Raw genomic sequence first — 124,767 nt, forward strand, 5'->3', positions numbered from 1 at the left:
AGGGTAAACCTTTACATGGCTCTAAATTTTCTTTGGTCATCTGCCTAAGAAAGCATGTCATAGCCTCTCCCAGGAGACCTGGCCTCACTCCTGGAATGGACTTTGATGATCTAATAGATCTTTTCCCTGCCTCAGGATTCTGGCTAATGACAGCATAATCATTGCATTGACGCTGAAAACCTGCTGAAACAACAATGGGAAGAAATTCTCCTGAAGAAAGGTTTGCTCATAGCCTGGGCCAGACAAAACATTGCAGTGTGCTTTTTTAATATATATAATGTAGAAAACTCCAATGATTCAAGGCAAAGCACAATGTCAGCCTTTTTATTACATTCAAGTCTGTTATACAAATCACATATAGATGGAGCTAAGTATAATCACAAAAGAAGAAATCTTGAAATATGCCATGGTGGCTTAAAAATTATAGCCAAATCTACATATTTAAGTTAGCAATGAAATACCTTACTTATTTCTTATTTGAGAACTATATCATAGTATTTTTCCTAGATTCAAATAAACTATGAAATGTAGAAACTTAGTCTTGGGTATGAAACTATTTCCTTCATCTTTTTAAAGAACAGTGTTCACACATATAAGGAAAGTACATGTATTGCATACTGTTAATGTTCACTTTAACATGTGAAATTCAGCAGCCGCCCTAGCGAGCACTATAAAGGGAGTGTGAATTTCATGAGATTCTCTGTAACTTGAATGACTTTTCAGGTTGTGCCAACCAAGGACAAGTCTTCCATCCACCCCAGTCCTGGGAAATGAATCCCGGCCTTCTCATGGAGCCCTTGTTATTTCTGAGATAGGGTCTTACTGAGTCATTCCGTTGCCAAGGATGGACTCCGACCTGTGAGTCCCCTGCCTCAGGCTCCCAGAGTGCTGGGATTACAGGTGTGTGACCCCACACCCGTCTCATAAGGACAGGTCTTTAGTTGCAAAGCCTAAACAGTAGTGTACAGACTTCTTTCTAGGTAGTGACATCAGCCCACTTTCCGTGTGGCTTTATGTTTCTTCTGCTGGGAGAGCTGAAGGTGGGTCAGACCAATGACTGGGTAAGAGTTTCACCATACTGAACGATTTCACTAATACATTCTAAATTCCACGATCAGAAATTAATGTGAAAAGTTAAAAACTACTAAGCATCACCTAATCTTCAAGAATCCCATGTATAAACACACTGAATTTTTCTTCCTGCGTCTTGTTTCCCTATTTTCCACCACCACCCTCAACCCAGCTGGCTTTCCTCTGCCTGAGGATCTTCCTTCCTCTCTGGGTCACTGTCCCCCAAACCTGCCTGTCATAACGGCCACCTTCTCCACGAAGCCTCCTTTCTCACATCCTTCTAAACCAGTGCAGTCTCGTTTCCCAGAAGCTGCCCTGGCCCACTGTCTCACTGGTCTTGTAATGCTTCAGAGTCTCTTCAGATCCTTTATGCTCCCTTTGCTAGCACACAGAAAACCCTCTGGGGAAGAATATCTAGTTCCTTGTTCCGTTTCCCAGCGCCATGTGGCCTCAGACTTTGTACACTGAGTTCAGCAGATAGCGTGTTAAATAATGACCCATTAGATAGTACGTGTGTGCCCGGTGTTTATTCTACGCCGAGTGTCCATCTGGAGTGCGAGATAATGCAGTTAAGCTCTCCTCCAGCGATATCAGCAGTGCCAGGTGAGGGAAGGCAAAGGCCAGTTGCAGATCAAATCCCCAGGCTGATGTTGCAGTCTTTCCCGTTGCAAGCACATGTCAGCATTTCTGTTTCCATATCTTTCTATGTGTCTGCAGTGAGCAAGCTCCCTAGTAAATATGGGCTGCTTACTGAAATAGAGCGTTCTCTCCCTCTCTCTCTCTCTGTCATATCTCAACCTGCATTTCCACATTTAGAAATACAAAAATGATTACATCACTGAGTCCTTACTCCTGTGTAGGGATTGCTGGCCAGTGTTGGAATGATACCACACTGGACCTTTCTGCTCAGGCATGGTGGCACTCTGGAAGGCTGAAGCAGGAGGATTACGAATTTGAACTCAGATAGGACAACTTAACAACTTAGTGAGATCTTGTCTCAGAAAAAAAAAAAAAAAAAAAGAGAAGAAATGGAATGGGGATGTATCTCAGTGGAAGGGCCCTAGGTTTAAATTCTCAGTACCATAAAGAAAAAAGGGCTTTTCAAAGGAAGAAATTTCCAAAAGTGTGTCCTTATGAATGAGGAGGACCAATAGAGTTCATCAAGATGTATTGGTGCATTCTTTTATATAAATCTATATTTCAACTAAAGGAACTATTTGAGCTGAATCATTTCTCCTGTAAAATGAGAGTTAGATTTCTTTAACTTGGCCTGGCTCTGGGTCTTTCTGTCTTTGGGCTTCGGAAGAGCTGAACTTTGGCAGAAGAGTTTTCTGCTAACTTGTGGTCATTGCCTTATTTGCAGTATTGGAGACCCACATGGGTCATCTAGGCTTTGTGGCATCTGTTGGAACTCAGTGCTGGACCAAAGGTAATGGTGACACGTTGACAGCAGATGGAGGAAGGTTTGCATTTATTTGAGTCTTGGCTCTGCTGCTGTTGGCAGTTTGCTTTGGACCAAGCCAATTAACCTCTCTGCCTCCCCGTTTCCCATGTGAAAAATGGAGACGATGATAACACATAGCTCTCAGGATTGCTTCCAAATTTTAGTGAGTGGGCATTGTAAGTTGGGTCCTGGGTTCAATCCCCAGTACCATAGAAGGGGAGGGGGAGAAAAATGTATTGTAAAGTTTACATTGCTATATAAAGGCCCATTTTAAAAAATTACATCACCAGAGTCTGGCATGCAAATGGCACATTCATTTCAAATCAACACTTGGGGTTTACACCTGCTTTCTCCCTGTGAGGTACAGGGGACCGAAAGTTAGGAAGACTGACCGTGTGGAGCCAGATGTCAAATGAGCTTAATTATGCTTGCTTTATGAGTCTAGAAAAGTAGTTTATCTTCTGCAAGTTTTTCTTTTCTCATAGAATGGATGTAGTAATAGCTACTATTCAAGGACAAATGGGCTAAGACATAGAAGGCATTGAGCCCAATACCTGTCATATGTAGCTTGGTAAATGGTGCTATTCCACCATCAAATATGACAAGTATCATGAGTGGTCCAAGTTAATAACCAAGAACTGTTATATCTGGCTAGAAAAAATTTGGAAAGGCTTCATAGAAGATTTAGAATTTGACTGGAGGACTGATGGATAAACAGATGTGTGCATTGGAAGACAATCGTAGCAATAGCTACAACGTGCCCTGCACTGATCAGAGGCTTGACACCAAGAAGCATGACAGGAGAAGAGAAGATGAATGGAAAACTCATGCTCCTACTCTCAACACAATGCCTTCTTCTCCCAAGAGGTAGCTGTAGAAAGAGGAGAAAGAGAGGTCTGCGGATGCAGTACCAAGGTCATGAGTCCCACGGAACACGCCGAATCAGCAATCCACTGGACACCCCCCCCCTCCACCCCCACTTCTCTGGCCTCTTCTCTGTACAGCCACCTGGTTCCACACTACAAAGATGCAGAGGACACTGGACCACCAGACCACTGTGCTGGGTAAGTTGGAGTCATCTTCACCTCCCATCAAGACCGGGACTATCTTCAGGGGAAAGGCAGCTGGAACCTACAGTGCAACTTTGCAGAGTTCAACCCTACAGGAGGACAGGGAGCTCAACTTGGGACTTGTAGCCAGAAATCTGCATGAATCTCACAGGTCTGCGACTAGCTTGCTGAGACTCATTGACTTATATCTGCACACTGCTACCCACATTTTCTATTGTGACAGCAGAGACATACCCTGAAAGAGGCCCTTCATCTTCATGGTTATTTTTTATTCCCAAAATTAGTATTATTATTTTGGGTTTTTTCTCTTTTCTTTTCTTTTGCTCCTCTTATCTTTAATTTTTTTCCCACTCTTTGCAAATATTTGTTTTTCTCTCCTTTTTTTCTTTTGTTTTCTTCTTTCTTTTCTTTTTCCTTTCTCTCTCTCTTACACTAACTCTCTTGCTCTCCCACATTGTTCATCCTCCCTTTTTGTCCCTGTTTTGGTCCTCATTTGGAGTTCTTTATTTTCCTATTATTCTCTTTTTCCTTCTCACCTGTGTCCTCTGGCAACACTGCTAACCTTCCCCTATCCTTCTTCCCATCTGTCCCTCCCTCCCCAACCCCTTCTAACTCCCTATCCCAAAGGGTAAAGTTGTTATGTTGAAGAGTTTATTCACTATATGTTGGGTTGGTCCTCGATCTTGATTTAATTCACACAGCTAAAGGTGATAGATTAATAACTACCACAAAATGTCATTTTTGAAGATGTACTTGATGCAATGGTGTTGCTGATTGTATCACTTGGGCTAAGGTGTTGTTATTGATCTAGTCAATGAACCTTCCTAGTACAAGGAAAATGAGATAGCCTTAGAGTCATTAGAGACTCAAAACTTAAAGACCAGCTATATCTGGAAGACACCTCTGAGAAGCAATCATTCCATAAGGGTTCTAATTACAAGCAACAAAGATACCTTATGATAAGCAATTTCAAACTATCAACCCAGGAGTTAAACCAAGGACAGTACCAAAAACAAAAATGAGAAGACATTTAAGCAAGGCACAAACTCAGACTTCCACCCCACCAAGGGTAAATCCTGGGGGAAATGAGATGGAAAAGTCCTATAGCCAACCACCTGGATACCCTGAACTGATAGCACAGGAAGTAACAAAACAGATGAATGAGGCTCTAGAAAAATTCAAAGCAGAAATAATCTCCCAGATATCTACAGAGATGGTGAGCAGAATGAAAGACATGATTAGAGGATCTAGAACAGAAACAGATAAACAAATAGATGAGCTCAGAAACATGCTGGAAGCCATGAATACCCAGCATAAGAAAGAAATGGAAATCATGATCGCCCAACATAAGAAAGAAATGGAATCCATGAAACAGATTCAAACATATATCCAGGAGATCAAAAACTCCACTGAAAGTATACACAGCAGATTAAGGGAATCTGAAGATAGAATATCAGATATAGAAGACAGGATTGTGGTTAGTGCCCATGAAAACAGAGATTTCTTAAAAATAGTAAGGAACCATGAAAAATCAATCCAACAACTGCTAGACAATGCAAAGAAGAATAACATAAGACTGATAGAAGTCCATGAAAGAACAGGAGAAAGCACAAGTGACGTAAAAAAACTGTTCACAGAAGTAATAGAGGAAAACTTCCCAGATAGAGGTAGAGAATTGGACATACATATAAGTGAGGCATATAGAACTCCAACTAGCCATGATCAAAAAAAATCTACATCTAGACATATAATAGTCAAGATCCCAGAAACCCAACAGAAAAACAAAATCCTACAAGCAGTTAGAGAAAAGAAACAAATCACCTACAAAGGAAAGCCCATCAGAATCACAGCAGACTTCTCAATACAAACCCTCAAATCAAGGAGAGCCTGGAGTGAAGTATTTCAAGCCTAAAAGAAAATAACTTCCAACCTAGACTGTTGTATCCTGCAAGCTTATCTTTCAAAATCGATGGGGAAATTAGATACTTCCACGACAAAAAACACCTGAGAAATTTCATGAACACCAAACCAGCACTTCAACCAATTCTAAACAATATCCTAGAAAAAAAGCAATGAAGGTCACAACTCCATGAGGCCCAACAGCGGGAAGCCACAGGCAAGGTAAGAGACTAAAGGGAAAGGGGGAAAAAATAAGAAATAAAAGAGCCAACAAAAGTAAAACATCATGACAAAGATAAATCACTATCTATGAATTATAACCCTCAGTGTTAATGGCCTCAATTCACCAATCAAAAGAAATAAACTGGCAGAATGGATTAAAAAGGAAAATGTAACAATATGCTGCATACAAGAAACACACCTAACTCAAAAACAAACTCATAGACTGAAAGTAAAAGAATGGAAAGCAGTTCTCCATGCCACAGGAACACAGAAGAAAGCAGGGGTAGCAATCTTATTTGCAGACAAAGTAGATTTCAAACCAAAACTAATTAAGAGAGACAAAGATGGTCATTACATCCTTGTGAAGGGAACAATCCAAGAGGAAGAGATGACAATCCTAAACATATATGCACCAAATATGAATGCCCCCAGCTATACAAAACAAATATTAATAGACATGAAAAACCAAATAAACACTAACATAATTGTAGTGGGGGACCTCAATACCCCACTATCACAAATAGACAGATCATCTAGACAAAAATTTAACAATGAAATTCTAGAACTGAACCAAGCTTAATAGACTTAATAGATGTTTGCAGAGTGTTCCACCCCACAAAATTGGAATACACATTCTTTTTGGCTGCACATGGGTCATTCTCCAGAATAGACCACATGCTAGCTCACAGGAGATGTCTAAGTAAATGTAAAAGAATTGAAGTTACCCCCTGTATATTATCAGACCATAGTGCAGTAAAATTGGAGATCAATATCATAAGAAACTGCAAAACCCCAACAAACACATGGAAACTGAATAACACCCTCTTGAACAACCAATGGGTCACAGAAGTAATTAAAGAAGAAATTAAACAGTTTCTACAAGTAAATGAAAATGCCAGTACAACATACAGGAATCTATGGGACACAATGAAAGCAGTTCTACATGGGAAATTCATAGCAGTGAATGCCCATATTAGGAAAACAGAGAAAACTCAGATAAATAACCTAATGCAGAACCTCAAGCTCCTAGAAAAAGAAGACCATAATGAATCCAAAGCTTGTACAAGAGAGGAAATTATAAAGATCAGGGTAGAAATCAATGCAATGGAGACTAAGAGAACAATACAAAAAAATCAATGAATCAAAGAGTTGGTTTTTTGAAAGAATAAATAAAATTGATAAACCTTTAGCCAACCTTATCAAAAAAAGGAAAGAAAAGGCACAAATACATGCAATTAAGAATGAAAAAGGTGAAGTCATAACAGATCCAACAGAAATCCCGAGGATCATCAATACCTACTTTGAGAACCTCTGCTCCAATGAAATGGAAAACACAGAAGAAATGGGCAGATTCCTAGATACATACGAATTGCCAAAGTTAAATGAATAAGATATAGAAATTCTAAACACCCCAATTACAATGAGTGAAATCAAAAATGTAATAAAATATTTACCAACAAAGAAAAGCCCAGCACCGGATGGCTTCACTGCTGAATTTTACAAGACATTTAAAGAAGAACTAACACCATTACTCTTTAAACTCATCAAGGAAATTGAAAGGGAAGCAATACTTCCAAATCCATTCCTGGAAGCAAGTGTTACTTTGATTGCAAAACCAGGGAAAGACCCAACCCAAAAAGAGAACTACAGGCCAATCTCCCTAATGCACATAGATGCAAAAATCCTCAACAAGATACTGGCAAAAGGAATACAGAGGGTCATCAAGAAGATTATATACCCTGACCAAGTCGGATTTATCCCAGGGATGCAAGGATGGTTCAACATTCATAAATCAATAAATGTAATACACCATATTAACAGAGTCAAGGACAAAAACCATATGATCATCTCAATAGATGCAGAAAAAGCATTCAACAAAATCCAGCACCCATTCATGATAAAAACCCTACAGAAAATTGGAATAGAAGGTCTTTATCTTAACCTGATTAAGGCTATCTAGGAAAAACCAACAGCCAACATCATACTAAATGGTCAAAAACTGAAAACTTTCACACTAAAATCAGGAACAAGACAAGGATGCCCACTATCACCACTCCTGTTCAATATAGTTCTGGAAACATTAGCCACAGCAATTAGAAAAGAGAAAGAAATAAAAGGAATAAAGATAGAAAAAGAAGAAGTTAAACTGTCATTATTTGCTGACGATATGATACTTTACATAGAAGACCCAAAAAACTCTACCAGAAGACTTCTAGACTTAATTGACAGATTCAGTAGAGTAGCTAGATACAAGGTCAACACTCAAAAAAAAATAGCCTTCTTGTACACAAATAACAGACTCACTGAGAGAGCAATTAGGGAAACAATTCCTTTTACAATAGCATCCAAAAAAGTGAAATATCTATGAATGAGTCTAACAAAGGAAGCAAAAGAACTCTACACTGAAAACTACAGCATTCTGAAAAAAGAGATTGAAGAGGATATGAGAAAATGGAAAGACATCCCTTGCTCCTGGGTAGGAAGAACCAATATAGTGAAAATGGCCATACTTCCAAAACTGCTATATAGATTCAATGCAATGCCAATTGAAATTCCAACAATATACTTCACAGAACTAGAGAAAACAATCCAAAAATTCATTGGGAACCATAAGAGACCTAGAATAGCTAAAGCAATTCTAAGCAACAGAGACATGGCTTAGGGTATCACAATCCCCAATTTGAAACTATACTACAAAGCTACTGTGATAAAATCAGCATGGTACTGGCAAAGGAACAGACCTGAGGATCAGTGGAATAGATTAGAAGATGCAGAAACAACTCCAGACATGCTCAGCCACCCATCTTTGACAAAGGAGCCAACCACCATCATTGGAGGAAAGATAGCCTATTTAATAAATGGTGTTGGAAAAACTGGATTTCAACCTGCCAAAGAATAAAACTAGACCCATACCTATCACCATGCACTAAACTAAGATCCAAGTGGATTAAAGATATAAATATTAAGACAGAAACACTAAACTTGATGGAAGATAAGTTAGGTAGAATTCTTGAAGACATTGGCATAGGAAAAGACTTCATGAACAAAATCTCAGCAGCATGGGAACTAGCAGAAAGAATCAACAACTGGGATCTCATCTTATTAAAAAGCTTCTGCACTGCAAAAGAAACCACCAACAGAGCTAACAGACAATTTACAATATGGGAAAAAATTTTTAGCAGCTGTACCTCAGACAAAGGACTACTATCTAGACTACATAAAGAATTGAAAAAAATCAGACCCCCCCAATTCAAAGACCCAATTCAAAAATGGGCATCTGAAATGAACAGACATTTCTCAGACAAAGAAGTAAAAGCAGCAAACAAGTATGTGAAAAAAAGTTCAACATCACTCGTCATTCGAGAGACGCAGATGAAAACAACCCTGAGATTCCACCTCACCCAAGAAAGAATGGCTGCTATCAAGAAATCAACAAATAACAAATGCTGGCGGGGTTTTGGGGAGAAAGGAACCCTTCTCCATTGTTGGTGGGAGTGCAGACTGGTGCAAGCACTGTGGAAATCAGTATGGAGATACCTCAAAGAACTAGGACTAGAGGTCCCATTTGACCCAGCTAGTCCCCTGCTGGGTATCTTCCCAAAAGAATTAAAAGAATCATACCACAGTGATATATGTGCACCCATGTTTACAGCAGCACAATTTGTGGTAGCTAAAGCTTGGAAGCAGCCCAATTGCCCATCAACTGGAAACTGGATAAAGAAGATGTGTTTTTTTTATAAAATGGAGTACTACTCAGCCATAAAGAATGAAAAACTAGAGACATTTATAGCTAAATGGATGCATATCAAGGCCACACTCTTAAGTGAAATAAATAGGACACACATGTGCAAATACCAAATAGTTTCTCTAGTGTGAGAAACTGATAGTGTAAACAAGGGTTAAAATGATTAAAATGAATAACTGATAATTTGAAATAGGAAAAAAGGTCCAAAGACGAAGGAGTGAAGGGAGGGGAAGGGGAAAGGAAAAGAAGGAAAGGAAAAAGTGAGAAAAGAAAAAAAAAAAAGGAAATGAAATCTATGTAAATAGGGAAGGGCAGAGGGGGTGAAGGGTGCACAGGTAATGGGGAAAAAATAAGAACCAAGATACATCATGGACAGGTACAAGCACTCAATGATAAATGTAAACGAATTGTATACCTAAAATGTACCAATAAAAGAACAAAAAAAAAAAAGAGGAGAAAGAGGCATAACTACAAAAAAACCTTTCATGATGGAAAAGGTTTAGGATGAAAGGGTCAAAGAGACAGAGTTGTCACAGAAATAAGGAAATAATAAACACCTTTCAGTTTTTAACATATAAACAGCAAAAACAGTGCACATTTTCTGGTGCTGGGAGCCTGGCTGAGTGGTAGAGCACTTGCCTCGCATGCAGGAGGCCCTGGGTTCTATCACCAGCATTGCAAACAAAGAGACGAAACCTTAAGGATTGATATCTACTTTGTAATGTTATTTTGGATTTTTTTTGTACCAGGGATTGAACTCCGGACCTTGGGCTTGCAAGGCAGGCGGCAGAACCGCTAAGCTAAATCCCCGGCCCTGTAAAGTTATTTTGGATGAGATTTGCTCTCCTCTCAAACTCTGGGACACAGTTTTATCTGTCCAGAAGCGTCAGACTTTCTCCTCCATGGAATCATGATGTCTTCACAGGGTCCAGTATTGTTAGTATGTAGAGTCATGTTGCTTCTCCTGAAGAATTTAATCAGATGGAATGATGGTTATTCAATGATAATATATTACACTGCCTTAGTGTGAGCCCTGGGCCTGTCATTTTATTTTATTTTATTTTTTCCTGTACCAGGGATTGAACTCAAGACCTTGCGCTTGCAAGGCAGGCACAGCGCCACTGAGCTAAATTCCCAGCATCCTGTAATTTTACTAACAGGTCAGATTCACTAAGGCTTTTGCGGGCCTCATCACAGGAGCTTGCCCGCCTATACAGAAGTAGAGTTGCTGAGATGTAGTTAGCAACAACTATTCTATCATTCAACCACAAAAGAATCTTTCATTTGGCAAAATATTTGTGACTTTTAAATAACTTCCTTGCATATTCTTTTCTGTTCCCTATTTCATCATCTCACGAAAGGAAACCTAATGTTTGATTAGTAATCTAGGCAACTCTTTGTGTCAAGGAGACCCATAGAACTGCTGTGAACTTCTTCTATTAAAAAAAAGTTCTGCTTTTGAAAAAAATAAAATAAAAATAAAAATTTTTTAAAAGTAAAATTACTGACAAAACCACCTTTTCATAATTTTGTCACCTTTGCCCCATTAAAATTGGTAAACAAGCCGAGCATGGTGGCACAAGCCTGTAATCCCAGGACTTGGGAGGCTGAGCCAGGAGGATCACTGGGCTACATAGTGAGTTCAAGACTAGCCTGAACTACATAGTGAGACCCTGTTTTGAAAAACAAAAAATGAAACAAAACAAAAAACTGGTGAACAACATCAATGAACATACATTAAATAGAGATGTAAATGACATTTATCGTGTGTTCATTCAGTCTTTTCTATACTTTCCATTTCCTTTCTTGAGAAATCCTTTAGAGATGATGTTCTTGCTACAAATCAACTATAACCCAGAGCTAGGCTTTGTACATTCATTCACGCATTCATTCAGCCACGTATTGATCATACAGTAATTGAGCAGCTGTTAAATGCCTAGCATCATGCAAAGCACTTGGAATACATTAGCGAAAAAGCAGGAAAAGATTCCCCCTCTCCTGGAGCTCATAGTCTCATGGGGAGGGGGATAGTTGGATAATAAACAAGAAACATAAACAAAAGAATTATGTAGCATGTAGGTAGCTTATAAGTGCTCCGGGAAAAGTAACTAAAGAGATGGTGTGCAGGTGTGTGGGGTGGGGAGAGAGCAGGTCACTGTATCAAACGGGGTGATCAGGGACACCCCGAGTGGAGGAACTGAGATGGAGAGAAGTTAAGGAGTCGGATGAGGTGACAGAGACCAGAGCAGGAGTTTGGCAGGTTCCAATGAAATGAGGAGGTCACAGTGGTTGGGGCCAATGAGGGAGGAGGGGAGCCCAAGGAAGGGGGACAAAGGTGCCCGACAGGGATGTTAGCAGTGGTGTGATATGGTCCACTACAGTGATTAAAAGGATCCACCAGTGCCGGGTCGAGAAGGGACAGTAGAGAGAGGACCAATGTGGAAGTAGGGAGAAAAAATTATTATTTTCTAACATTACATCTGAATTTTTTTTTTTTGAGACAGGATCCCACTATGTAGTTCAAGCTGGCCTTCAACTCATGGTGATCCTCCTGCCTCAGCTTCCCAATGGCTGGGAATACAGGCATGTGTCACCACACCTGCCTACATCAGAAAACATTTAAAATTCTGCTGGGTTTATAATTGTTTTAAATCAGCCACAGAACTAGAAAAAGAAGGCTAGAGAACTGCTTCCTGTTCAGTCATTCCCTCGAACTGCATCCCTGTTCTGGAAATCTTGCCCCGTCCCTGAGACAGGCTTCTTCCACTTCGGAGGAGGCCTGGATACCTCCGAGCTAACTGGGCGGTCTCTGTGGGGGGCGTGCAGTTAGGTAATAGAAAGGGTCAGAGCTACTGAGGCAAACACAGGGTTGGAAAGCTGCAGAAGTCGATCTGGAATGCGTGGTGTTGCAAGCAGAGAATAGAATGTGGTCTCTACCCACCCTGTATCTCATCCATACAGTAGGTACACACAGTGGATATTTTTTGACGTTGGTGACAAGATGCGAAACACCACACTCTACTGTACTTGGTTGTCGTTTTTGACCTGTCACCCCGCACCTTAGACTTTGTCAGTGTGTTTTTTAATTCCAAAGTCTAAATAAGATTGAACTTTTAACTTCTGAAGAACTGTCTTCCTAATGTGTGTAAACATACATAAGTCACAGGCAGGAATGCTGAGGGCTGGCTTCGTTATTTCCCATGACTTAGAATGTAGGAGTACAGCTATTCAGAGAAACCCTAGGAGAGGTGACTGCCCTGGAAAGGGAAGTCGCTGGCTGCTGCTGAACCAAGTAAAGGGATCAGAAAGCTGAAGTGGGGCTGCAGGGAAGTGTGCTGCCACGAGGGCCTGGAGGATCTTGGGAGGTCATGTAGCTGCAGGAGGGCCATTAGGGAGCCGAGGCAGCGAGATGCCGAGGTTCTGCATGGTGTGAGTGCAAATCCATACAATGTGTTGTGCGATGCCTGCTCCACCCAAGGAGGCAGGAACAGAGTCCAGAGAGAGGCACTGAATGCTCCTGACGTGTGGTCCTTTGCCTTTCTGTCTCTCTTTGAGTCTATTTTTAAGAGGTCCGAAGAAGACATGATCTAAATTCCTTTTGGAAATGCAAAGACTGTTACTTCAAATGAGTCCTCTTCCTGCTATCCAAGGCTTGGCTGCTTTTGAGTAAGTTAATTTCTTGGGTCCCTGGTGGAGAACGGAGGGGATCCACATTACAGGAACCCAGTGTGGAGTCCTCAGGGCATCTGCATCTAAGGAGCTGAAGCCAGCCCATCGCCCTCTGAAATCCTCCTCAGCTTGGTCACCCCTGCAGGCAAACTGGGGGCTTCAGTCTGGGACCAAGGGAACCTGTCATCCCCAGGGTCAGGATGAGTCATGGAGAATCAAGTTCCTGTTCCAGTCCTACCACCAGATCCCCTATTTTTCTCAATAGGAGGGCGATTTTAAATTTATTTCCTTACTTGTTTAGTGGTACTGGAGATTGAACCCAGAGCTTCATACATGCTAGGCAAGAGCTGTACCATTGAGCTGCATCCTCCCACCCCGGTTAAATTTTGAGGCAGGGTCTCACTAAGTTCCTCAGGCTGGTCTCGAACTGGTGATCCTCCTGCCTCAGCCTTCTGAGTAGCTAGGATTATAGGTGGGCACCACCACACCTGGATTTTAATTGAGATTTTAATTTAACAAGGCCCAGCCTGAGATGATATTTTCTATGACTGGGGCATCATTCAGGGAGGTGGGGGGTTGGCATCATTTATCAGGTTCTAAAAAGGTCTGCACTCTAAACCTGTTAGGTCACTGGTCCAGGTGATGCTAATGTACTTCCCGTTTTAACCTCTGTATGTGAAAATCCCTTTCATGTCTCGGGTAACTGTGTCTCATGCTCACAGCCGGAAGATGTGGCAGAGCACTCAAATTCCCACCCTTCCAGAGAATGGAACCGTATGAATCAGATTTGTAGAAGATGCATAGACCAAAAGTGTAACATGCATAAAAAGGGGGAAGTAAAGGAGTTAAAATTACCCTGAAAACCCATGGGTTATGAAAAATGAGACTTCGGTCTAGATGACTTTTTATGTTGTATTCACAGTCGGAGACAATGCTCAGCGGGACAAAGGGGTTGATCACTGCATTTTCTGGTGACAGCAGCAGCAGCTGCCAGCCTGGTGGGGGCTGTCTGTTGTCCCCAACTGCCTGGCTGCAGAGCATTGCTTGGTGGCATGGCAATCATGCAGCCACATTCACCAACCGGGGCTGATTTCACTACAGGAAATATCCTGGATGCGTATGCGGAACAACACGGTGAAAGGGTTGGAAAGATAACAGCACAACTACTGAGGTCCTCCTGCTGAGGACCAGGAGACTCTGGCTTCACTGCGTTTGTTTGTTAGTTTCTGAAGCAAATCAGCACCAAATGGGTGACTTCAAACAACAGGAGCTCATTCCCATAGTTTGGAAGCCGGGAGCCAAGTATCAGGCTGCTAGAGGTCTGCACTTTCTCCAAAGGCTCCCGAAAAGATTCCTTCCTGCCTCTCCCAGTCCCCAGGGGTCCAGGGTATTCCATGGCTGGTGGCAGCATAACTCCAATTTCTGCTTCCCTTGTCACACGGCCTTCTCCCTGTGTGTCCATGTGTCCCCCTTGGATCTAGGGCCTGCTCTAAATCAGGATTTCATCTTGAGATTTCCAACCAACTCCACCTTCGAAGATCCTGTTTCCAATAAATCACATCCTGGGGTTCTGGGGCAAATGTGAAGTTTTGTGGTCTACTTCAACCCACCGCAACAGTATTGTTTGAAGTTTTTTAAACTATGAGGTTGCATTCATGTATTAATTAGGATAGTAAGAGAAAAAGGTTTAATGGAAGGATATACATTTGCTTGGTTGCTCTAATGGGGTTGAAGGCAGGTGGTTGGTAGAAAGACAAGGAAATATAGTTATGATCACAAAAACTTGTAGAGTGCTTACTACCTGGCTGATCCTAAGGGGTTTTGGTAGATTAAATCACTCAATCCTCACAGCAACCTTCTGAGGTAGGTGACGTTTTCATTCCCATTTTACAGGTGAGAAAACCAAGGCACAGAAAAGTAGAGATACTTGTTCCAGCTCCCTGGGGAGATGCCTGGACTGTTTGTCTCAGAAACCCGTGTTTGCCATGACTGTCACAGACAGGTGTACACAGAACACTGATTCGAGAGATCTTGAGCCCACTTCGGAGGCACACGCAGACCCCAATCCCCTTCCTTCTCCAAACAAACTTAAGAAATGAACCTGTCACTTCTGTGGTCAGATGTGTTTCATCTGTGGAATCGACTGAACTGAACACGGTCTTGTATTCACCTAACAAATGCTGTGAAAACCTCTCCGGGCTGAGAAAAGGGTAGTAGCTCTCAGACATCACTGACTGCCTTTCAGACCACTGAGACCACAGCTGCGGCTGACGAATCAAGGCGCAGCGACACTCTGGTGGGAGGGGAGCCGCACAGGAGGCTGCTCACAGAAGCTTCTGAAAACTGCAGCTGAACTGCAATGGCAGTCGGTGAAGAGGGAATTAGTCAGTGTATCTAAAAGAGTAAGAGCAGTGATGGAAGTCCTAACAGGTGCTATGCTGAGTTTATTTCCCTTTTCAAATCCTCACCACAACCTTCTGAGTCATTAGCAGCCCCAAGGCCAGTCTGATGAGTAATAACACAGCAACAAGGGCAGCCTGACGGGAAAGATGGCTGTGGGCTTGTTCCTGTACACCCCCTCCAGCGCCTCTCCTGCTTCTAGAGCTGGCTTGGCTAGAAGGCCGAAGGCACACGCAGTGAGGACACGTGTGAACAGGGACAATTACCTGAGCGAATACTCAAGGCCTTTTTACTATGGGTGCCTGGTATGTGTGAATTTTCAAGTAGTTTCCCTTGTCCGAATAATCTGTCGAGTGAAAGCAGGCCTTCCGTGTGTGCAGCCTGACGCTCTGGGGTAAGGTCCTTGCAAAGCAGAAACCCCAGGTTAAACAAGCCCAGTTACATTCAGGGGTGCTTGTGATTTGTACTCCCAGGGTCCGGGTTCAGACCAGGAGAACAGCACGTGCCTCCCAGCCTTTCCTGACTTCTTGTAGGGCTGGGTTGGATTCCCAAGGAGAGGATTCAACAGAGCACGAGGAGGTGCCTGCAGAGGTTGAATGGTATCCTCCCAACGCCATGGAGTCCCTGCTCTCTGACCTTGGCTAGCTCATTAACTCAGTAGCCTTAGTTTCCTCATCTGTAAAATGGGTATAGCGATAAACTCCACCTCCAAAGGCTGGTATGAGGATTAAGGGGTTGGTTACTCTACAGAAACAGCTTTGAATACTGCTGGGTTCTTGGTGCTGGGAAGTATTAGTCCTCATTATTCAGACTAGGTCCCTGGGCTGTAGGACTCAGTCACCTGGACTCCAGGGAGGTGCTCTGTACTCAGTTCCCCTGAACTGTCTACTGAGCCACTACCTATCTGCAAGGTATTTGGTGAGAAACACAAAGGGAAAGAGATGGGGTTTTTGTTTTCAGAGACTCACTTTTAAAATGGGAAGTGGATTGGTAGAGTGCATTTTCTTTTCTGTGGGCCCAGCAAGTCCTGGGGGCGTTTCTCTTCTGATAACTGGAGCAGGTTTCTCTCCCACAGGGGCCCCTTTCTTTCCTCAGAACCAGAGGGACGATCCCCTTTCTCTTCCAGGAATGGGCAAAACAACGTTCCATTGACGATGTGAATGAAGCGTTTCTTTCTTACCCCAGAATCTTCCAGCCGGTGGCTCCGAGACATTTTCTCCCTCCCTTGGCTTTGGAAGATTGGGATTCAAGCTCTCTGTAGGCGACAAGGGTGACCCAGGCTTCCTGATCCTGGCATAAACCCTCCACAGGAGGGAGGTCATTTTGCCTGTGGCTTGTGAGAGGCACAACTTCGAGAATTCCCTCTGCTTCATCCTCTGCACCTGTCTGCCCACCATTATGAGCTCTACAGTCCCTCGTCCTGCTTCCATTGTCATTTTTGCCACGTGGCCTGCTCTTGCTTGCATGGAAACACAAGCTCCAAAAACATTACAGATGTTGAAGCATCCACTGCTGGACCCCCCTGGGGAGCACGGTGCCCGGCAGATAGTTAGTATTTGGTATGAAGGCACTGAGTGAAGGAAGGCAGCCTGAAAGCCACTTCTAGTTTCTCTCTAAAATCCCCAACAGGCTTTTTTGAAAAATGGGTAATGGAAGTCAGGCTGCAATTGTTTTGGGCTTCCAGAATGGCCTGGTATTGGGTCAGTCAATCAAGTGGCATGATTTATGGAGACTTCCCTGGCCCTGCGAAGCAGGTGTGCAGAAGGTGAAGGCTTGGCCCCTGCTCTCTGAAAGGAGAGAATTCTGCTGCAGAGAGAAAGCTCACAGATGAGAGCAGCAAGGCTGGTCTTCAGCAGCAGGGACAGGAGGGGGGCGGGGAGGGGGGGTGCTGCAGCCGGGAAGAGTCCAGGGAACGCCAGGTGTCCAGAGGCCCATGCTCGTGGTGTCTGGCATCTCCGCTCTGCACGTGCTCTGCAGAGCACACCCGGAAACTGTGTTCCTAGTTCCAGGAAGTGCACACTGACTGCTTGTTCTCTGTGGGTCCCCAGCCCCACTTTTCTATCTCACTGCATTTTGCAAATTAAAAAGCAAGTCAGGCAGTCATGTTAAAAATAATCAAACCACAGCTAAAGGAAGGCACTATCAAAAGAACAGGGGGAAAGAATCACGTTGAATATTCTTCTGCGGTACCGTGCACTCGAGGCCCTGCGATTATTCATTCTGTGAAACCCGCTGGGGCCTGGGGGAGTTCATGGGGCCCACATGACTTTCCCTTCACGTTACTTACCCAGGCCATAAAAATTAGCGTTGGCTCTTTGGCCCAAAGCCGGAAAATGTCATGCGGCGGGGTGGGAGGAATGTTAATCAAAATGGAAAACCTACAGCTCCAGTTTTCCTAAAGGCTTTTTGCCATCAGCTTGCTCCCCTCTCTACCCTAAATCAGCTTCAGGCGGTAGGGGCCTGAGGGGAGGAAGTGCTGAGGACCCCAGGGTGGAGAATCAGAGCTGCCCACCCCCCACCCTCCACCCTGGTGGGGGTGGGGGGGGGCCTGGGGCTTCTGAGGGGTCCAGGGTTAGGAAGAGAAGTTGGGAGTCTGGGGGTTTGGGGCAGAAGGGCAGGGACCTCGGAGAGCAGTCATGGCCACTTCTTTTTTTTTTTTTTAATTTTTAGGCTCTTAGAGCATTAAAGTATGAAAAGGTGTCAATCAGGGCTCCAAGTGGACATAGCTTTTTTTCTTTATTTTGTCTTTTGAGACAGGGTCTCACTATGTAGTCCAGGCTGGCCTCAAACTCACTACACTCCTCCTGCCTCAGCCTCCCAAGTGCTGGGATTATGGGTGTAGTTTTAAATAATTAAACTGAACAAGTTAGCCCTTATTATACACAGCCCTTTTTACGCAACTCTGTTATTCACTAGCCATGTCCAAAATGTATTAAAAATACAAACTCAGCATACTGCAGGTGTCGAGGAGCGCCAGGGGACTTTCACATATCTGGCAGCATCTTCCTGTTTTGTCAGAGGATCTTCAGGGCTCTATTGTGACGATGCTGTCAGAAGCCGGAACTGAGGTCCTCCAAGCGTGGCGAGCCCTCCTCTAGCCCTGGTTGTGCCCTGAGCTTTGCCTCGGCTTGTCTGCTTTGCTCAGAGGAGCAGCCTGCTCGGCGCTGGCCTGCAGCAGGGTGGGCAGCAGGGGATGAGTTGGCAGCTTGCTCCCTGGTCTGGGGGCTCCACGGGGCCTTTCCAAACACTGGGGTTTGTTCAGGACATTTTCTCTGACTCACCTTTGGTGACAGGAGCTAGGAGTGAGTAGGTCACCACTTAGGGGGGTGCTGGATTCTTTACTACTGGAGGTTTGAGTTCAGAATTTGCAAGTTCCTCAACGAAACTACTGTAGCTTTGTAATCAATCTGAGAGCCAGAACACCAGGGGTATCAATAAACACAGCGCTGAGCCCCCTGCATAAGACCCAGAGAACCTTTATTCTTGGGCACCCCATTGCTGCACTTATTCACTCAACCAATATTCACTGAGCCCCTTCAAGCCGCATGCTAAGTGGTGGAGAAAGAGCGGTAAGCGATGACCAACCTGGCCCCTGCCTGGATGAAGCCTGCTGTGTGTGGGAAGGATTAGGGGTGTGTGTGTGTGTGTGTGTGTGTGTGACCTGACTGAAAATCAGAAAACAATGGAAGTAGCCGCAGCATTAAGTGAATAAAGAAGAGGCATATGGGGGATTGAAAAGCAGACACTGAGCTGGATCTGGGATATGAGAAGGGAAGGAAGAGACAGAATGTTGGTTTTCGGCAACAAAAGCAGCATCAAAAAGGATCTGTGGTAGAGGAGAAGAAATAGAGCTGGAGCAGAGTGGTGGAGACCAGGGCAGTCCCTGGGGCACTGGGGGCTGGGCCAGGGAGGGAGGGACCTAGCATGGGGGTGGTGGCCTGTGCGGGCCTTTTGAGCATCCTGGGTTTTTTCATCACAGGAGCAATGGGAAGTCCCCAAAAGGCTTTAGTGGGAGGAGGGCAATGGGGCAGTCTGTCGTGCATTAAGAAAAAATTTAGCTAGCTGAAGGGGTAAATTCTCTCTCAATTCCTGGTACTAGGGAGTGATCCCAGAGCCTTTGGCCTGAGGTCCTCCCCAGCCCTTTTCCATATTTTATTTTGGGAAGGGCTCTTGCTAACTTGCTGAGTTGACCAGGCTCCAGGCTGTGGTTCTCTTCCTCAGCTTCCCAGAGAGCTGAGATTGCCTGGCATGTGCCACCATGCCCAGCTGAGCCAGCATCTGGACAGGTAAAGCTCTGCCCTATAAGTCCAGTGACTGCAGGGTCAGGATTCAATCATGTGGAGCAAAGGCCAAGGCCTTACAGATCTGGGTTGGAATCCTGGCTTCAAGCTTCACTCCTCCCATGGCCTGGGGGAAGCCAGCCAGTTTCCTCCTACATAAAACGGGATAATAATACCCCCTTCTGCCTTGCTGTGAGCGTTAAGGAAATGAAAATAAACAGTCTTGCTTGATACGCAATAAAGTCTCCTTGGAATTTTTAAAAGTAGAAACCTGCCTTGATATTATATATGGTATAAAAGAGCCAACATCCGAGCTCACTTCGGCAGCACATACACTAAAAGAGCCAACATCCAGCAGGAACGTTCACCTCTTCTTGGAAAAAATAACATCTTGGATTTTGCCGAAATTTCATTTTTGAGAAAGAGTTTAGAGATACCAACTCTTCAGAACAACAAAATAACCACTCATTCATATGTTTGTAGAAGGTGCTACAGTCATGTCTTGTGGCTTTGGAATCTGTCCGATGAGAGACCTTGCCGGGATGAATAACTAGAGAACGAACAAATGCTAAATGAACCCTGCAAATACAGAACACAGCCACTGGCCGCGGGCGAGCACAGCTGCCGGTAAGAAGTAAGAGATTGGTAGTGTCTTCCTTGTAGCCAAAGTGGAGCTGAGCTCTGTTTTGATCACTCCAGGATGCGACATTTCAGTGCCCGGATGTCTTGGACGGCTGGAGCCCTGCCAGATTAGAAGTCCACTTGACCTTATGTATCAGGGTTTTGTCAAAAAACTCAACAGCCAACTTTCAGCAGACAACAATGGTACAATGTGAGCAGCCAGGATATCTGCTAATACATCCCATCCAGACCTTATAACGATACTTGAAAACCAGTGGTCACCACTGGATGGTGATACAAAACCAATATATTATCTTAAAAATTTATGAATAAAGGAATGAAACATTTATCTTTCTGAGATGAACTATACCAAATGGTAGATCAAGGGATGCTTTTTCTTTATAAAAATATTTTGCTAAAAAAGGAAGTGGGAATGACAGAATTTCTACCATTAGCTTGTAATCTTTAATGAATGATTGAATCTAGACATTAATCATGGCCAGCTGATAATAGCTAAAAGAACACCCAACTAAGTGTCTCCTGATGGAAAAACAGAATAAAATACCCTCCCCAAGATGAACTAGATACAAGTGAACTAGATCCAACTACCAATTTTTAGGAAATAGGACAGAGGAACACGTTAAATGTCCAAGACTATGAGAAACTCTACTGGAAAAAGAGAAGAAAAAAGAGACTTTATGAAATATATTGTCAAGCTGCAATGGTCAGGTGTGGATTCAAACAAACTAGAAATCTTTTAAAATAACAATGACATAAATGCTTAACAGTGTTGGATATTAATAACATTTTTAGAAAATAATAACTTTTTGTGTGTGTTGAAGGTATTGTGGTTAAGAATAAGAAAGAGGGAATTTTTATTTTTTAGTGATACAAACTGAAATACTTGCAGATGAACGGTAGGATAGCTATGGTTTGCTTCAAAATAATAGGATGGGGGATGGAGAGATGGGTCAGGGCCTCTGTAAAGCAGGATTAAAACTGAACTGACAGTTGCTGAACATGCGCCATAGGCTCATGATAGTATAATGTTTTCCATAAAGGCAAGAGTTTTTAAAAATCCATTGGCCAAGCTATCTGCTCCTCTCTTTCAACACTAAAAGCACTATTATTAATAGTGTTATGTTAACATGGAGTCTCCGAGGGCCGATTTATCTAGTCACTTTCCCAGGAGTGCTGGATGTAGGCCTTGGCAGTTAAGAACCTTTTGTGACAGCTTCCCATTCAACGCTGAGTGATTTGGGACTCCAGGTCTCTGATGAGGTGCAGGGATTTTAACATGCTGCTGGCAGTTGATTCTTGCCGAGATAAAGAGATCTGGGTCCTACAGCATGACTGGGTGGGAATCCCTGCTTCCCTGTATGAATACTCAGGTAAACTCACTCCCCCAGTGCTTCACCCTCCGGAAATGGAAATACCAATCATGCTCACCTCCCGGGGTTGTCTCATGCATTCATTCCACGAACACTGAGCACTTGGTATCAAGCTCTGGGCACGGCATGGGTGGAGAAGTGAGGAACATACAGGGCAGCAGCTGTGGACAGTGTCCAGGGAGAGGCCTATGACATACATAGAGCACATTAAATAAGGGGCAGCATTCAAAAAACTGGAACCATGAAGAAAATACAACACAGCAATTTACTTATTTAATTTATTGTTTGCACAGGGGATTGAATGCAGGGCCTTTGCACTGAGCTGCATCCCCAGCCCTTTTTAAAAATTTTGAGATGGGGTCGCTAAGTTGCTAAGTTGCCCAGCAACTTAAACCTGCCATCCTGCCGCCTCAGCCTCCCAGCGTGCTGGGACTACAGGCGAGTGCCTCCATGCCTCGGGAGGACACCCAATGCGATGGGCGGCAGCTTTCCATAGGTGAGCTGGGGTAGACCCAAGACAGCTTGGCTGAGGTGCCAGCTGCACCCCACGTGACTAATGGGACATCAGCTGCCATCAGTGGTCCTGTCTTCCATGTGCAGCTGTGGTTTTCACCCTCTCGAATCTCCCTCCACATCTGGCAATGCCGTATCTTGGGGTTTGGGGCACTGACAAGCCGCAGAAGGGTTCATGATGGCATCTAGCGGGTGGAGGCCAAGGATAGCTGCCCAAAATCCTATACAACAGCCCCTACACCGAAGTATTAACTTGCCCCACGTGTCAACAACGGCGAGCCTGAGAAACCCTGCGAGGGCAGGAGTGGGAAAGGGGCTTGCAAATCCAGGGTGCTGAATAAATGATGAGGGAAGACTGAGCTAGCCCGGGAGCGTTTTTAGGCCACAACGAAGAATTTGGAATGATCCCCAGAGCAATGGTCAGGAAGGCAACCCATGTGAAGCGCTTGGCACACACAGGCACTCACTCAATCAATATTGTCCATTATTTATCGCGCATTCCCTACTCTGCCCCGCCCCGCCCCGCCCTCGGCCTCAGCGTGGCCGCAGTGGCTCCTCCGAGTCAGCAGGGGGCGCGAGCCGACACTCGGCCTCCGGCCGCCCGCGGCGAGCCTCCTCTTGCTGCCCCCCTTTCTCGCCTTTTCCCCGCAGGAGAAGTCGGGAAGGTGGCGGCGGCGGCGGCGGTGGCGGCGGTTGTCCCGGGCGGGCCGGTTGCTGTGAGCCGTCCGTGCGCGCCCCGCAGCGTCCGCGCCGCGTCGAGCCCAGTCGAGCCGAGCCGATTCGCAGCGGCCGGGTCCGGCGCGGGTGGCGCGCGCTGACAGAGGGCGGCGGCCGCGGCCAGGGCGGCCAGTGGGACCGCGGCCCCCGGCAAGCGCCGTCCGGCTCCCGGCCCTGCCGCTGCCCCGGCGCCGCGGCTATGGCGGCCAGCGCCAAGCGCAAGCAGGAGGAGAAGCACCTGAAGATGCTGCGGGACATGACCGGCCTCCCGCACAACCGAAAGTGCTTCGACTGCGACCAGCGCGGCCCCACCTACGTGAACATGACGATCGGCTCCTTCGTCTGCACCTCCTGCTCCGGCAGCCTGTGAGTGCCGCTGGGCGGGCGCGGTGCGCTGCGGGCCAGGCCGGGCCGGCGGGAGGGGAAGGGAGGGGAGGGCGGCCAGGGCGAGCGCCCTGCAGTCCCGGCTTGGTCGGTTCCGGGCTGGGCTGCGGGAGGCGCGAGGGGCCGGGAGGGCCACGCGGGCCTTTGTGCGCCCCGCCCCGGCGCCCGCCGCGGTCCCCAGCCCGGCACCTGCCGGCCGCCGGGGAAGCGGGCGGGGAGCAGCCGCTTTCCTGGGCTCTGGCGTATCCGGGACCCCGGAGGAGCAGGCACTTCGGAAGTGCAGCGGCGTGAAGACGTTAGGATGGCAGAGACGCCAACCCCAAGAGGAAAGTTGGAGAGGATTCATTGGGGGAGGGGGAGGCAGGGAAGCAGCTATGAGTTTGTAGGGCTTCAGCTTTCCAATCCAGAGAGTCTGGGGCAGTTGGGGCAAAGTTTTAAATGGAAATAAAGCATTGGCTGGTTGTGTGGCTGTGTCTGAGAGACTCCTGGATCAATACCCCGGAGTCCTGACTCTTCTCAGAAATGGGACATGGGAGGACGCCATTGTTTTAGAAATATGGAGATTACCGACTTGGGTTATTCCGATGGTTTTTCTCTTGTTTGCTTCATTAACCTGTAGTTTGATAAGATTTTTAATATTGTGAAATTTCATTTGGAAAGTTTGTGGAGGATTTTGGAACTGCTAAGATGCTCCTGTATACTAATCATCTGGGATTCAGATCAAGTTATTGAAGTGGTAGTTACTAATTATTTCTCATTCTCAAAATCCTTGTAAGATTAGTAACTCAAAGTACATACTAAATGAAAAACCGGATTTCTCAAAGGTTGAAAAATGCAGGACATTCCCAGTAGTCTACTACTGTTTACCTTTTTTCCCCTTGTAATTTGGGCAGTGAGGCAGTATTAGTTTCCCATGAGTATTACAAACATTTTTTGAGTGCCCAATAGATTTCAGTGAAGCTGGGATATGCTGGTAAATACATACTTAATTTAATGGAAGAAGAGGTAATTCATAAGTAAATTCAGGAAAAGTGTCGGGGCAAGAATGTTCTATGCTGAACGTTAAAATGGTGTGATAGGAATGTTCCACAGGTTACTGTGTAGTGACCCTCAGAGAAGTTGTCAGAGGTAGCTGGTACCTAGGAGATAGTCTGCTTCGTGCTTTCCATTTATAAATTAAGTAACGCTAGGAAGTAAAGGGACCCTGTGTTGCACAACTTTGGTTCTAAAGTTAAGCTCATGGTCCAGTTTGTTTAAAGTGTTGGAACTTTAATATGTGCTTAAGAAGCATGTTCTGCTTTGACAGTACTAAATACAGGTCTTGGAAGTATTTAAAGTATGTATTTTGAGATACTTCCAGATTTCTAATATTTCTTTTTTTTCTTTGCTTTTTTGGGGCTGGTATTGAACATAGGGTATTTCTCGTGCTGCGTCAGTGCTCTACCATTGAGCCACACCCCCAACCAAATTTCTGATTCTGTGTAGCTCTTTATAAGTATAGAAAGTATTCCCTTGCAGCAAATATGTAATATTAGGGAAATATTTTCAGATTTCACTCTACAGTCCATGCTTTTAGAGACAGTCTGTATAAAAGGATATTTTGGTATAATGAGAATTGTTCATTTCAGTGGAATTTAATCTGTAGTGGATAGGACTTCATTTGTCTGTTTAGTTCTTATTTCACACATACTGCTCACTTTTTTGGTGTCATACACTGGGAGACCCTGCAGTTGTCTGGACTCTACTATGCTGTGGAGTTTGTATTCTCGGTGTCTAGACATATGGTTAACAATACATTGTGATACTCTTCTCTGAGTATGCTGTTCCTAAAATACGGAAATGAATATAGAAGGCTTTCCAGAGGAGTTGATGCCTGAATAAAGACCACTTAGGACAAATTTCAGCCTCCTGTAGTTAAAAGTCCAAGTACTTATGAGCCACAGAAACCTACTTTTGAATTTTGGCTATTCAAAGTATTAGCTATGTCTATTAAGAATGCCACTCAGTTGAGTGAGTTTTGTCACATATGAAATGGTGAAGGTAAAATTTCCTTTCCATATTTTGGATATAGATTTGTTTTCAATAGTAAGGGATGATTTGGGTTAAGCAGCTCACCCAACGCTTGGTACATAGTATGTATCCAATAGTTGAGAAGTGTTGACAGGAGGAGAGGACATTCTATGACTAAGAGAATAATAAGTAAATTGCAATGAAATGAGAAGCACCCTAGTAAAAATCTGTTACTGTGGAGTATTTGAATGTAACCCAAAACCTGACTCAAGCTGGTTTATGTGAAGATTTCACAGAGGACTTGATGCCCGAGTAAAGTCCATTCAAGACAAGTTTCAGCTTCATGTAGTTAAAAGACCAAGTACATGAATGGTTTAAGCCTCTCAGTGATGATACTGGTTAGCTTTCCCTCAACCAAAGATGGTTGCCCCCAGCTTCTGGGGCCACATATTGCCTTAAATTACGTCTTTGGTCCAACACTTTCAGAAATTCTGCACTTCAGTCTGATGAGGTTAGTGTAAGTCACGTGGCTACTTTGAAGCAGTGCCTTGGCCGGCCATCTGCTTTCCCAGACTTCTTTTGGAACAAGGATCCCCATATACGGTTCCCAAATCAGAGATCTCAGTTTCTTGGGAAGGAAGGAATGACTGCTGGAATTACCGCCATCAGATGTGTATTGGAGAATGTAGAAGGGATAATAGCTCTTGAGGATTTTTTATTTGAAAAGCAAAAATGCCAGAAAATAATTTAGAAAGAACAACTATTGAGTTAATAATAATTAATGCTATGTAGATGACATAGTATAGTTGAAAGAATAAGAATTTTAAAGTCGGAATTAGACAGTCACTAGCTTCATGACTTTAGGGCAAGGTATTAAACACTATGTGGGATGGCTTGGATCTATCCCCATGGCTTTGGATTTTAAATTTGGGATAAGATGATAATTTATAGCTCAGGATTGTTAAGAGGATTGAATGGTTCAAGTACTATATTTACTAAACACATGCTACATTTGAGGATGGGGCTGACTGATGGAGGAACAAATTATGATATGGCATTTTAACTGCCGTTGCTTGATTTACCTGGAAAATGACTGATACACAGAGAGTAGTATCTCCTCATGGATTCTAAATTTCAGGATCGTCACATAACTTTTAACATTCATTGAACACAATCTTTAAATAAATTAAGCCAGTATCTTATTGTTAATATTACTAGATTCAGAGTTAATCTGCCCTCTTTTTTTCCAGTTGAGTGTCCCGCATGCTGAGTGATGTCATTCAGAGTATAAAACTGAAGTCAGATTGTGAAACTTTAATATCGACTTTAGATTTAGATGTAGTTTAACTATTTGTTGTTGGCAGAAAGGACATGTCCTAACTTAACTAGTTTGCTATCTTTCTGATTGTCTTTAAGGATACTTTATGAATGGACACTCCAATAATTTAAATTATAGCCAGCAATAAAAATTGCCTTCATGATGCTATGAGTGTAGCTCAGGGTAGAGAGTTTGCCAAGCATGCATGAGGCCCTGCCTGGGTTCAGTCCCTAGCACCTCAAAAAAAATTTCCTTGATGTTAAATAACTTTTAGTTGATTGAAAGACTAAATTTAAACTAAATCATTTGTTTCGTAGAGACTGAAAACATTAGTGCCTTATTTAAAAAATGATTTGTAAATTTTTTGCTGAAGGAGTGAATAAAATGAAAAATGATGTTTGTATAAGTTTGCCATTCTTAATGGCACCTATTTTATATGAATTGCATTTAAACTGGGTATTTCACAGTTGGTAAATGTAGCTGGATATTTATTTTCTGTTTTGTGAGTGTTTTTGACTCTTAAGGTGAATATTCCAATAATTTTACTTTTAAAATTAAAATTAGGTTAAAGAGGAATTTATTGTTTTTAGGATGGATGGCAATCAGATAATCTTGGAGCTGTGTTTATTGTATTCAGAACTTTATGAGGTCACAATGGGTAGTGATTTATATTCTTAAATCCTTTTTCACTTTTTTTTTTTTGAGATCCTGGAGATTGAATCTGGGGCCTTGTGTGCGCTAGGCAAGCATCTCACTCCTGAGCTATATCTTCAGCCTTCAGTTTATGATCTTCCTGCATCAGCCTCCACCTGGCTGAGATTGTAGGGTTATGCCACCTGGACCTTTTCACTTCTTGTGATTTTTCTAAAGTGGCTGCACTCAGTAAGATATTTTGACAGTAATGACTTTTTAAAAAATTAAGTGACAGATTATGTGCTTAAGTGCCTGGATTATTAAAGCATTTGTTAAAATGAAAATTCAAATAATAATGATTATTACTACTTAATGAATGCCAGCTTTGTAGCAGGCTTTAGTCTAGTAACAATCATTTAAATTTTTTTTATTTTGAGATGGGGGTCTCAACAAATTGCTATGTTGCCCAAGCTGGGCTAGAATTTAAGTCCTGCTGCCTTGGCCTTCCAGAGTGCTAGGATCCCAGGTGTGTATTTCCATACCTGGTTCTGCCTACAACTTTAAATTGTAAAATTAACATACTCTTAATTCTTTGCTGTGATATCCAGTTTGATGTTGGCATCCAGAATTAGTGTTGATTCCACCTTTAAAGAATATATAATTTCTTGGATTACTGTAATTTGTGAATTCTTTATTTTGGGGATTTCAGTGGCAGGACGAATAGTTTATGGGTATGCATATTTGTTTCAAGATTGCGTTATGCATGTTTTAAAGGAGCTTCTTAGCTCCAAATGTGTTATCTTTGAATTTTATTCAGAAATTATGGTCATGTTTTCTGGAGGCAGCGGGAATACTGTGCCTGGTGCCTGGCAACTGTTCAGCAGCCAATCTTGTGGTCTTTTGGGTTCGGCATATTCATGTGTCGCAGGGTGGTGGCCCTGAGCTCAAGCCGTCCTCGTGCCTCGGCTGAGTAGCTGGGACTACAGTTGTGTGCTGTCATGCCCGGCTCTCAGCTGACTTTTCCAGCAACTCAATGTTGGATGGTTCTAGAATTGTTTATGATTTTTTTCAGCCTTTTTATCTTTTTGGAGACAGAATCTCACTGTGTAGCCCAGGCTGGCCTTGAACTCCCAGTGATCCTTCCTGCCTCAGCTTCTAGACTGCTGGGATTGTAGGCTTGCTGGTGTGTGCTGCCACACCCAGCAGCCTATTTGCAGTTTTTATAGTCCACAGTTAAATAATAGCTTTTCCTAGTGAGTTGAGAATTAAGTCTCTAAAACCCCTCACTTAAGTATTCAGAGAAACAATTCTTGAGTGGTTGTTTTATATAATATTCAGTTTATGTACTTACCGAGTACTCTCCTAGCTGTATTACCAATTGCTGTACCCAACAACTCTTGATAAGCATAAAGCTCAGTTGGAAGGGACAGGAGTTTGGGCTTTTAGTATGAATGTTCATGGTGCAGTGGACACCAGCTAGTTTTTCAGAGGGAAGGAGAAACAGATCCATCCAGCAGATGGGGTGAGAGAACTCTTCCGTAGAGTACTGTAAGCACCTTTGATAGTGGGAAAACTACATTGAGCTTCAGGGTATGATGGCATCATTTCCATATTTAATACATTTGTCTCTGTTCTTTACTCATTTGTCTGTGGTTTTTGGCACAATGTGATTGTGAATACTTTGGCCCTGAATTTCAGAGCAGGTGAAGTACAATTAAAATTGAAAAATTTTAAATATTATCAGTGGATTATAAATAAAAAGAATTAAAACTTTATTCTAGTATCATTCTCTGGAAACCAAGCACATCTCCAGAACTTGTACTTTCAGTTTTTTCTGTGTGACTGACATACGTGATGCTCACATTCGTGAGAAACTGTGGAGATCTCCAGGAGTAGGTGTCATTACCTCTCTAGTTTTTTCTCTAGTCACTAAATCATTTTCTAGTTTAAATAGTCAGAATAGTGATTATTTAGGGAAACCCAACTTGGATTCTTCTAATGTTTTTAAAAAGGTAAATCATTTATAACTGAGTACTTTCGTAGGCTCCTTTGACTTCCTTTACAACCTCACGCTAGAGATGCCTGACTGAACATGATTAAAATGAAATTCATAAGCTTAACAGGGGAACAGGAAACTTATTTGCATTGTTTGAAATATTAGGAATGGTAATTTCTTAAATACTAAAGCTTATACATTTTTCATTAGTTTATTAGTATATGTACAGTATGTAATGTTTACATCCTTGTGTGGAGTTGGTGCACGTACGCAACACGTCTTAATTCCTTTTTCACCCCCTTTCCCCCTCTTTCCTCCCATCCACCCATCCCTCAATCTCCTCCCCCTTCCTGGTATATGTTTGCAAGGTTTTCATTCCTTGTGGCGTTGGTACATTATTATATAACACACCCCAATTCCTTTTTTTATCCTTTATCTGTTTCCCCCCATTCTTCTTCGGAAATGGTGATTTTTTAATAGAACATTTTGTTCATAGATTTCTGAGTATGGTATTAATCTTTTTGCTTGCAACCATGTTTTTTAAGAGAGGGAAGTCATAATTACACCATGCTTTTATTATGGTTATATATTTTAAGAGGCAAATTAACAAACTGGAGCATACGTCAAGGAATGCGATCAAGATGGGAAAGACATTTGAAGCTGCAAGAGAGGATCTTTCATGCTCTTAACCAGCAACAGAGTTGTTACTAGCTTGAAGAAAAAATGACTGGGGTATGGGTGGGTTGTACCTGTGATCACTGACTTTCAGTAATTTATGGTCTGTCATTGAAATATTCTTTGTGACTCTAGGGGAGGATATAACACCTGTGCATGGAAGTTACAGAGAAACATGTTTAGAAAAGGAAGAGGAATTTTTCTTGTAATTGGCAGGTTCTGAGCCAAATCCCTGGCCCTGTAATTGGTTGTTTTTGTTTTTTGGGTTTTTTTTGGTGCTCGGGATGGAACTCAGATCCTTGCGCTTGTGCAGCAGGTGGTGAAACCACTGAGCTAAATCCCCGGCCCCTGTAATTGGTTTTTTGAGACAAGATCTCACTATGTAGTTCAGTGTTGCCTTGAACTTAGTATGTAGCCCAGGCTGGCCTCTGAATCCCCCTGCCTCAGCTTCTCAAGTGTTGGGATTACAGGCATGTGCCACCTGCCACCATGCCAGGCTCAAAGATTTGGCCTTCATAACATTCTTCTCATCCTCATCACCCATACAGCCTTTCCTCTCCTCGGTTTAGTTGTCTTAGTCTCGCTTTGCTCTCCATTTGTGTATCATTAATATATCCCCAGATAAATGATCTCTGGCTGAGGTGTATGATATCTTTCATTCTGATCAGACATATCATGTACCTCTAAAATTTTTTTGGGGGGGGGTTGTCTTTTTCTGTATAATTTTGTAACTCTCAGCTCTGGAAATGTTGCTTTCTAGTTTCTATGAAGCTGTCACTCTGGGACTTATACCTTCCTTCTGAGAATTCCCTTCAGCACTGGCCTCTCTTTCCTGGACTTGCCACAGTTATAGCCTCCTCATTAAAGGTGAAATGCAAGATCAGTTTTGGGATCTAAAGGGTCCAAATGACTCATTGTGCCTTTGTTTGAAAAGTTGTTTATCTGCATTCATAAAGATAAAAATGGTTTTTACCCTTGGAACTTTTAAGGCTTTGGCTGTTGCCCTATTATTGATTCTTTGTGACCCATTGTTTTCTTCCTCCTTTGGGATTATTTATGATCTTACTGTATCCTGCTGTTCTGTACTTCATCTTGAATTGAAGTATTTTGGTGTAGGTCTTTTTTTTCCAGTGCGGTAGGCCCTTTTTTGGTGTTTGATTTGTACCAAATGCGTTTTTTTTTTTTTTTAAGTACAGAGATATTTGCTACCATCTTCTTGGGGAATGAAAAAGAAGCCCCGCTAGGGCCGGGGATTTAGCTCAGTGGTTCCACCGCTTGTCTCCCAAGGGCAAGGACCTGAGTTTGATCCTCAGTACAAAAAAAAAAAGAAGCCCAGCTTCTACTGTGCTAGGAAGGTGACTGACTCGTGGAATCTGTCATTCAGGATGGACAGTCTCAGAAAACGCCCCAGTTTGTATCCTGGTACCTAACAGTGGTCTTCGGCTCAGCTTGAGTCCACTGTAACTGCCTATATTAAACTTTTCTTTAGGCTCTGGTTGGGGATAGGCTTGTGTTTGTTGAGGAACTGGGAATCTAATGATTTTGTAAGCACCCCACCTGGATCTGGTTCTTTCATTGAATATTTTCACAGGTCCTGTGCTGGCGTTTAGCTTCCATTTGGCTTCCTGTACTCTATGAGGGCTTGTTTTGACTTTCTGTGTAAACTCAGGTGCTGCTGTGACAGGGTCTCAGTACATCGCCCAGGCTGGTCCCTAGCGCTTGCGCCCACATGATCCTCTCAGCTTGGCTTCCGGAGTAACGGACTGCAGGTGCCCACCACCGCGCCTGCCTTGACATAGGCGTTTATGCTTTATCTTCCGAGTTTTGTTATTAGAGAACTATTGTGTGCTCTCGAACCCCTTTGTTGTTTTCTGTCCCTCTGTCTGTAGTGGGTTAGTACCTTTTATTCTTCTGCTGTCATTTGATTGGGGGGTGGAGATATAGTGAAGGCATCTTTAGGTTTTGCCCACTACTGTTAACGCCTTAATTAGGTTTACTTTTTGTTGTTGTTTTTTAGACAGGGTCTTGATGTGTAGTCCAGGCTGGCCTTGAACTCAGGCTGGCCTCAGACTCATGGTGATCCTCCTACCTCAGCCTCCTGAGTGCTGGGATTACAGGTGTGCACCACCACAACCAGATAAATCATTATTTCAGTGTTAGTTTTTAGATGCTTGCACTTAACAGTATTACAAAGATTTAATGGTATAGCATTAGTAGCTTTGCAAAAAATCCCAAATAATAATTGTGGTTTACATCATGTTTATATATAAATGTATAGTATATATACAATATATGTGTAATATACGGATAGACTAATATTTTGGACAATTTATTGCATATAGTATCCTGGCATCAACAACTTGTAGATTCTTGATAACCTACTAAAGGCATCTTGTATCTGTTCTAGATTGTAAATGTGTAATTTTTACAATATGAAACATTGTGTTTATTTTTTATTTTTAGTTTTTAGTGACTAACTAGGACTGGGATAGAACTAAATGTTGCATTAACTTTATTATTTTCTGCCTGTAGTATCAGCAACCACAGAAATTTCCACAGCATGTTAAAATATTTTAACCAGCTTTTCTCTCAGCATGAGAAAAACAGTTAATAAAACTAAATAAGCTTTCTTATTGATTTAGTACAGATTGTTATTTGAATTGAACAAATGGCTATTTGCAAGATTGTTTGAGGTATTGTCAAGAGCAGTGTACTGGTGGACATTTGGAATGAGGTGTACCAGCTGGCTGTCTTACCTAGGTGATGGCCATTATGATTGAATTCCTAGGGGTCTGCGTATGACTTAATTGTACCACAAAAAGACACCAGACTGCACCAGTCAGTAGGTTACTTAGGATCCTGAAAACAGCTGGCAGCGTGTTTTCACAACACACTGCAGTTACTGAGTAAGTCAGAAATTCTTCTGCACAAAACCGAAGACTCAAAATGTCTCTTTTAGGATTTGGAATACTTCATTCAGTATTGGCCCTGTAAAATTGTGGTTTACAGGCCCAACACTTTCATCAAATAGTTACGACCACTATTGTTATACTAAAGTGTTTTATGAATACTGAATTCATGTGGTAGCTAGACTAGGCTTAGCCATAAAGGGAAGTGGGTTCACTTTTTAGGATGAACAATTTTAGTCATTTAGATGATCAAATTGGTAGGTAGAAATTAAGGTTTGCTAGCAAGAAAAAATTAATGTAAAAACTGGTTACTCTAGATAGTAACATGGAATCAGGATTTCAGTGTTTTATTTCTTTACATAAATTAAAATTAACTTTGGTATACGGTTCTATGAATTTTAACTGTGTATAGATTTCACTCAGGATAATACCTTTAAGATAAATACAGTTAGTTGTTATATCTCAGTAATTTGTTCCTTCTTATTGCTAAGTAGTATTCCACTGGTTGCTTATTTATACATTTCTCGTTGAGGGGCAATTTGTAGTTACAGTTTTTGAGTAAATAAAATTTTTCATTTTGCTAAGTAGTTTGGAGTAGAATTGCTAGGTTAATGACAAGTATGTTTAATTTTACTAAATATTGACAGTTTTTGTTGTGATTTTTCATTTTTACTGGCTTGAAAGCTGTGAATTACATTCTTTTATAGTCACCATTGAAATTGTACTTTTTATACTAATGTTCTACAATTAATCATATTTTAATCTTGTAATAATACAGAGTACCTAAAAATAAAGTGCTTTTTATTGAAGTATTGAATTTGTCCCTTTTCCGCCTGGACAAATTGGACATTGTAATCACTTGTTTATTTAGCCTTGCTCCTGTGTGCATGCCAGCTTCTTTACTGACCACTTTGCGTCTCAAGACCTAGAAGTAGGTTTAAAAATTTCTCATTCATTATTATTATTCTTTGTTTGTTTGTTCGAGACAGGGCCTCTCTGTGTAGTTCAGGCAGATGTTGAACTCGCTATGTACCCCTGGCTGGCCTTGAACTTTCAACAATCCTCCTGCCTCAGCCTCCAGAGTGCTAGGATCACAGGTGTGCGCCACCATGCTTGGCTTCAGTATGAGTTTCTTCAGTGAAGATCTTCTGAGATAAACTCTTGAGTGTTGTAAAAATGTAAAAATACCACTCTTTTGATCTCATACTTCAAAGTAGCTTTGCTGGCACAGCAGTTATCGCCTTTTGCCAGTTGGAGGTGATATTATTTCTGTTGAGAAGTCTGTGCTCTGTCAAATTTTGTTTCTTTTTCTGATTTTCCAGATCTCTTTGTGTTGGGGATTTTGCCAAAATGATTTTAAATGGAATTTATCCTGGTTTTGATAAGCTATGCTCCTGTATGTCTGTAGATGTATCCCTTTTGTTAGGTCTGAAAAATCTCAGCCATATCTCTTGAAATGTTATCTCACCTTTATTCTTTCAGTTCTGTTCAGAAAAGGAATTGATTCGATGTATTATTAAATAAATTCTTCTAATTTTCTCTTTTTGTGTGTCTCTTTACATACCTGTGTTGTTTTCTTGTTTATTTTTCTGTCTTCTGTTTCATTAATTCTCTCTTTGGTGTATCTAATTTGCTTTTTAACTGATTTGTTGAATTTTTAGTTTCCACGTAAGTTTCTATTTTGGTCTCTAGCGAGTTCCTTTACTTTCTAAAAATTCCAACAATAGGTCAGCAGTTTTTTGGTAACATATGGAATCTCTCTCATCTTAGTAGTGAATCCTTTTCATAATATCAGAGTTTCTTCATACTCTTAGAAGTAGGATGAAATTAAGTATAGAAACTTATGAATTTAATATTTTGTTAACCAGTTGTTTTATATCTTGTAGTTTATTCTTGGTTGTTGTGAACACTTTCCCAGGTTAGTTCTCTAATTTAAATATATGTATACACATAATACATATTTTAAACTTGCAAGTTTATTTTTATTTTGTTATTTTAAAAAAGATATTTCTGTTGTCTGTTGTGTTGACAAGTTATGGAAGAATTTTTTTTGTTGTCAATGGAGTAAAAGTATAGCGTGTGAGATCCAGAGAAATTCTGCTAGTTTCTTTTGCTTGGAACTGACATATATGTCGTATTTAGAGCAGTGGTTCTGAACTGGGAGGAGTTTTGCCCCCACAGGAGATGAGGCAGTGTCTGGAAAGTAGTCACTACTTGATGGGGGATACTAGTGATACTCAGGGAGTAGAGACCAGAGTTGCTGCCAGGATCCTACTGTGTACGGAGTAGCTCCCCACTGTACAGTTAATCTGGCCCAAAATGTCAATAGTGCCATGGCTCGGAAACTCTGATTTAGAGAGATGAAGATGCTGGGGTGGGGGTAGATGTTGTAGGATTTGGGAGGAAATTTTTTTCTGGGTTTAGAAAAATTGCAAGAAGGCTTTAGAAAGGAAGACCCATTTTCTCTTTCTTATATTTTTTTTCTAACTTTTTTTTTTTTTTTGGTACTGGGGATTGAACTCCTCAGGACCTAGTGCTTACGAGGTAGGCACAGTGCCACTGAGCTAAATCCCTGGCCCTTTTTTCTCTAATTCTTTAGGCACAGCTATCCACATTGGTAAAGTCAGGACTAAAAGTCCAAATTTTTTGACAACTAATATTAGTCAATTGTATTTTCATTATGTCTTGCCATTTTTTCAACTTTTAATTGGAAATATATATATATAATATATATAAATAAATAAATTGTGGAAAACATCCAAGAGAATAGATAATTAAAAATAGAAAAAAATCATCCAAACCCATCTTCTTTAGGCAAGGAGTTAATATTTTGGTTTGTTTTCTTTACAGAGATATTTTTAATGTAGTTCTGGAAATGTTATGTAATTTTTTTATCTTAAAAATTCAAACGTAAGCATAAGTATGAACAGTGTTAGACAGATTTGTCATTTTTGGTGTTTTCAGTGTTTTCCTATTATGAACAATGTTTGATGAACATCTCATACGTAACTATTTTAACATTTCAGATATTTCTTTAGAATAGCTTCCTCGAAGTGGTATTGGTAGGCCAAATGGCATGAATGAAGTGGTTGATAGAAATTGGTGAATTCACACTATCAGTGTGTGAGACTATTCATTTTCACTGCAAAGTCATGAATCTGAGTGCTACTTATTAACAAAATCGTTCTTCAGTTTTCACCAAACTCAGTGTGTGATATTCATGTATTTGGATGCTAAAATATGAAATCTTTATATATTCTTAAATTGAAAATATAGTTAATCTGTCTGCATAAATGGAATGCAAAAGAACAATTAGAGAAAGCAACATGAATGCATGTAGAATTTCTTTGGGATTATTCAATTTATATAATAAATGTGGCCTTGCAGAATTATATCTGCAGTTTTGTAAATTGAGTACTGTTTTAAGTGTACTGAGAGAATTCATTTAAAGAAATTCTGTAATGAGTGTTCTTGTTAAATGGGAAAAAAAGTCCTTTCATAGTTTGGCTGTGAGTACATTCTCGTTGTACTTGTTTCATAAATTCAAAATTTTGTTTATTTAGGTAATATGAATACTTTCTTTGTTCATAAATTGACCTGTGATATGGTAGGGCCTGGAAATTTATCAGTAAATACACTACACATTGTATTGCATTCATGAGATTACACCTCTGTAATGTAATTTGAAAAGAGTAGGAGTTAGCTTTATGAAATTTTTTAATTGAACAATTTGAGAGGTGTAATTTTTTGCTCCAAAATATACAACTTTGTAATACTAGTGTTTGATAGTTATTCATAAAAGTTATTTCTTTGCCTTTTCTGTTCAAAAAAAGCTATTACAAGGAGGTGGGTAAAACAAAGAAAGTGTTAGGGAAAAAGAATTACAGAGTGTGCGGGGAGGAGTAGAGGCATAGAGAACAGTAAGACACTTCTTTGGGGACAAGGAAGGTGTAAATGTACATCGTAAGTTAACAAACTTTAGTCTTGTTCTTCACTTTGACATTCAGAGCACTGGGGAGAAATCACATTGTGTCAACACCGCAGCCTTCAGGGTAGCCTTGTTCTTATAATATTGGGCAAATTGGAAAGTAATTTTATGCTTTAACAAATAATGACTTTCCACTTTTGGAAACTTAAGTGATATTTAGAGCCTTAATTTATGATTGCAGATTAATTGTGAAGATACCTTAAAGTTATTTATACTGAAATTTTTCCTTCACAGTTAAGTTTGGAAGTTTACTCTAGTAAAGTTTATTCTAGTAAATAGAATTGCTGTTACTTAGTTTCTCTTCTGTTCAGTCTTCATTTCCTTATTTCATGACCTATCAAGACTTGGAGAGAAAAGAGTTCATTAGTTTAAGATGTACCCAAAGGAAAACAAAGTAACAAAACCAAGTTAATCTTTCTCCACCTTAAAATAGAACTTGTTTTATTTATTGTGACCTGAAAGGTGTGCTATTACTGGTCATTACTGATAGGTCAAATGGGGAGAAAGAAGCAGGATAGGAAATTAGAGGAGCTTCTGTTAATTCTGAATTTCACTTAATGCTGACTTAATGATGCTATGAATTTCTAGATTACACACCATATTTAATTCAAAAATGTTTCTGAAGTTTTTTGTTTGTTTGTTTTGTTTTTGGTACCAGGGATCGAACTCAGGACCTTGCTCTTGGGAGGCAGGCACGATGCCACTGAGCTAAATCCCTGAACCCTGAAGATTTTTGAAAGACCTATTTGAAAGCTACTATTTTTACATCATTGTTAAATCTCATATTTAATTAGCATGGATGACCACGACTTGACTATGACAGATTCTGTAGTAATATTAATTTGCTCTAGAAACTAGATTCCAAATGAGAAATTTATAGGAGGACATGACCCCAAAGTAATTTCATTGAATTTTGCATGGATTATTTTAACCCTTGTTTCTGTGAGGTCTTGTATTAGAAGGTCTTGTATTAGTTGGACAAGTTTTTCTCTGTATATGTGATCAAAGTTCATCGAAATAAAATCCTCATTAGATCGTCTGTACAGTAAAAGCTTCAGGGGTATAAAGGACACGCAGTGTCATTAAATTGTATATCCAGCTATTTCTTAAATCCCTTCTCTGTGTTTCTACAGTTTACTTATTGCCTCCTGAGGTGATTGAAGACATTATTGTAAATCCTGAATTGATGGATAGAATGGCGCTTTATTCATTGGTTACTTCAAGTTTTATTAACTTTCATATAATTTTGTATTGGCCCCAAACTTATTTAAAGGTGGTAGATCTTCCAGTCTTAACACATCATTGTCTCTTGGAAAACATGAAAAAACTTAGTTTTAAAAGTTTTACCATAATGCTGTAGTCTGTTACTTACATCAGAAATATACTGAAGCAGTATTTATATTTTCTAGAAATTCATGTGCTGTAGATTCTTTGTTTTTCTAACTAGGTAGTTAATTCAATTCATCTTCAAATATATCATTTAGTATGAATTTAACCAGACTTGCATCTTGTGACGATTAAGAATTTAAAATAATTTTTAAATACTTTTGATTTATGGAATGAAAACACTGTTCTAAGTTTGAATGTGCTAATTAAAAATGCTTTGACTTTCTAGATGTGTCATTTTAAGATGTTTAGTGGTAAATTTTGTGAAATATTTTGTCTTTTAGGCGAGGGTTAAATCCTCCACACAGGGTGAAGTCTATCTCCATGACAACATTCACACAACAGGAAATTGAATTCCTGCAAAAACATGGAAATGAAGTAAGTGTTTTTACAGTTTTAAATTTTTTTATTGGCAGTCATTTTAATAATTGTTTAAAATGGTAAATTTTATTGTCTATAAAATTGTTTTTGTGTTCTATATTGATATTTTGGGTGGTACTCATTTAATAATGTATTTGAAATTAATGCCTACCATATAAATACATGAAACCTGAGATGCAATGTGTGTGTTTAAAATTCATCGGTATTGGATGCTACGGCTATTTTGAGAGGGCATCATGTATTGAAGTTACGGGTAGTCTTTGTTTTAAAAGTCAGAAAACAGTTAGCTCTGTGATTGATAACTCTGTTAAACTTTTCTAGGCTATTCTGTGATCAGCTTATATTTAATTCTTCTCCTTCCTTTTTATTAAGCTTTTAACTTTGGCTCTATGGATGATGTTTAATATTTAGCAGGTGCTCAGTAGGGAGGAGACTAGTAGTTCAAAGGGCAGCCTAGTGTCCTGAGGAACCAGACAAAGGAAAGATTTGGATGGAGCTTTTTCCTCTTCCCATCAGTGGGCTTCCCCTAATCCTTTTTTTTCCAAGACAGGATCTTGCTCTGGAGTTCAGGCTATCGTTGAGCTCACTGTGTAGCCCAGGCTGGCCTTGACCTCCTGGCAATCCTCCTGCCTCTGCCTTCCGAGTACTGGTATTACAGGTGTGCGCCACGGCCTGTTTATTTTAGTTTTATATTTTGCTAGTATAAAAGCAGTGATCTAATATTTTTATAAAAGAGTTTGAATTCTCTAGCAGGAGCTAACTATTGAGACACAAGGGGTGTTTCTGATATCAGTACTAGCTACCTGTTGAAAGTAAGGTGGACACAGTGGTATATACCGTGATCCCAGCACTCTGGGAAGCCGAGGCAGGAGGATCTCAAGTTTAAGCTCAGCCTGGACAACTTAGCCAGACCCTGTCTCAAAATCAAAGTACTGCAGATTTGGCTCGGTGTAGAGGCCTGGGGTTCAGTTCCAGTAACGCCCCCCCCCCCCGCCCCCGTACACACACACAGTTGATAAAATGAGCAAAGAAATAGCAGGTTTTTGTAATCTTGGTAAAAATGAGCCAGTTGCCCCAGTTGATTAATAATAGCCATTGTTAGTTCATAGGAAAGTCTTACTTTTTAGAAAAGAAGTAGAACTTCAGTTTTAAATTCTAGTTGCATATGTTTGATATCCTTTGGAGACATAAAAAAGTTTAAATGTTAAATTATATTTGTTTCAGTCTTCTTGCACCCTTAAAAATGTATAGAAGTATTTTATATTCAGTCTTTCTTCCTAATACTTTGATAGTTACATTTTAAAATTATTTGCCTACTTGTAATACACATGTGATTTTGGGTCTAAGATATTGAAGAAGTATAAACTCACAACTAGGAAATACTTGAAATACATGATTTAGAGAAGAGAGTACCCTTTGAAGTCTCCAGATTTTTCCAGTAAAAACTTATTTTGAGTAATCAGATTCCAGATTGATCTGGATACAGACTAGTAAAAATAAAAATCTGGATGAAAGGGTAGAAGCTTTATTTATTTATTTATTTGGTACCTGAGATCAAACTCAGGATCTTTCCCTTTCGAGGCAGGTGGCAGCACCACGGAGCTAAATCCCCGGCAGAAGAGTTTTAATGATTTTAAACTTAGAATAATATGCTTACTGCTTAAAATACAATTTGAACTATTTGTAGAAAGTTTGGGATCTAGCAGTTCAGATTTGAAATTACTTTCTTAAAATACTGGCAAGTTTTTGAGACTCAGGATTGTGTCAGATGAAGAATATTATTCTGTTCTTAGATTAAAAATGTAATGACAAAAAAGCCAGTGGTCCATTAGAGAAGTAAGTAAAGGCATGCTGACCTGTCCATAGATAAGGTTAGATGGAGACAGGTCTCAAAATACTAAGAGTAAAGAAGCAGCATATATTTTTAGTTCTGGTAAAAACACTTACAGGAGAGCTACCCTCTTAATAAAGTTTTCAGTGTACAGTGAATTGTTATTAACTATAGATACAATGTTCAGCAGATCTCTAACTTACTTGTCTTCCATAACTGAAACTATCCCCACTGTATAGCATTTCCCCATTTCCTCCTCAGTCCCTGGTGCACACTGTACTTTCTGCTTCTGTGTCTGTCTTACATACTGCATATGAATGGACTCATACAATATTTGTCCTTCCGTGATTGGCTTATTTTACTTAGCACATTGTTTCAAGGTTCATCATTGTCACATATGGCAGGATTTCTGAAACATTTCTACAGCTGGAACATCAAGGCACATTTAGAATATACAAAAACAAGTACTTGGTGTTAGAAAAGTAGAAGCAAAGCTTAAACATTAGGTGTGATTGGAATGAGGGCCGACGGTGTAGCTCAGTGGCCCAGTGCTTCCTTAGCATGTGTAAGGCCCTGGGATTGGTCTCCGAACACTGCCACACAACAACAAGAGGGAAATGACTGGATTCATGAATCTTAAGTCATGCAAGGAACCACTTGGAACATTTACTATGACAGGTCCTGTGCTAGGTATTATGGATGCAGTTAGGGTTGTATCACACAGGGTTAGCTGACACAGTGTCGCACTTGGAGAGACCTGAGGTAGTAATACATTTCAGCATGTGGAAGAGAGGCTCAATCTCTTGGTAGAAAAGAAAGAAATGGGAAGACCTCATAGGACAGGCAAAAAAAAGGAAAACTCATTTGCTTGTTTTTGAGGATGACTTGGATTTAAGTTGGCAGGAAAAATACCCAGGGAGGGAGCAATAGTATGCACAGCAAAAGGGAAATTTGGAATAGGAAGCTAGCAAATACACTAGTCTTGTAAATGCTTGTTAAAGAAGGCAATCATACCTTCTTAATAGTATACCTGAAGACATCTTAAAACCAAAATTATCACAGTATTATCAGTTATTTGTGTTTTTGAATGAGATGTGTAGAGGGTGAGGATTAGTATTATGAAGTGCAGAATGATTGGAACAACATCGTAAACAAAACTTCATAGGTTAAATGCTAATGTTTTATTATTGGCTTATTGTAAACGTTTAAATCTTACATATAATATGCATAGAGAGTGAAATTCCTTTAATTTCTTTACTTTTATTGTTTTTTGGCAGGGCCTCTACCACTGAACTATATTCCTAGTCTTTTTTATTTTTCATTTTGAGACAGGACCTTGCTAAGTTGCCCAGGCTGCTGGAACTTGTGATCTTCCTGCCTCACCCCCTCAGCAGCAGAGCTTACAGGCATGCATTCTTTTTTTTTTTTGGTACTCGAGATCGAACTCAGGGCCTTGCACTTGCAAGGCCATCGCTGAAACCACTGAGCTAAATCCCCAGCCCCAGGCATGCATTCTTGAACCTGGCTCATAACTTACTTTCTTCTTCTTCTTCTTTTTTTTTATTAATACCGTGGTCAGGATCCAAGTACAGTCTACACATTGAGTGGTTAATAGAGTTAAAACTTTGTACTGTTTATAAAGGCTGGATATTTTACATTTCAAAATATGTTGTCACATTTCTACTGTTACCTTTCAATAGTTTGGAAAGGATCATACACCAACCACATACATATAAGATTAAAATGGCATCTTCATACATCTTGCACATGAATGGATCCGTGCCTGAAGATGTGTGTTTCTGAACTAAAAGATCAGAAAGAATTCTGACCTTCGCAGAAGTCTCGGATCTTCTCCCCTAACAGGGTAGTGTTAGTGTGCTGGTACATACTTGGTGGTTGTCACTGTTGGAAGGTATTACTGGAAAGCAAGAAAGCAGGATGACTTGTAATGAGTTGAACAGAATTAACTTGCATGCCACATGTTAATGTTCTTGCAGACTATAGATGGGAAAAATTGTGTTTAGTCATCTGCATATATAATTTAATGCTGTCTTACATGCACTACTGTTGTAAACATCCTGTTGCAAAGAAAATCATGCCAGATTCAAAGTGGGAAGGGACTACTAAGGTAGATGACAAGGGGGCGTGATACATGGAAGCCATTACTTGAGACCTGGTATTAATGTAATGGCTTACCATGTGTGTGCATTTAGGGAGGGTTTCACTTCATTCAGAACTTTATCAGGAATTGCTTACTGCTTTTGGAAAATCACAAAACTAATGGCAGTACTAATGGAATTTGAGTTATCAGTTAAGTACCTTAGTATTGGTCTGTTTTGTAGCTCTGACCAGCAAATAAAACTGTTATTTATTCATATACATCAAGGCTATTCTTTTTACAGAGTACATCATCAGTTTCTCCAAAAAATGTTTTACAAATCACTTGAAAATTGATTGTTTTCAGACTTCCACAGTGTGTTTGGTGCAGCAGATCATGTCCCCTATTAAGTTGTAGAACATAGTATGTCAGGTGTCATTGTTGCAGGAAGCACTTTGTACTTGCTGAAAAAATTGACTTTTTTTTTTTACAAAGTTTCCACATATTTATGTTAGTCAACTTTCTGTCAGTGTAACAAAATAATTGAGATAATTAACTTACAAAGAGAAAAGGGTTATTTTGATTCACAGTTCTGAAGGTTGCAGTCTGTGATGGGTTGGCCCCATTGCTTTGGGCTTGTGGTGAGCCAGAGTGTCACGATGGGAGTGCATGGTGGAGCCACTTCATTGCCAGAAAGCGAAAGAGACTGAGAAGGGGCCCATGAAGAGCATGCCCTAGTGCCTGGAGCTCTCCCATTGGGCCCTGCCTCCCAGAGGTTCCATTACCTTCCAGGAGTGCTGCCCTGGGGACCAACCCTTTAGCTTATGAGCCTCTAGGGGGCATTCAAGATCCAGACTAAAGTATCTCGTAATGATTTCTTTTGTATCATAAAGTTACTTTTTATCCTTTGGTACCGAGGATCGAACTTGGGACCTTGCGCTTGTGAGGCAGGCGCCGGAACCTCTGAGCTAAATCCCCGGCCCATAAAGTTACTTTTTAAAAAATTTCTAATGGTTTCTTCTCTATGTCTTCTTTTGTGCTATTGTAAGTAAATCATGGTTTTTTAATTAAAGGAATTTTGCTATTGAGTTAACTTCTGATTATCAGAGTTAATGGAAGGAGGGCCAGTAAGTTGTGCTATAGGTAATTCAATAGAAATGAAAATGTAGAAATAATCTTATTTTGAAACATATAGCTTTTCTTTTCTAGAAGTAAATTAACCTTCCTAATTATGTTTTAGGGCAGGGACTTAGAGTAAAAGCATTATTACCGATCTGCCACAGACATGCAGTCTACATGTAGAAATAAAGTAATTGCTTACTAGTATTTTATTAGCTTTATGTTAGGTTCAGTATAAAACAATTGCTTTTAAAATAAACCCCTGAGGTACACTTTTTCCCCTGATACCATTCATAACTGATGCATTCTTTATTTTTAAAGCAGAGATTTATTAATCACTTCCTGTGTACTAAGAGCTGTCTTTGAATGCTATGGATGTGATCAGGAGTAAAAACAGACATAAAGCTTGCAGTCCAGGGAGAAAGATATAACAATAATATAAATATATGATTCCAATTTTGGTATAAGTAAAAAAGGCTTCAGTTTTGGAATTGATGCTTAAGAATATGGAGATGCAATGTTTCTTAGTGAAGTTATAACATTCTTGAGATAATTTATGAAGGTTAAAGGTTTAATAGGCTTTATTTTATGAGTCAGCTATAGAAGCCTTGCATTTTTCTCTTTAAACTCCTCAAAGTTTTACTCGTAAGTAAGAGACATTTTACTCCACAGGGGTTAAAACTTTCATATGCAGTTAAAACTTTTTTTCAGTACCTCTTACTATAAGATTTTGCATAACTAAAATATTTCTCTCATAGTTTCTTCTCTCTTGGTCATTTCTGCCTCAAAATGTAACAGACATTTCTGTGGCTAATCTTATATACTTTGTTATTACATCTAAAGCAGTGAGAATGTGCGAGAATGTAGATAACTAGGTACATTTCATACTTTTATTTATATACAGCTCAGGTTACTTCCTGAGCTGTATACAACTCAGGTTACTTCCTGAGCTATATACAACTCAGGCACAGTGCTGCCTGCTGTACTTCTGAATTGTAGTCCTTCCCTAGCGTCTTTTATGTTGCTCTGGTATCAGCTGCTACTCAGGCTCCTGAAAATTGATGCCAGGTTCTTTTTTTGGGGTACTGGGGATTGAACTCAGGACCTTGCACTTGCGAGGCAGGTGCGGTGCCACTGAGCTAAATCCCCGGCCTGATGCTAGGTTCTTATTCCAGATCAATAAGCTTTTTTGATTGTCAGTATAGCATCTGTCATTCACCTTGGAGACATCTGGAGATATCCATCTGGTTTTGGGTACTTTATGAATTGGTAAGAAGAAACCTGAAACAGGTTCTAGATAGACTTTGGAGAAATTAATTACACTGAAAATTTCTTGGTTTTGTTTCATGGAATCAAAGCCATCCTGCCTGAGAAGATCAGCTTTGGGTAAGAGTAACCAAGGGCTGAGCTCACAGAAACTTGTTAGAAATTTGAAGAATTTCTGTCATTCCTTTATTGGACCATGAGCTGTTCACTCCCCCAAGCATGATCTTATATGGACCTGTGCCATTTCCAGGAGTTCCCTGGCTGTGAACAGTCATCTTCTCATACGAGAACTTGTTCTGCTTTGTGCCATCTGACAGTAGAATAGTGCCACAGGTCTTATGCAGGAGCAGTGTTTCAGAGTAGTGTGAGCGAGATGGAGTGGCCGGGAGCCTGGTAGACTACTTGCTGTGTTAGCTAGAACCTGCCCTCTTGTACGACCATGGTGAGACCCTGGTCCTGGGCAGAGGCAGTGGCCAAATCTGCCTGTCTCCACCTGTCTTCCCCCATTTTATTATGGAAAATTTCATGGACTTACAAAGTTGGAAAGTTATATTACTCATTCATTAGTTCATCTTATATTTCAAAGTAAGTTTCAGACACGAGTTAAGAACTACTTCTGAAAATTTAAGTATATCATTAGGGTTCAGTATTTGTTTAGCTTTTTTATTTTTGGTACCGGGGATCGAACTTGGGTCCTTGCGCTTGCGCAGCAGGTGGCGAAACCACTGAGCTAAATCCCCGGCCCTTGTTTATATTTTTTGAGATGTAATTTACATGCTGTGAAATGCAAGAATTGTAAGTGTACCTTTGGATTTGTTTTCTGTGGTGCTTGAGATCAAATCCAGGACTTGAAGTGCTAGGCAAGCACTGTGCCCTGAGCTACATCCTCACCCCTGGGTGACTTGGTAGTTACTTGCACTTTGGCAGGGGAGCCCCTGTAATGATTTAGCACACAGGCATCATTTCAGGAAATTTCCTACTACTTCTCCCAGTGAAGTCTCTTCCTTTTCTAGAGGCACCGTTCTTCACATTCATAACAATAAACTGACATGGTAAAGAGTACACGTTTTTGTACAACGCTTCTTTTGAGAGTTAAGTATGTGGATGGATGTAGTTTTTTTCCTTTTCATTACTTTCATTGTTGTTCTGAGACAGGGTCTTACCGTGAAACTCAAGCTGGCCTTAAACTTTCTATGTAACCTAGGGTGGCCACAGAGTACTGTTCTATAAATATATCAGAATTTTGTTCATTCTTCTTTGTCAGATACTTCCTTGTGACTTGCTTATTTATTTTCTTACTGATATCTTTTGGCAAACAAAGCTTATTATTGTGGTGAAATACAATTATCAGTTTCTTTTAGTAGTTAATGCTTTCAGTACCCTGTCTTAAAAATATAAAATAAAAGAAATCATGAGAATAATATAATTTTATTTTGTTTCTCAGAAAAGGTAGTTATTTATTTGGCAAACTTCCTTGCTGGCTGAAATCTGTGCTCCATGTTTTAGTCCTTAATTGAACACATGCATTGCTCCAGTGTGAGCCAGAGATTTGGGCACAGTTGATAGGCAGGTTTTGTGGTGCCTGTCCTCTTACCTCCTTCTGGGATTTGCCCCTTACTTTTGAGTTGCTGTGATTGTGGCAAACTTGTATGTTTAAACTTGGATTTCTACTTGACTTCTAGCAATCCTGAGTTCTAGCAGGTTGCTGGTTGTTGGGGTGGTGGACCATTGCTTTTAAGTGATGATCCTAACAAAAAGGGTAGATACCTGATATTCTCCTGCAGAAGGTTTGCTTCATTTTATGGCCAGCTGTTATTCACTGTGCACGTTATAGTACTGGCCTCTAACACAAGTTTTTATTTATTATATTAAATCATTATTATTCTTGGATGCTGGGATGATATAGTAAATCCATGGCTGTAGCTGTATCAGGAATTAGCATACGTTTTCTGTGAAGCATCAGGTAGTAAATATTTGGGCTGTGCTTGTTGGTCACAGGCCTCTGTTTCAATATTGATCTTTGTTGCAGTACTGATCTTGTAACATAAAATAGACAACAGATAACCAGATTTATATTACAAACACAGGCCTTAGGCCAGAGTCAGCCCAAAAGGTGCAATTTGCTGACCTTTATCTCTTATATGTGCTGGGAGAATTTGGATCAGTGAATTTATTATTTCTGCCTGAATAAGTTGGGAAGCTGAATGTTCTAGGTCAGTGTGTATATTTTAAATGGAACAAAAGAAAAAAGATACTTCTATGGCACATACATTTCAGAAGTTGCTTTCACTCATTTATCAAATTTTAAATGCCCACTGTGGTTCAAGTACTGAGCATTTGAATAGTGATGAATTAGAGAAAGGGTTCCTGCCTCATAAAATTTTCATTTAAAACTCATGAGACAAAGGGAATGAAAATAAATAATGTGTTGTACCTAGGATTTGAATAGAGAACAGTGTGGTTGGAGGGAATGATTATACAAATTGCCTTTGAAGAGTTAATCAGGGGTCAGACTGTGGCCTAACTGACCATGCTTAAGGAGTTAATGTACTTATTTTTTAGAATTTAGCTTCAATCATGGTATATATATGAAATACTTTTCTGATTTTGAACTTTCTCCCTTGTCTTTATGTTGGTGATAGGCAGGCGGGGATGGGGTGGGGTGTGTGTGGCTCCGTGGTAGAGGCCTGCCTAGAATGTCTGAGGCCCAGTGTTCAACCCCCAGCATTGCCCTCTGACCCCCCCAAAAAGTTGGTGGCAGAATTTTTTTATAGGTTTACAGCAGCTATCTAGAGACCTTCTAACAATATTTCCTGTTTGTTAATACTTATTTCTATTCAATTTTTCTTCCTACTTCCAAAATTTGGATATTAACTGTTCATAAGATTTTCAATTCTTAACTCTCCTGTTACTTGTTCCTGTGCTTTGTAAAACAGTATTATTCAGTGTTGTAATTGTATCTTACATTCAGAAGGAGGTAGTAGTCCTATGTTTCTCCTAAGTAGAGAAAGCACAAAAAAGTCTGAAATGTAGTTCGATGTAGATAAATGGGCTTAATGAAAAAAGAGTGTCTAATTCCGGAGCATCTTTCTTTCTTGTCCTTATTATACCTTTGTATGTAGAAGTTGTAAGAGCTATATCACGCTATTTATTCTTTTTAACCTTTTTATGAAAATAAGGGCTTGTCTGAATAAAGGTGTGTATTTATCTCAGTAAAGTTTCTGCTCTTTTCTTCTGTCTTCCACTTACAAACATATTCTTATCTGTTCTCTTTCTCAAGCTCCATGAAACTCCTATATACAAAAGAAATTGGGTATTAATATGAATGCTTCCTGTTTTTGGTGTTCATAATTGAGTGTTAAATTACTTGCCATGTATATAGTTATTATGATTTATTCGTGTGCTTGTTAGCTTTTCCTTCTCTGGTTATAGCTAGCTGGCCTCTCTGTATATGCAAGTGGACTTTTCTGGCTTCTGGTTGGGTCCAGCCAGTGGGGAACATTGTGAGTAGGTAAAGGAAGGAAAGGGAGGATTCAGGATGTTCACTTTCTTGACCTCTTCCCTGTGATATTTATGCAAACTAGCCGCATCCTTCCCTTGGTGTTTCAGGCAGCCCTCTTTGTTTTAGGGTTATAATGACCCCCATCCCCTTACTCCCAGTCCTGCTGTTACTAACCCTAGAAGGCTACACTCTCATTTCTGGGTTTTCTTGTAGTCTGCCTATTTTTGGTAACCAAATTTTGATTAAACTTCAAATTACACAAATTGAGGATGGCATCTGTTTCCTAAAGTAATGCAAGCACATATACAGTACTTTAAAAATAATTTAAATTCTGTCACTGGCTGTTGTGATTGCAGTTCTAAAATGGCTTAGCACCAGAATGAGGAAAAAAATGACTCTGACAATTTCATGAATTTATTTTTTTGGCTGGTGTAATTCTATTTTAAATTCATCCATAAGGATGTTGGATACAGTGTTATCAATCTGGATATTTATTGTCTTTAGCATTATTGAGAATTCAGAAATACTGAATGAGAACATAAGATTCTAGTATGAGGTACCTTGTAATGAGAAGTGCAGGGTGCTATAGAGGAAGGAGATGGTTCTCTCAAGACCACTTTGATTGTGTCTGCGGCAGGATTGAAGGGTGACCCAGTTTCCTATGTTCTTCCGAGCCCTTGCTTATCTCGTTGCTCCATGGCCCACCCCTACAGACCTCTTGAGAGACCAGGCCCAAAAGTAATGTGACTAATGCTATTTAAAGCTTGTTAAGGACACCTGTTCCTGTGCACAGCATGTATAAACTCACCTAACACGCCCAGTGTCTCCATGAAGTAAGTTCTGCTACTGGTTGCATTTCGGATTTCAATACATGTCAGATAGTGAACAGAATTGGAAGTCAAACTCATGCAGTCTGATTCCCTAGTCCAGGCTGGGAACCACCCCAACCACGTTGTGCTATAATTAAACTGATTATCCTTTCCTCCCAAGGAGGTGGTCAAAACTAATGCCATCAGCCTTTGCAAATGATGCCAGTTGGGGGTCGTCATTGTTCGCTAGTGTTGCTTTTGGTCTCCTGCCCCCATGTTCCTCCTGTCAATAGATTTTATCACCTGCTCTCTTTTAGTGCAGTCATACCAGTCAGTCCTCTTCATTCTAGAGTTCAGCAATTTACATAATAATCTTTTTTCCCTCTAATCATTTCTTGACGATCCCAAGATCCATGTGGATCATGCATATAGTCTCCTGAGTCTTTGACTTATCTCTAATGATTCGTCACCCCATTTTAGACCTTTTGTTGATAACTACATCGCCGCTCAGATTTCAAGTATCCTGTTCTCTGACTGCCACTGATATTCTCTTCCTAGCTCATTTGCTCTAAAACCTAACCCCAGTAATTGTGGGATAATCAAGTCCTCCATTCTGTTAAGCCTTTTTGTCTTCATTTTTCTTAGTCCAGTTTAGATTCCACGGTCTGTTACTGTAATCACACCCTTTAACCCCTGTTGTATTCTATTTCATTAAAACCATCACTCTAGCTACTTAGTGCCTAAACAGCCAGATGAGGCTATTTCACGTTAAATATTCATGATCACAAGTCTTTAATGCTATCCGTGCATTCTTTCATCTCTTCACTTACTCTACGCAAAACTGAAAAACCACCTTTTCAGTTAATGGTATTTATTTTACTGAAAGAAAACAAAGAAAAGAGATTTATCTCTCATCAGCAAATCTACAAGCTTAAGAGAGAACAGTTGTAATGCAAGCAGAAGTCAGTTTTTCAGGGGCCAAAATGTGAGAGAGAGTAGGTCACATAATAATAAGGACAATTTTTTCCATGTGTCATGAAACAGGCTCTCTGAAGTGAATTTTACTCACAGCTTTACTAAATTTGAGGAATGTCTGTTAAAATTTTTGTTTTGAATTTATCCATATAGAGATTAGCAGAGATAAAACTATAGGTAGAAAGGAAGTTTTTAGTCTGCTGGCCTAGATTCTGCTGAAGCAGTTTTTCAAACTTTAGCCTATTTTAGGATTACCTGGGAGGCTTGATAAACAGGTTACTGGGCATCACCTAAAGGCATTCATTGTGAAGGTCTTAGGTGGCTTCTGATACTTTGTATTTCCAGAAAGTTCTTAGGTGGCCCTGATGGTGCTCATCCAGGTAATCGGAGAATCGTTTTTGAAAGCCACTTCATCAGAGTTAGTATTCATACAATATGAGCTATTTTTTTGCTTCTTCTATCTTCCCCACCTGCTTCCTTCCTCTTCCATGTTCTCACTGACACATGGTTTACCTTTTTTTTAAGCTTTTCTTATGGTTTATCCTATGGGTATGTAATCTATGGATGTCTATATTGTGGGTGGATTCTTGGTGTCATTTTAATTTTTATTTTCTATAGGACATTATTTTAGGCTTTATTTTCATGTGTAAACCTTCTTTGAAATGTTAAAAATTTTGCCTCCTTAATGGGTTGCTTTGTGTTTACAATATAGCTGTAGTTTTTTAAAAAAAATACATATCCTGGTTACAATTTTTTTTTTTAAGTTCTTACACATTTTGCAAATACTTTATCAGTTGGTGGCTTGCCTTTTTAAGTTATTTTGAAGAGCAAACATTAATTTTGATGAAGTCTACTTAACAGTGTTTTTCTTCATAGTTCTTTTTTTGTGATCTTTGTAACCTTTCATTTTTCAAAAAAGTTAAATATCTAGATTCTTTTTTAGGGGGGGGGCTTTGAACTCAGGACCTTCAGGTTGCTAGGCAGGTGGTGCCACCACTGAGCTAAATCCCCAGACCAATATCTAGATTCTTAATTTTCAGCTATTGGACAAAAAAAGCATAGGAAGCAATTACAAGCTAGAGTTGTATCTGCCTTATGTTTGTGTTTATTATTGTTAGACTTGAATGGTAAGTTACTTGTGATTCCAGTATTTGTTCTTTTTGGGTGTTAAAGGGCCCGTAAAATTGCTACTAATGAGGTTTCTCTGTCTTACAGGTAAGAGTGCTGAAGTTTGTACAGATTACATGACTATGTTAATGGTTTACAGTTTATGATGACCCCAAGACTCCTCCGCAAAAAACTCCAAATCCTCTCAAATCTTGGTTCACTACTTGTCTAAGAGCTCTTGTGTATGGTTCTTCTGCTAAAATTTTACTGCATACTGCAATACATTAATGTCAACTTAGTTCATTCATTTCTGATTATAATTAATATTCTCTTTGAAAGAAGTATTAAAATTATTAAGTAGGTTTGCTTTCTGAAAGAATAATTTCCCATTAAAATCTCATTAAGTGAAGATGTTGAATTTAACACTTTTTTGGTTTCTTCTTTTGATTCTTTCCAAAGGTTTGTAAACAGATTTGGCTAGGATTATTTGATGATAGATCTTCAGCAATTCCAGACTTCAGGGACCCACAAAAAGTGAAAGAATTTCTACAAGAAAAATACGAAAAGAAAAGATGGTGAGTGAATAGTTTGTATGTAGAGTAAAGCTGCTTCAAACTGCTCTAACTGAAACAGCAAAGGTAAGGAAGAGAAGCAGGCAGGAAAGAGATAGGTGAGTCTGTAGATTCACATTTTTGGCTTTTTTTGGATTTGGTTTCCAGATATCTTTATTTCTATTTTATCTTAACTCATCTACTCATCTGTAGGAGTAGGCTGTTCAATTACCGGGATTCCTACCCTTTTGGAAAGTTAAGGATCTTTCTAATCCTTTGTTAGTCTCTACACATTTTTAGTCTTATAAATCTTCCTTTCTTAAGGTCTGTTCCTTTAGCAAGTATTTGAGTAGTAGCTTCTTTATACGAGGCACTGTGGTAAAGCTCAGATATAGTAATCTGTCCACACGATTGCGTCTTTCATTGTCTTTGTTTAAAATACAGTGTCTCTTACTTCCCACCCAAGCATCAGTTTACTACCTGGTTACGAAGGGAACATTTATACTCCCCTAACTAAATCTACCACATTTTATGTTTTAAAAGGAAATTCTACACAGATTTACATAAAGCTAGTATGTCCCTTACAGCAGAGGCAGGACTGTATCCATGGAGGGAGGTAGTATTGAGCTACTGAGGGCTTGTCATGTTTTTACCTTTTGGTACAATTTACGTGCAGTCAATTAAAATTTATTAACTGTGAATTTTGTTGTTGTTGTTTAATGCTGTTGAGCAAAACTGGTATATTTCCTTCTTAGGATTAAGAAGATTGGGGAGAGAGTCAGATAAAGGGACTATATGTGGGGAAATAAAGTGCTCCTTGTTTCCTTGAGGAACATTTTAACCCAGGAAATGATTTGGTTCTGAGGGACCACTTTTTGTGGTTTCTGGGGAATAGGCCTGTATTTTCATTCACTAAGCACATTAGCTCTGACTTCTAGGCTCTACTAAAATTTGTATTCTTTCTGCTGTCTAAAATGGACTAATTTTTGCAGAATAAGATTTACCAGGGCTGTGTTTATCTGAACTAGACACATTGGTTATAAATATAGGTAGAAATATACCAGTAAAATCTTAGTTTAACAAAGAAGAAAGTATTAGAACATGGGTGGTAGTAAAAAATACAGTGACAGGAACAATTCTTTTAATTTGAAAGGTATTTATTCTTTTATCATTTTAGTTCTTAATTCAGCAGACTATTCATCTTATAGGTAAGATTGTTCACTTTGTATAGTTCTAACACAGTTTTTGGTTTTCTCACCAGTGTTACTTTCTTAAGCTTATAAAGTCAGTTTGGTTAGGACTTAGCTAGGGTCTTAGATGGGTTAGCTGTAGCTATGATGAGAAAAGTGAATGTAAATGATAAGGAAAACTATGAATATGTTAATGGTAATAGGATTAAAACCATAAATTGCCACTCCTGTATTTATAAAAATAATAAATTATTGGGCTGGGGATTTAGCTCAGGGGTTCTGCCACCTGCCTCGCAAGCGCAAGGACCTGCATTTGATCCCTGGTACCAAAAATAAATGATTGAATGAATGAATGAATGAATGAATAAATAATTTATATGAGCTGTAATCCAAATAACTAAAAAACACAGTTATATTTGGTGTTATTTTTTCTTTCTTGAGAAACATGGCAGTAATAAGAACAGTACAGACTTCAAGGAGTGAACATTTTTAACTTCTGCTCTTGCACGTATATAACATATAATTAGCAATGACATCTTTTTCTTTTTAAACATGAACACTATCCCAATGGATTCTATCCAAGAGAATTTCCTTTTTTTTGGTACCAGAAATCGAACTCAGGACCTTGCGCTTGCTTGTGAGGCTGGCAGTGTCACCACTGAGCTAAATCCCAGGCCCTATCTAAGAGAATTTTATAAGCTGGGTGTGGTGGTGCATGCCTGTGATCCCAGCACTCTGGAGATTGAGGCAGGAGGATCACTTTGGGTTGGAGGCCAACTTGGGCTACATAGTGAGTTCAAGGCCAGCCTGAACTACATAGGGAGACCCTGTCTCAGAAAACAAGATAAAGCAAAACAAAGAGTGCTTATTGCAGGAAACTACACTCATAGCAGTGTGGCTGTGGATATCCAGTGATATTCTGAGACCGTTCTTTTGGTCAATTCTCAGAATCACGTCTTAGACATGCTTAGTCCCTTTAAGTGGAACAAGTCTTTGGAGCCATAAACTGTTACTAGGTTTTATCTTGGATCAGACTTGGCAGTATTCAGGAATTTATGCCATCAGTGGAATGCCAAATTACAGGAAATAACTTCTTGTATTCATTCTCATATCTCTTGTCATCTTTCCCATTTATTGGGGGAAAAAATTTGTGTTGCTTGTGGCTATTATATGCTTTGATAATAGCCACCATTCTGTAGGTCTAGTGTACCAAGAGCTACAAATGTGAGCTCATTAATAACTCCATAGCATCTTTACCTCATTTTATATATTTAAAAAATGGAAGCATAGAGTTGTAGTAGTTTGTTCAGGTTTCATAGCCATTGACTAGTGGAACTGGGGTTTGAGCTCTCTCTCTCTGGAATAGTTACTAGTATCTACTCTGTTTTCCTACTTTCCCGAGATGGGGAGGAGGGCAGGAATAAACTCAGAATTGCAGAACTCTTTTGGGGGAAGGGGGTGAGACAAGGTCTCCCTCTGTAGTTCAGACTGGCTTTGAACTCACTTTGTAGCCCATGCTGGCCTGGAACTCTCAGCAATCATCCTGCCTCAGCCTCCCGAGTGCTGGGATTACAGGCATGTGTCACCACACCTGGGTAGAATTACAAAACTCAATAATGACTGATTACCATTACTGACATTTGTGCATTATATTCTTAACTTCTTTTTCCTTCAGTCCCCCCCTTCCAATGACTCCTATTTATACATGACTGGGATAAAACCTGGAAAGATTTGTGAAGTCAGAGCAGCTGTGAAGTAATACACAGATTTTGTTTTCTTGAGGCAGGATCTCAGAAGGTAGTCCAGTTTGGCTTCAAACTCATGATGACCCCTTCCCTCTGCATGCCTTACAATGCCTGGCTCCAGCATATATAGATTAGCATAGTCCTTTGCAGTATTTTTCTCCTAGTAGATGTTTGATTTGCTCCTGTTTTTTAGATTATAAAGATTCTATTGTAATATATATGTACATATAACTATTACCTTTGTATACTTGACCAATTCCTAAGGATAAGATTTTGGAAGTATGGTAGTACATCTAGGGCACAGCGTACATTTCAGTAGATAGCAACAGAAAATGTGCAAAGTTCGCACACAGATTAAAGATGATAATACCTTAATTTCCATTTTATTATGTTATTAAGTGTTCATATGTTTCCTTTTGTGAATTGATTTTGTCCATTTTAAAACGAAGTTGTTGATCTTATTAGATTTATAATAGGCCTCTATATTTTAGGCTGTCAGTCATAATATAATAAATCTTTTTCCAAATGTTATGATTTTAGGATAATTTCATTTTATTTTATGTATGTATGTATGATATATGCATGTATGTATGTTTTGGTGCCCGGGATTGAACTCGGGACCTTGCGCTTGTGAGGCAGGCGGTGGAACCACTGAGCTAAATCCCCAGCCCGATAATTTCATTTTAAAAATTTATAGTGTTGACTGTGTGGTGGTTAAATATAGGTCTTTAGTTTGAAAAACATCAGTTACATTGTGTTTATCATCTTTGAGAAACCATAAGTAAATAAGTAAACTATAAGTAGGTAAACCATAAGTAAGTAACTAGAAAACAGCAGGTTTTCTACTCTTTATTTAGTCTTTAAATATTTCAATTAAATGTAGTTTTAAGCCCTCAGTTCTGAGTTTTCAAATAAGATTAATGTTGAAACAGTTTTATATAAAATTGGAACTGAGCCAACTGCCCATTCTAATTTTTACGTTTTAGGTATGTCCCCCCGGAACAAGCCAAGGTTGTGGCATCAGTGCATGCGTCAATTTCAGGGTCTTCAGCCAGTAGCACGAGCAGCACACCTGAGGTCAAACCACTGAAATCTCTCTTAGGAGATTCTGCACCAGCACTGCACCTAAATAAGGGCACACCTAGTCAGGTGAGTAGTCTCTAAATCTTTGTAGGGGATGCTTAGGGAAGATGGAGTGCCAAGATTTTGGTAATTCTTTAAGACAGTGACATAACCTTGATGACAGTGGCATTTCGTCCTAATGGTTTATGATACATTAAAATGTTGAGTAAGTGGTAGGAATGTGTGTACTGTATTTTGTTCTTTTTATGATTGCTTTGATTCATTAGGGAGTACAGGAACACTGCTAAGGCTGTCATATAGACTGCAGTTAGTGAGACATGAATGGCTGGTGACTTTCAGAGCAGTATAGCCTCTGATGTTCTTTAACAGGAAGTAGTGGGATTTTCCCACATGCCTGATGATGTGGCATATTTATTACTGAGACTTAGTAGCTTTGCATTATATCTTATTCTGAAAATCTGAAGTCTTTTTATAAGTTGGTAACTAGAGTTCTCTACTTCACTGTAGTTGATGGAGCTATGACAGATCTGTTTTTGTGTGGCATTACAACCTCTATCCTGTATAAGAATGGATCTGAAGCATAGTACTGTGAATTAATTAAATCCTACCCTTTTTGTAGTGCATTCTAGGGCTTTTGAGTAATTTTTGTTTTCCCCCACAAAAGTCTGAGTGAAAAAATGAAGAGGAGTTAAGTCAGTACACTGTAACTATGGAAGGATGTGTTAAGCTTGTGGATTGGAGATAGTTCTATATAAAAATTCAGTAGATCTGACTGGAAAATCTTTATAGTTATGTGGTTTATAGTCCCCAGTTGTAGGTCGCTCCCAAGGGCAGCAGCAGGAAAAGAAGCAGTTTGACCTTTTGAGTGATCTTGGCTCAGACATCTTTGCTGCTCCAGCTCCTCAGTCAACAGCCACAGCCAATTTTGCTAACTTTGCACATTTCAACAGTCATGCAGGTATGTGTCTTTTCTCAATAGCTTTAGCCTGAGATGTTTGTAAAGCAGCAAGAAACATCCAGTCTTTATTAAATTAGATATCAATAAGCATGTTTGATTGAGGCTTTTTGGTCATCCTTAAATGTTGAAGTGTAACCATGTATCTGTGGCACTTACTAATCACAGAAGGGATTGTATGTAATGTTGAGATATGATGTGACCTCTTTTCATGGAAAAATGGGAAAGATTTTATATATTTTTCTCTTTTATTGTGGAAAATGGTAAATATTCAAAAGTAAATGGGCAGTCTAACCTTATGTATTACTAATCACTCATGGCAAATCTTATTTCATTCATATTATTTTGAAGCAAATTTTAGACATAATAGTTTGCCCATATAGATGACATCTGTAAAACAAGACTTTTTGTTTAACATCACAGGATTATCACTCCGTAAATAGTAACGATTTGTTAATTGTTACTGAAATTTTCATTCCACTCCATATTGTTTTCTTTATATACCATACATATTATCTGTATGTTTGTACATATACCACACAGACACACACACACACACAGACTCCTCTACATCCATATAGTTTGAATTAGGTTTCAAATAGGGTGCACACATTGCAATTGTGAGCAGTGTCTCTTATGTCTCTTAATCTATAAATTCTTCATCTTTTTCTCCTCTGTAATTTGTTAAAGAAAGTGGATTGTTCTGCAAGATTTGCACTAGTCTGAGTTGATTGCACCACTGTGATCCCCTTTAACAAGTTTTCTTAAAAACTGTGGTTGAATCTAGAGGCTTGATGAGATACAGGTTCTTGTATGTGTGGGAAGTGGCTAGGCAACTTACTGCTTAGGGTTTAAGGCTCAGGATTTTGGATTGTCTCTTTATATTGTTAACTTTGATGGTCAGTGTGTGACTATTATGCAAAATAATTTTAAATGTCATCCACTACATTGCAGTTATATTAGAAACATTATATTAAAAATATAAATGGAGTCTGTTTTGGAGGGCAATAAGCATTGATATGTACATCATAAGAGAGTGTACCCTTCTCTGTGTGCAAGTGATTAAACACCTCAGACCAAATGTAAGACACTAATGTAGGAATTGATTGAGTCATTTTATAGTTTTATTTGGTAATTTGAAATTTTGCTTTGTATTAGTTAACATGAGTGTGTAAGTTATTGGCTGAAGCTGCTTTCCATAACTTTAATTGTAGATAAGAAAAATTTGAGACTGTATCTTTCTAAAATATGTATTTCATAATTTTATGCGTGTAACAGAAGCTTGCTGTTAGAATTGATTTCTTATATTCTAAAACCCTATTTCTACATGGCAGTAGATCAGAACACCTCCTGTAGAAAGAGAACCATTTTTCACATCTCATAATCAATCACAGTTTACAGGTTCTGTGATAAAATAACACAAATGAGTCATATAATGAGATGTGAAAAGTGGAAATAGGGTTTTAGAATTACTAAATATATTGATTTTTCTCAAAGTGGAGCATGAAATCTTATTTATTCAATAGGAAATTCCATCTTTTTAAATGTTGGAATGGATGAAAAATGTTTTACTACTTGTAGGAAAAACAAAGTGTATATGTTAAATGAACTTGCTATGGTATTTCAATTTGTGTCCTGTAGTTTATTTATCTTTTCTCATGAGTATCTGTTTGTAATTGAAGAAGAAATATAACTGTTAGCAAGATTCAGGCTTCTTAGTTTGGTACCTTAAATTCTAAGCTGAAGTGATTCCTTTCTACTCTTAGAAACAAGATTATTTAAGAAACATCTTTACTACTTTGTCATATTTTATTTACTTTGGATTCTTTGTTCAGAGTTTGCTTGAGGAATCAGATGGTAATTTTTGTATTATTAAATTTATTAGTGTTTAATTTCTAAAGCTAGATTCCTCAGCATTTATACCAGTTGTTGAAAATTTTATTTTATTTATTTATTTTTTTTCTTGGTACCGGGGATTGAACTCGGGTCCTTGCGCTGGCGCAGCAGGCAGTGAAACCACTGAGCTAAATCCCTGGCCCCTGAAAATTTTAAATAGACTCAGTACTTAGAAATAAAAATGGGTTCAAGTACTACAAAACCTTGTTTTGCCATATTGAATTTGAGGCTGTATTTGGAAAACACCAGGAAAATACAAATGTTATAAAAGATAAGCTTGCCTAACAAAAATGGTTTACTATGAACTGATTTGTTCTCACACATACAACTAAGATGTTCAAAAGTACAACTTGCCTTTTGGAATAATAACCCAGTATATTTGAGAACTTCCTATACTATGTTTCCTAGTTATATACTGTATACATTACATGTTTTGGTTTATACCTTATCTTCTAGTTAAACTTTCTTCTCAGCCTAGAGTTTTGAAAGCCTTAAAGAATTTATTCTTGTTCTTTGAGAAGTTGCAGAATTATAGGGGTGGATTTGCATGTGGAGGCTGATGAATCTTCCCGTTTTGGTAGTGAGAAGACTAGGAAGAGTAGAGCAATTTAAGGACTTTTTTCATGCTATTCAGTTACCTACATTAGGTTGGAATTTTTTTTAGTTTGTTTTTGTTTTTCTTTGAGACAGGATCTCACCATGTAGTTCAGGTTGGTCTTAAACTCACTATGTAGCCCAGACTGGCCTTGACGCCCTGGTGATCCTCCTGCATCAGCCTCTCGAATTCTGGGATTACAGACCTGTGCCATCATGCCCAGCTAGGATAGAATTATCTGATTCTTAGCCCAGATTCCTTTTATTAATCTAAACTTGGTTATTGGTGTTACCAGTCATATGAAAGGATGACGTTGTTTAAACTGGTATTGTATTGCTTTGATCTTCTATAGATACTTCTTCCAAAATACTTTTCAATAAATTTATTTTTTTTTAACTTTTGTTTTCTAAAAGTTAATTTTCAGCCTATGAAGAAACTTGAGTTTTTGGGCCGGGGATTTAGCTCAGTGGTTTCACCGCCTGCTGTGCAAGTGCAACGACCCGAGTTCGATCTCCGGTACCAAAAAAAAAGAAACTGAGTTTTTGTCATATTGAGCAAAAAGAGTAACAAAAGATTTCAGAATATCCAGAAAATACAGAATTTATATTATTAAGCAATAAGAAAGCTTTTAATTTAGGAACTTTCTTTGTAGTATTTGAGAGAGGGGGAAATGCATGAAAAGAGGTTTTCACGTGAAACGAAAGGCGTGATGCACACACAGAGTGGCAGTCTTCATTCCGGAAAGAAGTGGCACAGTTAGGTACCTGGTAAAAGGGGTCTCTGTGAGGTAAATTTCCCCCCGACTGTTGTACCCATTCAGATACATACATGATGGTAATCATATAAAATGCTTTAAGTTTTCCTGATTTTCTTCTTAAAATAGGGTTTAACATGTTGATTTGTTATTGAAATTTTTGTTTTGCAGCTTTTTTTTGTTTGTTACATATTCATTGCAAAAGTGCTATAAACTCAGGCAAACATAAAATGGTATTGATTTGAAATCTTTCTAAAGAGTTAATTAAAAATGCAGATTTTGTTATATATATAATATACCATGTTTTGTATAAGAAGTATAACTGGGATTATTAACTCATTTTCTTTGGCATAAAATTTTTGTGTAGGACTAAATATTTTATATGGTTTCTAGTGACTATATGGTTATATCCCATCACATGATATTTCATATAAAATATATTTAAGTGATCCCTTATTGGTGGTCATTTGAATTTCTAACATTTTTACTCTTTGAAAAAACACTATTTTGTAGATATGACAGTACTTATTATTCTTATACATTTCTTTATAATATTTCTTTACAAATGCTTATTAAATTAGAATTGCCTGCAAAGGATTTACTATATGTACAACATCTAACCGTTCCTCATCTTTGGACATGCTTTTCATTCTTTCCACAAGCATTCTCTTTCTAACATGCCAAAAGTTTCTTATTTGCATTATATCCTCTCGTAAACTCTTATCTAGCATCTATTTTGGCCTTCAGTAAAAATTTTTGATTTTTTTAAACATACATAAAATTTAGAGAAGTCTGGAATTTTGCACTTAGGTTGAGGATCAGTTGCAAAATACATCTTGATCTTTTTTTTACTGAATGCTCTAATTGCTACTGGGTCTCATGATTTCTTTAATTGTTAGCACAAGTTTAAAATAGCAGGCTTCTGATAGAATGTGAATATCTGCAGCTTGGTGATCATAAGCTTATACATTGTTTTTTTCATTTTCTTGTGCCCATGTTTGTTAACTTTTAAAAAAATATATTTTAGATATTTAGGTTACTCTTTAGATTCACATAATGAAGTATCAGTTTAAATCACTGAATTTTCCAGAATGTATCCCACATGTTTGTTTACTGTGCTGTAGCTCGTACATTTACTGCTGCTCTCTGTTCACTTTTCCTATGTTAACATAGTCATGTTGTAGTACGATTCCTGAGGCCATTAAAAGGTACTGTGTACAAACTTACCGTTTCACAAAAATTGTCTGAGGAAATTTCTGGATACCTTTTGTAAATATAATTGTGTTAAATGCTTGTAGTATATTTAAAGTCTGATTTCTACATGAACTCTTTAATGAGTTGTGATACACTGACACTTTTCATAAAAGTCTTAAATTCATTTATCATGTATTTTCATTTGTAGTTTTCATATTCATTAACATCTGTTGTTCCTTACCATTTACAGCTCAGAATTCTGCAAATGCAGATTTTGCAAACTTTGATGCATTTGGACAGTCTAGTGGTTCGAGTAATTTTGGAGGTTTCCCCACAGCAAGTCACTCTCCTTTTCAGCCCCAAACCACAGGTAGAGCTTCTCCAGCATTATGCTTAAGTATTTATTTTAAGAAACAAAACTCTGTAGATTTAGTTTTGAAAAATTAAATTTAAATTCTGTAATTACCTGATTTTAAAGTAGTTCTGTCTTAAAAAGCTCTGGGGAAACCTGAAATAATCATATATATATATTTTTATATATATATATATATATATTTTTTTTCCTTTTTTTTCCTGTGTTCATTTGTTTTTCTGAACTCTTTGGTATGTTGTCTCATTTATAACATCCATTCTTTTCCTTTTCCTGTACATGAATCTTTTTAAATCTTACATGCATAAAGACATTAAAGTACTAAATACGTTTTAGGATCATGGAACATATTGCTTTGAGGCTGTTAGATCTTTGAAGAAGGAAAGATAACTAGATAATTAGTTGCCTCCATATAACTAAAAATGGAAGTAATTTTAAGGACAACAGCTTGAAAAAGATTGTAAATTATTTAGTCAAGAGTAGTTTATCACTTGAATCAAATGTGAAAATAGTTTTCTGTGCGGGAATTGGTCTTTATACATTGAATACTCGCCCACAAACTGTGCATACAGTTTTCAGAAACTCTTTGAACCCTTGTTTGGATCATTGCCTGATTACTTTTTTTTCAACTTTTAACTCTGTGTATGTATTGTCTCAAAACCTTTTCTTTCAATTTTCTTTAACATTCATCATTTACATAATTTCTGGCTGTCCAGCATTTAGAATACTTTCATCTAGCTGCAGTTTTGGTGAATTTACTTCCACTTTTCCTCTCCAGGCTACCCACAGTAAGTTCTATTGTCATGTAGGCATCTTTTACTGATTTGTATGTTTTATGGTGTATTCTGTGGATTTTATTTGAAACAATCAGAATTTAATTCCTGAAAGAATTTTATGTGTGTGTTTGATTTAGAATGTTTGAAGGACTGAACTGATGAAAGTGTTTGTGTTTTTTGCAGAGAAATGTCTTCTGTCTTTAAAATACCCCTAAGTGTATTTTGCTGTCACCTTTACATATAGTATATGTAAAAAAATATTTCATTTATACACACACACACACACACACACACAATTTTGATTGCTGAAAGTATGATTTAGGAATAAAGAACTAGTGCATCTCACACACAAAATATCAAAAGCTCAAAATGAAATCTACTGGCAGTAGTTGTTTGTTAGTGTTTTAGACGTGCCTTAAAAGATTTAGCAGGCTACACACTATAGTGACCATTAAGTGAGTTGTCCTTTATAAAGTCAAAAATTGCTATGATAAGCTGTATTTTTATGTCTTGAACTATACGATAGGGCATGATTTTACTGTGAACAGCATATTACTCAATGCACATTAAATTGCTTTGTAGAATTAAGTAACAGCTTTTCAAGTGAAATAAGTCTAAAACTCAAGGACCATCTTTTAAGAAGATGTGATTAAAATAATAAATTTTAACCATTGTTAATCCCCACCACTGGGATTTGTTTAAATCATGTGTCCATGGAACTTCAAATGGTTGAATCCTCCATGTGAAAGACTTTGCATCTTGTGTTTTATGGATAACTGAATTTCAACCAGCTATCATGGAGTTAACCTTCCCTTCCCTGTTATATCCTTTATCCCAAGATAGATGTTATTTTATATGTTGCCTCGTTTCACAATTATAAAAAGTCACATTTAAATGATTAAAGTTGAGTGCCATTTACCAGTCATTGATTTTTAAGAAATACAGATTATAAAGTCATATATAAATATATATCCTATAATGCTTATGGAACACTTAATTTAGGAAGAAGTGATGAGTAGTCTTCCAAGGGGTTTTGGGAAAAGCCCATGAATTTCAAGTGTTCTGTTTATTCTGTTACAGGTGGAAGTGCTGGATCAGTAAATGCTAATTTTGCTCATTTTGATAACTTCCCCAAATCCTCCAGTGCTGATTTTGGAACCTTCAATACTTCCCAGAGTCATCAGACAGCATCAGTTGTTAATAAAGTTTCAACTAACAAACCTGGGTTACAGACAGCAGACAGATATGCAGCACTTGCGAATTTAGACAATATCTTCAGTGCTGGGCAAGGTATCAAGCTTTAAACAAAACAAATACAAATTTACATATTAAGCAGTGCTCCAAAATCAGTATATTCACTAACATTTGACAGTGTTCTACTTTCCCTTAGTTGTGTAGAAATTGTGCCTACATTTTGAGTCAAATAGTCACTTAGTACTTTTGAGCCTGAATCAGCTGTAAAACTGAAGGCATAGAAATTAATCTATAAAGTTGTTTGTGATTTATTTTGAAGCAGGGTGTTGCTATGTGGTTCAGACTGGTCTTGATTTCACTGTGGAGCCCAGGCTGGCTTCAGACTTGTGGCAGTCCTCCTGCCTCAGCCTCCCAAGAGCTGGGATTATAGGTATATGCCACCTCTCCTGGCCTAAACTTCTACATTTTTTGGTACTGAGGACCTTGCACTTGTGAGGCAGGCAGTGGAACCACTGAACTAAATCCCAGAACTCTAAACTTCAACTTTTAAAAGGAAATAATTGAAAAAATTTTTGTTTTGTCCTAGAGAACATTCTTTATTCTGTGGCCATAAAGTATGAATAGATTCCATTAACAGAGGTTAATGGGAAGGTTATTTGGTGGTTTCTGTAATGTATTTAGTTTGAACTATTTTCTATTAGTTCTTTGATATTTAAATCCCTTATCTTTATACTGCAGTTTTATACCAAATTTTGGTCTTAAGGTCAGCATTTTGCCTGTGAAAATGAATAGTGCAAGGATCTAGTAGTGCTGGCCTGGATTTTGCAGCCTCATCTCTGAGCCTGCTTTTGTCTCCAGAATGAGAATGAGAATAGCACTGAATTCATGGAGCTGGGTTTTATGTGTTGTTGCCTGTGTGATACTAGAGCAGTGCCTGACATGCAATAAAAGCTTAGTAAGTGCTACTATAATTGTCTCTAATTTTTTCATGAAAAAACCTAGGAAAATGATAATACTAATAGGTTGTTCATATTTGGTCCAGCATTTTGAGTTTATGTTTACTTCATTGAATCCACTTGTCTTGGATTTAAGAATTTCTTCTTTATAGTCTAAATATATTATGACTGTTATTCTAGACAGACTCTTAGATTTTGTTATGGAAATAGAAATTTTGTTTTCAGCACAGTGATTTATGTAGGAACTAATCTTGTCTAGTATTGTTTAAATTATTTAGTGAAGTCCAGAATCCTATTTAATTTTTTAGCTCCGAAACAGTTTTAAGTTTACCTCTGTTTTGTTGCAAATGTGGTTGATGAGCTGAAGGTTTTGGTGTAATTTTTGTTTGTTTGTTTGTTTGTTTGTTTCTAGGTGGTGATCAAGGAAGTGGTTTTGGGGCCACAGGGAAAGCTCCTGTTGGTTCTGTGGTTTCAGTTCCCAGTCAGTCAACTGCATCTTCAGACAAGTACGCGGCCTTGGCCGAATTAGACAGCGTGTTCAGCTCTGCGGCCACCTCCAGTAATGCATATACTTCCACTAGTAATGCTAGCAGGTACTTCGTCTTGGCATTCCTGCTTTGTGTTTTTTAATTTTTTTCAACTCTGAGTAACATAGTTAAATAACTATGTGGGGCATATAATTCAAAAATAGAGTAGTCTTTAAATCTGAGGAAATCAAGTTTAATTTGCTAGTAAAAATATAATCCTTGAGTAATTGCCATAATTTTATTCTTCCTTGCATCAGAAATTTTGTTACTATAATCTTTGAATGCTAAAATTAATTAAAAGAGTATATGCACATCTTTAAATGGACATTTAAATAATATGCAGATTGTACTCAGCAGATAATCCACTTAATAGTCAGATTATGTACTTTCAATTAGCAATAATCGCGCCTTGGATAAACCTCATTGGCTATGATACTGCCACTGCACAAAGCTCAGATTATGTACTTTCAAGGCAGTTTTCAATCCTGGAGACAAAACTACTATGTTGTAGTCTTAGTTTTTAGAGCTCTTTGCACCAAAATCCATCATTAATTCCATCTCTTTTAAGTGTCCTACTGGTATTAATAAACAGACACACTTTTTACTATATTCATTCATATAACATCTGCAAAAGAATTCTTTTGTTCAGCTATGTATCTGTGTAAGACCACTTGTTCTTCATATACTTCAATCAAAACAAATCCCAACATTTTGATCTTCTATTAAATCAGCCTTAAAGGTATTTGTGAAAATATGAAACAGTCCTAGTCTTCTCATTAAGTTCCTTTTGTTTTCAAAATCTAGTTATTTCATAATACAAGTGATATATATATTATGTATTAGCTGTATTTAAATCTGAAGAATATTTTAAAAAATTCTTGACTTTCTTTGTGATCCATATTGACAAATATAGTACACATAAAATAAGTTGTTATTGGGTCTCTAATTTTTCAGAATGTAAACATATCCTGAGACTTGTAATCTAAGAACTGTTGAAATACATGATATGTGTAGTATTTCCACATTTTATGGCTATCTGGTAGGCAGATTACTTTTTTTTTTAATATTGACTCTTTTGAAATATTTGTTTTCAGCAGTGTTTTTGGAACAGTGCCAGTGGGTGCTTCAGCACAGACTCAGCCTGCTTCTTCAAGTGTGCCTGCTCCATTTGGAGGTATGTGCTTCTGGCACATGTGTGTATGTATGTGTCCCTATCTATCTGTCTGTCTATCTGTACATACAGGTATTGGTTTTATAGGAGACACACACACACACACACACACACACACACACACACACGGTAGCATTTTCTCTAATAGACTGATGGAACTATAGCTTTTTTGATAATAAATTACTGCAATAATTTATTACCAAAAAGGTTGTGTTTTCTGTCTTCATCAATATCACAAATATTTTAAATCTTTAAATACAAAATGTATTAGGATTTTATAGTATATTTTCTAATTTTTTAAAGCTACGCCTTCCACAAATCCATTTGTTGCTGCTGGTGGTCCTTCTGTGGCACCTTCTACAAATCCATTTCAGGCCAATGCCAGAGGAGCAACAGGTAAGGGAAAAAGACAGATTTTGGGATACTAAATGGGGAAAGTTTTTTTTTCAGAAAAACATCATATGAACAACACCAGAAAATCAAATCTTTTTTACTGAATTGAATGGAAAATGGACAGAAGAGTTTGCCTCTAAAGACAAAGACAAACTGAAAGTTTATAAAATTTTGTAATTTAACAGTTGAGAGAGACCTTAGAGAAATTATCCAGTTTCCATTCTTCTGGTCAGAGCTTTTATTGTTCAGGTAAGGAAGCCCAAACGTGGAAGTACTTCCTTGGACTCACATAGCTAATTTATAGCAAAAGAAGAACTTGAAAACAGTAATTTTGATTTTTTTTTGTGGTCTGGTTCCAGAATTGCTGGCTGTAAGTCATTCAATACTTTTCCTGCCCAGAACTCTCTCTGTAGCATAGGTTGATCTTGAACTTGAGACCTTTCTCCTCTTTTAGCCTTCCAAGTGAAGGGATTATAGATGTGTGCTGCACTGCCTTCCTTTTTTTTTTTGGTACCGGGGATCAAACTTGGGTCCTTGCGCTTGCGAGGCAGGCGGTGGAGCCACTGAGCTAAATTCCTGGACCTGCACTGCCTTCCTTTAAATCATTCTTTCTTAGTAGAACATTACTATGAGTGTTTTCCCTGTAAGACTGCATCAGATAATGGGCTTTGTTACATGAACTATAATTAAGTCTCACTCTAGTGCATCTTTTCCAGGGTGTTCACATAGTTTAAGCTGTGGGGGCCTGATTCAGTTTTAGTATAATACTTGAATATTTTCTTTGATGGTTTTTTCCCATTAGCCACCTCCCCACCCTACCCATCCCTCATTTTGTTTGATTCATAACTGAGCCCGTCACATCTCTCATTCGGTTCTTAGAGTTTTATCCCATTAGGCTGAACAACAGAGCTCTTTGCCATTGTCTCGGGATGTCAGTAAGTGCAGGTAGTATGACTGGATAGCCATTGAATCTCGACTCCCCCCACCCCCTTCCTCTCTCTCTTTTCTCTCTTTCCCTCCCTGCCGTTGTTTGAGACAGGGTCTTACTGTGTAGTCCAGGCTGGTCTTGAACTCACTGTGTAGCCCAGGCTAGCCTTGAACTTGCAGCATTCCTCCTGCCTCAGCCTCTCAAGTGCTGGTTTTACAGATGTGCCCCACCATGCCTAGCTAAATCTAGATGTTTTTTTAAAGCTTCTTTTGGGTGTGAATGTCTCAGTGCTTTTAGCACCAAAGCTTTAACCCCTTTGATAGCAAATGTTGATAGCAGATCTGGAGAAGAGTAGGTACTTCTAACATAAATTAAGTCATTAAGAATTAGTAATTAATTCGTAAATCTCTGTCATTGGCAAGATTAGAAGTTTGAGTAACTTTTATATAAATGTCTTTTGTCATAATTTGTTATTATCTAACATAATGGCTATTCAATAAGTTTTTGAATTGCACATTGAATTTTTTATTTTTTATTTTTATTTTTTTGGTACCAGGGATTGAACTTGGGACCTTGCGCTTGCCAGGCAGGCGCTGGAACCACTGAGCTAAATCCCTGAGCCCTCGAATTTAATTTTTTAATATTGGTTTCTTTTAATTTAAAAAGTGTATACCTAATCAGTGATTGTTTTAAATTTTGTGCTTTGCTTCTTGTCTATTAATTCAGGTATATCTGCTTTAAATTTCTATTTGTATTTTCTTTATGAGTGTGGTATATGTGATGTTTCTGTTTCTTGGCATATTATTTTGACTTAGTGGAATGAATTTGTAAAATGTTTCATGTCATGACAGGACTTTATACATTGTCTCATTTAATCTTCCCAGTTCTCAAATAAATGTCTCAATTACTGTGTGAAAGTCACAGAAACTGAGGCTGAAAAAAGTAAAGAGGTGTATTTTAAGTACAGCCAGCCAAAATTTGTTCAAGTCCTAATTTAGTATTCACTTGAAAAGCTTTTTGTATTTTGATAATGAGTAGGCTAAGGATAATGCAAAAGGTACCAACATTTGTTGTGTGAAAGTCATTTGCAACATACTGTTGAAGAATTGTTCAGATCCTAACCCCATTTAACAACTGAGTAATGGAAACTCCCATTGTACCTTGACTGAGGTTGTATTAACTTCTCAAAGCCTTACTGCTGTCCTCATCTAAAGAACGTGAGCACTGTTCTCTACCTGGCAGGATTGGTTTGAAATCAAATGATGCATGCCACCCTGTGCGTTTTTGCATTATATTATATACTTGAAAAATCATACTTGTATTGTCTTCTCATGACTGTATCTGAGTTGGTTTTGTCACTAAAATTAAGCACTTTTTTGCTTATTTTATTTACAGTCTGAAAGTCTTGTAAGTTAAGGTTCTACATAGGATATAAAATTGTAAAATGTGCAGATGATATAAATTAATTTTAATATGAGCAAAGTTATTTTAGATAAATCTATGCCCACACATTTATTTGTGGATAAATTATTTTTAACATTATAAGCCTGTTTGAATATAATCACATTAATCACCTTTATTAGGTTATTAATGAATTGACTAAAATGTTGGTTGTGTATGTTTCTATTGAAGCTGACATATAAACAGTACTTTGACAAATGTTTAGGAATTTCCAGTGCTTTATACTATCAAAATTAATACTCTTTAGGAATTGTTACCTTTAAATGAGTTAAAACTGTATTACTACATTTTGAGGTGGCTTTGGCAAGAGGATCTTGGGTCATAGTTCTACGTGAAATTTGAAAAGTTCTGGAAGTATATTTCATTCTTTAAATACACATTTTAATCTTTTTTTAAAATTTACAAAATGTTGGAGATTTACATTTCTTTTAACATATAGGAACTTTGTTTAGATTAACCTATATGGCTTAAGACCTTTTAAATTTTATGATTCTATGATATTTAGCATTAGTTTTCCACAGTCATTAAATCTTATTCATAAAGTAATTTTCAGTAATTAGGAAAATTCTCTTACAGATAGTTCTCATTTCACCAATGAATGCATGATCTTTTTTTTGGGTACTGGAGATTGAACTCAGGACCCTGCACTTGGAAGGCAGGCATGCATGTGTGATCTTTTTTTCCCCTTTATTTTAAAGAATGGACAAATGGTTTTAGAGATTCTTTTTGCAGGAAATAAAGGAAATAACTTATAGAACTGTAAGATTGAGCTGAAAGATTGCATAAATAATACCTATATGCTGCATCTTTTTTTTAATCTAGTAGATAAAAACTCATTTGCAAAAATGGTAATGAATTTGGCTTTAGGGTTCAAAGTTAGTAATAGCTAACCTGATATTAATACCTAGGATGCTTCTAAACTAATGCTGTTTTCCATTCCAGCTTGATTTTGTATTTATGAAACATACACATATCAGCACTATGGTTTTTTCTTTGTTTATATCTAAATATTCAGTAGGCCCACTTACCCTGTCTTAGTATACTCTGAAAATGAAAATTAATGTAAAAGGCAAACAATAAAAGAAGGAAAGTTGAGAAACAAAGGGAAAAATCTAAGAAAGTTAGATTGGACTGCATAGTACATATTTTTATTTATAGGAAAATAAAGGACTTCTGTTCAGAAAATTAAAGAATTCCTTATAACTCAATAATAAAATTACTATGGAAATCAAAACATAGGCAAAAGATTTGAATGAACATTTCTCCAAGAAGGTGTAGAGATGATCAGTGAGCACACAAAAAGATGTAGATCATTAGTCAGTAGGGGAATGTAAATCAAAACCACTGTGTGGTGTCACTTTATACCTACAAAGATGACTGTAGTACACAGTAATAAGCATCAATGAGGTAATAAAGTGATTAGAAACCTCATATATTGCTTGTGGGAATGTTAAATGGAGCAGTGTCTTTGGAAAACAGTCTGACCATTCCTCGAAAGGGTTAACAAAGTTATCTCGAATTTCTACTATTAGAAATATACTCAAGAGGAATGGAAACATAAATCTGCACAGAAATTCATATACAAGTGTTTATAGCCGCATGATTCATAATGGCCAAATCTGGAAGCAACCCACATCTCATCAAGTGATGAAACAAGATGTTGGATGAGCATACAGTGGAATAGTTTTTGATAATAAAAAGTAATGAAGTTCTTACATGTGCTATCCAACATGAATAAACCTTAAAAAACCTTACTGTAAGTAAAACAAGCTAATTACAAAAGGCCACAAATTTAGGGTTCTGTTTGTATGAAGTGCTAAGAATAGGCCAAAGTCTAGAGAGAGAAAATTTACTAGTGGTTGCCAGGGGTTGAGGTGGTAGCAGAGTGGGCATTTATGGGGAGTAACAGCTGACAAGTATGGAGTTTCTTTTAGAAGGGATAAAAGTGACCTAACGTTTGATTGTGGTAATAGTTGTATAACTGATTATATAAGAAATCTTGAATTCTCTACTTTTGGTGGACAAATTGGAATTTGTCTGAGACTCCAGAACTTCGGCCCCTGGGGCAGGGTAGTATGTATTTTTGTGCCAGAATTAATACAGTGGTTAATATCATTTAACAGTTACTGTGGTTGAGATGTTCCTGCCCATATTCTGTGGAATCCTGTGCCCAAATACATACCAGAAATGCTGAGATAACCATAATTAACTAGTATTATTAATGTAGGACTTTTCAAAACCTTAAGAGTGCTCCGAGAGGCGATACATGTAAAATGACCAAACTTCTTCATCACAGAACCATTAGCTTTTTGTTGAAGTCAGAGCACAGTATGAAAAGGTCTTTATAAATTATCAAAAATAATATATTTTTTGGCTATTTACTATATAGCACTTAATTCACTGTTATACATTTAATCTGACAGCAGCTTTGCTGAAGTGTGAGGTCTTATTATCCCTGTCCCCTCGACCCCTCCGTCGCTTGGCAAATGAGGAACTCAGGCTTCTCGCCGTTAAATAACATCATGCAGCGAGAAAATGGCAGAACCAAGACTCAGAAGCACCTTGTCTCTCAATCACTGTTTTCTCCCATTTATGCTAGTCTTGAAAGTGTTCTCACTGACAATACATAGAAACGTATTTTAGAAACCACTCACCCCACATTTTAAAAATAAACAAAAAGTTTAAGTACTTAACAGTCTGAGCTTGTCTTCTATCAATTGTGTATGTAACTTCTGTCCTCAAACGTGCCAGGTAACATGTATCCAAGATGCGGTGTTCTTTTTTCTCCTGTTCACCCTTCTATTTCAAGCTGAAAGTGTTCCACTTACCTTTCTAATGAACTATGTTTAAAAAATTTTCCCCTCGTGATACTTAGTGCACTAATTTATCTTGTAAGTATTTCTAGTTACTGAGTGGTAAATAAAACTATCAGGCATTATTCAGGTGCTGTCTCCAAGACTTGAATTTGTAGATGCTAAAAAGTATTTTTGGAGGTAGCTCATGATGCCTACAAAGCCGTTTTTATGGGTACATTTGTGTCTTCACATGAAAAGTGTTTATTTTTGAAAACTGGATTTCAGTGTTCTTCATATGATATTATTCTAAACTCCACTTTAAGCAGTAGAAATGTTAGAAATAAAAAGTCTCATCTTGTGAATGTGTTTTTATAGTACATTTTTATGCTACCTAGTTGGCAACAGTACATTCTAATTTTAAAAACTCTAATGAACATTTACTTTTATTTTAATAATAGTTGTCCATGACTTAATTGACATTGGTCTCTTTATGGCTTTCCATAAGGCCTTTCTGGAGCAATGCATTCTCAAGTGTTTCCTCACGCTCATTTTGGTAGGTGGCCACAACTAACCTCTAGATTTGTGTAGCAATTTGTCTACCTGCTTGTGGAAGCTTCTGCTACGTTTCTGGATCCTTGCATGTTTAAGTTTTTCCATGTTTTCAAATGGAGTGGGCATGGATGTGTGGCATCAAGATCACATTGTATATTCAGTTATATGACGATCTTTGTAGCAATTTATGTTTTAATGCTAAAAAGCAGTATTGCTTACCTCCATGGTCACAATATAGTGTTAATAGCTGTTTTGATTCTTTTCCTTAAGTTTGAATTCATAGTACTTTGAGTGATATACCAAACCATTGTACCACATTGTTCCATGGAGTTTGATTTTGCTTAAGTGTATCCAAGTGTTGCTTTTTACTGCTTTTTTAAACAGTGATTTGTCAGTTATGTCAGTGCATTATTGTCTGTTATGAAGCCCTCCCGTTTCCCTTGCAATGTGCTTACTATTCTTTCACTTGCTTCCCAGTAGCCTGTTTTTCCTTTTTTTTCTTGTCAGCAATGGACAAATAATTTTAAAAAGTTTGATAGTACAGTTAGATTGAGCAAAATTGCATTGTGATGACATTAGCACTATGAGCATTATTTGGGTAACTTCTGTACCTTGTTTTTCAGTTTTGTAGAAATTGAAACGTGATTTTATGGAACATTTTTAGTATTAAGTTTCTGTGTCAAATCAGTGATCGAGTTGGTAAACTTTTTAAGATCAGGAAATTCAGTGAATTATGGTTTTTGGAAAACATACTAACACCTTTGCATTATATAATTACTAGAAGTATATTTAAGGCAGCCTTACTGTCTGTTTATCTCACTGAGTCCTTTCCTAGAAATATAGCTGGAAGGTGCTGTATTAAATATTTACCAGCAATAACACAGTGTTCTGCCTACTACACGTGTTTCTGTAATTGGAATTGGTTTATAAATGATGAGTTAAAAGGGGTTGTTTTGGCTCTAGCTTTTTACTCTAGTTATAAAACCTCATAGTTTTGAGTGGTCTCCCTCTGACTCTGTCCCATAAACCTTTTTACTTTTTAGTAATATGTTTTGTAGAGTTAAAATTTTTTTTCCAGGAATGCACATATTACATTATGGCAATCACTTGAAAAAATAAAACTAAGTATAGCAAAACAAACCTAAAAACAAAAATGTATAGTAGTTTATATATGAATTGCATTAGGAGAGGCGTTAAAAAGCAACTACTGTTCAGACTTTATATAATTACTTTGAGAAATTTTCTTGGGCTTTCAGATGACAGCTTTAGTAAGTTCATTTTGGTCATTGGTTATGGTGAAGTTTATAACGCTAAAACTCATCATTACTAACCTTGTTGGAATTTTGAGATTTCAGATGCCTTTAGTGTACATTTTAACATTTTTCAAGGGAAGTGATATTTATTCTACAATTGTTGAGTATTAGAAACAAACTGCTGTTTTCAGTGTCACTCATGTGCCCTCCTTTTCTTATTCAGCGGCAACCTTCGGCACGGCGTCCATGAGCATGCCTGCGGGGTTCGGCACTCCTGCTCCCTATAGTCTTCCTACCAGCTTTAGCGGCAGCTTCCAGCAGCCTGCCTTCCCGGCCCAAGCAGCCTTCCCTCAACAGACAGCTTTTTCTCAACAGCCCAATGGTAAGGCCTAATACTGGCTAGTTGCAGGTCTGCTGTAGGTATCTTTTTTGTGGCATAATGTGAAGTGTTTGGGACAATGACTTATCTAAGAAAGCCTTTATAGCAGTATGTACTTAGTGTTCACTACACAAAAATTGAAGCCATTGAATGATTTGGGTCTCAGAAAACTGATTTTATGCTTTTCAGAATTACCAGTGTCTTTTTCTCATAGTATTTGTTTAGTTTTGTTTTCTATCACAAAAAATGTTTCCTGGGTGCTTTTTTTCTATAAGGATTTGTGTGAACTAAATTAATCTTAAAAATAGATTACACTTTAGTTGGAGTTTCTTGTTTTCAGAAAAGGTGTGAAAATTTCACTCCACCATTATTTTACCCATTTCTCATTTACCAAAGTTTGAAATCCATAGATTTGAAGATTATTCTGGAATTATAATTACATGTTTTCTTTTTTATCTAAGTGATTAGATAAAAATTTGGAAATCTGGTCCATGGAAGAACCATAAATGATAAAACATTTCCAGGAAATTCTGTGATGTTCTCATTGAAACCGTTGCATTGCCCACAGAACCCCCCATGAATAATCAGGCCCATCAGTTCATTAAATGCTTTGAATTCCCATAATTTACATAGCTGGGACAAGTTGGCATTGATGCCTCAGAAGTGTCTTATGAAAGCTCTTTTAAGGCATAACTTAGAAGCTTGTCACTGGTGTCTGAAAGAGCATGCAACTTAGCAACTTAACCTTGATAGTTCATTCCTGCTGCTCTGGCTAGAATTTCTCAGAAGTGTAGAGACTAAGCATCAGATTATGTCTTGAAGATGTAGATGATCGTTGGTGTTTCTGCTTTAACAAGGTGCAGGTTTTGCAGCATTTGGACACACAAAGCCAGTGGTGACCCCTTTTGGTCAAGTTGCAGCTGCTGGAGTACCTAGTAATCCTTTTATGGTAAGTGAGATTCAAGGATAAGGACTTTATAAGTTGTTGCATCTCATTTTCCAGTTTGAAAAAACAGGGTATAAATATTCCTGCATGCTCTTTGGTGTTCTACTGATAAAGCATCTGGAGATTATACAAATTGAGACATCCTTATCTGATCTTGAAAAATAATTAGTTGCAAATCAACACAGTGACCATAAATAAGCTATTTTGCAATAAGAAATGTACGTGCTTTTTCTCAAAATACTGTTTTAGTAGAGAGCATGGGATTAGTAAATCAGTATGAAAGAATCTTAGTGTCCTTTTTGGGCTCTTAAGAATCAGAAGTTTTTCTTTTAAAGGGCCAAGTCCCTAGAAACTATTAGAGCAATCATATGAGATTATGGTTGATAAAAGCATAGTTCCTGATACAAAATTTTTAACTTTTTCCATTAACAGGTGTGAATGTTGTCAATACTAAAAAAATAATTCTTAAACTAAGTAAAGTTTAAATAAGATTAAAGTAAGTACAGTTTAATGTTTTCTTATTTTGCACATGCACCACTTTTATTTGTCTTGTGTTTTTTCTTTAGACTGGTCCACCAACAGGACAGTTTCCAACAGGGAGCTCATCAACCAATCCTTTCTTATAGCCTTATATAGACACTTTACTGGAACGAACTTTTCTGTGGTCACATTACATCGCTCCGCCTCTTGCACTGTTGTCTTGTTTCACTGATCTTAGCTTTAAACACAAGAGAAGTCTTTAAAAAGCCTGCATTGTGTATTAAACACCAGGTAATAAGTGCAAAACAGAGGGCTCTGGTAACAACTTTTAACCTGTGAGTTGGCAGAAAAAGATAGCGGTATCATGTATATTAAAAATTGGCTAATATTAAGTTATTGCAGATACCACATTCATTATGCTGCAGTACTGTACATATTTTTCTTAGAAATTAGCTATTTGTGCATATCAGTATTTGTAACTTTAACACATTGTTATGTGAAAAATGTTACTGAGGAGTTAGATCAGCCACTTTTAAGGTGCTGTCATACACTTGGAATGAATGAACTAAAATCATTTTAACCATACTACTGGAAAGTTACAAAGGCAAAATTGGAAGGTTTTATTCATTCTTGAATTTTTCCTTTCTAAAGAGCTCTTCTATTTATACATGCCTAAATTCTTTGAAAATGTAGAAGGATACCTGTCTGCATAATAAAGCTGATCATGTTTTGCTACAGTTTGCAGGTGGAAAAAATAAATATTAGAAAATATGCTATTGTTTTGTGTTCTTGCTGCAATGCCTTTACCAAAGTGGCCTTAAATATGAGTAGTGAATTGAGAACATCTTGAATTCTTAAAGACTTCTAGTGACTAACTTTTTATAAAAAGGCCATGTAGAAAATTTATTAAAACTACTAAGACTGCTATATTCAGGAATATTGTCAGTGGTAAAAGCATTTAAATGTAGCTTGTCAGATTCACCAGTAATACTTCTAATTTCTTTACAACTTGTTAATTTTGTGAAATTTGTATATATGAAGAACTGCATGTATGTATGTGTATTTACAAATTTTTTAAAAGATCTTGAATTGTCAGACTGCAAAAGGCCTATTTTAACTATTGATTTTTAAATTTTGTCTTTGAATGTATTGGAAGCGGACATGGATTAACTGTGACATGATTGCACCTGTTTTGTTTTGTTTTGTTTTGTTTTTTTTCCCCCTTTGCCGGACAAACTGATATTATCTATAGGACATTTGTTTATGTTTGTCTTCTGGGGAAAAAACTGGAACCCAGTGTTAGGTTAAATTTATGGAATACGTTGTTTAAAGGCAGTGATACTAAGTTTAGTTATATCTTTTTGTTAATATTGAAATGAACTTGTTTAACTATTTATATATATAGTAATGCCTCCTTCATCTAGAGATAATCTGGCTGTCTCATCAAAACAGAACCCAACTAAGAAACTTGCAATTGTTTTTTAAAAATGCCTCTGAGCAATCCATATGTCATAAAGTCTGTATGTTAGAGCACACACCTTTGTTATTTAAAATTTAAATAATTTTGATTATTTGCTTTCTTAGCCCTGTAGCATATTAGTAGTTGAGAAGTGATGACTTGGAAAGGAGACTGAAAAGACATGAAGCGCATACACCGTCCGTGACGCTTATTATAGGGACAGCCAGCCCAGTTTAAAAGACATCACTGTATCACATACTCTTATGATAATGGTCTGTCATTATAGCTCTGCCACCAGGAAAGGGTGAAATTGGTTATTTAAATATGTAATACCTGTATGAAAAGTTTATCTTAAAATGATTCAAAAGTTTTGAAAAGCATTGGCATTAAAAGAGATGAATATCACTTTCCTCAAATAGTTATTCATGTTGAATGCCTTTTGCATTGATGGCTACATGAGTTGTTGTCCTAGTGTTTTAGAAATCTCTCTGGTATTTTGGACTTGGTGTCCAGTGCCCATCTAACTGGAAGTATGGCTTATCTGAACTGTCTGATAAGCAAAGTGGCTGGGAAATCTGGCCCTTTTCTCAGCAGACTGCCTCTTAGAATGAAACAATCGCTACACAGTTCCGTGTGTGTGTGGGTATAGTCTTAAAGTGTTTCTACTTTAGGGAGCGGTCCCTCAACCCATTTTTCATGGAAATAAAACTTAAGACATGTCTTTGAATTTCTGTTTTAGCTTGTATCAAGTCCAAATAAATTCATATGTGTAAAATTATATAATTGTAGGCCATTACCCAAATAACCTACCAGGCTTTCCATTTAAGAAGTAAATTAAACAATTGTTATCAAAATAATTTTAAAGACTATTTTTTTCCTGGGTAAATCTTGAAGTTTGTAATTAAATGGGAACTTTTATTGACTTATTTCTAATGAATACTTAAAAAAAAAAATCAAGTGTTTAAGAAGAGACCCAGCTTTAAAGTGGATTTTCTTATGATCTTTATTGCTTAAAAAATAAAAAATCAACTTCTATTCAGCTTTTATATTCAGATTTGCTTCTAGCTTTATATAGACCACCAAAATTGTGTTGAATACTAAAAAAGAGAAAAATAAAAATAAAAAGAAAGTCCTTGAATGCGAGAAGGCTTGAAGACTTTGAAACTTACTGGGATACTGGTTGAAGAATCAAATCGTTCCTGTTATATCCTTGTCCAAGAAAGAAATTTGTCTTTTAGGTTGGTAAGAACTTTGTGTAAAGGTGTATTTTATTGTTTTTTGAAATAGAAAATGTTTTACTCTCCATTTTTGTGAAATTAGAGATTAGTTTACTGTTTTCTTCCTTCAAAAGCAAATTTGAAAAAGCATATTAGTTTTCACCTGTGAGGACCCCTGCTCTCAGCACATCTCCTTTGGTACAGAGCTGTGTGTTGGCAGGGTTGAGAGGACAACCACCTGCAACTTTATGCTATAGCAACAGTTCTGGAACATTTTGGTCTCAGAACCATAACTTTTAAATATTCCTGAAGATCTCCAAATAGCTCTTTTTTATGAAATTGGTGTCTTTCAGAATATATAAAAATGATTAGAGGTAGTTTTAAAATGTGTATGCATTCTAAGTATAACTGTAATCCCACTGCTTGTTATTATACATGACATATTTTATGTAAAATAACTTTTCCAAAACTAAAAAATAGGAGCATTGTTCTACCTTTTGCACATCTTTTTAATATCTGGCTTAATAGAGACAATGAAGTTATCATACTGCTTTTTCATTCCCATTTTATTTTCTATATCCTGTAGCATGAAGGCTGTAGAAAACTATACTGTGTACTTGAGAAATCTTGAGTGTGCAAAAGGCATAACAGGGGCTGGGGATTTAGCTCAGTGGTTACATCACCTGTCTTGAAAGTGCAAGGACCTGAGTTCGATCCCCGGTACCAAAAAAAAGGCATGTAACATCTGCATATTACGAAACTAGTTTGACCTTGTACAGCTTTGACCCTATACAAGACCTTGTGGACTCTCAAAGATTTCCAGACCACACTTTGGGAACTTTACATTTGTATGTTTCCTGAACAGTATTTCCTTGTGGAGTAAACACTCTACTTCCTACACTAAGATTTTTTTTATTTGTTTACTTAGTGGGAAAAAACTGAAATTCCAGTTGAAATTACAAATTTCTTAACATGGCTTTAATTGTTTCAATGCAATAATGGTGATATAGAGCAAGGCTTTTAGTATATCAGGCATTTGCTAACTGCTTTTCTTAAATTCTCACATATGATCCACAGGCATAGAAAAGTGAAGCTAGTTACAGTTTTGCTTTTGGGAGTAAATATTTTATTGTTGGACTAAAAAGATGACATTTATGTGAGTAGATTCTTTTTTAATCTTTGAAATTTCAGGTTTTTATATCTTACATACCTAAAAATACATACTCATTTACCTTGAATTTCTTTCATAATTTGATGAAATTAGTACAGCTCTTTTCTAGAGTTTTAATTACACTTTAGAATAAGGTAAATAGTAGAGCATATTTTAAACTGATGACACATCCAAGGTATCACAGTGATTCCCATTTTGTGAGGCATCGCACCTTTATTGATGTATTTTGTGACCTCTTCAGTTTTAAAATTTCCTTTTTTTTTTTTTGGGGGGGGGGTTACCGGGGATCAAACGTGGGTCCTTGTGCTTGCGAGGCAGGTGGTGGAACCACTGAGCTAAATTCCCAGCCCTAAAATTTTCTTTTTAAAAGATACTAGATTTATATTAAATTAACCTATTTATTGTATTGAATTTATACTCATTATTTAATTTTTTTGTATATTTTAAAGTAGCATCATTAAGCTTTTTATTTGTGTGGCTGTATTTGAATAGAAGAATGTATGACCATGGTGTGGTCCAGTGTTGTGCTGGTAAATATTCAGCAGTCATGCTTGTAGTTGGGATACAAGTACTGTTTTTTTGTTTGTTTGTTTGGTACCAGGGATCGAACTCAGGTCCTTGCGCTTGCACAGCAGGCGACGAAACCAGTGAGCTAAATCCCCGGCCCTTGGGATACAAATACTGTCACTATAGCTACTTTGACCTTCTAATCATGTCATGTAATGTACTTTAAAAGAAAAATACACCAACAGATCACACCTTTGCAAGCCTGCTCCAGCACAGCGTTGATACATATTTCCACAGTTCCTTCTTTAAATTTATCAGTCTTTTGATGGTTGTATCTAGTATTTGGAAAGGATTTTGTTTTGTATTATTTTGTTGTTAGTATTAATTCATTCAAACATTTGGATACAAAGTTCATTTCAAAATTATATCAGGCACTGGAAAGAGCCTACGCATTGCGAATCCGGGTTTTAGAAGTCTGATTATATTATGTGCTAGTGTAGAGGTTATACTTTGTGGCTTCTGCTCAGAATGCTGCATGTTGTTTCTGTTTGGCCAGCACAGTGTTCCAAAAGTTGGTTTTTGAATCCAGCACCTAGAGCATGTCCTCAAGTGGCCACTATCATAGCCCTCCCAGTTTTCTTTTGTTTTTTTTTTTGGTACCAGGGATCGAACTGGGGTCCTTGCACTTGCGAGGCAGGCGGTGGAACCACTGATTTAAATCCCCGGCCCCCCAGTTTTCTTAATCTCAAATATTCAGATGCTTTTTCGGGGCCTTTGATTTGGCTTTTCCAATGGTACCTTTTTTTCTGACTTGGGAATAGTTGTATAAAGTTTAAATTCATGGTGATCTTTTCCAGTGAAGCCTTCTGCCAAGAATGTATACCAGATAACCTCTATCCATCTGCTTATTTTATACCAGCAATGAGAATTTATTGTATATTTAAGTCTTTTTTTTTTTTTTTGGTCCTGGGGATTGAACTCGAGACCTTATGCTTTCGAGGCAGGCAGCAGAACCACTGAGCTAAATCCCCGGCCTTTAAATCTATTTTTGAAATCTGGGCTTGGAGTTTAATGCAAATAGAATGTTGTGTTTTAGGCTTTTGTAAAAAGAAAAACTGATCCTGGATGAAATAGTTCAACTTACGACTAAAATGCCCGTCAGTTTTTTAAAATCAGTTCTTTGAAATCTTGAGCAGTTATTTTCCAAGTTATTGTGTGAGCAATAAGAGTACAATTTGAATTCTAAATTCTCAGCATTTTCTTCCCTTCATTTTTGAGTGGAGAGACAAAGGAAGAAAATACCAAAGAGCCTTCTAATTTTGATTATATGGTCATACTAAACGCACAGGGTTATGAGCTAATCTTATGTAGTCAGTGTTTCCTAGAATGGTTTGGGCACAATCAGGTTTGTTATACTTTTATTCCCACACTCCAGAGAAATATAATTTTTTGTATTCTTGTGTAGTCTTTCAGAAATGTCATCATTTATTTTATATCTTTATATATCTTCCCGCTGTCCTTTATTTAAAAGTTCAGTTTTATGACTTGGTTATTTTTGTTTAAATTGATTGTCTTTCCATACTGCCACATCCAGCTCTAATTCATTGTTTTAACAGCTTCAGGATTCTCTTGTATGGATATCCCTTTGGAAGAATATTTGCTTATAGACCTTTTTTTCTCACTAAAAACATTATTACAACAAGAATTTCCTTTTGCATATGTGATTACTCTTGATTCTGTCTGACTGGAAACTTTAAATGAAATACTCTATTTTGGGGCTCACCAGCTGTTTTTAAGCATGACATTTTTTCTATTTAAGAAATTCTTCCAAATGAGAAAAAGTCCTTCAAATTGAGCATCATAAAATACTTGAAAAATTCTAGTTTTAAATTGAACTATGAGGGCAGGAAGTTCACAGATTGTACAAGGTCACATCTATTTCGAACCTTTGCCATCACTCCTACCCATGACTTTCGGAGTTTCTAAAGGTACAGATTTGTAACTTTGTTTTACAATTTCTTGGTATTATGCCTTTTCTTACCCATATTAGCTTAGACTATACCTTATTTTTAAGAAGAAAGAATACAGATTAACTATGACAAAGTATTTTAGCACAACCATGTATTCATCATCTCTTAGCTTTCTTGGTTTTGGAAAAGATTTGAGTAATAATTTGAAAGTTGATTCTGATTTCTCACAGATTAGAGTTCAGAAGTTTCTCAAGATGTATTTACCATCAGTTACGGATGGGACTTACTTTTTGGAAAAGTTGCGTTTTATGAGGAATGCTTGCCCTAATGGCGTATTTAAAAGTACACGTGCACTTTAAGGTTAGAAACAGAAAGCCAGGGATCTTCTGAAAAGTTCAAAAGAAAGAGTTGCTTCTAGCCAGCAGGGTATGTTTTTTTGGGTTTTTTTGTACCAGGGATCGAACTCGGGTCCTTGTTTTTACGCAGCAGGCAGCAAAACCACTGAGCTAAATTCCCGGCCCCAGGCTAAACTCTCAGGCTTTTTTTTTTGGTACCAGGGGATTGAACTCTGGACCTTGCGCTTGTGAGGCAGGTGCCAGACAGCAGGGCATGTTTTGAAAATGTTATGTTGTTAAGATTTTTGAAAACCAGTCTTAGTACAGGAGGTGGTTTTAAGTATTAGATGAAAACTTACAGACTGAATTCAATATTCATTTCTAAAATACTTCAGTACGATAAATTTGCTTAAATTATTGTCCATTGTGAAATAATTGTTGGAAGAATTTTTTAAATAAAGGCTTCTGAATTTGTATACTATTTGGGATAGCCTCTTTCCTTTAACTATCATAACAATATCTGAAATAGTGGAAAAAATTAACCTGTTTATGTTGTATATTACTGTAATACAGCTTGTATATCACTGACCTTTTTCATTCCATTTAGCTAGTTATTAATAGCTGCTAATTAGTGCTACTTTTTGGTTTGCTTTTTAAATTATAAGACACCTGCATTTTTAAAAGGACAGTATTTGTAACTTGTAATATTAATCTCCTTTCCCATCAAAGATGACTGCCTGTCTTGAACTTCATGTTGGTGTAGGTTGGTTTTGAGACAGCAGTGGAATGGAGCTTCACCTGCCCTACTAAATATAGAAATGTAAAAGATAAATATTGAACTGCCCCAGTTCTTCATACTCCTAATCTTATTTCCCTGTAGTAGCCAGTATTACTTGTTATGAATCCATCCTGATTATGTACATTTATATTGTTTAGATTGTTTTTACTAACCACCACTGGAACCTGGAAGAAAGCTTTGGTTTCCTTGGAAAGAACGAGCATTTCCACTCCCACTCAACCTACCCCTTGTTTAATGTTTTTTTTTTCTTATTTAATGAGAAAAGATTCAATTTTTGGTACCGGGGATCGAACTCAGGTCTTTGCGCTTGCGTAGCAGGCGGCGAAACCACTGAGCTAAATCCCTGGCTCAAGATTCAATTTTGAACCTATTTTTATTTTTTTCTTAAATGACATGCTAACCATTGAGGATTGCGACGTTTTGAAAAATATGAGTCAGATTTCCTGTGTTTAGTCAAGTTCTGCTCTTAACTGGCATTTGGGTTCAGATGCTTCAAGTTCCCTAACTTTAAAATGAAGCCTCTTCCAAATTTTAATGTTTTCATCAACCATTAGGAGTATATGTTTAAATTAGAGCGGTGGGTTTTGGGAATTGGAGTTAAACTCTTCAGAATAATTGCTGTTAGACTGAACAAAAAACTGACTTTTTAACCACTTAGTGTTTACCCCAGTGTCTCTCGGGCGATGTGTTTATTCGTGTACTCACTATCCCGAACATCCCAAGGGCAGGTGTTATTTCAACCACTCGATTCTTATAGTGGATACATTTGGTAAAATTGCCATTTTTATATTTCCTGTTATAAAAGTTAACAAAATATGCAATTTTTGATCGTCCTATATTTAAATAATTGGACTCTAGTGAGTGGTTACATGTCAAACTAACAACTTTATAGATTTGAGCTAAATGCTAAATAATATGAACACCACATTCCTACTTTGGAAACTACTTCCAGCATTTTTAGTAAGTAGGAGTGTGGATTTAAGAGAACAGCCACACAAAAAACTACACATACTTGTTTCACAAATATTGCTAGAAGTCAAAACTCACAGCCTTTCTACCCCACCAATTCAGTTTCTTTATTCCTACCACCACATTTACTTATGTGAAATTTTATATACATTATTCATTCATATATAAAGAGAGTGAGAGAGATAGACATATATATAGAGAGAGACAGAGACAGAGAAAGGGAGGGAAGGAGGGGTCTCACTGTGTAATCCAGGCTGGCCTTGAACTCACTGCATAGCCCAGTCTGGGCTTGAACTCGTGGTGCTCCCACTGCCTCAGCCTCTCAGGAGCTAGGATTTCAGGTGTGAGCCATTACACCTGTAACTTCTAACATTCCTGCAGGCTTGAACCACTGGTGGCATATGCACGACTTCCACCAGTGACTGAGAGCTGCCCACCAGTGAAAAGAATTACGGCCCTGTTGTGAATGTGTTAATACTGTTTTCTCCACATAACAGTTTTCTTTGAAGTGAAATACATTTAGTATTTTTTTTTCTGATTGTGAAAATATATGTTCATTGTAAAGGACCTGAAAATACGGAACTTTTTTTTAAATGAACTTTATGGTCCTGTCCAGTTACTGTATTGTTAAATACTTGGGAATTTCGTTTCATGTATAACTAGATATAAAGACCCCCTTACAAGACCGGATCATGCTATGCTTACTGTTCTGTAACTTCTTCCTCAGTATATCCTGGGTTTCTTTCATTGTCAAATATATTCTGTTCCAATGGTCTGTCACTCTGTGGAGTTCTCATAATCCCCGTGGTAAATGTTGAAACGTGGGTCTCTGAAAGTTTCCAACATTGACAATTTTACCTGTTTTGTGCATGGTGTGTGTGTGTGTGTGTGTGGTTTAGGATCATGTTATCTTACAAATGGAGTTGATGAATGAACAGCATACATTAAGAACTTTGATACATTTCAGAAATGTTCTGTATTGCAATATGTAGTGTTTGTGGTCATTTGGCATATTTCATGTTAACTGAATACCTCACTATGTGTAACATTTCACCTGGAATTATGTCTTGGAATAAATTTTGTAAATTACATTATTGGCTTCATAAGGATTGACTTTATTGTCTCAACTTGGTTATTATGTAAAGGAATTGTTTAATTTTTACACACATCAAATAGGCATGTGAGCCACTTTTCTACTTAACTGCCAGTCAGAAGGAATTCTTTTTAATGATTACTAATCTAGGGAATATGAAATACCGTAATGCCTCATCTTTCTTTCTTCCTTTTGATTACGGCTGAGTTGATTGTCCCCATGATTTCCTAGTTGCTGTTTCGCATTTATGATTTGTCTTAAAAGCTAATTTTAAAATATTAATTGAATCATCTAAATTCTTTTTATTTAGCATATTTGGGATTAAAGAAGCATAAAGTAGAATTTTTCTGTTGCTTATGTCATTTAGGCTGAATAATCTCATCTGTAATGAGGTGATTTAAAATCTAAAATCAGATGTGCTGGAGCATAAGCAAATCTAGATACTGCTAAGTTTCCCTTTATTGTTATTATCAAAAAAAGATAACTTATTCAGGTCCTCTAGTTGAAATAATCATTATTCGTGATCACAAGCTTTTCACCCTACCATGTATCTGCTCCACACCAAAAGGCCTGTTTTTATTTGGTGTGTGAGTCTCACTGTGATGTCTGTATATGGGTGTTTAATTAGTTTGTGTAGAATTTGATGTACCCCTTGAGTCTGTCTCGCTGTTTTTGCACCCTATTCTCTTTTTAGTACCTTTTAGGGTTGATAAAAGCTTTAAAGAAGGACCTAGGGGAAATTTTTGGATCCTTGAAGGATTTTAATCATTTGTCTTTATAGTTACCAATATCAGTTCAGACAAAATTTTCATAAAGTTATCACAGAAGAGTATTATAAATTTAGAATATATAAATCATAATATGGTTTTAAAACAGTACTGTATCTTTCAGCCTTATTACTTCAGTTATTAAATGTATTTGGGTAGCTCTCTCAACAGGAATCACTAGGCCATCCATTTATTCCTGGCCCTATTTATTTCCAGTGAACTAACTTGTGAATACTTTAAAGCAATTTGTAAATCATAGTTGGCTAGAGACTTCTAATATTTCATTTCATATTTAGAAATCATACAGATCAACTTTATTTTTAAGTGGTGTTCTAGAAAAAGAAGTCATGAAGGACTGTATGTTAAAAGTTGTAGTTCCGTGTAGTAGGTTTTAATTTGGTGCTACTTTGCTGAATGATTTGTAAACATTTCCTGTAATTCTCACATTATACATAGGCATGGTATGATAACTTTTTTACCAAACAAACCAGAAATGGCAGTTTGCTTTCTCAAGTAAAGTAAGTGCCGGGACTGAGCCTTGAACCCAGTGTTGGGACTGTTGGAGATCTTCGGAACCGCTTCACTGTAGTGCCTTTTAAGGAACTGGTAATCTAGGTATAAGTGCAGATTGGGCTTTGGGAGAGCAGAAAGAGTAGTAGATTTAAGACTGAGGGACAGGAGTGAGCAGAAGGGGAAAGAAATGGGAAGAGTGTTTTGTAGGCATGCTCTGCTGATGGCTAATTGTTTGAAGTTTGATTAAAGAGGATATGTGTGGTTAGAAGTACTTACTGAAAAACACTTTTCAGGCCCCAGTGGCACGAAGAACATGGAAAGGTTATAAGAATCAGGAATATTTAAATGAGTGCCAAATAATATCAGATTGGGGATCTCTACAGCACATATGTTCCACCTAAGGCTTTGAGGGTGATTACAGTCATTTGGTATACAGTGGTCTTGAGGACCCACAGCTGGGCTGATCTCGCCTGCAAGCCTGTTAGCCACACAGAATCTTAGGGCCCAGCCCAGAGTAGTAAGTGAGAATCTGCATGTTAACATAATCCCCTGTGATTCGTATGGAAACTAAAGATCAGTGTGCACTGAAGTAGACCCTATGTTACATAACTCATCTTTGTGTCTTTCTTTTAGAAGTTAATTTTTCAGGTTAAATTCACTGACCAACCTTGAAAAGCTCATCTAAAGCAATTCTGTAAATACGAATTTGATTTAAAGTTCCATTAAGCAATTTTAAGTGCATTTCCAAGAATTAGGAGTGTATTGAGAGTATTTTATTTTATTTAAAAGGTAAAAACTGGGCCAATATCAATCTAGGACACAAAGGCAGGGGGAGCTGTCACAAAGTTGTGTGTAAAGAAAGCAGTTTCTTTGGTTTTTCCCCCGGAGCATATTGTGGAAGAGAAATTTGAAGAGCACAGGTTCAACTCAATATGTGCAGTCACGTGGAAGAGGGAAGCAGGCCCTGCAGATGGAGAAGCACGAAGCTTTTGTGGTGCTGCCAGTCCATGTGTAGCACTGAGTTCTGTAGAACGGTACTGTGGAGGAGCAGGTGATAGGTGCTGCCTACTCCATGGGCCAACATAGGGCCAGGTACTGGGGCCTGGCTGACAGGAGCAGCGGTTCTGATGGTGACATTAGAGAGACACTTAAATTGGTTTGCTTACACCTTGTTGACTTGTGAAGTTTAAAAGCAGTCACTTCATGAGTCTGTTACTTTGCACTTTTAGAAGAGTAATGTATGTTCAACCGAAGAAAATAAGCTTAACCTAAACACCCTGTGAACACCAGTATCGTTTTGGCATAGATTGTTCACTGACTGTTTAGTGTGATGCATTTTATATATTGTATACAATTTATGTAAATTTTGTATTTCCTTTTAAATGTTAATAATTGGTAAAATCGTGTACAAAGCCATATTAAATAGCTGTACTACCTGTCTCTTCAAAGCATAAATTCATTGCTAGTCTTGTCAGGGTGTACACATTTGAAATGTCTAGCTAGTATATATTTTAGGCTTTGCAGGCCACGTGATCTCTGCCCCAATTACTGGGCAGACCTAGAGCAAAAGCAGCTAAAAGCAATGTAAATGAGCCCAGCTTCATCTTAGTGAAATACTAGGTAGGGAACCAGGCCTGGGGGTAGTTTGTACACTCCTGCTCTGGAGGAACCATTAGATTGTTTGCGTTCTTTCTGAGCATGAGCTATGCTGTTATTGTATTTGCATAATTAGTTTCACAATTCAATCCCTATAGTAGGTTCTTTTGGGCCAAAGGGTATGTAGAACTGAAAGTCAATTCATTTACTAGTCCTCCAGAAAGATTTCCCAACTAAGTGTTCTCACAAATTTTTAAGTTTATTCTTCTGGAACTTTAGTAGCACTAGTTATTTTTTCTTTGCCAGTTTTACGGGTTAGAGATGTTAAGACTTGTTTCTTAAATTACTGATGACATTGATCATCTTTTCATACTCTGAATTCTCTATTCTTGACATTTTGCCCTTTTCTAGTATGCTTATGTCTTGAAAATTACTTTTTAGATCATCTTGTAGGTTAATATTGAAGAAAACTAGTTATGTATTTTACAAACATTTCTATTTTTTAATATACAGAAATTTTGTATCTTTATAAAGTTAAATTTATACCAGGCATGGTGCTGGGTGCCTGTAATCCCATTACTCAGGAAACTGAGGCTGGAGGATTGCTATAAGTTGGAGTCCAGCCTTGGCTACATACTGAGTTCAAGGTCAGCCTGAACTGCATAGCGAGACCCTGTCTCAAAAAACGAACAAAAACCTTAAATTTATCAATGTTTTCTGTAATTTGACTTTGAATTCATACATAAGAATCACTTTACCAGTGTTATCTAAACATTCACCTATATATTTTCCTGCTACTTTGTGGTTAGTTTTTATGTTAATTAAACAAGGTAGATAACATTTAAACTTTGGGGGAGGATTATTAGTAATACTAGGGAGGAAGTCCTGAGTTCACAGATGATCATACAGTTCTGTGAATTTACTGGTCAAGGATATGTAATATAGATAAAAGACCAAATGATGTAGTCCTGGAATCTCTTGCAGGATCACAAGGGTCAGATGAGTTCACTTTTGAAGTGTCAAACTCCAGGAGAGATGTAAAGAACAACTAGAATAAAGGTAAATAGATTTTGAAAGGGATGGGGAAGCACTTGTGATACAGGGCTGGGCCTAGTGGTAGGCTGGGTGGAAGACAGGAAACAGAGTTGGGGAAAAGGGAGCCAGCCAGCTGTGACTGTCTTGTGTGACCATGCTATCTCTGTGGGCAGAGGAGACATTGAAAACGTCCCACTTAGGCTGTCCAAGAAACCTTGGTCCAAGATAGGTACTTGAACTGTCTTTGCTAATCTAGAGGAATTTAGCTATGTGTATGAGGAAACTTCAGGAATTGGAATGTTAATTCAATGGGTAAGTTTGACAGTTTTGTGGAAGTTTATATAAGGAGGAACCAGGTAAGGCTGCCCATTTATTGCTTAGAAATCTTCAAGAAAACTTGTTATGGACCTTATAGATAAAGTCATGTCTTAGCCACAGGGTTTGATTCTGAGTTCACAATAAATTCCACAGAACATAAGTAGAAAATAATTTTTTGAAAAGTAGCGAGTACTGAGACTAGTTCATAAAGTGTGTAAGGAATAGAGAGAAGCATAGAATTGCTCTGAAGGAGATTATGATGTATTTAAAACTGTATACATAAAAAGGTAATTTTTAAAAGTTCCATTTCATTTTCCCTAATCTTTTAGAACCGTTAAATGGAATAATTACATAAAATTAATACATGTTTATGTTGGATCACAGCAATAAACTTTTATACTGCCTCCTGACAAAATCTGGCTCTCCACTTATTTTTGTAAACAAGTTGTTATTGGAATACAGCCACACCCATATTTTATTCAATTTCCATGTTGCTGTTGCCCAACAGAGAGAGCAGTGTGGTTATGATTAGAGACCTATGGCCTACAGAACTTAAACTACTCCTTTATAGAACAACTTTGCTGACCCCTGCTCTAGCTAAATTAGGAAAATGTAGACAGTATAAAAATGTTTAACTTGTCCATACCTTTACTGTTTTAAATGTGACCTTATGAGTGCACATTTTATATGCCAAAATTTAAAATGGTTGTATATGATTTTATACACGTTTTTAGCCACATATGCTATTAAATATTGGGAAACAAGATTTTTAATGCCTAAATAGTATTATGTAGCATAGAATTTATTAAATTCACAGTAATTTATAATACACAGTACTTTATTAAACATTCTCTTATTTTGATTTCATTAGTACAAATATTTTAACAAATACCCTTATACACGAGTCTGTGTGTGTGTGTGTGTGTGTATATATATATATATATATACACATGTTGTCATTTGTTTTGAATGATAAATTTCCAGGTGTTAACTTGATGGAATTAATCTTTTTAAGGTTCCTCATAATGTCAAAATTACCCTCAAAATACATTTTACTAAGTTTATGCTCCCACCATTAAGATATGAATGTTCATTTTCCTTGACCCTTATTGTGTAGGACTTTTAAGTGATCATGGGCATTATTATAAGGAAAAAACAGTGTCATTGAATTGCTAAAGAAGCTGACCCTTCCAGATGTTGATTTGCTTGTTTTATTTCCTCTTTTGGCAGTTGCCTATTCTTGTGCCTAGTGTGTTTCTTTTTTTTTTTTGGTACCGGGAATCGAACTTGGGTCCTTCCGCTTGCAAGGCAGGCGGTGGAACCATTGAGCTAAATCCCCGGCCCGCCTAGCCTAGTGTGTTTTCTTAATTTGCATATGTGAGTACAGCATTCATCTCCTCAGTACTCCAAATGATAGTTTCATTATACTTTATGCATGTTTATGATTTAGTATAGTATTTCTAATTCAGTTCACCACTAGGCAGTGAATTCTTCTGCAATAGCTCTGTTAGTTACCTCTTCATTACTGTGATCACCACTGGGCTACATGGGCTCAGCACTTAATAAATGTTGCTTGGAGTAATGAGTGTTTCTTGGATCAACTAATGGGAAAATAAGAGCACTAAAAAGAACAGTTTTTAAAAAAATTTTATCTTCATCACCCCAAATATTAATTAGCCAGGAACCAAGTTAAGTATTGAGTTTTAACAGTAAATAAAACATAGTACCTATCCAGAAATCCAGGGAAAATCTTGGAACTATAGTGTGATACAAGTTACAGTGTAGTGAGGCATATAGACAGTGCTCAGTGAAATAAGAGCTTTATAGAGGCTCAGGTGCTATGGATACATACAGGAGAGGCGCTCAACCCAAAGTAGAGCACTGAGACAGACTTTCTATAAAAAGAAATTTCCAGCTGAGACTTGAAGAATGAGGGAGAATTTATCTAGTTTGGAGAAGTGTAGGCACTGAGGTCACCTATTGGAAAAATCCAAGGCTTGCAGAAATGTAAAGCTTTAGCTGAATTCCAGATTGTGAGAAGAATGGAACCTGGAGGCAGAACGATGAGGTTGGGCTGGACAGACAAGACACCACCTCGTGCAGGGCAGTGTGAAGGAAAAGTGATTAAGCACCAAAGTATTTTAAGGAGTTTAGTATTAGAATTTTGAAATATGATTTTGGCTGCAGTGCAGAGAATGAACTTGGTGAAGAACAGATTCAGTAAGAATTCCCTCCTGAAGGAGTAAGATGAAGCAAGGAGACAGTTACAAGGTTGTCCCAGTAGTTTACGTGAAAAGCCATGGTGGCCTGAGCCAACATCATGGGAGGTTTCAGTGGTAGGGGAAAGAGCTCTCATGACCCTCAGACTTCTGGGTCATCATTGGATGGATGAGAGTGGCATTGGCTGATCTGGAGAGGCAGGTGGATAATGGACAGATGTTGAGTTCAGTTTTAGATGCATTCCTGAAAGTCTTGTATGTGTAGATGCAATCAGGCAGATTCTCAAGTGAGATGTCTGAACCAGATGCGCATTTTTGAGTCAGCACATTCTTAGTACTTGGAAACAAATAATACTATGGAAGAGCTTTCCGTTTCTAGTAATGAAGGAACAATTTCTGACCAACCCTTCCATGAAAAACAATTCTGGAGAAATTCTGAAAATCATTATCTGAAGACCAGCCAGTAGCAGGCAGAAACTAGACGGAACTGACAGTTTGAAGTAAGGGAATGGCATTGAGTTTCCTTAGTCTCAGTCAGCTTCATGTGGGACAATTAAAAGTTCCAAAATACCCAAAATCTGTTGTCAAAGTCTACTTGCATATGTGATTTTTGTGTTCAGAAGGCTAACTGCAGGCAGCCCAGTCAAGGCTGAAAGAACTAAACAGCTTTCTGCTGCTATTTATCTCAGAGATAGTGGAGTTTGGAGTTTGAGTCCAGCAAAGTAAACTGGTAAAACAAAAATTTTCAGAGGAATAGAATCGAATCCATTGTCTCAACAACAAATTAATAATTAATACCATGTCCAAAGTTTAGTAAAAATCACTAGATGTCAAAAAAACCAAAACCCCAAAAACTAGATGTCTCGGGGTCAGCACACTAATTGGTTAAATGAGCAGATAGTAAATATTTTAGGGGATGCAGTCCACATGGCTACTGTTGTAACTCTTCAACTTTGCCATTATAACATGAAAGTAGTTACATGTATGAATATAACTGTTCTAATAAAACTTTATTAGAAATGGGCTATGCATTAGGTTTGGTCAGCGAGGCATCATTTGCCAGCCCGACTGACTGGCACACATGGAGAAGGAGGAAAATTTGACCCATACCCTAGAGAAAAGACAACACATGGAGGCCAACCTGGAAATGACCCAGACAAGGATTTTAAAGCACCTAATATAACTGTGCTCAAGAATGTAAAGGAAAATTTGAACATAATGAATAAAATGGTACGAAATGTCAGAAAAGATCTCCGGAAGGGGTAAATAGAAATGATTGAGCCCAAAAATACCACCTCTGACATAAAAATTAGTTGATGGAATTAATAACTAATTTAAGATGTCAGAGTTTGTGACCTTAAAAGATATCCTTTTAGAAACTATTGACAAGAAAAATATTTTTAAAAAACAGTCTGATCGATGAGGTAAAACCAAAAAGTCTAATGTATGAATAATTAAGTTTTCAAAGGAGAAAGGAAAAAGCAAAAAAGTGTTTGAAGAAATAGAGGCTAAAATTTTGCAAAAAGCCTTAAGTAGAGAAGCCCAAGAAGCCAAGGGAATCCCAAGAAGGATAAATTAGAAGAAAAACATTTGGTAAAACCACAAAAGGATTAGTGGTTGCTAGGATTGGGGGAAAGGGAGGGATGAATAAGAAAACGGGATTTTTAGAGCAGTGACACTATTGTACTGTGATCCTACAATGGATACGTGTCCAGACACATAGAATGTACAATACCAAAGGTGAAACTTAGGTGAACGGAACTTTCGGTGATGATGATAGGTTGGTGTAGACTCACTGATTTTAACAAATGTACCATTTATACAGAAAATGTTGGTAGTGGGGGAGTCACTGTGTATATAGGGGCAGAGGGTATAGGAAATCCTTGTATCTTCCATTCACCTTTTTGGTGAGTGTAAACCTAAAACTGCTCTGAAATACCAGCTTGATTTTAAAAATTCCTAAGCCTATCATCAAACTGTGGATAAGCTAAATTAATGAAAAAAAAAGTTGAAAATAGCAAGAGAAAATGACATACAACAATACCAAAATCTCAGAAGCAGAGGAGCCCAGAGGCCAGTAGAACAAGATCTTTTAAATGCTGGAGCAAATAGCTGTCCAGTCAGCATATTGTTTTATATCTGGTGAAAATAACACTTTCAGATAAGTGAAAATTAAGGAATTTGTTGTCCCCAAACTTGCAGTATAAGAAATGCTAAATGCTGTTATGATGACACCTAGAAAAATGGATCTTCAGGGATGGATGAAGAGACCAGAAAAGGTACCTATGAAAGAACCTTAAACAGCATTAACATTTAATAAGCAGCGAGAGGAAAAGATCCCACAGTGTCTCCTTGAGAAGTGACCAGAGAGTTGGTGTGAAAATCATTAACTGGCACCATAGAATTCAAGGGAAGAGAACTTTCAAAGATGAGCAACCTAGTCACATCATCTTGCAAAGTAAATTAACATTGCAAGTGAAGTAAAAATAGTTACTGGATTAAATAATACAGAAGATCTTAGTCACATTAGCAATTGCAAATTCAATGGGAAAGTGAGGGCAGAAGCCACTGCAGTGGGTAGGGATGGGTGAGTAGCACATGAAGCTGTAGGGGCCACAAGTGTAGACCAGTTTAATAAGTTTAGCTTGAAAAGAGGAGCCGGTATAATTATAGAAGAAAAGTCTAAGAATGGGGATTTATTGTTTGTTTTTTCCATGACAGCTAATTTGAAAGTTCCTGAATTTCTCTCTGAAATGGGAGTTTGTATAATAATCTGCAGAAAACACGGAGATGCTGCTAATGTCAGAGTCCTGAGGGAAGCTAGGCGTGATGGAAGGAGTCTGCAGTGGACTTGTCCTCTCCCTCCAAGTTCATATGTCGCAATCCTAACCCTCAGCGTGATCAGGGTGGGGGTCTGAGCAGTAATTAAGTCAAGAGGATGGAGCCCTCATGGTGGGGGAGGGTAATGACCGTACCAAGGGTCCCAGAGACTTCTTGCCCGCTTTCTGTCACGTGAGGATGCAGTGAGAAGTCACCTGTCTCAAATGGGCAGGAGGACCCTCACCGGGTCTACCCCGTGCTGCCTCCCTGAGCTCAGGCCTTCTGGCTCCAGAATCAACCATGTATTCATTCTGTTTAGGAAGTGTTCAGAATGGACAACTTCAAAGAGACAGGTAATAGTGTTAAATGCGGAGAAATAGGAAATGACTACTTGTGGATACAGGGTTTTTAATGAGGTGATAGAAATGTTCTGAAATTTAGTGAATTTTGTGAGTATATTAAATGCTATTTGTGCACATTAAAAAGGAATATTTTATAGGATGTGAATTATATCTCAATTTTAAACCGTAAAAGTAAATGAAAACAACTGTAAAGATGGATAAAAATGTTAAAATGCCCCCCCTCCCCGCTGTATTGTGTTAACTTCATCTAAATCCCTGGCACAAAACTGCTGTCTAGCCAAGTAGGCACACTTCATTTTTAAAATTTTTTTAATTTTTTAAAAGCAGTTCAACAAGTGAATGGCTGAGTATGAGAATAGCAGATAAATAAAATTCCTTTGACTCATTTCCCAAAGGTAATGCAGTTGTGTCCCTATTACTCATTTCTCAGTGGTGACGTAGTCCTGCTTCTCATCCTGGAATGGCTTTTGGCATATCCACTTACCCGTCATGGTCCTCCCACGCATGTGACATGCTGAGCAGCCTAGGTATAACTGATTGTGTGGCTCCTGTCTAGATTCCCCCCTTAAAGCCTCATACACTCACAGGTGGGGATTTTTGGAGGTGCTGGGTTTAGAGTGAGTGAATGTGGATTAAGGGTGTGGTTACTAAATTAGTCCACTGATTGGCTTAGCACAGTTCTGGGTGTGGATAATGGGAAGGCCCACCCAGGGTGTGGGTGGCACCAGCGGAAAGGTTTGTAGTTTGGATGGCACAAAAGGGACAGAAAGGAGGTAGGCTCACTATCGCTGCTTGTTACCTTATGTCTGGCCTGCTGTGGACTTTTTGTCCTTTGTGATGCCCCTCTGCCATGCTGCCCTGCCTTGGAACCATCCAGTTGTGGACTGAAACTTCTATAAACCGTGAGCTGAAATAAACTTTTCCTCCTTTAACTGGGGTTGTCAGGTATTTTGTCTCAGCAACAAGAAAAGTAACTAAGACTGATTATGTTTCAACACTTTGCCAATTATTCTTCTAGGACAACGATGACAAACCTTTTAGAGACCAAGTGTCCAAACTGCAACCCAAAACCCACTCACTTACTGAAAAGTGCCAACACTACAATTGAACCTGAATACTGAGGTTTTAGTTTAGAAAAATCAACTTATCTGATGCCTGGCTGCTGGGGTGACTTGTTTGAGTATTTCATATAGGACACTATGATAACATGAATCAAGAAACCAGATGAGAAAAGATTTTTTTGTTGTTGTTGCTCCAATTTTTTATTGGTACCTTTTAGGTATACAATACGTTTACATTTATCATTGAGAGCTTGTACCTGTACATGATGCATCTTGGTCCTTATTTTTTCCCCATTCCCTGTGCTCTCTTCACCCCCTCCACCTTCCCTATTTACAAAGACTTTGTTTCCATTTTTTCTTTTTCTCATAGTTTTTCCTTTCCCTTCTTTCCTTTCCCCTTCCCCTCCCATTCCCCTACCCCTTTGGACCTTTTCTTCCTATTTCAAATTATCAGTTGTTCGTTTTAATCATTTTAATCCTTATTTACACTTTCAGTTTCTCACACCAGAGAAACTGTTTGGTATTTACATGTGTATGTCCTATTTATTTCACTTAAGAGTATCGCCTCAATATGCATCCATTTAGCTATAAATGCCTCTAGTTTCTCATTCTTTATGGCTGAGTAGTACTCCATTTTATAAAAAACCCCACATCTTCTTTATCCAGTATCCAGTTGATGGGCATTTGGGCTGTTTCCAAGCTTTAGCTATTACAAACTGTGCTGCTATAAATATGGGTGCACATATATCACTGTGGTATGATTCTTTTCATTCTTTCGGGAAGATCCCCAGCAGAGGGATAGCTGGGTCAAATGGGACCTGTAGCCCTGGTTCTTTGAGGTATCCTCATACTGATTTCCACAGTGGTTGCACCAGTCTGCACTCCCACCAACAATGGAGAAGGGTTCCTGAGAAAAGATTTTTTGTAATGAAAGAATCCAACTACTTTTTCCATTCTTGACACGTATGGGAGGAGGAAACAAAAATACAAATGGCAGTGGGAAAAGAAAATGGGGTAACTAACCAGGGGACAATTGGCAAATCCACATGCCCCAGTTTAGGAAGAACCTGGTGTCTATGTTTCTCAGCTACTTTTTAAGTCATAGCACCTGATACTGCTGAAATAAAAAGTTTAGCTGTTCTCACTTCCTGAGGAGGTGCTGCGCCTCATCAGTAAAGAACAATGCAGTGATTTCTGGGAGGAATCCAGTCATCCCCACTCGTCCACCTCGAGTCATCCAGCACCCACTGATTCCTGGCTCAGCTGGTATCCCCAGCACCTAACTAAGAGGCTGGGCTGAAGAATCTCGAATCTGGATTCAAATCCCAGCTCCTTTCCTTGAAAGACTTGTCCCTTTGAAAGTTTATTTAATTTCCCTGAATATAGATTTTTCCACTTTATTCCTAATTATTAATATGGGCTTTGCTTTCAAGATTTTCCTTGCTCAGAATCTAAATTTCTTTTAGGTCTAGACTGCCTAAAAGTAGGGGTTAGGCCTGCTGTAGTTAAAATGACATTTTTAGCATTAATCTGCTTGATCTTTCTCTGTGAAAACAAGTTTCACTGAATGACTTTACACATTAGCTGTATTATAGTTTTAAAGAAATGAAGTCTTCACTCTAGACCAAATTTTAAAAAGATGCTTTACTCTCTTCAGACATATCAATAATTCCTTTAATACGTATGTATGTAAGATGTAGGTTGTTTAGTTAAAACGGATCTTTATCAATGAACTTAAGAGTTTAGAAGCTAGAGGGAGCCCTTGGGAGAGTCTGGCCTCAGTGTTTACAAGGAAGAAATGAAGACCTACACAGAGAAGACGCCTGCCACACTGGGATGTGGCCCCGACCAGATTGTGCCGGCCTCTGCCCCCATGTGATGCTCGTTCCAAGCCATCCATTTCCTTGTTAAGAGAAAGGTAAATCGTGCAATGAAGTCACTTGCCCTGAATGCTTTCCTTTCTATTACCCATGACCTGTTTTCCTTCTTCAATGCAGGTCACCCATCTCGCATTCACTTCTGACCCATCCTGGGCTATCAGCCTTACAATGCTCAGGCTCTTTTCTGACCTCAAGTTCAAAAGGTTTCTCAGTGCTGCCAGTGGTAATTACAGTCTCCCACGCAGTTTTCCCACGGCCTTATGAACAAATACGAGCTGGTTATTTCTGGGTAAGTGTTCAGCCCCACATCCTCTGGCTCTCATGGAGAACTGTTTGATGAAGATGTTGGTCCTTCCTGCTGGGTTAGCAGTGCTGCCCAGACACCTGTTTTATGTTCCCTTCAATGGCTCTTAGTTTCTGATTCTTTATTCTGTTCTGTCAGAATAACTCAAAGAGAAAAAAATATCCATTAACATCTTCCTTGAAAAACAGTCAAAAGCCATTTTGAAGACCTTGGGTCCCTGGAGACAGGTGTATTTCTTTGTTCTTGCTTTGGTCCTGCTGGCAAAACTTTCTACCCTGGGATCAGAGGCTGGTGGCCGCACAAAGGAGCCGGGCCTTGGGGTTATTGTAGCTGCATGGCTGCTCCAGCCTGGGCACCACATGGACATTTTCTGCACAGCCAGGCTGGGTCCGTACAGGCAGACTCTGGAGTCCATCTCTGGACTATTGAAAACCTATGGAGACAGTTAGACAGCGGGTGTTATAAAGCATCCACTTGGAGTAGATATTTTAGGTACTTCACTGCAAAGATTCTCTTCATTGTCCAGCTATTTGGCCTGCTTTGTTTTGCTCTTGGGTTTTGTAACTCATATTTGGTAGTCTCTAATGAAGCCCTTTAAAAAAAAATAACAAGCACTACAAGTAACAATAACAACAAACACTAGGTAAATCCAGGGATCACCTTAACATTTTCTTTTTTTTTTTTGTACCGGGGATCGAACTCGGGTCCTTGCACTTGCGCAGCAACCTTAACATTTTTTTTAAGAATGCCACCCAGCATGATTTTTTTAATAGGGATTAAAAAGTGAATACCTGCTTTCAAGATGACTTTATTCTTTGAATTTCCATCACTGGCTCTGTTGACCTTCAGAACCCTGGTCAGTTGAGGTCAGTTGAGCATCCCTTCTTTTTGGAAATGATTTATTTCATTTTGAATGAAATTCATTAGATTGTTTTATAAGACTTTCTTTTATCTGCTTTTAAATGGTGTGCTCTTTAAAGTTTCAATTCAAAATCTCTCTTTTGGTTTGTAGCTTTGCTGCTTTGTTTTGTTTTTTTCTGTGAAGAACATCTCCCGCTGGAAGCTTAGCAACACAGCGGAGCTGCTTGCTTAATGAGGTCTTTGGTGTCTGACTCATATCCCTCACGTAAGTCACCATTCCACACTCATCATCACTGACCTTGTAAATGGCTTTAAATGGACTCTTGGGGACGTGACCACCTGCTGTCACCCCCAGGGAAGAGGATGAAGTAACTCACTCATCAAATTTTAATTAATGCCATACACCGTGAAAGGACCTGGCAAGTCAAGACCACAACCATGTGGTCCCTGGCCTCAAGAAGCACTTGTAAACAGGCACGCGTCCAGTGTCAGAGCAGGTGGAAGGTCATGTGAAAGCAGGTGCTAGCATGGGCAGGTGAGTACCTGACTCTGAGTGATCGGGAGGAGCAATGGGGTGGGGGGGGGAACCCCTCCCAGTGCTTTTATTCATCCAGTAAGCATTTACAGGCAATGTTGCAGCCACCACGAACACAGCACTGAACAGGCAGGTAGGCAGATAGGATTCAGATATTTATTCTTCATTTTCAAAAAAGTGTTTTGGTTAGGGCATTACAAATTTTACAATACATTTGTCCATGTCTAAAGAGTAATTTGGTTTGGAATTTAGAATTACAGTAAACCTATAGACTGATTTGGGGAGAACTGGCGTCTTCATGTTATCAAGTCTTCCAATTAATGAGCATGCTACATTTCCACATTTTTTAGGCCTTTGATGTCTTTCATTTGCATTGTGTAATTTTCAGAATACAGATCCTATACATTTTGTTAGATGTGTACTTAAGTATTTCAATTTTGGGGAGCCATTATAAGGGGTATTGTTTTAAATTTGTTTCTGCATTTTGTTAGTATGCAGTCCCTCCCCACCCCCTGATGCCACTTGTTCTCAGGTGAAAGATTGTGCCTTGCAACTATAAATCGATAGTTTTATGATGGTGATTTACCAAACATAATTCAGATCTTGAATTTCTGGAAGTTATCTGGTCAGGGTTAGAGCACCTCTGTATTACGAGCCTACAATGTTCAGTTGGGTTCTTGGTGAATTTTTGTGTGTTGGGAAAGAAGGAGCAAGAGAAAGATTTTGTTGTTGATGTGGCCACTTTCCTCCTGACCTTACCCATTTCTGGCTCTTTTATGTGTCTAGGATTAAAAAACTGAGCCCACCTGGGGTCTCTGAGAATCTGCATTTTCAACAAGCTTTCAGCAATGCTGGCTGCCCATCCCAGGAATCTCACTTCAAGTTGTACAGATCTAGTCTAATGCTAATGCCACTAAAAACAAAAACAAAAAAATCAGGCCTACTAAATATTGAAAAAAAAAAAAAGGCTGAAGGCTGTTCTTAGGTCTAAGAAGTTTTGTTTTGCTTTGCCTTGTTCTCATACCTGCTACTCTTGGGTCTGCAGTGGACAAGAGGCAATGGGAGAGCTGGGAAGGTTTCACCTGTGTATGTGAACAACTTTAAGTGCCAGGGTTTTAGGGCAGTAGGATGGGCTAGCAATGGAGTGAGTTGATCTATCCCTAGAGTCCTTCTAGGAAAAATAGGACATGTTTTGAACTAGATTATTTAGAAGTTATCCTCCCTAAAGGTAAATGACCAAGCTTTTAAAAATGTAGCATATGCTACAAACTAGTATAGATTATTTCCTTCCAGTTTGTAAAACTGCTAGTGTATTGAAGCCTTCAACTATGCAGACATTTTCTCCCTGTGACTTGTGGTCTGGCCTCAGGTTACACATGAGGAGCATCTTCTTGAGTCTGGGACAATCACATGCTCAGGTTATATGCTTTGTTTGGCTTGCCTCCCAGTCAGTTCAGTCATCTTTCTCAGATGAGTCTTAAGAAATCCTCACCCTCTTGCACATGGTGGTGCTTGATCAGCATCTTACACCCATTTTGTACTTCAACTTTGCTTGTTCTTCTTATGGGAAAGAGATGAGCATCATGTCAAAGACTAGCAAATATAAAATCTTTACCACCATTTCTGAGATTGATGCTAGAATGCAAACCAAGATATTGGGACGTAGGTCTCCATGTGTGATCCTAAACTGAGATCGGTGAATTTGATAGCACCTGCTCCCAATACATCTCAGTCCTTCTCAGCATGGAGCCCCATGCATTTAAAAGCCAGGTGCAGTACCTGCTTGCTGACTTGGTTGCAGCCATTTTCAAAAACCACTCTGTAATAAGTATTCTGTACTTGAGGTCAGACACTTCCAATTGGGATTAGAAAAGCAAAGACTTAGATCTTTAATCCACTTCGATCTTAGTTTAGTGCATGGTGATAGGTATGGGTCTAGTTTTAATCTTTGGGAGGTTGAAATCCAGTTTTTCCAACACCATTTGTTAAATAGGCTATCTTTCCTCCAATGAAGGTGGTTGGCCCCTTTGTCAAAGATGAGGTGGCTGAGTATGTCTGGAGTTGTTTCTGCATCTTCTAATCTATTCCACTGATCCAGAAACACTAAACTTGCTGGAAGATAAGTTAGGTAGAACTCTTGAAGACATTGGCATAGGAAAAGACTTTATGAACAAAACCTCAGTAGCACGGGAACTAGCACAAAGAATCAACAACTGGGATCTCATCTTATTAAAAGGCTTCTGCACTGCAAGAGAAACCACCAACAGACCTAAGAGACAACCTACAATGTGGGAAAAATTTTTTAGCAGCTGTACCTTAGACAAAGGACTACTATCTAGAATGTATAAAGAACTTAAAAAAATCAGACCCCCCAAATTCAAAGACCCAATTCAAAAATGGGCATCTGAAATGAACAGACATTTCTCAGACAAAGAAGTAAAAGCAGCAAATAAATGTATGAAAAAATGTTCAACATCACTGGTCATTCGAGAGATGCAGATGAAAACAACACTGAGATTCCACCTCACCCCACAAAGAATGGCTGCTGTCATGAAATCAACCAATAACAAATGCTGGTGGGGGTGTGGGGAGAAAGGAACCCTTCTTCATTGTTGGTGGGAGTGCAGACTGGTGCAACCACTGTGGAAATCAGTATGGAGATACCTCAAAGAACTAGGGCTAGAGGTTCCATTTGACCCAGCTATTCCCCTGCTGGGTATCTTCCCAAAAGAATTAAAAGAATCATACCACAGCAATATATGTGCGCCCATGTTTATAGCGGCACAGTTTGTAATAGCTAAAGCTTGGAAACAGCTCAAGTACCCATCAACTGGAGACTGGATAAAGAAGATGTGGTTTTTCTATAAAATGGAGTACTACTCAGCCATAAAGAACGAGAAACCAGAGGCATTTATAGCTAAATGGATGCATATTGAGGCCATACTCTTAAGTGAAATAAATAGGACACGTATGTGTAAATACCGAATAGTTTCTCTAGTGTGAGAAACTGAAAGTGTAAATAAGGATTAAAATGATTAAAATGAATAATTGATAATTTGAAATAGGAAGAAAAGGTCCAAAGGGGTAGAGGTGGTGGGAGGGGAAGGGGAAAGGGAAGAAGGGAAAGGAAAAATTATGAGAAAAGAAAAAAAATGGAAATGAAATCTATGTAAAGAGGGAAGGGTGGAGGGGGTGAAGGGTGCACAGGTAATGGGGAAAAAATAAGAACCAAGATACATCATGTACAGGTACAAGCACTCAATGATAAATGTAAACAAACTGTATACCTAAAATGTACCAATGAAAGAATTTAAAAGAAAAGCAAAGCAAAGACTTAAGGCAGTTTAAAAACATATTACATTTGTCTTAAAATTGGCCTTTTCTGGGATGAATTAGGTTGATTTGGGACAAAATAGCTGTTATTTTTCTGAAGCAGTACAACCCAAATTGGAGTCTAATTCCTTTGACCCTGCCCAATGAGTGGAGTTGAGATGTAAGCATTTAAAATTTTTTATTAGTAAATGTTTGAGATATATAGATTTAATGTATTTATTGTGGGGAGTTGGTACATAATGCATTTTAGTCCTTTTTACTTCCCATTTCCCTCCTCCTTCCCCTCTTCTTCTATCCTTAGATCCTCTTCCCATTTATAAAAGGTCTACTTTCCTGATTCCTATCATTTATTTTGCTCTTTAAATTACTCAAATTTTGGGTTTCCCATGTAAGAGAAACCATGCACTATTTAACTTTCTGGGCCTGCTTTATTTCACTTAGCATTATGGTCTCAAGGTGCATCCATTTTTCAGATGTAGGTATTGTTGAAGTAAATAATAACATTTCTATTGAGTTCAAAGAAATGAATGTCATAAACATTGGGACAGGGAAATTAAACTTGGAAAAATAAGTCTGTGCTGAAACCTATTGGTGTGTGTGAACAATATTTTTGTTCTGAGTATTAGGCCCTCAATGCATCTCACATGACTATGATCATAAAATAAATGAATCTGACTTGGAAGAATTTATAGAACATAGCAAGGCAGTACATAAAAGTGTAAAAGAGATCATTGGCCATTAATTTATAGTACATTCTATGCATGAAATTTTCAAATGTCAGATATAAGAACAGAGTAGAAATAGGATATATGTTGCATAATGAAAAGGAGTTCAGGCACTGAAATTGTGTGAAAAAATTTCAGGAAAACATAGAAATCATTAATTATGATTCCATCTTCTATTTGTTAAACATGTAGATTAGTTCCAGCAACTGGTGTCTAGTTTTCATGGTTTTTGTTATTCATGCCCATATCTATCAATATTTTGAAATTATGGATTTGTGATGTGGAGAGAGAAGGGTATACAGCTCTGAGGGACCGCTAGGTCTTGGACATAGACGGGGGAGGGATACAGAAAGGCTCACCCGTGTGCAAGGACGTCTGACTGAATGCCACGACTGGACAGGCAGCCTAGCTAGCAGCAGCTCTTCTGCTGGCAGCAGCCCTTCCCACAGCCACAGCCACGGGAGCTGCAGCCACCAGAGCCACGGCAGGTGCAGCAGCAGCAGCAGACCACGGAGGTGCTGCCACAGCCACCTCAGACACCACAGCTGCCGCAGCCGCCACAACCACAGCAACCCATGGTGTCAGTAGAGGGGACTCGGGGGCAGAGGGAACCTGATGGCCCCTTCTGCTGGGGGCCCTTAAATACTCTGCTGCCTTGCTACACACGTGAAGTCACTTCCTCCTCATTGTTTTGGCTCGTATCTGTGGTGGCCATGTATTTCCTGTTGGCTACTTCCTCGTGGGGCACAGATTTGATTTCTATATCAGTTTTAGAGAAATTCACTTCTCCTTTAGCAATGGAAACAGAACTGACTGAAATGTTTGGTAAGACACTCCAGTCTGTTAGCCTGAGAGTCAGTCCTTTGATCAGTAGCCAGTGATCTCAGCTGAGAAGACCCCATTTCCTCACCTTTCCCAGGTCAGAGCTGGGCCCCTGGGCAAAGGTGGCCAGTCTGAGGTTTTTGTCCTTTATTGTAAGTATATGCACTTTATGTACACCATCTTTAATCACCATTTAAAGGCAATGATTTAGGTATATACAGTCTAAATTAAAATGGGTTTTAAAGCCCAGTAAGCCTAGGAAATATTGTATATTGTGTCTTAATTTGGGAAATTCACATTAATATAGTAGAGGGAATAGGAGGTTCTGGAAGAGAAAAAGTCTGAAAAATCAATGTTTAACAATAAAGAGATTCTCACCTATCAAATAGAAAACCTAATTAAAAACAAACCATTCACAATAGCAAATAGTACAACAATGTAAATCTAAAAATTTTAAAGGTGTTTATGGAGAAAATTATTAAATTTCGCTGAGGAACAGAGGAGACATAAATAGAGAATTGTACTAGACATCCTATTGGTTCCTGGATGGCAGGTCTCAATGTCTAAAAGATGTCATTCCTTCCCAGCGTCATTACTGCATTCATTGCTGGACATGGTGACACATACCTGTGATTCCGGTGCTCAAGTGGCTGAGGCAGGAGGATCACTACGAGTTTGAGGCCAGGCTGGGCTACACAGTGAGTTCAAGAGCAGCCTGAACTACACAGTGAGACCCTGTCTCAAAAAACAAAAAACTCAATGCAGTTCCATTAAAAATACCAAGAGATTTTAAAAAATTGTTCTTAAAAAAAACTGGACAGTTACCCCTAAAATACCAATGTCTTCAACCTTTTTGGGTACGTTTTCTTCTGGTAGTTTCCTAGTTTCAGGCCTTACATTTAAGCCTTTAATCATTCCGAGTTCAGTTTTGTTACTGGTGAGAAGAGAGGGTTCCAGTTTCATTCTTCTGCTTGAGAGTATCTAAGTAGCTATCTTGAAAAGGTGTAACCACACACTTTATTATGCATAATCTTCTGCATGCCTGGCTAATTGCCCTTTCCCACATTCATGCTTCCAGACCCAGCCCCTCGTTTTTCATGTCACTTTCCTCACTTCTGTCATCTAAAGGGAACAGTTTTGGACAGAGCCTCCTGCATGTGTGGCTGATAAGGAGAGGAGAAACAAAATATAGTTGCTGAAGGGAGTGGGCTTAACAGATTTCCTACTTGAAGGAGGAAATGTCATCTTACAGGTTTTAATGCCATCAAGAAGGGCCCAGAAGGCTGGAGGAGTTCATTAAGATTAGCTGCAATGGTGAAGTAAAGCCAGATTGTTAAGGGCATTTAATGCTGACTGGGGAGTCTGAATTGTTGAATAGGAACAAAATGCAAAGCATTAGAAAATACAGCAGCACAGGGCAGCTTGCTTCTTTCTCTCTCTCCTTCCTTTCTTGTGCCATGCTAGGGACTGAACCCAAACCTTGTGCATGCCAGGCAAGCGCTCTACCATTGAGCTTCCCTCCCAGTTTGTGGTAGCTTTTAAAATACAGAAACTCCAAAATTTCACAAAATAGCATTAAGCTGCCATAATATTATACACTGGCCATGTAATAGAGATTGGCACTTGGTGAGATGCAAGTCTATAATAAGGAGCATTTAAAAGTAATTTGTCTCCTTAGGGACCAATATTTTCCCAATAACTGACCTACAAGTCCTCATAGTGCGGTCTAAACGCTGGAGTCTCTGAAGTTGGTACGATACCCATTTTCCACCTCCATATCCATGGGAGGCTGGGCTTTCTTCATGTACTCCAACCAAAAGGTCATCATATGATAGACTTGTTGCTGAAGTAGTTACGAGAATCCAGCCACTTTGGGTTATCCAGACATTAAAGAGATTTGCAGAAATGTCAAAAGATGCCACTGTACTCACTGATTTGTGTTGTTGCTGTTCTGAAAAAGATATTTTCCTTCAAAATATTTTATTTATGTGAGCATGTAACAGGCTTATATTGTTATCTTAAAATCAATTAATAAATACTTTTTAAAAAGTCTCACTGTTAATTTCCAATGCAGTAAATATCTACAGGTAGAAGCAACATAATGAGAGCTATTTGGGGTCTCAATTGATTGTCTTAGTGTGTGTTAGTAATTTGGAATAGTGAAGTTCATTTGGGAAGTTGGCACATACATAGAACATATCTTGGGCCGGGGATTTAGCTCAGTGGTCCGCTGCCTACCTCACAAGCACAAGGACCTGAGTTCGATCCCCGGTACCAAAAACAAAATGAAAAACATAGAACATATCTTGATCATTTTCAATCTCCTTCCTCCTCTGTTCCTACCCTCCTCCCTTCCTCCGATGCCCTTCCTCATCTAGTTTTCCTGTCATCTTTCCTTTATTTTATTCATTTATATTTTAGGTTTCTCATACAAGAGAAAATGTGATATGTAACTTTCTTGGCCTGGCTTATTTTGCAGATCTCAGTGCTTTGTAAGAGCATAGGGGTCCTGAGACTGAAGAATCTGAGAATCATTTCCCTGCCTTTCTCCACCCTGTGTTTACCATGTGGATGTGCTTTTCTAAATCCCCTCCACCACCTGGATGAGGGACAGCCACAGGGTGCTCTCACCTGAGGAGTAAAGGAAAGCAGTGCTTTCTAGACTGAAAGGAAGTTCAGAGAGCAAATAGTTTGAGGGGTGCAGTGTCCTCAGGGATTCACAGAGCACATGGCCAAGGAAAGCCTCTGAGGCCAGAGTTAAAAAGGCTGATTGGCTTTAAGTTATTTCTTGAACATATTGGGATCTTTTCTGGGTAGTACTTCAACATCCAGTGGAACTAGGGTTTTGCCAAATCAGTTGTGGTAAGTTGGACGATTCCTCTTCTGTGGGCCATTATCTTTGTGAGTTTTGCGTAGCCCTGCGGCAGCAGGCATCAGGTTGGGGAGTCTCTGGGGGAGCAGTGGAGATTCCTGGGGCCGGTGAAGCTTCCCCTCGTGGCTGCCTTGTGCCAGCTTTAGCGTCAAGACTGGACCTACAAACCTGACTCATGCAAGAAGCATTCATGAGGAGGCAGGAGGTTGCTTGTGAGAAGACAGATCTGAGCACTGTGGGCTTCCCCAGTGAAGTGATTTCAGTAATTCCCTCCATGAGTTCACTGGAGTCAGGGCTTCTCTCCTAGGCAGCAGAAACTGAGATATTTGCCAGCCTAAAGGTAGGAGCCTCTTCGGACCACGGCATCCAGACCAGTGCTGGATAGAGTGAATTCTGGAAGCCACTTCCTGTAGGGTAGGTCTTGTGTTCTTCTGTTGCTGAATGCTCTTGTAAAATGTTCCCTGGAGAAGTATCAAGGGAAACACAATTGGTCTAGGAAAATTATTAGTGAGCAAGAAAATGTCAATAGGCAGATGCGTTTCCCTGGCTAATCTATTCTAAGGCTGGCTGTGTTTGAAAATAGGGATACGTCCTTTGCTAAACATCTTCAGGGGGTGGGACTGAGATAAGTTTAGCTACACTGAAAATAAGTGATTTCATGAGACAAAGGTGTCTGGCAGGGAGATAAACAGGAGGAGTCTGAAGTTTTCCTACAGAGGCTGAAATACGCAACGAGGAAGCGGTCATGTGCCCTCCCGCTCTCCTCAGGCTGGTTTATAAGGCGTCTCCCAGCAGCAGGGGGCGCCAGACTCCCTCTGCCTCCTGAGTCCTCTCTCCGCTCCTCGCCTGAGTCCTCTCTACTGACACCATGGGTTGCGGTGGCTGTGGAGGTTGTGGTGGCTGCGGTGGCGGCTGCGGCGGCTGCGGTGGCTGCGGTGGCTGCGGTGGCGGCTGCGGTGGCTGCTGTGGCTGCTGTAGCTGCTGCTGCAAACCTGTGGTCGTCTACTGCTGCCGCCGCACCTGCTGTCGCTCCTGTGGCTGCGGCTCCTGTGGCTGCGGCTGTGGGAAGGGCTGTTGCCAGCAGAAGAGCTGCTGCTGCCAGCAGAAGTGCGGCTGCAGGAAGCAGTGCTGCTGCTAGGCGGCCGCCCCGCTGTGTTCCTGGGACAGAGACCCGGGGACTCCCCTCCGACCTCTTCCCCTGCTCTCCCTGTGCTCGCGGTATCCCGGGACTTGTGCCCTTGGCCTGGGACTCTGCTCCTGCATCCCGGGTTCCTGGCTTTTCTGTCTCGGCGCCGCCAGGCTTCCCGTCTGAGCACTTTCCTGTCTGGTCACCAGCAGCCAGCACCGGGCGTGGGACAGCCCGGCCCCTAAAGAAGCCCACACCCCGAGCTCAGTCGGAAGGGCACAGGGTCCCGCATGCTCTTTTGTACACGAGATTATTTCCTTCCCACATTTGTCCCTTTATCTCTGCAACTTTTCTCTCTCTCTCCTCTTGTTTCTCAGCAGTCATTTAAGATTTCCTAATAAATACATATTTATCACTGAAAATTTCTCTTTGTCTTTCTTTGGTGTGACCATATGCAACCTCTCCAAACCTCTCAATCCTTCTTAAGAGTCCGCTGGCAGAGGGCAGTGGGGCCAGAGAACAGAGCTCCTGCCTCTGCTGTCCACACATGCACTCCAGGTGCCAAAGCACAGGCGATGCCTGAATGTCTGCTTCTTCTATCTCCTCTGAGGTAGAGTTTGAGTGAGGGGTTTAGGTTACAACTGGGCGGCATCCGCAGGTACATTTTAAATTCTATTATAGCCACAAAGAAACAATTCAAGGAAATCTGAGTCTAATTCATTACTAAACTATGGCTATGGAGTGACACCACTAGCTTGGGATTTTCTTTTTTTTTCTTTTTTTCCCCCATTAAGTTTATTGGTACATTTTCGGTATACAATACAGTTATATTCATCATTGGGATCTTGTACCATTACATGAGCCTCTTGGTTCTTATTTTTTTTCCCCTTCCCTTGCCCTCCCTTCACCCCCTCCACCCTTCCCTATTTGCAAAGACCTTGTTTCCATTTTTTTTCCTCTTCTCATATTTTTTCTTTTCTCTTTATTCCCTTCCCCTACCCCTTCCAATTCCCCTGCTCTTTTAGACCTTTTCTTCCTGTTACACAATATCAGTTATACATTTTAAAAATTACAATATCAAGATCTAGGAGACATTACCACAGATTTTACAGAATTTAAAAGGATATAGAAAGTATATTACAAAAACCTTTTTTGAAATAAATTTGACAACTTCTAAGAAGTACCTTGGAAGACAAATTAATGAAACTAACTCTGGAGGAAATATAAAATTTGAATAGCATCTATTAAAGAAAGTATATTCCTAGCTTGAAAACCTACCTATATGACAACAGCAGGCTCATAAACATTTTAACTGACAAATTCTATCAAACATTTAAAGCAGAAAAAAGAAGGAACACTTCTCCCCTCATTTTAGGAACTCAACATTGTGCTAATCCTAAAACTGGATAAAGATAATAGAAGAAAAAAGTATGAACATAGATAGAAATTTGTTTGACAAAACAAACTATTGGAAGTCAGATCTGGCAGTATGTAGAAAGTGGTTTTGTTACAGAGATGGTAGTGTTGGTTCAGCATTGGAAGATCCACCCCCAAAAGTCATCATTTTAACAGAGGAAAGGAAAAAGCCATATGACCCTGTCACTAGTTGGAGAAAAAGTATGGGACTAAATTCTACAGCTGTTCATGGTAAAAGCTATCAGGAGACTAGAAATAGAACAGAAACTTCTCAACAGATGAAAGACATGTACTCCATACTTTCAGTGAGAATGCCTTATATAAATGGAGAAGATACAATGCTTTCTCCTTAAGGTGGGGAACCAGGGCAGATACGCTTACTCTTTATCTGTCCATTAAACTTTGAAACCTAGTCCCCACCAAAATAGTCTGGCAATAAAATGATACAATTAGGATAGGATTGGCACGGCAGAAGCAAAATCTTTTTATGTAGATGAAATGATCATCTACAGAGAAAATACTAAGAAATCTCTAGGAGCCCCTAGAACTTGTATTTGAATTTGGCAGGATTAGAAAACACAAGGTATATATAAAAATTCAGGTCTGTGTATCCTTGCTATAAATGAAGAATTGGATATTGAAATTTAAAAGTTATGTAGCAGTACAAAGGACCTAGAAAAGTTTAAAAAAAAAGTGTTGGAAGACGTTTAGTACCTAATTTTAAGACTTCTTCTAAAGCTACAGTAATCAAGGCAGTGTTGGTGTAAGGAAAGACATATAGATCATTTGAATAAAACAGAGAATCTAGAAATAGAACCATACATATATGGTCCACTGAGTTTTTTTTTTTGGTACCAGGGATCGAACTCGGGTCCTTGCGCTTGTGCAGCAGGTGGCGAAACCACTGAGCTAAATCCCTGGCGGTCCACTGAGTTTTGAAAGATTATTTAACATTAGCATTTTATAGAATATAAACTCGATTCAAGAGCCGAGGAAGAGATAGTGTTTTCAGAAACGGCACTAGAACACCTGGTATCCATATGTAAAAAATTAACCTCAACCCTTTTTTGCCATACATGAAAATAACTTGAAGGGATCTATGAACCTAAATATGAAAACCTAAAAGTATAAAACTTTAAGAAGAAATTATAAGGGAAAATATTTATGAATTCAGGGTAGGCAAGAACTACCTAGGATACAAAAAACATGATGTATAAAAGAAAAAAATTGATAAATGAGATTCCATCAAAATTTAGAACTTTAAATGACATCATTAAAATGAAAAGTAGTCCTTAAAAGACCATATTTACAATGCATATAACCTATGACCAGAATATATAAAGAACTCTTACAGCTCATTAATAGACAATCCAATTAAAAAGTAGACACAAGATGATAAATAGCCAGTACAGCACAAGGAATGGTGTGTAACACTAGAATCAGAAAAATACTAATCAGCACAATAACAAGATTGAATTATACACTCATTAGAGTGATGAAGTTAAAAGTTTTTAAAGCCTTGTCATGATTTCTTCTTTTTGTTGGATTCTCCCCCTTTGTGTTTAATTTGTCACACCCAATGGATTCATTCTGCTGGGTTTCCTGGGGTTGTGATCCTCATTGTCTTTTCCTAAGGTATTGTCTAAAATTTTTTGGAGTGCCGGTTTGGTATTCATGAAGTTCCTGAGGTGCTCTTTGTCATGAAGGTATCTTATTTCTCCATCAACTTTGAAAGATAGTTTTGCAGGGTACATCAATCTGGGTTGGAGGCTGTTTTCCTTTAGGGCTTGAAATACACCACTCCAAGCTCTTCTTGCCTTGAGGGTTTGCTTTGAGAAGTCTGCTGTGATTCTGATGGGCTTTCCTTTGTATGTGATTTGTTTCTTTTCTCTCACTGCTTGTACAATTTTGTTCTTCTGTTGGATTTCTGGAATCCTAACTATTATATGCCTATGTGTAGATTTTTTTTGATTAAGGCTAGCTGGAGTCCTATATGCCTCACTTATCTGTATGTCAAGTTCTTTTCCCCTCCTTGGGAAATTTTCTGCCATCACTTCTGTGAACAGTTTTTTAATGTCATCTGGACTCTCTCCTCTTTCTTCATTGACTCCAATCAGTCTTATGTTATCCTTCTTTGCTTCGTCTAGCAGCTGCTGGATTGATTTCTCATGTTCCCTTACAATTTTAAAGCAACTTTTCTTTTCCTGGTCACTAATTGCAATCTTATCTTCTATATGTGAAATTCTATCCTCACATTGGTTCATTCTGCTGTGCAGACTTTCGATGGAGTTTTTAATCTCTTGGAAATCTGTTTGTATCTGTTTTATGGATTCCATTTGTTTCCTATGTTGGGATTCCATCATGTTCCTCAGATACTCTATTTTTTTAATCTGTGTCCTCTCTAGATTTATTAATCATGTCTTGCACCATGAGCACAATCTTTGCTGTTATCTGAGTAATTATTTCTGATTTCATTTTTCTCAGATCCTCTTTTGTTGCCAGTTCAGAGAGTCCAGGTGGTTGAGTATCAGATTGTTCCATCTCGTTTCCCTTTGGGGTTGCTGTAGGTGATCTGGAACTCTGTTTTTGAGGCTTGCTTATGTGTTTTCTCATTTTCACAGTGTGGGGGGGTGTTTCTGGCGCCCACGTGGCTCACCTTCCCTAGGGAGCTTCCTTCCGGGTGCTGGGACTGGCTCACTTTCTCTGCCCTAGGAGCCTGGGATGGAGGCAGGGACCTTCCTTCCAGGTTCTGGGACTGGCTGAGCTTCTCTGCCTGTGGTCTGGTGGTCCGGTGTCCTCTGCATCTTTGTAATGTGGAACCTGGTGGCTGTACAGAGGAACGGGGCAGGGGGGGTGTCCAGTGGATTGTTGCTGGGGTGTGGGCTGATTCGATGTGTTCCATGAGACTAGCTTGGGATTTTCATGTCCTGGGCCATTTATTCTGGGCCAGAGGAATGATTCTCAATACAAATACTGTTTTATTTTTTGTCCCTATAAATTCAGCCAGGCAGGCACATTTAAACTTACATCTCAAACATATCTAAACTATTGTGAGTTATGGTTTCAGAACATAAATTGTGGACGGCAATGAAGACATTTTAGCTCATAAAAAAAAGAGTCACAAAACATTGACACCTTAAATGTTTGTCCTTCATTGATGTAATTTTGCTGATGATCTGTGTTCACTTCCACATGCACTTTGGTTTTGTTTCCCGTAACCATTATACATTTGGGCTTCTTTTCCACAGCATAATTGCTCCTATTTAGCACAAGAATTGTGTCTTGGTGTCCCCAGTAGGACCCAGGACCATGCCTGCAATGGCACAATCATTAAACTGCAGTGGTACGCTGCCTTCTGAACTTAGAGCCTGCCTCCCTGATGGCCAGTTGCCTGGGGGATAAGGGTAGGTTCTGCTAGAAGTGCCCTGCTTGTCTTTATCTCACTGAGACTCTTAAAGGAAACAAGGAAATCCCCTGGTGCACCGTGCTTCTGACGTGCACCATGGCCCCACAAGGAGCCCTGGGGTCTCCCCTCGCTTGGTGCTCCTCACCTGTCTGGCTGAGTGCTGTCCTCTGGGGCTTCCTCCAATGTGACCCTGGCTGGCATGCAGTGACTCCAGCTCTCTAGGACTTGTGAGTACAAGCTGTTTCCTTCTCCTGACCCTCTCCTCTGCCTCCTCTTGTGACCGTACCTGACATGATTTGCAAAAGATACAATGCAGCCAGGTGTGGTGGCATAGGCATGTCATGCCAGCACTCTGGGAGACTGAGGCAGGAGGCTGGGAGGCTCAAGCCCAGCCTGGGAAATTTGGCAACTTAGTGAGATCTTGTCTCAAAAAACAAAACAAAACAAAGCAAACAAACGACACTAAGGATGCAGCTCAGTGAGGTCTATCCCTAGTACCACAAGGAACGAAAAGGACATAGCGTGCGTGCACTCAGCCTCTTGCGCTCCTTTCCAAACAGATCATGGCAATGCTGTGAAGACACACAGAAGACCCACACAGCTCACATCTACTTGTGTGGACTGAGACAAGATTACACTTCCGGGAAGTGGGGCCGGGAGCACAGGAACCTAAGAAGGGCTGGAGCTTGGATCCTAGGAGGGGCTCCTTGTCCCACAAGTGGGCTGGTCAACATTACTGTGGGAAAAGGGCTCAAGGCACTGCAGTGGGGAGAAGCTTTGTAGGGTATGCTGGGAGAACTTGAGCTGCTGTTCTGACCTTTCCCTCCTGGCCCAGGACAGCTCCAGGGGGAGTGGGTGGGAGTGGAGGGGAAGGATGAATCACAGGCCCGGGGATGATCCTAGGCTGAGGGAACTCAGGGGGCTCTGGGAGCCTGAGCACAGTAGAGGCCTGGGCCACCTGCACGTGAGAACGGAAATGGAGATGGAGACAGTTGAGTGTCCAAGCCAGGTTGTCACTGCGAGTCCTGGAGGCCCATCCACACCCTCCTGCAGCCCCATCTGCTGAGCCCCCACTTGGAAGGACAGCTGGCTTTCCCTGGGCTCCCCTTTGGGCGTCTTACTGTGGTCTATATTGAACCGGTCCTTCCTTCATCAATGCCCTTCCACTGGGTCCGTTCAGTCTATGTCCACTCCTGTCTTGTGCCAGGCTCTGGTTGAGGGACAAGGACACCTGATTGGGCCCTCTGGGACTACTGCAAAGATGTGTTCCTGTGATGATTCCCATGGAGCTCTGTTTCCCTTGGCCTCAGCCTCACTTGGGAGCTCAGCTGGGAGCCCTTCCCCCACCTCCTATTACTCTGTCTTTGCTGCTAAATAAGTGCTACAGGGCCAGGAAAAGGATCAGGAGCACTGAGGGACAGTAGTAGAAGAAAGGTAGCTCGGAATGTATTTTTTTATGCATTTGGATACCTTCAGCGGGCAAGTGTGAGCTTTCTATTACTGTAACAAATGTCTGAGGTAGTCTGCTTATAAAGAGCAAGCTTCATCTTGGCTCATGGTTTCAGACTTTGTAGTCCTCCTTGGCCCCATGGCTGTGAGCTTTACCCTGTGTCAGGGCAGCTTGAGGAGCATGTGGGAGGGTAAAACTGCTCACCTCTGGTTATTAGGAGAAAAAGAGAAGAAGAGAGGGGCTGCAGTTCCATTTCCCATGCTAGGACACACTCCCAATGCCTGGAAGACCTCCCGGTGGGATTATTCATCACTAATGTATCTACCTCTATTAGAAGTGATAGATTTACCTTTTAACTCTTTGCACATGTAACATTGGCCTTATTGGTTGAGTGAAAACTTGTTTTTCCTTATGCAAAGATAGATTAGATAATGGAAAGTGAATAAGAGATACAAGAGATTTCTCCTTGAGGCTGATCTGGTGTGATTTATTAAGACAAGAGTTGTGTATCCAGATGTGCCCATGCAATGGCAAAAACAGGACGTTAAGACAAAGAGGCGTTTTCAGAAAGTGTCACAGTGACTCTCTTGACTGCATTCTGTCAAGGTGGTTGGTGATCCACAGGGAGGGCTTCACAGTTAGTACTTCGGTTGGTGATTATTAAGTGGTGGCAGGAGCAGGCCACCGCAGAAATGTGAGACTCCCATGGGTGGTGACAGGCTCGGGTCATGCTCATGACCTGCACCAGAGGAGGGGACAGAAAGGAAACTTACCCGTGGCAGTCACCTGCGGCCCCTGCCCAGGAACAGAGCCCGAAGCCGCCTAGCAGCAGCACTGCTTCCTGCAGCCGCACTTCTGCTGGCAGCAGCAGCTCTTCTGCTGGCAACAGCCCTTCCCACAGCCGCAGCCACGGGAGCCGCAGCCACAGGAGCGACAGCAGGTGCGGCGGCAGCAGCAGACCACGGGGGTGCTGCAGCAGCCCCCACAGCACCCGCAGCAGCAGGGGCAGCATCCAGAGCAGCAGCCCACGCGGTAGCACCTGCAGCTGGTGCAGCTGGTGCAGCCACCGCAGCCGCCACAGTCGCCACAGCTGCCACAGCCGCCACAGCCACCGCTGCAGCCACCACAACCCCCACGGCCACAGCACCCCATGGTGTCAGTAGAGAGGACTCAGGCGAGGCGAGGAGCGGAGAGAGGACTCAGGAGACAGAGGGAGTCTGGCGCCCCCTGCTGCTGGGAGACGCCTTATATACCAGCTCCGAGGAGAGCGGGGAGGGCACATGACCGCTTCCTTGTTGTTATTTGACCTTGTGCTACACCGCAAGACTCTCACCAACCTTTATTTACTTCCTTTTTCAGATCTCTTTGTCATCTACACATTTTCAGTGTTGCTGTTTCCTCAAAGTATCGCCTAGTATAAGCAAAAACTTCCGGGGCAGCAGTCTGAGAGCCAAGGACAGGAGAAAGCTGTCAAAGTAATGGGCAGCCTTCTCCCTCTCCCCACAGTGCCCAGATACAGGCCCGTGGGTGTGAGCAGGGTCGGGGCTTCCGAACCCCCAGGGGAATCAGGAGCCGGGAGCAGGTGGACCTTGGGCTTCTGTGACGTTGGTAAGCGAAGCTGAAGGCACATCCCTGACCTCAGAGAGATTGCCTGGGATGTGACACTGGTGACCAGGGTGTGAACGGGGAAGGACACATTCCAAGGTCACTGGCGCAGCCGGATTCCCTCTTCACCCTTACAGAACAGTGGGATCAGGGGCTGGAATGTGCACTCGTACCTCTCTGTTCGCAGCATACCTCTGTGGTTCGCCGGCTGCACACCTAAGGGCTGTTGTAAAAGCCCGGGTCAATCACTGCAGGAGCCGCCACGTCGGCGCCGCAATCCTTGGTATGTTTTGCTTGGGGTAAGGCATTACTTTTGGTCATGATTGGATAATACTGACGGATGTGTGAGAGACACACTTTGGGGCTAAAGAGTCCAACCTGGGCTGTCGCAGGCGCAGGCGCAGGCTCCGGGTGCTGGAGGTGGAGATGGCACGACGAGGGCTGAGGGAGGGGCCGGTGGGGAGGGCGGAGTGCACCGCTGCGAGAGGAAGAGCACCCCTGTGGCTCACGGTGGGGTTTGGGGACCGCTACAAGCGGGTGTTTAAACACCTGTGAAGACGTTTCAAGTGTCAGTGGCACTCTCCTCCAGGCGTGCTGAGGTGGGGTCCTGCATCCACCACTGGAAGTTCAGGGGACAGTCATCAGGGCCTTTCCTGGTGGGCAGAGCCTCCACCCTTCGTTCTGTAACAGGCTCATTTTCCCAGCCCAGTGTGGGTGTACTCCAGGGATTTCAGCAAGAGGAGAGGCTGGAAGTCCCTTGGCGTGAATGCCATTGCGTATTGGCGACCCCAGCCCATCTTGTGGTATTTGGACTGCACGGCGCTTGAAAGGGCTCTGGGGTTGCTTGAACTGAGTGGGGATGCCGTGGAGGTGGGCATGTGTGGGAAGAATCAAAGCTGCCGAGGAGAACAGCTCAACAGGATTTGCGAGAGCAGACACAGGACTGAGAGAGAGAGGAGTCAAAGGTGACTGTCATGGAGCGACCGTGTATGGAGCAGGAGCAGAGGAGGAAACACTTTGTTTGGTGGAGGGTTGGCGAACAAGTAGGGAAAATTCTGACCTGAGCGTGTAGCTTGTAACACTGGAGGTACCTGTGGGACCCCAGAGGGGAGAACATGGAGCCAAGGGTTGGCTATGAAGAGATTAGGGTTTTGGAGGACATTTAGAGCTGGAGTCACACATGTGAGGAACTAAGCAGAGAAGGCCCCTGTGGAAATGAATGCATGGTTACGAACTTGACCTGTCAGGGAGGAAGTAGAGTGTGAGGAGGGAATGGAACATCGCATCCAGGCTTTTAATAGGGAATCAAGGGCACTTAAAAAGAGAAAGAATAGTGTCATTTCCTATGAATTTTTGTTTTGGGGAAATATAGCAGGGAACATACTCACCCCAAACAAACAATGTGTTCCAGGGCTGGGGATTTAGCTCAGTGCTGCCGCTGCCTGCCTTGCAAGCACAAGGTCCTGAGTTTGATCCCCAGTAACAAAAACCAACCAACCAACCAAACAAACAAAACAATGTGTTCCATTTGGATGCTCATAATTTTCCTTTGGATTTAAGTGTTTCTGTGAAGAGGGTGATTTCAACTGGATGCATGCAGAGAAGACCACTGAGCAATGAAAAAGAGCTGGCAGCAACCCAGAGTCTCTACTTAATTCAAAATCTAAAAGATTCAATTGTGTGGGAATGAAAATGAAGACAAATGTTAGTGTCTCCTGGTTTATTTCTAAATTGGATGAAAAGGAAAAGGTAATATTAGCAAAGGCATTGAATGAAAAGAAGTCGGGAAGGCTGTAAACAAGGAAGATCACTAACAACCTGGTTCGGAAACTGCATTGGCGGCAACAAAGAAGAGAGGGAGGTCATGTGCCCTGGGTCGCTTCCCTTCCCTTTCTCAGCTGGTACATAAGGGGCCCCAGCAGCAGGGGGCGCCAGACTCCCTCTGTCTCCTGAGTCCTCTCTCCGCTCCTCGCCTCGCCTGAGTCCTCTCTACTGACACCATGGGGTGCTGTGGCTGTGGGGGTTGTGGTGGCTGCAGCGGTGGCTGTGGCAGCTGTGGCAGCTGTGGCGACTGTGGCGGCTGCGGTGGCTGCACCAGCTGCACCAGCTGCAGGTGCTACCGCGTGGGCTGCTGCTCTGGATGCTGCCCCTGCTGCTGCGGGTGCTGTGGGGGCTGCTGCAGCACCCCCGTGGTCTGCTGCTGCCGCCGCACCTGCTGTCGCTCCTGTGGCTGCGGCTCCCGTGGCTGCGGCTGTGGGAAGGGCTGTTGCCAGCAGAAGAGCTGCTGCTGCCAGCAGAAGTGCGGCTGCAGGAAGCAGTGCTGCTGCTAGGTGCTCGCTCAGCTTTTGGGCTGGGGTAGCAGGTGACTATTAGTTTGTCAGACTTCCATCCTTTTCTTCTTCATGTACATTCTTCCATCCCTGATCCTGTTTTTCTTCAGTGTTTCAAGTCCTTCCACCCAAAACATTTCCAAACTGCTAGGAATCATCTCCTGGAAAAAGTATGCTTGAGCCCAGCACCTCAAAAGTCTTGGACCTCGGCTAAATGAGCCACCTGTCCTAGGTGAAGAGTATTGGCTGCCACTCAGTCCCCTCTGTTCTACTTTTCCTTCTCTGCATGCAATCTCTCTTTTTTTCTTTTTTACCTCTATGTTGTGAATTACATAATATTGTCCAAATTTCCTCATAAAATAAAGTATAAGCCTATAAAAAGTACTTTTTGTGTTCTCTTTTTTTTTTAACCACATTAATCTTTGTCTTTCCTGAAAGTTGAGAGATTTTCGTTTTCAAATAAACCCTTTGAAACACTTGGAATGGTGGCATCATGAGAAAAGGGTCAGGCCTCTGGGGACCAAAACTTTCCCCTTGGTGGATCACCCCATCGTCTCTGAAAACTGCCCTTCTGTGCATCCCCAGGGTGTATTTCCTGCAGCCAGTGTTGGAGCCTATTTTATTAATCTAATAGAACACGACCCTTCAGTCATAGCTCAACACACCAAGCATGGGCACAGCTAGCAAGACCCCAGTACAGAATTGAATGGCATGATCAAGGCTATTTGGATTTTGTTGGTTTTTACGTAATTTATTCAGTCAAGTACAGGAATTAAAACTGTATTTTGAAGCCAGGCATATCTAATCCCATCACTCTGGGAGGCTGAAGTAGGAGGATCACAGTCTTAGCAAGTTAGCAAGGAGGAGCCTAGTCTTAGCAATTTAGGAGGGGGAGGAAAAAGAAGAAGGGGAAGGAGAGCAAGAAGAGGTATCCATCTGGCACATGTTGAGTTGGAGATGTCTATTAGACAGACATCCAAATGGAAATGCAGAAGAGTAGGCAGATGAGATCTGAAGTTTGGGAAAAATCAAGGCTTGAGCTATCATTTTTGAGACATCTATGTACAAATGTAGAGACTGCATGAAATCAAACAATGTGGAGGGAAAGCAGCTTCAAGGACTTAACCTTAAGGCTGTCCAAGGTTAAAACCTTTGAGAGGAGAGGACAGCAAAGGAGACAGAAAGGAGCAGTGGGTGAGTTAGAGGGAAGTCAAGAGTGTGTGATGTCCTTGAAGTCATACGAGACTCCTCGGGGACAGAGAGCAAGTGAAGTAGGTGAGTCCTGATGGCTGTGACTGCCTGATTAGCCAAGGTGACGTCAGTGTTGAACGTGACAGGCAGAGGACTGAGAACAAAAGGTTGATAGGAATGGTGAAAAGGTATGAAAAGAAGAATTAGAGGTAGGGATATATACAATTTTTCCAAAAATTTTGCTTTAAAAGGAAGAAATGACTTAATCTCACATACAATGTTAATCAAAACAACCTACAACAGAATGCCTACTCTTTGAATATGTAATTTTAAAAGGTAAGATCAGATGTGTGCTCAGGAAGGAGCAAGGAAGAGGTTTCTAGGTATTGGGAGTGTTCTCTTTCCCGGGTGGTAAGCAGTGGGGTATTTATCGTATAATTAACTGTTATAAAGATTTGTTATTTGTTGAACAGTACATTTATTTTATGCACTCCTCTCCATATGTGTTATAGTTCAAAGTGCTACAAAGTCAAGAGATTCATAAGATCACATGTATGAAAAGACAACAGATAATATCTCTACTGAGTCACAAACATATTTAGGAAGGAATATTCCAAATTACATGTAGATTAAATATGATTTAGAATGACCAAAAGAGTGTATGTACTATGTCTGATTCCTAGGTGAACATTTTTACCTTTCTGTTTGTTAAAAACAGAATCTTCAAATCATAAAATATTAAGGATTAGAGCAGAAAAAAAGGATTCAAAAAAGTATAACCACCGAACTATCACACCCCGAAATAATAACACTTTCTTAATATCATCTGGCTGGTGATTCAATTTCTCTGAGTTTTCAGTGCATTTTTAGCTTTATTGTATAGGTCAGGATTCAAATAGGAGTCACATATTGACACTGACTGACAGATTCCTTAAAACACTATCTCTCTTTCTCCCATTAATTTTATTTGTTGAAAAAAATGATAGAGTTTTCTAGATTCTGGTGTTTTTTAGTTCTGTTTGTGGATCCCATTTAATGAGTTCTTCTGTCATTCCTGCTTCCTGTAAACTCTTAGTTTACTGTAGCAGTGCTTTTACCATTTTAGTGATGAATGACTTCTTTGCCTTTATTTTTACCATTCTCCTTTTTAAATTCCTCTCTACTTTCTTGAATTGTTGTATAAATAGTTTTCCATATTACATACCTCCTTCCTCTTTCTTGGACAGAAATTGTGTAATCTACTTCTGATATTTTAGTTGTTTCCCTCGAAATGTTAACATATTAGCGAAACAAAGCAGTGTCATATCAAGGGTGGTGGTGGTCAGAGTACTCTGCTCTGAATACAGGAAGAACGGGGCGGGGTACTATCTGTAGAGAATTTAAAAACAATAGTAAAACGGATGAAAAAATGGTCTGCATTTTATTGTTGCTATACATCAGCAATGCTAAAAACAGTGGTAATGAAGGACTCTTCTCTTCCAGGTGTGCTGTTTGTCCCCTCCTCCTTGGTATGCCACTTGTTTTAATCCATTCTCTGTTGCTGTAACAAAATCCCTGAGACCAGAGAGTTTACAGATAAGTAACGTTTATTTGGCTCATGGTTCTGGGGCCAGAATGTTGAAGGGTATGGCACTGGCATCCATGTGGATCTGGTGAGCATCTTCCTACTGCGTGACGATGAAGTAGGGGCATCATACCACCATGGAGCAGGCGTGCTGGCTTGGTTCTCTCTTCCTTTTCTTTTAAAGTCATTAATGCCATCATGGTGCCCCTCCTTGATGCTCTCATCTCATTCCGGTCTCCTTCCAAGGAGTCCACCTCCAAATACCATCAGCATACGAGCTCAGGGACTACATTTCTAGCACAGGAACACCTGAAGGACACGTTCAAACCATAGCATCACCGAACAGTGTCTAATCAACATCTCTTACTTTCTCCAGAACTGCACAAAACTCCTTAGTTTTAAATGTTCTTCTACTGACATGGGCTATTATTATCCCATGTTTTAATATTATATTTTAAAAAATCTCATCAAGATACAGAATGTAAGTGTTATTGTCTTCACGGTCACTGTTTAGATTTACTCATGTGTTTACCTTTTTTCACATTCCCTCTTGCATCATATACCTTTCTTTTGGGGTAATTTTCCTCCTTCCTTAAATGCATCCTTATTACAAATTGCTTTTGTTAGAGTCTATTGGCGGTAACACATACATACTCGATTTCTGTTAGTCTGAGAATATTTTTATATTGCTCCTATTTCGACTGTGGTTTTCTCGTATATAATTCCAAGCTGGCAATTATTTCCTTCAACATTCTGAAGACATTGTCCCATTGTTTTTCTGGCTTCCACTGTGCACTGTTGAGAAGTCCCTGGTCAAACTAATCGTCATTTCTCTTTGGTGATACACTTGATAACTTTATAGTCTTCTGGCTATTTTTAAGATCTCTCTCTCTCTCTCTCTCTGCCTATACTCTACAGCATCACTACTGTGTGTTTACATATACATTTCTTTTCACGTATCGTTTTGAGGTTTGTTTGACTTCCTAAATCTGTGAATTTCTCTCTTTTGAAAAAGTCTCAGTGAATATTTATGTCTCTCTCTATCATCTCTATTATCTTATCAAGCACCTCCAAGTAAGTATGTGTTCATCCCTTTAATCTCCATGTATGTTAATAAGTTTTCTATTTGTACTGCTCTGTTCTATAATCTAGGTGATTTCTTCTAACTTAATAATTTTTCCTGTATGCATATCTAAATTGCTCTCATAATGTTTATTAAACTTCTAGTTCTGATTAGTTCTGTTTTTCTCGAAATTCACGATCACTTATAATGTATCATATTCCGGTTTTATGTTGTTATTTTCTTGTGTATAAATATTTTATTTTGTTTTCTAGTGCTGACACTTCCTTTCCTCAGATCTCTGTTGGTCTGACCATGTTATTTATTATTTTAGCTGGCTTGTTCGTGATACCTTATGTGATTTTGGATTTTTAAAAAAATCATCAGCTCATATTCAGTAGAATTCCATCTGTGGCAATGTTTTGGTTCCTGGATTGAGTGAGGGGCATTGTTCCAGAGGTCACCTGAGGACACTGCCAGTCAGGGCCATGTTTTGCTACATTTTAAATCTCTTAGAACAAATACTGGCTGTGAGACTTGGGTTCCAGAACTCTGTGACTGCTGGCTTCTGGAGGCAAATTCTCAGGGTGAATTCCTTCAGCACCCTCAGGTTGGTCTTCTTTGGTAGCCTCCCCACCATAGCTTCATATTTCATTCCGATTCACATATGTTCGGTTACAACACTGTACACCCTAAGTACAAATGTTACGTTAATTAAAAAATAAAATAACATCAATTTTGATAAACGTGAGACTGTTTATATCCCAACAAATGCCCATTTCATGCACTTACTATAATAACATCCTCATTTTGCTTTTTGGGAGGTAATCTTTCTGTGCAGTGTCCTTTTCCTGCTAAGTCCTTTGGAATTACAATGAAAAAAATCCATTTTCATGATTCTAAGTTTTATCTAATTAAAGGCAGACTAAAGTACCCCTTATCCTAGCTAGATAATCTAATGGAGCATGCAATTAGGGTCCATCAGCTGGTCCCAGGGCGGCTGAGCAGCGTGGCTACCACAGCACTGGGAAGGAAGGGTCACGCTCTTCCCCAGGAGGACGTCAGGGACAGAATAGAACAGCAGCTGGGGTTTCTGGCAGCCCCAGGCTCTCCCGTGCATGCCAGCCTTTGCTTTTCCTTCCTTCCTTCCTTCCTTCCTTCCTTCTTTCTTCCTTTCTTTTTTGTACCAGGGATTGAACTCAGGACCTCCCACTTGGGAGGCAGGCAGCGGCACCACTGAGCTAAATCCCTGGCCCCCAGCCTTTTCTTTTCTATGTTCACCTCCAAACTCAGTAGCAAGAGCAGCTTGTCCTATCTTATCCTTCAAGACCCTTCAGCAAGGAGGAGAATGGAGACAGCCAGAAGATCAAGTGGGTGCGGGGTCAGCACTGATGCTAGCCCAGTCTGCTCCCTGAAGCAAAGGCTACACCTGTAACCTGCAGGCGGAAGCGGGCAGAGTGAGAGGAACGGAGAGGTGGATAACAGCTCACCGTAGCTGGGTGCTCGGCCATGAAAGCTGTGGGGTTATGGCTTCATCTACCTAAAGTACCAATTAAAAAATTAACCTTCTTTTTAGATGTTGTATACTTGTTTACCCACCACCTCCAATACCCTCATACTCAGAGTTATGGATTTTATTTATTTTTGTAAATAAGATTCCCCCTTGAAATGTATCTTACGTCATCAGGATATCACAGTGTATTCTTATACCTTCAGTAAAGATAGTTCTTAGTTACTACTCCATGTACAATTAGCTGTGTATTTAAAGATTATTACTAAACTCGGTTTTTTCTAAATGAAGTAAAAATGCTTTTTTTTGAGCTTTGCTCATAAGTCTTTCTCACTAATTTCTCAGCCACCTTTCCAGATGTGCCTTGAAACCTTCTTTTAAGATCACTTTGCTCCTTTTTAAGTTGGAAATCCATAAACAAGCTGTGTTGTAACAACCATTTGAGAAATGGTAAAAAAAAAGGGTCGGGGGGGGGGAGACTTCAGGATGTCTCAGTGCAGCCTCCTTTGACGAATCTGTGTCACTTGAAAATGCTGACAGTCTGTATTTTCTATTTTTTAGATTCCAACCTTTTACAGTGTCATTTGACATCCTATTCACAGAATATCATAAGTGCAGAGTCAATGATAAGTGAAGATTCCAACTGAGATTCAGGGTATTAATCAATATGCCTCTGTACTGTTGGCTCTAAAAAGTTTAACTCAAGCATACTTAATTAGATTCCTATCAAACATCGATTTTTAAGAAGCATGCTCTTTAGGCCAGGGATTTGCAATAGCACAGTTTGTTTTTGGAGTCCAGGGAAATAGTTTATGGGAAGAGGGTTTGTCTCGCATTAGGCTTTTGAAATGCATACTTTAGGGTGATCTTGCTCTGGTACTTGGGTACACTGGAGTCTTCAGGTCCTGAGCTTTAAATTATTTTCTGCGGAAGAACCTAATGGAAACCTGCTCTAAAGTTGAAGAAGTCAGCATCGATTAGAAGATAGGACAG

The 124,767-nt window shown here is 39.3% G+C and overlaps 3 protein-coding genes and 1 non-coding gene across 15 annotated transcripts; 2 read left to right on the forward strand and 2 right to left on the reverse strand.

Moving 5' to 3' along the window:
- The first annotated feature begins 22,966 nt into the window (after positions 1-22,966).
- On the forward strand, positions 22,967-85,094 carry Agfg1 (ArfGAP with FG repeats 1). 12 transcript variants are annotated; one of them, XM_021247006.2, is made up of 15 exons: positions 22,967-23,408; positions 38,626-38,719; positions 51,889-52,004; positions 55,902-56,064; positions 56,803-56,956; positions 61,643-61,762; positions 62,479-62,550; positions 63,619-63,828; positions 65,101-65,281; positions 66,310-66,389; positions 66,690-66,782; positions 72,469-72,516; positions 73,992-74,150; positions 75,005-75,096; positions 75,660-85,094. In XM_021247006.2, the coding sequence occupies exons 1-15, from the start codon at positions 23,242-23,244 to the stop codon at positions 75,717-75,719; spliced, it is 1,809 nt and encodes a 602-aa protein (XP_021102665.1). In that variant the 5' UTR covers positions 22,967-23,241; the 3' UTR covers positions 75,720-85,094. The 12 variants fall into 12 exon arrangements, with proteins under 12 accessions (XP_021102665.1, XP_021102666.1, XP_012922276.1 ...); XM_021247007.2 differs by having other exon boundaries at positions 66,313-66,389; XM_013066823.3 differs by having other exon boundaries at positions 23,304-23,408; positions 51,876-52,004.
- On the reverse strand, positions 65,529-65,668 carry LOC147828544 (U4 spliceosomal RNA). Its single transcript, XR_015450630.1, has one exon. It is a non-coding gene; the product is annotated as a U4 spliceosomal RNA (small nuclear RNA).
- Positions 85,095-115,320: 30,226 nt separating the features above from the next.
- Positions 115,321-115,712, reverse strand: LOC147828545 (small cysteine and glycine repeat-containing protein 7-like). The gene has a single exon (XM_087209327.1). The coding sequence runs from the start codon at positions 115,664-115,666 to the stop codon at positions 115,337-115,339; it is 330 nt and encodes a 109-aa protein (XP_087065453.1). The 5' UTR covers positions 115,667-115,712; the 3' UTR covers positions 115,321-115,336.
- A 344-nt stretch (positions 115,713-116,056) lies between these two features.
- LOC147828546 (uncharacterized) lies at positions 116,057-118,833 on the forward strand. Its single transcript, XM_087209326.1, has 2 exons — positions 116,057-116,402; positions 117,680-118,833. Exon 2 carries the CDS (start codon positions 118,120-118,122, stop codon positions 118,447-118,449), a length of 330 nt encoding a protein of 109 aa, XP_087065452.1. The 5' UTR covers positions 116,057-116,402; positions 117,680-118,119; the 3' UTR covers positions 118,450-118,833.
- The last annotated feature ends 5,934 nt before the right edge of the window (positions 118,834-124,767 follow it).

The sequence above is a fragment of the Heterocephalus glaber genome, unplaced genomic scaffold, assembly GCF_053883595.1.
Source record: "Heterocephalus glaber isolate CG9 unplaced genomic scaffold, H.glaber_assembly_v1.0 deba00001004, whole genome shotgun sequence".
NCBI classification, from domain to species: Eukaryota; Metazoa; Chordata; class Mammalia; order Rodentia; family Bathyergidae; genus Heterocephalus; species Heterocephalus glaber.

Bases quoted from the DNA above. Each gene is read 5' to 3' on its own strand.
- Agfg1 (XM_021247006.2), top strand. From the start codon at position 23,242: ATGGCGGCCAGCGCCAAGCGCAAGCAGGAGGAGAAGCACCTGAAGATG. The intron at 56,065-56,802 runs GTGAGTAGTCTC...TGTGGTTTATAG, and splicing joins ATAAGGGCACACCTAGTCAG to TCCCCAGTTGTAGGTCGCTC. The intron at 65,282-66,309 runs GTACTTCGTCTT...ATTTGTTTTCAG, and splicing joins TCCACTAGTAATGCTAGCAG to CAGTGTTTTTGGAACAGTGC.
- LOC147828545 (XM_087209327.1), bottom strand. From the start codon at position 115,666: ATGGGGTGCTGTGGCCGTGGGGGTTGTGGTGGCTGCAGCGGTGGCTGT.
- LOC147828546 (XM_087209326.1), top strand. From the start codon at position 118,120: ATGGGGTGCTGTGGCTGTGGGGGTTGTGGTGGCTGCAGCGGTGGCTGT.